The 142,977-nt window shown below is 39.2% G+C and overlaps 9 protein-coding genes and 1 gene segment (V, D, J or C); 3 read left to right on the forward strand and 7 right to left on the reverse strand.

Moving 5' to 3' along the window:
* Window positions 1–3,876: 3,876 nt before the first annotated feature.
* Window positions 3,877–12,263, forward strand: eps8l1a (EPS8 signaling adaptor L1a). Its single transcript, XM_085453903.1, has 14 exons — window positions 3,877–4,028; window positions 4,810–4,921; window positions 5,029–5,087; window positions 5,300–5,438; window positions 6,538–6,626; window positions 6,705–6,779; window positions 6,854–7,002; window positions 7,127–7,318; window positions 7,545–7,650; window positions 7,752–7,892; window positions 8,032–8,167; window positions 10,535–10,682; window positions 11,056–11,188; window positions 11,856–12,263. The coding sequence occupies exons 2-14, from the start codon at window positions 4,810–4,812 to the stop codon at window positions 11,871–11,873; spliced, it is 1,497 nt and encodes a 498-aa protein (XP_085310029.1). The 5' UTR covers window positions 3,877–4,028; the 3' UTR covers window positions 11,874–12,263.
* A 226-nt stretch (window positions 12,264–12,489) lies between these two features.
* On the reverse strand, window positions 12,490–15,958 carry nme4 (NME/NM23 nucleoside diphosphate kinase 4). Its single transcript, XM_085453904.1, has 5 exons — window positions 15,697–15,958; window positions 14,606–14,736; window positions 14,411–14,512; window positions 14,165–14,277; window positions 12,490–14,028 (listed from the first exon to the last, which is right to left on the reverse strand). Exons 1-5 carry the CDS (start codon window positions 15,833–15,835, stop codon window positions 13,908–13,910), a joined length of 606 nt encoding a protein of 201 aa, XP_085310030.1. The 5' UTR covers window positions 15,836–15,958; the 3' UTR covers window positions 12,490–13,907.
* Window positions 15,959–19,419: 3,461 nt separating this feature from the next.
* xpo6 (exportin 6) lies at window positions 19,420–39,638 on the reverse strand. 2 transcript variants are annotated; one of them, XM_085453906.1, is made up of 25 exons: window positions 39,315–39,638; window positions 38,843–38,885; window positions 38,003–38,093; window positions 36,984–37,096; window positions 35,253–35,450; window positions 34,155–34,314; window positions 33,745–33,822; window positions 33,106–33,637; window positions 31,100–31,226; window positions 30,902–31,011; window positions 30,663–30,771; window positions 30,398–30,490; window positions 29,637–29,706; window positions 29,341–29,500; window positions 28,577–28,669; window positions 28,008–28,152; window positions 26,033–26,182; window positions 25,682–25,871; window positions 25,430–25,585; window positions 23,057–23,171; window positions 22,769–22,940; window positions 22,470–22,631; window positions 22,223–22,321; window positions 21,247–21,477; window positions 19,420–20,049 (listed from the first exon to the last, which is right to left on the reverse strand). In XM_085453906.1, the coding sequence occupies exons 2-25, from the start codon at window positions 38,843–38,845 to the stop codon at window positions 19,948–19,950; spliced, it is 3,459 nt and encodes a 1,152-aa protein (XP_085310032.1). In that variant the 5' UTR covers window positions 38,846–38,885; window positions 39,315–39,638; the 3' UTR covers window positions 19,420–19,947. The 2 variants fall into 2 exon arrangements, with proteins under 2 accessions (XP_085310032.1, XP_085310031.1); XM_085453905.1 differs by having other exon boundaries at window positions 38,843–39,638.
* Window positions 39,639–39,680: 42 nt separating this feature from the next.
* Window positions 39,681–43,499, reverse strand: antkmt (adenine nucleotide translocase lysine methyltransferase). 3 transcript variants are annotated; one of them, XM_085453908.1, is made up of 7 exons: window positions 43,421–43,487; window positions 43,207–43,311; window positions 42,120–42,283; window positions 41,927–42,031; window positions 41,711–41,851; window positions 41,380–41,430; window positions 39,681–41,181 (listed from the first exon to the last, which is right to left on the reverse strand). In XM_085453908.1, exons 3-7 carry the CDS (start codon window positions 42,279–42,281, stop codon window positions 40,975–40,977), a joined length of 666 nt encoding a protein of 221 aa, XP_085310034.1. In that variant the 5' UTR covers window positions 42,282–42,283; window positions 43,207–43,311; window positions 43,421–43,487; the 3' UTR covers window positions 39,681–40,974. The 3 variants fall into 3 exon arrangements, with proteins under 3 accessions (XP_085310034.1, XP_085310035.1, XP_085310033.1); XM_085453909.1 differs by having other exon boundaries at window positions 43,207–43,314; window positions 43,421–43,480; XM_085453907.1 differs by lacking the exon at window positions 43,207–43,311 and having other exon boundaries at window positions 43,421–43,499.
* A 307-nt stretch (window positions 43,500–43,806) lies between these two features.
* hirip3 (HIRA interacting protein 3) lies at window positions 43,807–49,325 on the reverse strand. The gene is made up of 8 exons (XM_085453910.1): window positions 49,172–49,325; window positions 48,527–48,647; window positions 47,625–47,772; window positions 46,680–47,033; window positions 46,171–46,313; window positions 45,702–45,849; window positions 44,615–44,713; window positions 43,807–44,231 (listed from the first exon to the last, which is right to left on the reverse strand). Exons 1-8 carry the CDS (start codon window positions 49,243–49,245, stop codon window positions 44,044–44,046), a joined length of 1,275 nt encoding a protein of 424 aa, XP_085310036.1. The 5' UTR covers window positions 49,246–49,325; the 3' UTR covers window positions 43,807–44,043.
* Window positions 49,326–50,659: 1,334 nt separating this feature from the next.
* On the reverse strand, window positions 50,660–60,912 carry kctd13 (potassium channel tetramerization domain containing 13). 2 transcript variants are annotated; one of them, XM_085453917.1, is made up of 7 exons: window positions 60,330–60,912; window positions 58,996–59,252; window positions 56,876–57,045; window positions 56,706–56,795; window positions 52,762–52,814; window positions 52,485–52,680; window positions 50,660–52,137 (listed from the first exon to the last, which is right to left on the reverse strand). In XM_085453917.1, the coding sequence occupies exons 2-7, from the start codon at window positions 59,231–59,233 to the stop codon at window positions 51,889–51,891; spliced, it is 996 nt and encodes a 331-aa protein (XP_085310043.1). In that variant the 5' UTR covers window positions 59,234–59,252; window positions 60,330–60,912; the 3' UTR covers window positions 50,660–51,888. The 2 variants fall into 2 exon arrangements, with proteins under 2 accessions (XP_085310043.1, XP_085310042.1); XM_085453916.1 differs by having other exon boundaries at window positions 58,996–59,256.
* A 912-nt stretch (window positions 60,913–61,824) lies between these two features.
* On the reverse strand, window positions 61,825–78,961 carry sez6l2 (seizure related 6 homolog (mouse)-like 2). 2 transcript variants are annotated; one of them, XM_085453913.1, is made up of 19 exons: window positions 78,836–78,961; window positions 78,028–78,095; window positions 77,715–77,843; window positions 77,401–77,616; window positions 73,453–73,586; window positions 72,946–73,138; window positions 71,662–71,847; window positions 71,359–71,542; window positions 70,111–70,274; window positions 69,395–69,589; window positions 67,856–67,994; window positions 66,232–66,428; window positions 65,688–65,882; window positions 64,615–64,809; window positions 64,306–64,497; window positions 64,091–64,129; window positions 63,747–63,864; window positions 63,511–63,622; window positions 61,825–63,104 (listed from the first exon to the last, which is right to left on the reverse strand). In XM_085453913.1, exons 2-19 carry the CDS (start codon window positions 78,080–78,082, stop codon window positions 63,075–63,077), a joined length of 2,673 nt encoding a protein of 890 aa, XP_085310039.1. In that variant the 5' UTR covers window positions 78,083–78,095; window positions 78,836–78,961; the 3' UTR covers window positions 61,825–63,074. The 2 variants fall into 2 exon arrangements, with proteins under 2 accessions (XP_085310039.1, XP_085310038.1); XM_085453912.1 differs by having other exon boundaries at window positions 64,091–64,132.
* An 80-nt stretch (window positions 78,962–79,041) lies between these two features.
* Window positions 79,042–86,110, forward strand: asphd1 (aspartate beta-hydroxylase domain containing 1). 2 transcript variants are annotated; one of them, XM_085453915.1, is made up of 6 exons: window positions 79,042–79,173; window positions 80,240–80,711; window positions 80,845–81,051; window positions 82,208–82,415; window positions 84,599–84,712; window positions 84,932–86,110. In XM_085453915.1, exons 2-6 carry the CDS (start codon window positions 80,259–80,261, stop codon window positions 85,039–85,041), a joined length of 1,092 nt encoding a protein of 363 aa, XP_085310041.1. In that variant the 5' UTR covers window positions 79,042–79,173; window positions 80,240–80,258; the 3' UTR covers window positions 85,042–86,110. The 2 variants fall into 2 exon arrangements, with proteins under 2 accessions (XP_085310041.1, XP_085310040.1); XM_085453914.1 differs by having other exon boundaries at window positions 79,042–79,142.
* A 1,426-nt stretch (window positions 86,111–87,536) lies between these two features.
* cabp5b (calcium binding protein 5b) lies at window positions 87,537–99,279 on the reverse strand. The gene is made up of 7 exons (XM_085453918.1): window positions 99,123–99,279; window positions 91,514–91,761; window positions 90,516–90,546; window positions 90,281–90,424; window positions 89,664–89,773; window positions 89,362–89,509; window positions 87,537–88,907 (listed from the first exon to the last, which is right to left on the reverse strand). The coding sequence occupies exons 2-7, from the start codon at window positions 91,562–91,564 to the stop codon at window positions 88,879–88,881; spliced, it is 513 nt and encodes a 170-aa protein (XP_085310044.1). The 5' UTR covers window positions 91,565–91,761; window positions 99,123–99,279; the 3' UTR covers window positions 87,537–88,878.
* A 12,174-nt stretch (window positions 99,280–111,453) lies between these two features.
* Window positions 111,454–111,879, forward strand: LOC146711162 (Ig heavy chain V region 5A-like). The segment is given in 2 exon segments: window positions 111,454–111,496; window positions 111,578–111,879. Coding segments are annotated over 2 exon segments (345 nt in total).
* The last annotated feature ends 31,098 nt before the right edge of the window (window positions 111,880–142,977 follow it).

A 142,977-nucleotide genomic window follows, 5' to 3' on the forward strand; every position in this document is an offset into this window, starting at 1 on the left:
CTGAAGCACCGCAGCAATTTCCTAATGTTGTAAACCTCAACATCTGGCAATAAACCCATTCTGATTCTGATTCTGATTCTGATGTGAGTGGGCTGAGCAGCTCCTTTAGTCAGAGACTGAAACACCCTCGCTGCAGGAAGGAGCGCTTTCGCAGATCATTCATCCCAACAGCAGTTAGACTCTATAACTCCTCAATCACAATGTCATAAGTCACTGGACACTGTGAATATCCACGGTCACCACTTCATGCATAATGGACCTTCCATGTGTATGGACATGTGCAGGTATATATGTATGTATATGTATACATATGTCTATTTAGTGTATACATGTGTATGTGTACATGTCTATAAATAGGAATAGTAGTGGTACAATAGCTATATCAAGCTATATAGTTTATGTCTTCCATAGTTCCAACCATATCCATAATCACATACTGTGTATGCTACCATTGTATATTATCTTTTTTCATTGATTGTACTTATTTGTATTTTTGTATTTCCTTCTGATATCTGTACCTGAGCTGAGGTGATGCAAAAATTTCCCCGTTGTGGGATCAATAAAGTCTTATCTTATCTTATCTTATCTTATCTTATCTTACATGTTGCTATAACCAAAACTGTAATATGAGCATGACAATTTTCCCTGAATGCAGCTGGCTTTACCATACAGCTTATCACATAAAGGGTTGTTCATTGCTATTTATAATTCAGTTTGAGTAACATAGAGCTATAGATGCTCGTGGCTCCATTGTAAATGTCCAGTTTAAAAACTGATGAAACTGGTGATTAGGATGCTAGAGAGCAGCCTTTCATCTCGGAGGGCGTTTGCATCCACAGATCAGATAAAGGTTTAAGAGCTGTGGCAGATTTTATCATCTGTGCTCAAAGTTTAAGGGACTAAAACAGACACAACCCCCAAAACAAAACAAAAAGAAGATAAAGAGAGACTTTAAAAAAAGTTAATGACTGTATATTTGGCTGCAGCTTGCTATATGCAGCAAACCATACTGTATGTCACTGGGTTTAAGTTTGGTTGTGTAGGTGCTGCTCAACATATAAACAATGAGTGCATTCTTGTGTAAGAATGTATAGGGGGGCTTAATCATAGTGAGGTAGCATACAGCCCTAACGCACACATGACTCATTACATAACTGACAAAGGAACCAGCCAGCAGTATGCAGTGCAAACAATAGTAATAACAAGACCCGTTTTTTCGCTGGAAAAAAAGTATGACTGAGATTAGAGCTCACAAAGCCACACTATTAAAGAATAACAGTCGAATAACGATGTGCTGTGGACATACCATGCTGACAGCACGGTCCCACTGAGGAGTAGAGTTTCCAGCAGTCCTGGTGTTAGTTTCTCTGCTCGTCTTCCCACAGGGCTTCTTTTAAAATAGTTTCCTTTTCGTTGTTTCTGATAACAATCGGGGTAGCAGATAAAATTTATACGGGGACAAAAGCCTTGACCAGGTTTGACAACTTGCGGACACGTTTACGAGAGCTGGAACAAACCGTGGTCAACAAGTCAAGAAGAAACGAAGGAGAGGAGCTGAGCCAATGGGAAGACCGAAGGGGCTGAGCTGCCCTTCCCCAAAATGGGAAGCGGGGCTTGACAACACAAGAATACACACTGCTGCTGGATTACTGTGTGGAACCTGCACGGCTTGACAGTGAGCACACTGAACTCTCACACTTGACTTAATTATAGGCTGCAGTCATGCGCAGAAATAAAAGTCATTAGTAGATTAATTAAAGCTCAGCCAGAGAGCGCAGAAGAGTGCGCCGTCTGTGCCTTACTTTACGCACAGAAATGCACAGAAATCAACAAGTGGCTCATAGTCAGTGTGCATTGGGAATAACTCAGATACTAAACTGCAATACACGGGGTTTTGTAACGAAGCTGTTTTGCGTGAAGGCATTTGTAGTTTAAAAAACCAGCGGGGGTATAGGTTTTCTGAGAAATATTAACATGCTTCAACAGTGCTACTTGAAAAACAATTAGATTGTCACTACAAATAAACAAAATTGTGGGCTCTTTGCATAAAAATGGGTACTGATATTAAATATATATGACATGGATTAGGATTAAAATAAAAACCTGTCTGTGTCCACAAAGCCACTTACGGTATAGTATTATGAATCATTTTTAGTAGTAGAGTAGCTGCACTCCCCCTGGTGGAGAAAATGTGTCACAACGACAATTTATACCAAGTCACCCAAATGGTAATCCACTGACTTGAACGTTGTGGTTCCAGTAGTGCGATTAGAGGAGCAATGAATCAGAGCGGTAATTCAACTGAGCATATTCATGAATCCATAAAGGGAAACATTTAGGCTCTTAAAGGGAGATAAAGCTCATATTTACCTGTTCACATGTTGAAAAGAAAAACAGCCTATTAACATTTTTTAAGGGATAGTTTCATTACATTTGTAATGAAACTATCCCTTAATGAAACTGTCCCTACACAGAGATTTACACCTCTGTGTAGGGACAGAGATTTACACACTGGACATCTTTGTACTGAAGGAGTAACCATGCAGCTAGAATGCACATTATAAGTGCTCTTCTGCAAGGCAAAGCTCACAGCAGGATAGTAAATCCTAAACTAATTGTACAGCTGAAAATGTCTTGTATTACTCACTATCACATGCAATAATAGATGGAAAGTAAATCTTTTTTTTTTAGAACAGCCTAAATGTGGAAAATGTCCTGTTGGTACACATGCTTGAAACTGAAAGTGATTGTTGTTTTCTGGCATGAATTCACATTTCAGTGAAAAAAAACAAAACAAGCAAACAAACAAAAACAAAAACTTTGTTCTTATAGGTTGATCTAATCATCACATTAGCTGTCAGTCAGGAAAAGACCATAGGATAGTTTGTTGTGGAAACCACATGGGACACAGTGTCTTTAATCACCAACGTCAGATCACAGAAAGCATCAAACACAGAGTTGATTCTATGCAACCTCGTGCAGTATCAACATGCTGTGCAACAGCCAGGTCAGACATGATGAAATTAGCTGAAATGACCAGCTGGTGTCACTACATTACAGCTTAAAAGGCCTCTGTTCATTTTCTGCTGCATGCCTACCTGCGTAAAGTCAATGTGGAATCCCTTTGTGCTCAGAAATAAAACATTAACCTTAGGGTTGTATTTGTCATCTTACATTTTGTTGTAAACCATCAATATTCACCTTAAGGTTGATAAAGAACCTCAGCCAAGGTGTGAGAGCTAAACAAGGCCTGGTTGAGTTAAGCCTCAAAAGTTGTTTCCTAAAATGTGATTAATTGCAACATTATTCTGTAAATTACAGATTATCTTTTTCAGGCATTAATTCTTTCAGTCATTACACACCAAGTAAAAATTGTGTATAGCGAATGGTTAATAAGTGATTCACTCTTTAACTATTCGCTTTGGTTTCCATTGGGTAACAAGAACCCAAGAAAGAGACAACTAGAATAAATAAATAGCATCCTGGATATTTAATTTATTCTTATTATTTTTGTGACTGTGCGATTAGCAGGTAGAAACTAAAGACAAGTTCATGAATACAAAGTAAAAGGACAAATAAATTAGATCTTTACCAACAGCTTTTATGGTGGCTTTGGCCTCGGCTCAAATGAAACTTAATTTCTCTGAATGAGTGGAGGTGGTGTGCTTGAGTAAGACTGTGCTACATTGGTGAGAAAGAATGCAGTGCGGATCGCGTTAGGCTCTGGGCATAAGCCACAGGCAGTTGTTGGTTGAAATACCTGTGATAAGGAAGGAGAAGTTCACCAAGATGCAGAGAAAGAATCTCAGGGAGGGAGGGAGAGAGCCAACCTCTGTATCTGTGTGTTATAGGAGGGAATAAAACAATGCAGTGTGACTACGAAAGGACGCCAGACTTGTTTTTCTTGTTTTGGCACATCCCAAGGAGGAAAGACATCCTCTCGCAAAACAGCCAAACTCACTACAGTCACTTGAGCAGGAGGAGTGGTGTCTTTACCCCGGATTCAAACACGCGAGACACACCAAAAGGTACGTTGATGTATGTCGGTTTAAAGAATTAGCTTGTGTAAAGTGTATGTGTGTGTGTGAGAGAGAGGGTGAGAAAGAGAAAGAGAGGGGGAAAAACAGAGGTAGGAACTGAGAGAGACAGATACACCTGTTAGATCTAGGACGGCTATCTTGTGTCAGTAATGTTTCTCAGAGGAGTACATTTGGGGCGGTGTACAAACAGGTGCTCAAAACGTCAGTGCGTGTATTTGCTTGCTGTTAATTGCATGAACTGCTGAAGGAGAAAGGCAGAAAGATGAGATGTCAGGATAGCTACTGTATGACCTGTAAAGGACAGCCTTTTAGGAAAACTGAGCTGTGGTGGAGTTTCTCTGTCGCGCTTTGATTGTTGCATCATCTGCATACCATCTGGTATCTTTTCCTGTAGTGTACCTGTCACTTACCTGCATGTGAACATGCCAGTATGCACAATGCTGAATACTCGGCATTCTTACAATCAGCCTGTGGTATGTGCCATTGTTGTGCTCTTAATCATCTTTTCTTTTTGATGTAATGGGTATAATTAATATGACGCCAAGATGTCAGGCAGGCAAAGTTAATGAGAATCTTTTATATCATTGAAGACTAGTTATCTACATGTGAACGTTTAAAAACGCTAAGGACGAGAGATCAAATATAACAATTCAAGTGGGACAAGAAAGGAGACATAAAAAAAGGGTAAATGTCATTGGTGTGCTACCAAAACATCATTCCCCATTCTGTGTATATTACATTGAATTCTGTTTATGTCCACGTGAAACAGATGTCAACATCACTTCCATCGGTGCTCCCTAGAAAGCCTTCAGGTGTCCGAGTTATGGTCCTTAAAGGACAGCAGGAGCTTTCTGATGGGGTTCCTAACAAGTCTGGCAAAGGTACACTCCTCTCCAAGAATGTGGTGTTGGCAAAAACATGTGTTTCCATCTTTTGCATATGCTTTTTGTAAACTTTGAATTAATGGCCTTGTTCTATTTCTGCTCAGAGAATGGTACCAGTGGGGAGTCGAATCAGATCCCTCCACTGAATGCAGACAGAGAAGTGGTACGTACTCATACGCCTCTTTTTTTGTATATATGAGTGGGTACAAACAAGACTTGGAAATTATCAACACAATCAGAAAATCACACACATATGAACAATAACCCCAGATTTATTATCTAAACTTTAGAAACAGTAAACCGATGTGGTGTAGTGTTCTTTAAAATCAAAAACAAGCGATATGATGAGAGCCTCGTGTGTGAATCATTCCTCAGGAGATTATGAACCACTGCTTTGACGATGTGGAGCGATTCATGTCGCGCTTACAACAGGCGGCAGAAGCCCAGACTGTCCTCAACCAAAGGAAAAAGAAAAACGAGAGGAAGACCAAGAAGGATAAAAAGACCCAAGAAGGTGAGGACCTCGACAATTTCTGACCAAAATAAATGACTTATATTGGAAACAAGGAAACCTGTCTCTTCGAGTGATACCGAAGAGCCAGATATGTTTTGGATAAGGTTGAAATTTAAAATGTAGGTTAGCAGATGAAAGTGAGCTTCAGACATGTGGAGGAAGGAGCGATTGACATTGACTCAATATTTTACACACTGAAACTCAACAGGCAGGATGAAAAAAAACCAAACATTCGGGTAACGCAGAAAATTCCTGCACATCGTGAGAATGTCTAAGACACAAGGCATGCAAGTACCTGAACACGTTTATGCACTGCTGTTTCTTCATATAGCATGATATTATTATGTTTTATATTGGGCACAATTAATGTCTGAGTCTGAGTCACTAAGTATTTCTCTTTTTGTCTAACTTGGCAAACTCATCTGGGTGTTTCCTAAATTAACACTGGGATGGACTAAAGGAAGGCTCTTATTAGTCATTACTTTGTCTTATACGAGCACTTGCTGTGACAAGCTAGAACAAAGGTCATGGTATGTTGTGCTTCTAGTATTTCTGTTCATTTCTACTTTTGTTTTTCAGAATTTTCCCCAAACTAAAGTGTTAGCATCCACATGATAGTCTGTATCATGCTCCAGATATACTCCGTTCAGTTCAATTTTATTTGCATAGTGACCAAGAAGCCCACAATAATACAGAGAAAACAGAAAAAAACAATAATCAAGTGACCCCCCCACCCCTCCCAATGAGCAAGCACTTTGGTGAAAGTGGGAAGGAAAAGCTCCCTTTTAACAGGAAGAGACCTCCAGCAGAACCAGGCTCAAGGACAGGGTGAAGGCTCTGCTTCCCATTGTACTTTTAAACACCATAAGAACCTCAAGTAACTGAGGAGCAAAGTGCTCTATTGGGGTGATATGTTACTATTTGGTCTTTAAGATAAGATGGGGTCTGATTACTCAAGACCTTGTATGTGAGTAGAATGATGTTAAACTTGATTCTAGATTTAGTAAATGTATCGGTAAAAGCAATACTTGTACGCTGTGGTTATAACAACCTTATGTTTTATGTCTATGGTGTATATATTTTGCTGTTCTGTGTGCAGATGGTTTGTTGACCATGAAAGCCAGTCCTCCCCCAGAAGAAGACTTTGTGAACATCTTTCAGAAAATCAAGTACTCCTTCAGTCTGCTGGTATGATTAGACTACGTTCTATTTAAGCATAAAGAGATTTCTTTGATAAATACAAAAAACAAAATTGATTTTTTTCAGGACCGCCTGAAGTCATATATCTCACAGCCCAATGCCCCAGAGCTGCTCCACCACATCTTTGTGCCTCTCAGACTGGTGAGACCTCATTTAGTGCTTTTTCTTCTTTTCCTCTTTCTTTGATCTTTACTGTAGAGACCTCTCTCTTACAGATGGTGAATACCACTGGGGGGCCAGCATTAGCTGCATCCATCATCAGTCCTGCTTTGACCAATGGTGCCGTTAAACTGCTCCAGGAACATCTGACTTTAGAGGAAAATGAGCTGTGGACTTCACTGGGGACCAGCTGGACCTCACCCAGGTGTGTGTGTGTGTGTGTGTGTGTGTGTGTGTGTGTGTGTGTGTGTGTGTGTGTGTGTGTGTCAGCTTTACTAGAGACTGTGCACAACACGGTTTTAATGACAGGCTCGTTCCACTTTCTCCAGCTCCCACCTCGGTGTGACTGTTCCTCCGTATACACCTGTCTTTCTGGATGGGTGGAAGCCTCAGACTCATGACTCTACTGGCCAGCCTTTTGAAGATCCCATCGAGCTTCAGCACAAAGTAGATGCTTTCAATGAAACCAAGCAGAAACAAAGTCAGCAGGAAGAAGCTCAACAGGCAGCACAGAGCCCCAGGTAGGCCACTGAAGAAGTGTAAATACATACAAATAGAGCAAGACATTATTATGGTTTCATAGCAGTTGTGATTGTTTTTGTGGAGGCTGTATTCTTACTGGCTAGAATCAAATCAGTCAAATGCTTTTAGTGGCAAACCATGATTAAGATTACTGATATCTGGCTCCAATTTCATGTTTATTTTTTTTATGTTTTGCATATCTTTTAAATACTATCTGTTTTTCAGAGACGGAAATGGACATGCGCATGGTGAGAGCCATTACCGCTGCAGTTACGACTTTGTCGCCAGAAACAGCAGTGAACTCTCTGTGCTAAAAGGAGAAACACTTGAGGTACACACCCTGAAATATGGGTGGCGATCTGAATACAAAAGTAGAGTTTAGATCCAGGAGTACGTCACACAACTTGGCTAATGAGAGTCATCTTTCCGTAGGTGATTAACTCATCAAAACGCTGGTGGAAGTGTCGGAACAGCTATGGCGAGATAGGATTTGTTCCTTTTAACATTTTGGAGCCTGTGTCTGCTCTGAATAAGATAGAGAAAGATGGCTCAGTGGTGCACAGGGAGTCACAGGTATAAGACGACACACAGCTACACAAATACACAGAATTTTATTTGTGCCACTGCCTCAGAAACTGTACATACTGTGATTTCTTGGCTAATGTTGTCATGTAGTTTTTGTTCATTCCTGCTTTTTTTTCCACAACAAAAGGCAGGTCCTGTCCCTCACTCAAAGCGCTTCTCATACACCCCATCAAGCGGGGGTCCCACTACAGCAACCCCAGCAGTGCGACCTCAAAGCATGGTTTTACCATCTACAAGGATGCAGGGAGATGAACCTGACAGAGGTAAATGAATATGGGCAGACAGAAACGTCATAAACACATACAGTGGGGCAAAAAAGTATTTAGTCAGCCACCGATTGTGCAAGTTCCCCCACTTAAAATGATGACAGAGGTCAGTAATTTGCACCAGAGGTACACTTCAACTGTGAGAGACAGAATGTGAAAAAAAAAATCCATGAATTCACATGGTAGGATTTGTAAAGAATTTATTCGTAAATTAGGGTGGAAAATAAGTATTTGGTCACCTCAAACAAGGAAAATCTCTGGCTCTCACAGACCTGTAACGTCTTCTGTAAGAAGCTTTTCTGTCCCCCACTCGTTACCTGTATGAATGGCACCTGTTTGAACTCATCATCTGTATAAAAGACACCTGTCCACAGCCTCAAACAGTCAGACTCCAAACTCCGCCATGGCCAAGACCAAAGAGCTTTCGAAGGACACCAGGAAAAGTATTGTAGACCTGCACCAGACTGGGAAGAGTGAATCTACAATAGGCAAGCAGCTTGGTGTGAAAAAAATCAACTGTGGGAGCAATCATCAGAAAATGGAAGACATACAAGACCACTGATAATCTCCCTCGATCTGGGGCTCCACGCAAGATCTCATCCCGTGGGGTCAAAATGATCATGAGAACGGTGAGCAAAGATCCCAGAACCACACGGGGGGACCTGGTGAATGACCTGCAGAGAGCTGGGACCAAAGTAACAAAGGTCACCATCAGTAACACACTACAACGGCAGGGAATCAAATCCCGCAGTGCCAGACGTGTTCCGCTGCTGAAGCCAGCGCATGTCCAGGCCCGTCTGAAGTTTGCCAGAGAGCACATGGATGATACAGCAGAGGATTGGGAGAATGTCATGTGGTCAGATGAAACCAAAGTAGAACTTTTTGGTATAAACTCAACTCATCGTGTTTGGAGGACGAAGAATACTGAGTTGCATCCCAAGAACACCATACCTACTGTGAAGCATGGGGGTGGAAACATCATGCTATGGGGCTGTTTTTCTGCCAAGGGGACAGGACGACTGATCCGTGTTAAGGACAGAATGAATGGGGCCATGTATCGTGAGATTTTGAGCCAAAACCTCCTTCCATCAGTGAGAACTTTGAAGATGAAACGAGGCTGGGTCTTCCAACATGACAATGATCCAAAACACACCGCCCGGGCAACAAAGGAGTGGCTCCGTAAGAAGCATTTGAAAGTCCTGGAGTGGCCTAGCCAGTCTCCAGACCTCAACCCCATAGAAAATCTGTGGCGGGAGTTGAAAGTCCGTGTTGCTCGGCGACAGCCCCAAAACATCACTGCTCTCGAGAAGATCTGCATGGAGGAATGGGCCAAAATACCAGCTACTGTGTGTGCAAACCTGGTAAAGACCTATAGTAAACGTATGACCTCTGTTATTGCCAACAAAGGTTATGTTACAAAGTATTGAGTTGTATTTTTGTTATTGACCAAATACTTATTTTCCACCCTGATTTACGAATAAATTCTTTACAAATCCTACCATGTGGATTCATGGATTTTTTTTTCACATTCTGTCTCTCACAGTTGAAGTGTACCTCTGGTGCAAATTACTGACCTCTGTCATCATTTTAGGTGGGGGAACTTGCACAATCGGTGGCTGACTAAATACTTTTTTGCCCCACTGTATGAAAACTAAGAAAATTGACACGTTTTACTATTTCATGACATTTGAATTTGATGGCAGGAGCACATCTAGAAAAAAGTTGGTACAAGAAATGCCTGGAAAAGTAACCGGTACTAAAAAGAAATAGCTGGAGGAACATTTTGTAGGCAAGGCTAACTGGCAACCAGTCACAAACATGAAATAAGTCATCTATGAGAGGGTATAGTATCATCAAAAGATTCAGAGAATCTGGAGAAATCTTAAGGGACAGGCTGAAAATCAAGTTAAAATATAGATTTGTGAAGTTTGCAAATCACTGGAATATGTTCTTATTTAAAGTTTTCAATCTTAAAACGTATTTAATGGTTTTAATATAAATTTAAAATGTTTTTTTTATTATAATATAAGATGTATTTCTGCTTTGGAATTTAAGTTGCTTGGTATTACAAAAAGAACACTTTGTAAAGGGGAACGATATGTTCATATAAATATAACTTTTACTTTAGTTTGATATGTGTAAAATGTAATTCAGCAAAGGTCTAGTATAGATTTTTATTTCAGCTGACTAAAGTGTTTTTCATAATCAAAATCATGATGTTTATTGCATTATATGACATGAATTCCTGCTTTCACATAAATCAAACAGGCAAGGCTCATAGTTGTTGATGTTAAGCAATAAGTGCAACTCCAGCTACAACTGTACAGGTGTATATAAATGCAGTTGTTTTTCTTCTTTGTACAGTTCTGATAATGAATGATGAGCTTCTACAAAGGATAGCCCGGAGAAGAGGCTCATTTAAACAGACAGCTGATAACTCTACACCTCTGAACTATGGCTCTCCATCTTCTGAGGTGGCAGCCTGGCTTACTGCCAAAGGCTTCAGCGCAGTGTGAGTACTCCACAAACATATTTGTTCATATTAGCTAGAGTTAGTACTCAAGCTCCACTAAGGAATAGCATGTTTAAACATGCTGTTTAATTTTTATATTATATTGGTTTTGCGCATTAGCACTAGCACTCCTGCTAGCCAGGAGATAAATGTGTGCAATACTGCAGATGTAGGTTTCAAAAACCCTGAAGTTGTATAAGGATTAAAATAGCTTAAGTATTGTAGCTTTACTGTTTATCATAGCTTTACTGGGTAATGAATTGGACTTAAAAGTCAAGTTCTTCTTTAGAAATTAAAAGGTGAATATTAAAAATAGGATCTTTTTCACAGTGAAAGCACAAAAATGCTGATCTTGTAATTCATTCCTGCTCAGCACTGTTGAGAGCCTGGGAATTTTAAACGGAGCGCAGCTGTTCTCCCTAAATAAGGAGGAGTTTGTTGCAGTGGCACCAGAAGAGGGTGAAAATGTTTACAGCCAGATAATGGCAGAGAAGACTCTGCTTAAGGTTTGTTCCCTATTTTTTTTTTTTTATCTGGATGTACTAGTTTGTGTGTATGTGTGTATTTGCAAAGATATGCTTGGGTGAGTGTTGAGTCATTTGTTTGCTCAGCCTTGACTTATGCACAGACTTACATTATTGCCACTGCCCCAAACTGATTAAAGATTTACAATGGCAAAAATGTGAGCAATTTCAAATTGAATGCACTCCTGTATAAATTAGTTTTTAAAATGTGGTCATAGTTTCATTTAAGTGGAAGTAAATGCCAAACACAATCTATTTGAAGTATTTGCAACATTTAAATATTTACAAATGAACATACCTATTCACAAATTTTGTCAACAAAACTTAATTGGGGTAAGAACATTTGTCAACTTGTCTATTTAAAAAAAAAAAAAAGAAAAGAAAAAAAAAGGAAGATTGTAAATCAGAGCAAATTTAACTAGTAAAAAAAACAAACTATCCACAAGATAGTCCATGTTTATGTGTCACATGTTGCCTATACTTGGTGTGGGTGGGCAGCTTTTGTGATTTTTCTTGCTTTTAGTAAATAGACTTCATAAACAGATAGTTTTTGGTGATGTGTCTAAATCTGATTTTCTTTTAAAAATATGATCAAGAACTTTAATTTCATTAAGAAGTGAAAACAAATTATATCTTCTGTCCTCCCCAGAATGCACAAAAACTTTAGAACTGGATGCTTCGATGGATCCAAGAGTTAAAGATTAACTCACAAAGAAAGAGTGATGTATTGTAACAGAGTTAAAATATCCTTTAATACAGATGTAACATGAATGCTTATTTGATATAGAGGTAATGCTCATATTTTAATCACAGAGTCTGCTAATTTATCAACAAAAACAACAGATTTTAGAAGAAATTCTATTTAAATACTCTGGGAACCAATTTGTTGTTGTTGTTGTCGTCTGGTTTTTAGTTTGACATGTTTGTAATCTTCATGCAGGTTTAATTGTATTCCTTCCATACAGTGCATGATTTTTTTTTTATTATTTTTTTTTACAGCTAACATATTTGTATGACAGTAACCCCCCAACCTAAAATATATGCTGTCTTTCAATGCTTATAACCCTGAAATACCATAATTTACAACACTGAGATATGTGTGTGTGTGTGTGTGTGTGTGTATGTATATAAAGATGGCTAGATATAGATATAATATATATATATATATATATATATATATATATATATATATATATATATATATATATATATATATATGAACTGTATTTCATTATTTTGCTTGTTGTTATATATAAATTATACATAAAAAGATGGCAATTGCATATAGACTCCTCACTTTAATACTTAAGAAATTTTGAAGCAGTGCAAAGAGTTAAAACATGATTAAAAATAATCACGAGAAAGCGATACTACAAATGTAAACTCACATAAAAACTCTGATACCTGATAGCAGTTAGTTAACATTATGGGGGAAACTCTTGTTTAATTTCTTGAGAGGTAGAAAGATTATTTCATGTTTTCAGTTAAAAAAAAATGTATCACAAAATTTCAAATCACATATAAAATTGCACTTAGGTTATCTGAGGACAGAGGTCAAGTAAACAGTTTAATTATGTATACATTAAATAATAATTATATTTGTTAATGAGAATAATCACATTACAGTGGGCCAGATGTGGGGAAGGGGAACTAACAGTATAAACAACACACACACACACACACACACACACACACACACACACACACACACACACACACACACACTCTTTGTTAGACCAAATGCATATAACTATTAACCAGAAACAATGCACTCATCAGTCACAAAAATCAAGACCAGCTGTCTAATATTGTAGACCCATTATGATACAAAAACAGCTCTGATCAGTCTTCTAACTGGACCCTGTAGTATCAAGCACCAAGACATTAGCAGCAGATCCTTCAAGTCTTAACCTAAAAGGTTGTATTTCTGTGCGTTAGACTCGTTTTTCTGGCACGGCCCACAGATACTCAATCAGATCATAATCTGAGGAATTTGGAAGCCAAGTCAACACTTCGAGCTTTCTGTCATGTTCTTCATACCATTACTGAATTATTTCTGCAAAGTGGGTAGATGTATTACTCTGCTGGAGTAGGCAGGCACACTGAAAGACTTGCAGATCAAAAAAAAAAAAAAAAAAAAAAGGTAGAGAAACATTTTTTGCCCGTGATCGTTTTGTGTTTCTTTGTGATCCAAAACTCGCATCTGTTTGTGTGGACTTTGTATCTCATTATGGCTGTTTGCAGACTTTACAGCCATTCTGCACCTAAACATTGCTCTCTATTTGCAGAGATTTTCTAACTTTTTGGTTGTTGTTCATTTTTCTTTATTTGAAAAGATAGTTACCTTCATGAATGAAGCAGAAACTGACAAGCAGAGGGTCTAGATCAGGAGCCGCTTAGCCTTTGGGGTACCTTAAGTGCATGCCCAGTAGTCCCAGTCAGTATTTTTCCATGGCTGTAGCTGGTTGGTGTATAGCAATAATAATCCAATGCTAAGACTAAGATGCCTACTGTATTATATGTACATATGCGTAGTTGGTATTCTAAAATCTCACATTTGCTTTAGCAAAAATCTTTTGATTCTTAGTGCACTTAATGAGGTAAATTACTTAGAGAGAGAAACTGTGGTGGCACTGTCATTAGGCAGCAGGAGAAGAGGTAGTTATTACTGATTCTCACTGCCTTGAACTGTCAAGCATCTTCAGTCCTCCATCATGTTGCCCTGGTTGCAGCATTCCCACTTCAGGAGATCCTTTCCCTGAAACCACAGCTGGATCTCCCGTCGAGCACCCTCCAGTGAATCACTGGCATGGACAACGTTCCTTTAAGTGACCAACACACATGGTTACTGTACTGCCACGTCATAAAAGCACATACCTTCATAGGCTTTAATGTTAAAAATCAGTTTTATGTCACAAATATCAGCACACATAATGAAATGAAATAAAGTCAGGTTACCTGCTGACATGGACGCTGAAATCTCCTCTGACTGTGCCCGCCTGGGCTTCAGTTGGGTTAGTGTGTCCTACCATTTTACGTGATGTCTGGACTACATTGGGCCCCTCCCATACCTAAATAAAAGTAAAGCAGCATGTGTTGGCAAGACTGATAAACCTACTGAAGAACTATAACAAGAATAAGCAGAAAAGTAACAAGGAGAAAACCAGGAGTATCCTCGAAAGAGGCAGACAGAGGAGCACTCACCATGACCACCACAGGCCCTGAGGTCATGTAATGCTGCAGACTAGGATAGAAGGGCTTAGCTCTCAGCTCACGGTAGTGCTGAGACAGGAGATCCTCAGACACCTTTCAAACAGAGACAGATTCAACAAGAAACTTGCAGATCACACACACACACACACACACACACACACACACACACACTTCAAACTCTTATACCTGCACCATCTTCAGGCCAACCAGCTTGAATCCCCGCTGCTCAAACCGGTGAATTATTTGCCCGACAAGACGGCGTTGAACTCCATCTGGTTTCACGGCTATGAGAGTCCTCTCCCTCACATCTGGAAGACCTGATGTGAGCAGACACAAAAGAGGAGCAATGGTTGTTAACCATACTGCAGGGAAGACTATAAAAAATACCAAACTAAAGTCTGCAGGTGTCTCAGTTTATAAATGTGTGGTATTTATCATATCAACATTTATCATATCAACACACACGCACGCACAGACGTGCATTTGTGTGTGTGTGGGACACAACGTCCCCACAACACAATAAACTAACGCGCGCATGCGAGTTTGCACCCCTAAAACAGACCAACAACCCTCACTGAACAAAACTGCATATGAGAGGTATGGCTTTTGTTTAGCTACAGAACACACAGAATAGAAGCTGCACACAGCCCCTTATGAATGACTGCACGCTATCAATTATTCACACGTGACTATCCACGAGAACTGCAGTCTCCTTGCATCTTTAAGACCGGCTGTGACAGCGAAATACAGCGACACCATAGCGGGCTGGATGGAAGTCTGGTTCTGGCACAGAGGTTTGGGTGTGTTGTATGGGACTTGCGTTTTGTGTGTCGGTATTGCGCACCGTTTAACTTTTGTACCCCTAACCTAGTTCCAGTTCATGACCCGAGCTTTTGGCAAGCAAGTTTGTTTTCCCAAATGTGCCCGTTAAGTTTGGGTCAAATAAACTTTGCCTTGGACTCTGCGCCTTGGACCGAGTCTAACAGACTAAAGTTTGTTAGACTCGGTGCTAACAGAAATCTTTTAAAATCGGTTTCGACAGTGACAGTTTGAGTGTCATTTTCACTGTGTAAAAATCGCGTATTCAAGATACTGTGCACATTTTTAATTCGCAATTCATGAACATTCACTTAAAAACATAAAATTTGCATCCAACTGCTTTAAATCGCCACTTCTTAACAAACGAATCGCGTAAGTTCTATCTGAAGGACTAATACTTATCTACTATGCAAAACATATGGCTTTACTTAGCAGCTGGTACAAAATGAGTCACTTACTTGATTTGTTTCTTCGCCAGGTAGATCTGTATCCACCCCACAGCTGAGAAGGAAAACCAGGTAACAGACCTTTTGTGGATTCTTGAGTCCTCCAATAAAAGTGTTGGAGAAGTCTGTTAAAAACGCGCAGCTGCAGCATGGCCGTAATGTGACGTGCGTTTTATCAGCCTCTACTGAGTGAAGTCAACCCTCATCAATAAAAACTCACGAGTGATCCCTCTGTGCGTCTCTCCTCATTGTCACTCAATCTGAAATTTAACTCCAGTGATGCCAGACCTGTGTTAGTTCTCCGTACACGCGTGCGTCACTCAAAATCTCCCTTCGCTTTCAACCCGATGGATTTCAAAAGAAACACTTCCACGCATAAATCTTATTTAGTTGATATTTTCGCCTTTCTGCAGGTGAAATCCAGCTCAGTTTAAGAGCTGAACACTGATCTTGCTCTTCACTTTGCCCTTTTTTTGTTGAAAATGTGTATTTCTAAATAATAACAAAACACTTAGGAGACGCAAAGCAGAAGCAAAGATATGTTAAAATGGCCATTTTATGACCATTCAGCCTCCGAAATGCATCTTTTTGTTGTTTTAAAGTAACATCTGTACTTGCCAGATGTCTGTTAGTCATTCAGCCTCCACAACTCACATTTGCAAATCTGTGATTTTCTTTAGATCTGGCACTTACCGCAATTTACAATTGCAACTGTTAGGTGGTATTTCAACAAAAATATTTAAATGACCTGTGGATGTAACTAGAACTTCACTGAAATTAAGGATTTGATCAGCATCAAATACAAGCTTAACAAATTGGATATACAGGACTGTATGAAAAAGTATTTGTCGCCTTCCTGGTTTCTTAGTTTTCTGAGTATTTGTCACTCTTTCATATTTCAGTTTATCAAACAAATTTTAATATTCGACAAAGATAGTTCAATCAATTACAGCAAGTCGTCAAGGTCTGAAGCAGCAAAGCAGACTCAGACGGTCACACTACCACCACCATGTTTGACTGTTGGTATGATGTTCTTTTTATGAAATGCTGTTCTAGTTTTTTGCAGATGTAACAGGACTGAAACCTTCTAAAAAGTTCAGGTTTCTTTCTTGAGTCCACAGAATATTTTCCCAGAAGTCTTGGGGATCATTAACATGGTTTTTGGTAAATGTGAAATGAGCCTTAGAGTTCTTTTTGGTATTCTTCTTTGAACTCCTGTGGAGGCTTTTTTGCCTGGACTCTTTCTTATTGTTGAATCATGAACTAGATGTTGTTCTGGGTTATATGTGAACACCTGGACGAGTCGTCAGTGCACTCACCATTCACCACTGTTTCAAATTTTCTCCATTTGTGGATAATGGTGTCATGTGCTGCTTTTTCTTTGTTTTTTTGCGTATCTTACTTTGTCAGACAGGTTCTGGTTAAGTGATTTCTTGATCCAACAGGTCTGGCAGTAATCTGTCCTGGGTGTGGTGAGTGAAACTGAACTCAGCTTTCAAAAAAAAAAAAAAGAAAAAAAAAAAGGAAAAATGTGGTTAATCACAATTAACTCATGATTCATGAAGGTAGGTTTGGATAACTTTTTTCCATTAATAAGTTAACTCATGATTTAAAAACCGAAATCGGGAAGGGGAAACATACTTTTTTCCTGTCACAGCATATCTCAGTGGCAACAGGTCTTATGGAGTGATGAACTCACTTTTGAAAACTTTGGTTCAAGTCATTTTCAGTAATATAGAGGTGGTCAGGATAAATGTACAACAGTGAATGTCTAGTCATTTGTAACATGGTGAAAGGGTTGAGGAAATTATGAATGCAGAAAAGTAGTCAGATTATCATCCAACATGAAATACCACCAGGCAACAGCTTCATTAGTCAGCATGACAATGATTACAAAGGAGTGTAGCAAAATCATACCTGGATAGAAAAACACAAAATGGAGCACTTAGATGAGACATGGATCGGCCTCTCCAGAGCCCAGACTGCAACATTACTGAAGCAGCGTGGCATCATGTTGAAAAAGGACAGGAAAAATGCAGCCAACATCCAGAGAAGAGCTTTGAACGTGCTTCAAGAAGCCTGAAGAGAACTATTCCTGAAGACTAATTAGGTACATTACAAGACAGCGTGACTAAGAGAGTTCATGGTAAATGAACTGGTTCTTATATAGCGCTTTTCTACTCTGAGGACTTAAAGCACTTTATACAACAAATTCATTCACCCAATCACTTTTTTTCTAAAGCGTTAAGTGCTCCGTATCTAACATCCAGACACTTTCACACTCCGATAGATGCATCGGAGAGCAACATGGGGTTAGTATCCTGACTGGAGCAGAACCACCAACCTTCCAGTAGCTGACCTGCTCTGCCACCTGACATACAGCCACGCCAATACAGACGTGCAGACGTATAAAGTTGGTCATATTGACTTCAGTTTTGTTAAAATTCCCTTATATGTGGATTTATATTTGCAGATTTTTCAATAAACTGCTGCTCCCTTTAAATTTTCCTAAGAATCATCTTTTTTGCAGTCTAGGCTTGACGCTGACTAGACTGCACGGTACTAATCAGCATCAAGGTGAAATTTTGTAACCAAAATCCTCTCTTATCAAACTGAGTGCACTTGACAGAGTCCACTAAGCAGTCACATTTAATGTAAGCTTAGGATACACAAAGCCAGACAACATTAGAGCCATGTCTTTGCTGCTTGAGTTTGTGACATCTTTTCATAATTTATGAAAATGCACCATTGTTCTTTTCCACCTTGTACATGTGAGTCTGCACATATTTGTCATGTGATTGATTTTATGTGATGTCATGTTTCAAGGCTTCTGTTGGTTTTTTTCTTAGAGTTAAGACATGTTCTGCCTGATCCAGTGGATCAGAAAAGGAACATTTTTTGCATATTACTGTCATGGCATGCCACACATGGTAAGCTCCACACCTCACCACCTGTTGATTCACTTTAGTTTAATTTACAGTCACTACTTTAAAATATTCTATTTATTGTTCAATATTGTTTCTTTATTAAATGTATTTATTTTTCCATCACACCTTCCAATGTTTATATGGCGTGCACACATATTAACCTTGCAAGGTCAAAGTTCTGTTTTATGTTATATTAATACATCTTTCTTTGTTTGAGTTACCTGGGGGTTGGCTTCTCCTGTCTGGCAAAAGGTGTGGCAAAGGGCTGCCAGACCTGAAGTACCACTGACAGCCTAATTGGATTGCACCACATGCTTCATTGCCTGGGGGGTGTTTCATGTTTGTTTCATTGTTTTGTATTAGTTGGTTATATGGCAGCCATCTTGTTTTCCCCCGTGTATGTCATTTGGTTTAGCTAAACCGGTATTTAAGTTCCCCTGTGTGTCATTTCAGCAGGTCAGTTTATCATATGTTTGTTTGAGGTTTTGTTAATTATTATCTTGAGTTTAGTCTATTGAGTTGACCTCTTTTATTGGTCTGCCTGTTTAAGTTTTGGCTTTGTTAAATATGTTTTCATATTTTTGGGTCAATAAAACCCCTTTGTTGAATTAAAACCACCTGTGTCCTTTATGCTTTACTGCTTGGTCCCTGACAATTACAAATAAACAAAACAAAAAATAAATAAAAAGTCTAAAACATATTCTACAGTAGATGACTGTAGTGAAATAAAGGAAAACATAATCTCTAATAAAAAAAATTCTCATTATGAATACTATAAGATGACCAGCAGAGGGCACAGAGACCAGCCAAAGGTTTTATTAAAAAAGCACTTTATTATTCAAGCAGGTTTTCTCTTTTCAGAATGGAATGATATGAAAGATCTTAAGTTGAGAGTCTCTCTCCTTTGGAGATTAAAAAGGCAAAATGAATAAAAGCAGACATTAAAGAAAACTAAAACAAAACTCAAAATGAGTTGAAAGTGCTCTGTCCCAGCCCAGCTTTGTTGCAGAGGCGTGGGAAAGAAGGCCTGGCTCAGACTGCTCCAGGTCTGGGCAAAAGCCAAATGCAGACCAGGTTTACATTTCTCACCAAACTCATTGGCAATTCACAAGGAGGGCACTGCCTTAAAAATAATAATGTGCCAACCTTCTACAGTAGAAATCAAATAAAAACATCAGCAGCATCCTCAACCTCCAATTACCTAACCGAACAATGTGTGTTGCTCCATCCTATTACTTTGAAAAGGTGGAGCACAGCTGAATTGGAGGAGTGTCGGGGAAAGTGGTCAGCACAGGCAGTCCTGACGGTATGTGGAGTGGTTCAAACAGTCATCGTGCTATAGCTTGATGGTGCCAGTGGGCAGGCTGCTGTTGCACAGTCTGTAGTAGCGAAGATCGTTCACCAGCCGCTGAACGCTTTGAGTGAACGAAGGCAGGTCCTTAGGAAAGAGGAGAAGGAACAGACACTAATATTAATTTATGAAAGAAATGCACAAAAACACATGTCCAGTAAATAGATACAGCCATGACTGATAGAATAGTGAAGCTATAATATATAGGTTTTCCCCAAAACCTCAACAACTCCCACCCCCTAAACCACCTCGTTTCACACGAGGTGCTGAAATACAGTATTCCCTTGATTTACACAGTAAGTGAAATTCTGCTAAATTTGAGTGACATAAATTTACAGACTGATGTAGTGAGTCCACGAAAGGTGAACCATAATGTGGCGCGGGAATACTGTAGTCCAGAATTAATATTCCATTTCAAGCATGAAATAGCAGCAGCAGGCTGAGAGTGTGCATCATCACAGAGACCACCACAACAAGCTATTTCTTATACACACAGTTAAAGATTATTAGCTTTTAATTAATGTGTGGAAACTGGTGCCATCAAGTGGCTACGTCTTGTTTAAATAGACCAATCAGCAGACATTAGGTAAATGCACGCACAGACTGAACTGGCTTCCCTACCTTCAGCTAATTTTTGTAGAAATGGATGAACAGGAAGTTGGCTGGCTCCACTATGGTGGCTCTCATTATACCTAGTATGTCAACATTAATATACAGCAGCACGAAGGGTGTTTATTTACTTTGTTAGACTTAGAGGTTGGCGGATGTTCACTGTGACTGATGTGAGGGCTACAAACTCATGTAAGTTCGAAGAAAAATAAGGGAGTAGTTTTGCCTGCACAACCAGAAACTCTGAAAAATGTCATTTATGCACATCCACACATGAAAAACAACCCAAAAAACAAAACAAAAAACAAAAACAGTCCAGAGGAGTGGTCTTATCAGACAAATTAAAACACCTGCGTGTTTTTATAATGTTAACTAATTATTTACTGTGCAGCCAAAGTTTAACAGAATGCAAGGAGATGGGGTAGCAGCAAATAGCAGATAAGCTATTACAGTTCTAAAGAAAAAAAAAAAAGACTAATTTGATTTCTATGTACAGCTGTTGGAGCAATCTAAGTATTGTTGCCAAATTATTTGTGCAACAAGTGGAAATTCCTGTGTGTGCCAACAGCCCCTGAGATATATTTACCCATATTAACCTATTGGGGGACAATAACTTGCAAGCCCACAGAACAACACGTGCAGCATTTTTTTTTTAGAAAGTGCCACTGAACTTACCTGTTCCAGCTTGAAATTACGTGCGAGAACAGCTCGTTGGCTGCTGTCCACACCGTGGCAGCCATTGAGGAATTCCGGCATGAAGGCCGAATAAAAGGCATCGAAGTCAACAGAGGCCATGTTGTAAATGGCGAGGGTGATTTCCTCCTGAAGAAGGTCGTGACTTTTGTGGAGAAGGACTTGCAGCAGCACATTGATGAAGTGGAAGAGCATTGAGGTCCGGAAAAGCTTCTGAAAGACCCACAAACACACACACACACAAAAAAAAAACGAAAATGAAAATGAGAGTAACGTTAGTATGTGTTATAGAATTCACACATGTGGACGAGGGAAATGTGTGCTGCCTTAGTTGCACTGTGCAAGAATTGTGATGTTGGGACCCATTCACTGCTGCTTTAATTACAGATAATCAAAATAAATACATTAAATTAATTTAAACCTACTTATTATTAGAGTCACACTAACTAGTTAGAAGGAATGCCAGTTGGTTTGGCTTAAGATTTCTGTAAATTAGAAACTGTGATCCAAAAAAATTACTGTCATACTATTAACATCTAAAACAGAAACAAAAATAGAGCGCACTAGTTCCACCTTTTGGAATTAACAGGATGTTACATGTTAAATAAGGAGCCACATTTCATTAGTTACGTATAATCTCTTATTTGGCCGAAGGTAGAATCTGCAATGTTTTTGTATCCACTGTATAGATCATTTGACTAGCAGCAATAATTACTGTCCAGTATCAAGTCCAATAAATTGTATTTAGACCACTAGTTTCAATTCTAAAGCTGAACTTACACTGATGGCTCTAACAGTTAGTTTAACATTATTATGAATATGCTGCACTTGCAGATACACAAAAAGTGAAATCGGTGCACCATTAAAAACCTGAGACTGTGGCAGACTACTTAAAGAGAACGGGTTTGTTTATGCCCTTGCTCCTAAAAATCAACGATCCTGACAAAGTTGAACTCACTCTGTGGTATAACTTGTGCTTGCTGTTGAGAGACTCCAGATAGCACAGATTCTGCTTGAAAATGTGGATATCAGGCTGCAGGAAAGACTGTCCAAAAGCCTGGAAAATATCAGCACACGTCAGGAAATTTAGTGGGACGAGATTCAACAATATCAATAATCACCTCTCCTACAGCTGACATTACAATTATAAGTTCTTTAAACGTCACATTACAAGGATTAGGGCTGTTCTATATGCATGAACGCACCTGCATGGCAGCTGTGAACTGGGCTTCATTTTCCATTGTGTCTTCTGAATCTCCTCTTTGGACACTTGTTAAGACTGAAGTTTTAAAGAAGTACCTCCAGTTTTGGTGAAGTATTTGGTATAGCAACTCAAACATCTCGGCCTTGATGTCTGGAGAGGATCGCTGTCAAACAAACCAGAGATTCATCCATTCATATTTTAGTAAGGTACAGTATGTGTAATTTCTTAAAAAAGAAGTGATATCACAGATGACATTTTAGAGCATACCCACAAGTCAAACAAAACAGTGATGCAACTGACCTCTGCCACAACTGGGTAGACCTGCTCCATGCACAAAGAAAGGATGCTGGGTAGGAAGGGCTTAAAAGCTTGACCGGGCTCTTGCACCACCACCTGTAGGATTTTCAGGAACTTCTGCACCACCCTACACCCTGCACTGCCCTCATGCAAAATACTGGCTGCCAGCTGCTCCCTAGAGCAAATGAAAACAACAGAAGTTACTCAGTGTTAAGATGACGTAAGATAAATGTGACTGCAACAGGTGGCTATTGTTTGACATGACGTCTTGAGCTAGAAGCTTTTTTTAACCTGGTGAACATGCTAAGAAATGTGTGGATGATCTGTCCTGTGAAAGCAACACCCATCTGGACTCGTAACGCCTGGAACAACGTCAAGAAGAAGGCCAACATCTCATCTGTCACATCTACGAAAGAGAAGTGACAATTAACAAAACTGAAGCGATTACCTAACATGTGGATCTGGTATGGTGTTACATGAAATTATCTTGCATGCAGTGGTTAAAGTTAGATAAAACATCTTCTGCAGTATTCATAGTAATCAGCTTTACTGTGGACTTTAAATATATGTGAGTGAATCAAGCTGAAATTCTAGATCAGTGACAACAAAAGTCTATGCTGTGGCCACCAAAGCCTTTTTTTCCACTAGTGCCTACTCGGCTCGACTTAGTTATTAGGGTTTTCCATTAGATGGTAGGTGCCTGGTACTTTTTCAGTACTTACTCAGCCGAGGTGCTAAGGGAGTTGACTTGATTAGAAAATGTGACGTCAACAGCCTGCATGCCACTGACTGGCCAGGGAGTGATGTTGCCGAGTCACGAGAGTGACTCCTTATGCTGGGTTTACACTGTGCGATTTTTTGCCCATTTTGAGCAGATTTTTGAGTCGTGCGACCTTTTTGGCGATCGGCCTGATTTTGACCTTCATCGTGTGTTGTGCATTGTGTAGTACACGTGGGGTAACGAGAAGCGATTAACACCTCACGACCAGCTCCCGATCATCAATCGCTTGGTCGTGAGGGTGTCACCGCAGCTTCTCACACTGCGCACGTGCAAACACAAATGTCAGCGAAAAAGACGGAGTAGCACAGCAGTGCAGTGTGTGATCTGGACACAAGCGATGGAGGCACAACTTGTAGAACTATGGCAAGCTCATCTGAGCCTTTTCGATGTGGCCTCACAAAATTATCACGACCACAACAACCGTGAAAATAGTTGTGTTACGATTTGGGGTTTGGCAGTGTATTGTTTTAGGCGTTTTGTTTTGGCGTGACTGTTATGTGTTTCCTGTTTTACTTTGAAAGTCTGTGTTATCTTAGTGTGTTCAGATTACGTTTCCCTGTCTCGTCAGTTCTGAGTTGCCCCAGCTGTGTTTCCCTCTTGTTGTCCATTTCCTGATTACTCCCTCTAGGTATTTAAACCCTGTGTTTCAGTGTGTCATAGTCGCGACCTTCCCCTCGTTGTAAATAGTTTGGTGTTTTGATGTAAATAAATATCGTATTTTGCTTTAAAGAAAATAGCTGTCGATACTTTCGTTTGGGATTTTTTTTTTTTTGTGTAAGCCCGTATTAGTCTTTTTTTATGGGTTCGCCCTCCTTAAGAGCAGTGAGCTTGGGGGCCTTTTTCCCTTATTTTTATTTTTCCTGTGTTGCACGCCGGTTGCCCAGGCCAGGGTGTAACAGTTGGATCTACACTGCTGCTCAATTACAGCTGCCGGATCAATGTTTTTCATTAGCAATTTAGCAAAGTTGATGGTGGTGGTGTGCGTGTCTGTGTGAGTGAAAGACAGAGAGGGAGAGCGAGCGACAGAATTTCTGTTATAACCTTCATTTTATGGACGCACAGTGTGAGCACTCGGGTCGCATCAGAGCATCGGGCCGTATAGTGCGAGACCCTGCATCGTGACCTACGAACTTCTAACCCCTGCGAGTCAATTGTGCAGTTTGAGCAGAAGCTGAATAACGCGACTGAAAAAAAATAAAAATTAAAAAAAAAATAAAAAAATAAAAAAATAAATAAAATAAAATAAAAAATATCGCACAGTGTCTGCCCAGCTTTAGCAGCAGGCATACCATCGCCTTGATGTCATCCATTGTTGTGTTGCGTTTGTGTCACAATTATGGGACTTCTGGGCCATGTTGCTATGATCCCACCCACACTGATGTGATACTCAATTGTAATGGAAAACGGCAAAAAACCCCCAAAAAAAAACGTCGAGTGCCAGCAGAAAAGAGGCAAAAGTGGACCATTAAAGATGGGCTGGGTTGAGATAATAGCCTGAGTGAATGTATAAAAGATTTCTTAATTTTGTAATTATGTTTGAAATCATCATAAATATTTTAGATTAAGTATTTAAATTTAAAAAGGCGATCAAAACCATGAAAAAAAAAGCCACAAGCTTAATTAAAGTCCATTTTTGATTTGGACTGTGTTTTTAATCTCAGTACTGGCTGTTGGCTATCATGTGGTGAAATGAACATATTTTATAGAAAATTAGTGTCAGCAGTAGAATACAAATTAATCTGTAAAAACAAAAAAGAAGGAAATACTGCATCTTAGCACCATATGCTGATTAAAAGGTGTTTGGAAGGAAAAAGTTCAAAAACTTGTGAATGTGCTGTGGCATTAAGACTGAGAATGACCCAAACCACAGATATTAAACTGACCTGGCTGCTGAATAAACACTGGAAAATGGGTGAGGGACACTTGGACAGACTCCTGAAGACTCTGATAACAGATCTGACGTGACTTGGTGGATTCACTGGAGACACTGTCCACTATGTCTCTGAGCACAGGCAGAGTCTGCTGTATGACTGCTTTGACTACACGAGAGAAAACATAATTAGGTGGACAAAAAGTGACTCAGCATAATAAAATTAAAAGAGATAAGGAGTTACGAAACCTAAGTAAATACTGACTGTCATTCAGGCCAGGCTGCCGTGAAGTAATGTTCACTGTGCCTCTTAAGATACGATATTCTCGAGTGAGCGCAGCCAGCAGGCTGGCGTGGTTGCTTGAGCGTGTCTGCCACTGTTGTTCACTCTCTGGTAAATTTGGCCAAGGAAGCAGCAGCATATTGGATAAAGCCCTACACACCAACATGTGAGCCTGTACGAGAAGATTACTTCATTTACTTCATGTTCAAGGTCACACAGAAAATTTAAATTGGCGACAAAATTTTAAACAAATGTACATATTCACATTGTTATGCTGTGATTGAAACGTGATACTATATAATGATTGATGGAAAATAAAAGTACACTATTTACCTCCTGGGGAAGTCTGCGTGTCTGATTTTGTGTAGTAATCAGGTTGAAGATGTTTTGAACAGCTGGCAAAGTGACCAAGAACACAGGCCTCACTGTAGAGGTTATGGAGACCATCAGATGGCACGCTGACAGCATCAACTTTTCAGGTACCTGAACATTTAAGTGTAAAAATTTTTAAACAGACTAGAAGTGGAAAAATATATTTTATAGCTTTTTAAATTTGCAAAATTTTGTTATAAATACAAGCTAGGGCAAGATAAACTGTATGGATCAGATGTTTCAGATCAGCTTAAAGACATCATGCCTCGTCCCTGTACCAAAGACGCCACGTCCCAGTGGCCCCCAGGATTACAGGCCCGTGGCATTGACCTCCCACATCATGAAGACCCTGTAAAGGCTCCTCCTGGACCAGCTGCGACCCATAGTAAGACCACACCTGGATCCCCTTCAGTTCGCTTATCAGCCTCGTCTCGGAACTGAGGACGCCATCATCTACCTGCTCAATCGTGTCTACACCCATCTGGACCAGCCGGCGAGCACTGTGAGGGTCATGTTTTTTGACTTTTCCAGTGCTTTCAACACCATCAGGCCGACCCTCCTGGGTGATAAGTTAGCAGCGATGCAGGTGGATGCTTCTCTGGTGTCCTGGATTGTTGATTACCTGACAGGAAGACCACAATATGTACGTCTCCCACAGTGTGTGTCTGACAAGGTGATCAGCAACACAGGGGCACCACAGGGGACTGTCCTCTCCCCCTTCCTCTTCACCCTCTACACCACAGACTTCAGCCACTGCACAGAGACCTGCCATCTTCAGAAGTTTTCTGATGACTCTGCGGTGGTTGGATGTATCAGCAGGGATGATGAGACAGAGTACCGGGCTGTGGTCGACTCCTTTGTTACGTGGTGTGAGCAGAATCATCTGCAGCTCAACGTGGCAAAGACCAAGGAACTGATCGTGGACTTCAGGAAGACCAGGAAACACTTGACCCCTGTTTCAATTCAGGGGGTCAGTGTTGACATTGTGGAGGACTATAAATACCTTGGAGTACACATTGACAATAAACTGGACTGGGCTAAAAACACCACAGCACTTTACAGGAAGGGCCAGAGTCGTCTCTATTTTTTGAGGCGACTGAGGTCCTTCAACATCTGCCAGAAAATGCTGAGGATTTTCTATGAGTCTGTGGTGGCCAGTGCGATCCTCTATGCTGTTGCATGCTGGGGGAGCAGGCTGAGGGTCGCAGATGCCAACAGACTTAATAAACTAATCCGTAAGGCCAGCAATGTTGTGGGGATGGAGCTGGACTCCCTCAAGGTGGTGTCGGAGAGGCGGATGCTGTCCAAGATAAAGACAATGTTGGATAACACCTCCCACCCACTCCATGACATGTTGGTCAGTCACAGGAGCTCGTTCAGTGAGAGACTGAGATTACCGAAAAGCACCACTGAACGACACAGGAAATCATTCCTACCTGTGGCCATCTCCCTGTACAACGCATCCACTTAACACACTGTTTGCTGCTACAACTACACATGTTTCTTTTCCAACTATTTATTTATGAGTGACTTATGTATGTATGTATGTATATATATGTATATATTGTACTATTCTTAGTTAGCGTATTGTCTGTCTTGTCTTAATGTTGGTTTAAAATGGAGCACTGTAACAAAAAATAATTTCCCCCAGGGATCAATAAAGTATTCTGATTCTGATGATTCTGATATATAAAAACTGTGAACATGGACTGCATGTTTCAAGCTTTGGTTAACAGTTTCTAAATTATACTTCTTCCTTAATTTTTAAACCACTGTTGCAACATGAAACTTACTGTGTCTGTGACATGCAGTTTCTTATAAACACAGGTTTACTTAAGTCAAAGATTCTGCACAAATTCTTTCTAAAAAAAAATTCTAAATATAAATAGCTGATTAGTTAAGGCTGGATTTGTAATATGCTTGACATTGAAGCTACCTTGGTTGTGATGAGCGGGCTACTGGCGTCGATGGCAGACTTAATGAGGTTGATGAACTGGCTCTGGTTTTGACTGTGGACTTCACTGTAAAACTGTGCAAGCCAGTGAGAATAAGCTTGCAAAGCAGCAAGAGCCTGTGCATGTCTGTAACAAATGAAACCACATACGCACACAGAGTTAAAACACATTTCTTACTTATACTGCTTACCTAATTTGCTAATTTGTGTAACTTTGACATGTCTAAAGCCATGTTCGTGGTAGCATTAATTGTATTTGGCACACAAAAACTCATATCTTCTGAACATAAAACACTGAAGCCAGAGTAAAAATATTCTGTCATTTTATTATGTAAAACATGAGGTTGCTCTGAATGCAAGGCAACTGTGCAGCAAGGGCGGCTGTCCAGTGTCCACAACATTTCACACAAACCCGATAGCTATTCACACGCTCAGCTCCCTGTTCTCTTTTGCATGACACTGTCTTTGACTCCATGAGTCTTTCATTTCTAATGGTTTGATCACATATATAAAATTTTACTGTTCAATGTTCCTTTAAACATGATACTCACACATCAATGAGGTCTGGTTTGAGCACAGAAGGCACAGCAGTCTCCAGGTCATAGAGGCTGGTCTGGGAGCCATAACAAGTCACTTCAACCAATCTTAAAAAAGAGGCAAATGTTCCTTTTTGATATTTTACTCATTCCTTAAAACCATCAGTTAAAATATGAAGAACTCAGAATTCATACAACCAAAGAGCAACTTAAATAAATCACACACACAAAAAAGAGAAGGCAATGTCAAGATAAGATTTTGTAATGCTGGCGACAAAAGTCTGCAACACTAACAGCGTACATTTTTAAATACAAACATAGGATTCGGAGGGGTTTGCTATGAAGAAAGATTAAAGTTAGGAGGCTACATATGAACTTTTGCTAGTTAAGCTATAACGCATTAAAGCTTTCTTTAAACCCTTTAATATTTAAATGTATCCAGTTTAAGGTGGATCTATCGTCTTATTCGCAACACTGATTCATTGTACTGTTATATTATTTATGTTCTTTATACACTTTTAATCATCTTGATTGATAACATCTCTGATTGGAGTAAGCAGAACTAAAAGGGAACTTCTTTTTTTTTTTGCTGAAGAACTGTAATATGATGTGTTAAATCACCCTTTTTAATCTGAGCGTGCACAGAATCTGAAGCAGAAAGCCAAGCTTAACAGAAAGTTGATAATCATTAACTCAAACTGGAGTTTGAGGTTTTGTTGAACCAACTAAAAGCAAACAAAGTCTGGCTATGTTGACCTTGATTTGTAATACACGCTTACCTCTCTACCACAGCCAGGGCGTCACTGAAACGTGCAGCAAAAATATCTCCAATGAAATACTCAGCCAAGCGTCCAACAGCCTGAAGTAGGGAGCTGAGGTCCCTGAGAGAACAGTGAAGTCGGCGACAGTCGTTCTCAGCAGTGATATTTAGCCGTCGACCTAGATAAAAACAACAAAGAGACAAGAAAACAAATGTTACAGGATCGATCTAATATTTTAATCTACAGAAGTGATGTCATTTTTGAGTCGACATAAAAACAATGTTTTTTTTCCCCCATCAATAAATTGTACTTACTTGTGCCAGTAGTCACAATAAACTGCTGTAAACCGAGGTATACGTCCAAATTTTCTTGAAGAACTGGAAACTTTAGAGCAAAAAGAAGAATAAGGAGGAAATTGTTACATGTACTAACACCCCCACATTATTATAACCTCAGAACTCACAGGCAACTTAAATCATTACTAAAAGACCTACTCAATTTTAAGGCAGCAAGTTCAAAATAAAATTTAATTCAGTTTTATAAAAAGAGTTATAAATAAGTATAATAAAGCCACAATTATCTTCTTTGAAATGATGGTGGTATTGGTTTTCGTGAATGAGATATTCTCATGACTCATCGAGTGATGCTACTACCAGCCAATCGGTGGCATGCAGTCTGACAACGTCACATTTTAGGTACTATTATGACACTATTACACTACTACATTATGACCTAATGGAAAACCCTGAAAACCATGGCGAGTCAATCCGAGCAGGTACTAATGAGGCTTAAGACACCTTGGTGTGTATTTGATGACAGTTTAACCTATTAATGTACTCCTTTACAACAAAATTTACAATGCAGAACAGAAAATACTTCATGCCATCATTGTCAAGTGATTTCACTGTTTAAGGAAACTACACTGTGCTGATAAATGGGTCATCATGAGGTTATGAGCATTTCTGCTACTAGATTTTCCAAATCTAAAAATAATAAAGCTCTGATCTGGTCTATTTAAAACGTCTCTAAACTGCCTTACAAAATACAAAAGGTGACACCAACAGTGATTTCTTACCAAAGTAGAGAATGCATAGGATGGGAGCAGCTCCATCACCTTGGCAACCACCTCCAGACTCTGACGCAGGTACCTTTGCCACTCAGTCTGTTGCTATGGTTACAAAATGAAGCAGAGTAGTCAGACACTGAAGATAAAACCATTTCTTTAGTCTGTACTTATGCTTAAAGCAAATTTAATGCTTCATGTGGCTACAAGATAGACAGATAATATGAAACAGTGCAGATGATATTTGTAATAATTTTACATTATTAAATGTTCTTACATCATCATCCAGAGTCTCGTCGTCCAGCTCTTCTAACTGGGCTTGATTGCATCTGAACTGTATGCGATTCAGAACTTCCCTTAACAGAAGACCTAAGGCATCTTTGTACCTGCCCAGTTGGCACATGAATACATTACACAACAGCAACTTCACACTCAAGAATGAATGACAAAATAGGAAATCATTAAATCAACTTTAGTTCTTTGAGTGTTTCTGTAAATATCTCTTGAGCGTCTTACCTATTCAGGACACTTTCTCTGTCTGGTAGCCTGCTTTTGATTTTCGTTGTTAAAAAATCCAAAAACACACTCCAAATGTCCAAACAGGCAAAATAGCCTTCATGGGTGGGCTTAAAAAAAAAAAAAAATGTGCATGAGAAGGAAGTTTACATAGAATCTTTAGCTGCATTGCATGAACGTGGAAAAGGTAATCATTACCTGGTTGAAAGTGTACTTGAAAAGCAGGGCAAGAAACTCTACAATAGGAAACTGAGGACTTGACTCAATTCGCCTCAAGTGAACACTGACAAACAGACGCAGGAAGTCTGTAAACTTTTCCAGGTAACTGCAAGATAAGAAAGGAATAACTGAAGCAAAAAGTCGGGACATACATCTTACATTTAAAACATGAAATATTAAATACAAAATATATTTGGTCTAAATGGTCAACAATATTATTACTTATCAGATTAAGTGCAGCATGTAACTTGATCATAATGTTTCATAATCCTGCAGATGCAATGTTTAAGGGCATAACAATGTGGCGCATGTGTCTGACCACTCATGAAAATTTACAATGTCACAGATGTGTCTTAAAAAAGCTTAATGAAAGAGACACAGGTAAAAATGACTACATCTAGTATAATCTTCAAAATAAAATATATACAACTTATCATCCTGCAAGCAGCCTATTTAAATAAATATATATATTACATAAGAAACTAGGGCTGTGCGATATGACCAAAATCTCATATCCCGATATAAGAATTCTATCGTCCCGATAATGATATAAATCACAAAAATGTAACATTTTCTGTAAATTCTGTGAATCTCGGGCAGCTCGACTTGCGGGAAGTGTTTCCAGCTGCGCGTCATGTAGCTGGAGTCGAGTGTTTTAACCGATGTATGAAACGATACATTTTTAGACATAAGTTGTAAAGGCTGCCGTTTTCTTTGTGAGTATTTATTACATGGCGTGCTGCGGGGAAAAGCCTGTTCTAACGTTTGAGTCTAAGGTTTATTTTTTAGCACCTGACGGCTCTTTTTTTTAAAGCTCTTTCACGTGATTCAGTTTATTTTGAAAAGTCTCAACAGGATCTTGAGCTTTATTGTGAAAGATTTGTGGAACATAAACAAGCGGACACGCGATGCTGTTACTGTCGTTGTTGCTAACCACAACGCATAAAAACAGGCGCTTGTCGGTCCATAGTGTGGTTATATTAAATATAAGAGAAAGAGAGAACTTTAAGAAATTAATATAGCCACTACAGTGACCATCAAAACGGTGAAAAAAATATTACCGTAAACAGTTTATTTTGCGACACCACGAAACAAACGATAGCGTAAAATGAAACGATAGATGTTTTTATATCGTCATCCGATATACATCGTTATATCGAACAGCCCTATAAGAAACTAATAGATATTTGCAAAAGGAAACATTCTTAACAAAGACCAATAGGGATGGCAGAAACCCCCGCCCAAAAAAATCAATACATAAAAATAGGACAGACAAAAAAGGGAAAAAAAACAAAAAAAACAAACAACTTAAAATAGCTGACTGGTCTTTGTACTCAATCTCTTCATATTCTGCAACCCATCTGAAACTTGTGGTGCAGACTGCCAACATATTATCATCAGTCTGAGTCCATGTCAATAAGAACAACTCTGGCTGCCAGCTGGTTGCATTCTAGTTAAAAACCATGAAACACAAAGGTTGCTAAATGCAAATTTAAAGGTTAATTAGGAATTTTCTGTCTATGAAAACAACAACAGATACACGATTTTCAATGATTTATCACAGTTAATTGCTGTATTATCAGAAACAGATTGCACATAATTGCCAACTTGACCCCACTCAATTGCAGACTGACTCCCATCTTTTATGGCAGGTTTTAGTGACAGTGTTGGTATGACTGACAATCTCATAAAAAAGTAAGATAACTTCTTCCTGATTGGGTATTGACAAAGTTAACTCTGAGGACATAATGAAGTTGAAAAAAGGTAATAAATAACAATATTGGCCAATGCAATACTATTGCAAGTAAAGTTATGTGATAGTGTCATATTGTGGGGTGCGACCAAAATACCAATTGGTAAGTGGCAATGACATAACATGGAGGGAGAATGCCGCTGATACCTGTGTCATAGGGTAAGTAAATGGCTGTACAGAGTGAGTTTGCTCATGCACCAATGCTCTGGTCAAATTAAGAATTGAGCCATACCTCTCATCAAGTTCCTGTAAGCGGCTCTTGATTGTATGAGCATTATTTTCTCGTGTCAGCCTTTGAAGAAGAAAAAAGGTCTGCTGGAACATTCGCAGCAAGTACTCCTCAAAATCCATTGGCACGCAGTTCTTTGACACCAGTTCATTGACACAGGTCATGGCAAGTAAACCAAGCCGGGCCCGGTCCACCTTGTTAGCCTCGTTTTGCTGTCCGTTTAGCTCTCCTCCATTTGATGTTGGTGGCATTGTCCCAGGATTAAGCTGTCCATTTGAGGAGGAGGAGTTGGAAGAAATGAAGGAGTCTGTCTTGGCCTTTGGCCGAAGATCACAGCCAAATCGTGCAAAATGGAAAATGGATGCCAACAAGGTGGGCGTAATACTTGTAGACAAAGGGATCCAGCTGAACAGGTGGGCCAAGCACTCCAAAACAAGGCAACAGAGCTGATGACTCTCATTGTCCAATGCTGCCATGGGCTGACAAAGCAGTTTTGAGTACTGGCTACCTTGAAACAAGCTGCCCAGCAATTCCACTGATTCAAAAACACAAAATGTTATGGTTAATAAAGAAGAAACAAACTCCTGTTTCACAATTTTAAGTCTTTCCCATTTTAACCATTGAAAGGGACAATTCACTCACTGCTTTCCCCTGAGGTGGGTGAGGGAGGCGGTGTAGAAGCTATGACACTGTGCTTGTCCCAGTATGTCTCCAGAATTCCTGAAAACAAGTACCCAGTTACTAACACATACTGAAAGATGTCTGATTTGTCATATTTGATCCTAAATAAAGTTAGCAAACCTTATTATATTTTTTATATAGTAGTACTTTACTCTTAACAGTACACCTGCATTTACTACTGTCCTTTCCATCCTTTGAAACGTGGCATATTAAGATCCCTCAAAAATGTTGCGAAACTGTTTGCTAGAATATAGGGACACCTCTGAATCTTCCAAAAAAACAAAACAAATATTAATTTGTTGCAGGGGGACAGGGAGAGACCCCTGTTAAGTAGTACTAAGAGTTCACAAAGCATTAAAGGTTGTCCTCACCGGTCAACAGTCCAAGCACTGTTGGCACCTGCTCCAGCAGCAGTTTGCGGAGCTCCTCTTTCCTGGCAACACTCAGGTCTTCCCTAGGACATGCAAGCTCTTCTGATGTGGTTTTTAACATAACCAACCCCAGTGGAGCCAGAGCCGGGGACTGGATCAACTATAGACAGGAGATTGATGGACACACACACACAGTTCAAAAAGTTAATTTTATCAACTACCTAGTGACCTACCTAATTCTCCAAAATACTTTCCAAGCTGTTTGGTTAAAAGCCTGCTGACAGACTTTATAGAAGTTGGTTAACAGATCAGGTTATTTCGTTGTGTACACTTAAAGCCTAACACAGCTGTTTTAGAATAAAACAAAAGGACCTTTATTGAATGTAATTTCCCTTTACAGAACAAATGCATTACACATACTAAGTTTGGCTGTTTAAGGAGGCATTGATTAGCAAAACACACCACGAGACAAGATGATATCAAGCTCTAGTTCATGTGGCTTACCACTCTGAATGAACAACTTAATGCAGAAATCATTTGGGTTTATTTCAGATATTTCATGAGATTAAAACAAAAATGTATTTTTCTTGGATTATAACTGAACTTCTCTATTTAAGACTGTGCCACTTCCTCAAAACATCTTTGTGCAAACTTAAAATGCTGACATAAGTACAGCAAATTGATTAAAAACACAACAACAACAACAAAAAAAAGAAAAACAAAAGACAACCTCAAAGGAAATTGGAATAAATGTGACCAGAAGGGAAGAACAGAGACGGGATATTTTTTAGGACTACTTCAAATTACACAAGAACATATATATGTTCCATGCAACAGAAGCTCTGGTTTTATAATGCAACTTTTGTGTCTTCATCAGCTTCATTTCATTACTTAACCCTTCCACCAATAAAGATGACCTCCCCTGTACCGATAATGACAAGTTTTGACACTTCATCAGTATCAAAGATGTGGTTTGATATTGAGAGACCACCCTCACTAACTTTTGTTGCAAACCAAGTCATTTTGTTCACTAAACAGGCCTAAAATATGACAGACACCACTCAGGTCAGAAAAACAGCTTCAAGGGTTACTCCTTACCTGAAGGGTGTTTGTAAAGAAATCGTGGTAGAACATCGGCCAATCCTGGCGACCAATGTCTACAATGACTTTACAAAGCTTATTACGGATAAAATAGGGCACAGATTTGTGCTGAGCAAGGAGGAGTTTGGGAAGACAGCTGCGAATCTCCATCTTGTCCTGGGAAGCAACTCCAATCCACATCTTGTTTACCAGGTTCTGAAAATTACAATTAGCAATCAACTGTAAAACATGTGTACAGATGACAAAAACATTTATACAAACATATGCAGTGCACTTCCACAATGTCTTAGGCCCATTTTATAAGGGATTATTTTTTCCCCACCCAATCTGTGCACAGAACTCCACAATGACCAAGGAAAAATATTTGTCAATTTATTGGAAGGACCCTTCACTTGGGTAAAGCACCTTTGCCAGGTATAGTATCTCAAATCGTCTTGGGGAAGATCCTGCAAGCCTTTTACATTTTAAAACATTTCTTTCGTTATTGGAGGAATTTTTATTGTTGAACCAATGATGGGGAGCATCAGTGCGCAGGATTTTCAGGTCTGCTATGTTTCCCAAAGCTACTGCTCTTTCCCCTCTTGCTCAATTACATTTATAAATCACCAGCCTGAAAGCCAACTACACTCTGGAAAAAAGGCTTTCACTGAACAGGGCTGCTCATCATTTTCCAGCATCGATCTGACCTTCCTGACCATCCACCATCTAAGAAAAACACCATCCCATCATGCTGCTGCTACTAACAGCTGCCTGTCTTTGGTTCCCTCCACACAGTGTGGCAAAACACACTTTTTGTGTTCCACGAACCAGCGACCTGTCCAGGGTGTACCCTGCGTCTTGTCTTATGAAAGCTTGGACAGGCTTCATCTCATTGCAGCCATAAACTGGACAGGCAATTAGGAACAAATGGATCAGACCACAGGATTTTGCTTCCGTGTTCTGAGTTGTTCAGGTGTATTGGGAAAATTCTCAGCCGTTTAGTGAGGAATAGTGGCCACTCTAGTGATAGACTGGTAAAATGTTGTAGTTCCTAACAGCTTTCACTTAAGAATCAGAGGTTTCAGTGCTCTTGACTCCTGAATGAAACTAAGGTATTTTTATCTCTTCTTTTAATTGCAACCCCCTCCAGCTCTCACTAGACTTGAATCACAGCTTGCAGGAAATTCTCTAAATCTCATAGCTTGGTTTTAACTCTAACATACACCACAGATAGTGAGAAAGTCAAGGCTGATGTTTTCAGTTCTAAATTATGTTGAATTAAGACACAAGTCCCAATCAGCTGTACAACAACCCCACAACCCACGGATAAAAGTAGGATGTCATATGCAAGAAAGGGAATACTTCAGTAAAGGTTTTATATTAAATAAAAGATGTAATCCATTTAAGATTAGTCTGAAACATAATATAATGAGGTTAAAAAAAATTAAGCATTTCAGATATACATTTTAAGTTAAAGGCAGTTTTTAAAGGGCACTTTATGCTCATTCTTTCATTCTGTGGTAAATTTGCTACACTTTTAACTAACTTCACTTGCAGAATTATAAAAAATGAGGAAACAGGAAAAGGCCATGAAATACATTCTTGTTAACATACGCCTCTTCTTGCAGTATGCATTTATTAAGTATCTAAAATTATCTGAAAACAAAATGTTGAAAAAAAAGAAGAAGAGAGAAAGCTCTTGCTAGTACTTTGAACTGAGAACATGCATCTTCCACCTACAGGACTTACTTCAAATACTGTGAGACTGTACATCATTACATACTCATTCCGAGTATTGGAGAGGAAGAACATGCAATGGCGCCACGCTCCAGTCTGCTGTGCAAAGTTATTCAGCAGCTCTTCTGCAGAAAAAAGGAAGTAAGCATGAGCTCTCACAGAAGTAGTTCAATACTAGCACCTCGCTAGCAATCAGACTGAAAGTAATGCGTCACAACACAGGAAGTGGATTTAAAAAACCAAGAATGCAAAAGATTAATGTTTTTTATAGAAACAAAACAATTTTAGACCACCTTAAACATGATCCTGACACTCAACAGTATCTCTGTATTTATAGATCCAGACTATTCAAAGCAGAAATATATTATCGTTTAAGAATTTTAAGGATAAGGGCAAGAGAGTTTCACATAGAGGAAACTCTACCGTTCATCTACATCAAAAGACAAAGGCTCCTTTAGCTTTCTTTTTTTTTTTTAAACCAAGAACTGAGCTCTACAAAGGTTTCCCTTTAATAAAGCACATAACAATTTTAAAGTTAATGCATGTGCTATGAGACATTTTAAATGGTATAGAAATGGTATAGTACTTCTGGTAACAATTAGCAAGGGCTGGTACCGATTAGAAATGTTTAAGGTTAAGAGTCAACTAGCCTCGCACAACATGAGCACATTGTGGTCAACCTATCCACAGATATGAATGACAGACCAACATTCACCAAGAAATGCATTGATTAGGTTCCTTTTTCCATATTTAATTAAACATTTTTAGCTCTTCTTTAATTACTGTAGATATTTTGAATTTATTCAAGAGCAAAAACAGGTAATCACACAGGAAATGAGGAGGAGTGGTCAACGTGCATGAAACGTTTGTACATTACTGTGGATGATTATGGGGTAGACACATTAACCCTCAATTACACATTCTTACACTGCTCTGTGTCATTTCCATTTCAGACCAGCCTGATGGGAACCTTAAAATACTGCATCATGGTCATACTTCTTAAGTGTACTGTTTTGCAAGACCTTACTTACCGATTTCTCTTTTTCGCTCATTAGTTGTGCAGCTATGAAAGAACTCCGTCATCAGCCCCTCTAGTGCGCGCAGCGATGCCTCCTCTGAAGCCTAATAGGTAATAGAAAGTAAAGTACAAACAACATGAGCGATCCATCACCATATAGAGCATAGAATCACTAAGTCTTTAGAGGAATTCCTTTGTTTTTTGTGTACAATCGTGGTATAACCACTCAATCGTGCTTAAATACAGAAAGAGTCCTCATACACATGTTCACACATAGTAAAGAGAACAATACACTGGCATACAAGTATCTTGTTCTTATAGCCAATTATTACACCAGCTTGCTGTTTGGTTAAAGCACTTAGTTATAAAAGGCAACAGCACAGGCTTAATCGTAATATAGTTTGGCACTACCCTTGTTTTCTCATGTGGATGAAGTTGGGCCTTGCCTACCGAACGCAAGATAGCATATCGAGATTTTAGCCCCTATGCCAGGCAAGTCTGAATTCCACAAATAAGCCACAACTTGCCGAGACTCAACACTAGTCAAACAAAATATTCGGTTTTGCAAGATGGGCGTCCTGTGCCGTAAAATGGCTTTAAGAGCTGTCACATCCTGTGAAATACCTGGCCTCAGAACCGTTAGATAACAAAAAAGGTATACAGGTATAAGTGCATACAACGTATCCCCATACGCTGCCAGTTGTATGCTAATGTATTTATCTTCACTAATGACAGATCTTTATATTCAGAAGTAGAATAAAGAGTTAAGCTTATCCATTGCGTTAGCCCTCAGCAGGAAGGGAGGAAGAAAGATGAACAACTGGATAAATACCAGAGTTTAAATTATACTTACCATGTTTAGCTGGCTCGGATGCTGTCTTCAGTTGACTTAGTCGCTGGTTAATTACAGTAATAAGCCAACATTAGTTACCCAGTTAGCCAATCGTGCGGCTAACATTAGCTATGGTACTGCTGGCTAACGTAACCGCAAAGGGTTATCATCATGCTCAGCTCGACTGCTTAAACTGATATCTACATAAAACTAGCTAGCAAAGGCTGGCCTCGCTGACTGTGCTTTGAATGTATATATATATATATATTTTTTTTTTAACCTTGCTCGAATAAAGCGGTTTTCGACTACCAGGCATAAAGACTTGACATTAAATTAGCTATGCCGAGCCCAGAGGCTAGCCGCATTGCAGCTCAACGCTAATTCCACCGTTAGGTTGAATACAGAAATATAGTTTTGTCAGCATCTAGCCGACACCACGTAAGTGTGCAGCTTTAATTAGCGTTTTGTGTCAGGCATTTTGATGCTAAATTACCCAGTTGCTAACGCTGCAGCGGATGGCTAGCCAGTTAGCTTTTCTAGAAGGATGAAGGAATAATTTTCGTTCGCTAACTGTCAACCGCAGACATGCTCCTGTGTCCGGACACGACAGTCTCGATTTCTAAAGTCAAAGCGGGCTTTAAAAACGCACAAACAAAAACGTTTACAAATCCGCAACAACAATAATTATAAAATGCTATCAGCGACCGTTCCTGTCATTCCCCTTCTCGGTGCTTAGGGCGGCTCAAGAATAAAGCTAGCTTGCAGGTTTCAGGGTCTCCATTGCAACTTCCTCTTTTGCTGCAAACAACCCAATCAGCTCTGTCAAGTCACTCACATTAAGAAAAAACACAGTCTCCGGTTATAGCTTTCAAATTAAAACACTTTACTGTTAAATAATTCAAAGTTATGAACAAAGGTAAAATGAAACGAATGAATTTACTCTAAAAAAAAGACCTTCATATGTTTCATGTTGTCATTTCCCCTAAAAAGCCTTATGCAAAATGCTATTATAATACTGTGCTTCTGCTGAAACCTGGCTCGCCCACACAAACATACAAATACAGGAATTTGCCTGGCTTTCAAAGAAGTAAGGTTATATAAACAGGAGAAGGACCATTGATAAAGTTTGCACTATATCTTATATATAACAGATAGTTATTAGCACTTAAAACCCAAGATTGTCATATACAGGAGAATTGTATTCACTATACAGGTAAAGGTGAAAGATTTATAATTTACATAAGAATAGCTATACATGCCACAACCAGACTATTTAACACTATATTGGAAAGTGAGAGGATGTCTGAGGAATGGATGTGTACTGGTACAGATATTCAAGACCAATGGTGAGTACAGAACTGTAACAACTAAATAGGGATAAAGCTGATTAGCCATGCCATTAAGCTATGGAAAAGAGTTGATGGAGCTAGGTTATTCAAGGGTGGTCATACAAGAATACAGCAATGCATATAGTACAACAACTGTGCTGTTGTTACTGCATGGACACTTTGGATACCATGTGCTCAGTTACTTGAAGCCACATTGCACACACAGAACATTTTTGCCAGCACCAAGCACCTTTAATCTACATTCACAGAGCATTTACACTTTTGCTACTTCAGAAAAGCCTGCTGCATTCTGGGATTGAAACACTTCTCTTAAGTCAAATATTACACATACAACAAAGAGTTAAAATAATGGTATCAAAAACAGAACGTTACTTACAGCTCTTTATTATATGGGTGGCAATGCAAACTCCAGAGCAGATAAATATTTAAAAGTCTTCCCTTCTTAGATGACTAACTGACTAATAATTAGCCAGTCTGTTGCAGTGCTAACACAGAGACACAGGCAACCATTCACACTCACACTATGAATTAATTATATTACTTAGTTTTTATAAGTACACCATTATTCAAGCTCTCTGACAGGATTCTCTCTCTGTTTGTGAACACAGTCCCCGGGCCACAGAGGAGTAAAGCAACAGCAGCATGTGTGAAATATCCTGCTGCAGATGTTGGAAAAATCTGTCACATTTCAGTGAATGTGATTTATGTCATAAAAGCAGCAAATTAATAAAAGTCCATGTTACAATTGTAGGAGAGCAAAAAAATAAATAAAATAAAAAAATATATACATATATAGGGCTTTGGTTAGTTCACTGTAAAAGACTCTGTGGCTGTGAGGTTATTTTTGTTGACAGTGTGCTGTCTTTGTTCTTGCACGCTGTATGCCCAAGCTCTGTCCACGCCATGTCCCTCAATTATGCAAGGTTTCCAGTCAGGAAAGGGAAAACGGCCTGCCACCACTAAGGCATCATCAGGCAGCTCGGCCTCTAACTTCTCCTGCAACAACGAAAGCTGCAAACACAAGAGAAAAGCTAAAATTACGGCAATACTTAATAATAATGTTCATAAAAATTATCTAATGCCTGCCAATAATCCACTGTACCACATCTATTTTTATCCTATGTTGGATGAACCCAAAATATTTTTCATTCTTTATTTCCCCATTATAAACAGTTCATAGCTCATGTATATGTTCACAATATTACTCACCACACTAGGAGCCAAAAACACAGTGACATTCTTGCATTTTGTCAAGTCCACCTGTGATGAGATAAAACGAAGGATATAAATAAGCGAACAGCTTTAACAGTAATTTTGTTTCAAGCAAAATAAATCATTAAAAAAAACAAAGCATTTGGCTTTCCTGAAGCATTTAGTTACATAAGTATTAAATGTCACATTAATATGAGGATAAAAAAAACCTTGGAAACGTTCATAAACATGCTTGGTTACTTACAAGAGACTTATTTATTTATCTTTTGTGAAGCAATTCTGCAAATTTGCATGCGAGCATCACTGATACCACACGCAAGTGACAAACCTTCCAGAGGTCTTCTCGTCGATACGATACTTTTCCATGATGCCCTGCTCTCCATGCATAAAATCGGGCCAGGCGAACAAGCCAGGGGTTGAGCTCATAACCGACAGCAGGAATGAAGCCATGCTGATGGGCTTCCAAGACCTTAGGAACACATCGAAGCCCTGTTATTTATCAGTGCAAGTAAAAAAGCAGCCCAAATATGTTGTTTATACTTACTATACGACCATCACCAGATCCTAAATCCACAAGACCTCCCTGTCGACCTCTGAGAAGGGTCATCACATTTTGTACTTGGGCTCTGCTGGCAGGAATGTAGGGAACCTGGGAGAAATTTCAAAGAGCTAAAGTAAAAATGAGTGATGCAAGAGCACTGCTATATAAAAAGTTATTTCAGACAACGTAGACAAACCTGTAGCTTCAAGGGGACTTTTCGGAAGCCAGGCTGGAGGATTCCTGCCCACATGGCATATACAGCAAGCCCAGTGCCAGCGGCTATCTGAGCAACACCCCATCCTCCAATGGGCCTGGACTTCAACTCAGCAATAACCTCATCTGGTGTGTCATCATCCATTCCTCCATGCAGGATTTACATAAACTCAATTAAAAGAACACACTAAAACTCGAAAGCACAACATTGTGAAATATTTCTTCTTTTTGTTCTACCAAACAAATACTTTTTAAAATTATTAGTATTTTGCAATCAGAATTATAATCTGAATGTGCTGTTGTGCCAAACGCATTTTGCTTTTTCAAGGTGTGAACTATAAAATCTCTAAAGGCTCCTCTGTTAATGTGTTTGTTTTATGCTTATTTCATCATTTTTACTTGTGTTATTTCAGTTATTATATTATATGTAATATAGACTAGTGTAAGCTGACAGACAGAAAAAAAAGGCAGGGGGGAAATAGGAGAAAATATAATAAAAGGACAGAGCTCAAATAGAAATGCACAATGTATTGCTTAGATGAGGATGCAATGACTCAGACAGAGTAGATGGTGTATGGATAAAGAAGAAAATCCCAGCAGCACATCAGTGGACATCATGCTAATTTAAACAAACAGAAGATAATCACCAAACAAACAATTATGATTCAGTGTACTACAAGTCTTAAATGTCTTGGGTGTCCTGCACCGAAGGTTTTCAGAAGGATTCGTTTGTTTTTATTTAGTATTTATTGTTTGAAAGCATTTCTCTCTTTTAAATTGTTATAATATGGCGGAAATCTGTCAGACGCAATGTTTAAACGTTCAGAATGGGTATTACAATACAAACACACCACTTTGTGAAGGCAGTCATCCCAATGTTCCGTAAACACATGTACCGAAACCTCACAGTGTCACAGGAAAGTTTTTAAAGAGATTATTACATGTAGCTACATATTTATAAACCTTAAGTGCAAAGTTTTGCTAGGACTTAACAGTCGTACATTTACTGACTTATTTTACATAGATGGTTTAAATAAACAGTCACAGTGAAAATACCAAAAAATAAATACATTTTAGGTTATGCTGAGTTTTCGCAAACAGCTGTGATTTTATGCTGTCTGCAGCAGTCTTCGGTCAAATCCACGCCGTCTTTACAGTTTATCAGGTTACGCTGTCTGCTGGGAATAAATATTTATGTAGTATCGGAGGAAATCATTTTGCCGTGCTCCTATATATTCAAAACAGAAAAATCTCAACAATATTGCAATAATTAACGTGAAATACCTTCTTGACCTGTAGAAATGACAACGGTCAAATTACACCGTGGGACCAGTCCGTCTGCGAAATAGTCCGTATAGCGAAGAGTTTACGACAGTTCCGGTGCAGTTACGCTGATAGCTTCCACAGTAACATGTTAATTAAAACCTGTTGTTAATTAAATTACTGGAGTCATTCAAAACTCGTATAACTGCTCATGACTACAGAAGGATCTAGCACGGTTACAGAAGGTGAAAAGTTTACAAATTTACTTCTAAAATAAATTGTCAAATATTGCCTCATTTGAAAAACTCAATAACTTTGCCATCTTTTCTCTGGAATGACATCCCTTTCTTTTGTCTGTCTCACAAACAGTATTTCAGTCATAAAAGTAAATTACTACTCCACATGAATCCATTTTAATCATAGTATTTTTATTTGAAATACAATTTAACAAAGATATACAATGGCAGTTAACAAAATGGCATTCACAATATTTTAAACACTCAAACACCATTAATATCCTTTTTGATCACTGTTATCGCCATATAAAAAAAAAACCCAGTTAGATTAATTTTGTTATGCTTAGTATCAAAACATTAAAAAACAAACAAACAAATCGAACACTTCCTGGGGGGAAACCAGACTCATCAGTCACTGTCTGCGTCATCACTGATGATCCCCTGCAGGTTGGCCCATTCTGACATTTTCCTGCGACCTCTGTGGGTATTGTTTTCCTGATCACTGTCTGATTCTGAGTTTAGAGTGCGCTGATATTCAGAGGACGGACAGTCCTGTTGTTTCTGACTTGCTGAGGCTCCCCTGCGTGTAGGTCGACCTTGGAAGAAACCATATTAAAGGTTCTGAATCGCAACATAACTGACGCTACTGTCTACACCACTTCAGTATTCACCACAAGATGAGCATTGTGCATTTCTCCACATAAGCAGGTAATAAACCAAAGCTACAAGGTCTAGGATTCCCATCTAAAAACAAGGAAACGTAAAACTATTCAAGATATTTTTGCAGTTGTTTGCGTATCTGCTCAAAAAATATAGATTTAAATTGTTATTAAAATCATCATTAAATCAGATTAACAATAAGCATAAACAACAATGTCAATTTGTTTTGCGTTAGTTGCATCCTTTGAATCATGGTGTCTACAGTGCTGTATTTGAAACAACTCTGAAGGAGTCATAGTATGACAAGAGAGCTGGTTACCTTGTGTGGTAATGATGTTGTTGACATCAAGAGCAGCCAGTTCTTGAGCTTGCTCTCTCTTCATTCTGACCTTTTTACATTTCTGAATAGTTGGCTGACCTGTGTGGAAGACAATAAGCTTTAAGTCATCAAACTGCGTAATGAAAAAAATTAAAAATTCAAACTGTCAACAATTAATTTTCATGTTTGTTCAATACGGAAACAACTTGGCTACCATGTGATGACCCTGCTGTTGAGGGAAAAAGCCAATGTTGTGACATTTCCTTAAAGCCTCAAAGCCTACGCAAATGTAACCACATAGACTACAAAATAAAACCAGATAGTTTCTATCTGCAGAATCACATGGACTCTAAAAATGTTTTAGAGTTAGAGTATATAAAAAAAAAGAAGTTCTGTTAAGACGATTTGCCCATGTGGTTCAATTCAAAAATGAGGTTTAGTTTTTTTCAGTTTATGGACCAAACCTGGGAACTTTTTATATGTTTCTAGAGATAGGGTGTTAACTTTTAGTTTTTTGTTTTGGGGCTCCTCTATCAAGCTCGAAGAAACCCCTGGCAGTGTTTGGTCAGTGGCTAACTTTAAGTATCTATGTGTGCTGTGATTAACGATTGATCGCTGGCAACTATATTAGATAAAACGGCTCACTGACAAATCATCTAATTAGCTAATACACTCAATGCATTTAGGCATGTAGACATGGTCAGGAAGATCTGCTGAAGTTCAAACTGAGCATCAGAATAGGGAAGAAACATGATTTAAATGACTTGTTGTTGGTGTCAGGTGGGCTGGTCTAAGTATTTCAGAAGCTGCTGATCTACTGGGATTTTCCTTCACAACCATCCATAAGGTTTCCAGAGAATTATCCGTGAAAGAGAAAATATCTAGACAGGAAATTCTTTGGGCGAAGAGGACTTATTGATATCAGAGGTCAGAGGAGAATGGCCCGATTGTTTCAAGTTGATAGGAAAACAACGGTAACTCATGGTTTCACTCTTTAGGGTTGGGTAATTGCTAAAGAATCTAAATCTGCAAATAAGCCAGAATGCATTTCTTCATTTTTATTTGACAAAAAAGGGTTCCTACTCACCATGTACACCAAGCTCTTCAAGCTCCTTCTTCAGAACAGCCACCTGGGAGCGGATGGAGCGGCAGTCCTCCAGCAGTTTCTTGTAATTTCTCCTCACGCCGCAGAGGGCAATGTAACGTTTGAGCCTCGCCACTGATTTGTCATCAGACTGCAGGATGAAGCCGAGGAAAAACAAGGTGTGAAAAGAAAAAGATATTTTTAATAGATCTTCATTACAGCCTCACATTATATAGTTTTCAGGGTTATCTCTCTTTTAGTCTAGTTTTGCAGATTTGATTGAAAGCAGCTAAATAAACACAACTATAAAACTTTACTCAGTATTGTGTTTAATTAAAGGATCAGATACATCCAGAAACAAAATAATTCAGGTTCTCCTTTGTAAGATATGAAAGAATGCTTCTGTTGTGTGCACCACCAAGTACAATACAGATTAAATGTGTGTTAAAGTTTAGTTTCGTCTGACTCTCACCTTTGGTTTTCTGGTGCTCTCATCTTTCTTCACACTCTTCTTCATCTTCTTTTTATCAGTCTTATTTTCTTTTTCATCTTCCAAAGAAGGTAGTGATGAATCTGAGTCTGGGTCACTGGTTTTCTTTTCCACTTTTGTATCTTCTGCAACACATCAGTAAATCATAACTTAAGTGGACTAGTACTTGTATAATGCTTTTCTATACTAATTGAGCAGTCAAAGTGCTTTCTTACCACAAAGCTCACTCACCCAATCATAAACAGTCGCTTTTTTCCTACCCCTAAGTGCTTTTAATCTAACGTTTACACACTCACACTCCAATAGATACACTTGGGACCACTCACGGTTCAGCATCTTGCACTGAACCCCACAATTCTGTACAAGCTGGGGAATGAACCACCATTTTTCCAATTAACAGACGATCCCAACTCAGAAACTCCACATATCAAGCAATTAAATATTGTGCCAACAAACGTAATAAATAATTTATTTATTTTTTGCATGATCACCTTTTTCACTGTCAGAAGACTCGTCACTCTTAATTTTGTCACTCGTTTCTGACTTGCAGTCTCCAACTGATTCGTTTTCTGCATCACTCAGTGGCGTTTTCCTTCCTTCACCTTCACTGCTGGTTCTTGTCTCGACGTTCTTTCTCACCATTTTCTTTGGACTGTCACTGCAGTTGCTTTCCTCACTGAGTTCCTCATCAGAAGACTCGTCACTGTCAATTTGACGATTTTCATTTCTCTTTTGTTGTGATTTTTTCACCTCTGGCTCTTCACCATCAGCTTGAGATTTGGCATTTTCTTCATCATTGCTGCTTTCTTCACTTTCTGTTTTGTTGTCCTCTTGAGCCTCAGATTCTGTCATTATTAACCCACAAAAGGACATAATTGTATAATTTACAAAGAAAATATATTTGAATTGCAATCTTGAAATGGTCAAATACACTTGCCTTTACTTCTAATAGTAAGTAAAAATACTGCATAACCATACAAATCGCTTAAGGCTCTTAATTCATGTTGGCTTGCCCAGTTTTGGCCTCCTGCTGGGTTACAAGTTAGCTAACTTACAATATGACCAAAAAGGAAGTTGATGCTGAAGGCAGACAATTTCAAATGAGATAGAAGAGTCAGTAGCCTAGATCTTTACTGAACACAAGCAGAGGTCTGTGTACCCATTTATCAAAGGATCATTTCTGTTTCCATGTTACATCATTTGTGCCATCATTTTGAAATAAATTGTAAAACAGGGTATTACAAGCTGGCTGCAGGGTATCCTTTCTGCAGGTCTGTAATCAGAACGCACTCGCAAGGTTTGGGTGCTTTAGTTGGACCAAACTGCATGTTAAAAAGCTTCATTTGCTAAACGATGTGCACAAACTGTATATGTCTATAGGCTTTCATTTCCCAGTGTTGTCCTTAGTTAAAATGAATTAGACACTACTGACCTACCTGATGATGAGCTTGAATGATTATTTCGTGATTTCTTTGCCCTGGATTCATCTTCACTCTCACTCATGACCTCATCATTTCCATTTTCTCTCTTCCTTTTGTTCTGGGGCTTCTTAGTCTCTGAGTCACTTTCACTTTCATCATTATCCTATGAGGAAAATCAACAATTATAAAGATGATAACTATGGAACTAAAATGTAAATGTAAAAGACTGATAGACGATTATTTTATGTATTATATATATATACATAAATTCTGATCTGCCACAAAATTAAAACAACCTGCAAAACAACAGATAAATCCCTCTCATACTACCAACTATGAGACAGGACCTCTGTTACACAGGGCTATTCTGTTGCGTCTTGCACGTGGATGCTGGGATTGCTTTTGATCCTGTAGATTGCAGAAGTGATGCTCTCTGTATGGGCTTGTTTCAGTGCATATGGGTGCTTCCCAAAGGGTTGATTCTATTCTGGACGTCCGCTACATCGATGTGAACATGAAACGCGAGTCTGATTCTTCTGCCAAAGTGTGGGCAGGATCTTTTATATTTGCACACACATGATTTCATTTTGAATTTCACTGAATCCGTGTTTTTTGAATGTGGCACAGCTCAAAAATTAAGCAAATGCTTGATCATCTCTGCTTGATGGAATCAGGATATGAGGAGTTTGAAGGTAGCCAAGTTTGAGGGATTGTACTACTAGAGAAGGGCTCTGCAGTTGGAGAGAGCTGTTGCCATTGGGAGATGGAGTAATGTTTACATGAATGATAAATGTCAAAATAAAAGCCACATGAGGACCTAAGGTTTCTCAGCAGAAGTTTGCACTGTCTGTGAACGCTTTAATGATGTGGCTGATCAGTGTATATCATTATCTATACGGAAAAGCAAAAACAGGTACCTGCATTTTCATCAGTTCCTCTTGCACCACCTGTTTCATGAAAGTTTTTACTTCTGGACTTAATGAGTCACATTTGTTGTGTGCCTGATATCTCTTTTTTAAAATTCCCAAGGTCAGCGTGCTGGAATAAAACAGCAGAAAGATTACATCTGTGAGTGGCAGGAAGGCTCTCATTTACAGTAACTGTCACATTTGAGGTTTAGGCTTTTGAACACACTGAAAAATACATCTAAAAACGGGAACATCCTTCATAACAGCCTGGCACTAATCGATGCCTGCGAGAGAAGCTACTTGCACTTTTTGCAAAACTATAATATTTAGGTTTTAAAAACCCAAAATGTCACTGAAAGATCGATACGCTAGCATCAGAAAACGTCTCGAAGGAATGAAATCAATAATAAACAGAGAACTCGTTAATATAATACTTTTAAAATATGTCCCATCTTCTCAGTCGTAAATGGCACATTTGGGGTTGATTTTTACTTTTAGAACGGACAACATGCTGCTGGCTGGAGTATTCAAACAACTCAGCTACATTAACCGAATCGCATTGATTTCAGTTTAAGTAACCGAATGCTAACTAAAAACGTTAGGCCCATGTCGTTTATTGTTAGCACAAACACGTCTTTAATGCTTCCACTGTACCTTAGGTCTGCCTCGCCACGGAGTTGACCACACACGAACCTGCGGATACCTGCTGCCTCCTTCTCCGACACCATCCTAACACACGCTGGAAGATTCTTTTTGGCGGCGACTCCGGGACCTCCGCGCGTAATGGGAAGTGACGTCAGATACACCACGCCCCTTCAGTGTAGTAAACAATTGAGAGAACCACAAAAAAGTTTCGTACCAGTGTTGTGTTTTGTTAGTTTTATTTCTAAGTTTTATTTTTGTATTTCATTTGGACTTTTTTTAAAAAATTCAGTTTATTTGCAGTTAGTTCCTGGAGTGTTTTTGCTCGTTTCAGTTTAGTTATTGTTTCGAAAATGTTTAGTTTTATATAGTTTTTATTAGTTTCTATGTTAGTTTTTGTCTCTAGTATTAGCTGTTTTAGGGCATAGGCTAGAGCAAAGTTTTAGTAAAATCACTACAGATATTACCACAGAAACAGAAATTTCTTAAATCAGCTGACCCCCAGTCTTGCAGCTATCCAGAGTCTCAGCATGTTCATCAAATCCTCAGATTTTACCAGATTAACAAATACTACAACTAATTAACTCCATTTTTAAATTAATTTTATTCTATTTAATTTTCCAGGATCATAAAACAGTTTGTTAGTTTTTTAAAAAACATTTATCCTTGTTTCCTATATGTGATGAATGTGCTGTAGTTCTATCTTAATGTAAGATAAAAAACAAAACAGCTGTAATAAGGCATACAATCCTTAGTTTGTTGACCATGGCAATATGAAATGTATATGTAACCAATTTTGTTGAATCATGTCTTTCAGTTTTTATTCAGTTAGTTTTCAGGTTTTTCTTTTTGTTAATTATCGTCTCTCTTTTCTTGTCTATGTGTGGAGCTGTTTGCATATTGTTGGGAAGGACAATACTAAATACTGGGGGCTGCTAATAGCTAATAAAATTTGTACTTTCCATTATAATTTCACTTTATTCTAATACCAAATATATCCCAAATACTTAGCAATAGAAGGCACTAGATAATAAGATAATTTTAATTTATAAAAGCAAATAATAATGAATTATCTAAAAGATTTCCCCCCCCCTTTTTCATTTTTTTCTCTTTATATGAGAGTTAACTGGAGCTGTTTCTGCATTGTTTTCAATACAGTAATGACCAGTCAGACTGTACTGGTGTTTTTAAAACTAGAAATAGAAAACCTTAGAGATGTTCCACAGATGTAGTAAAGGAGGACCTAAAGAGGGGACATTGTAACACTGGAAGTGAGCAGCCCAAAGAAGATGATGATCACCCACCCAATGAGGCCATTGCCCAAATGAGAGAAAGAGATTCACTCTGAAACTAATATGTTTGGCTTTTGCACATATGTTTAATTAAAGTCAGCATGGTAGTTTTTATGTAATATTACAGAAAGAACATGTTATAAGAAAGTCTGTTTTGTAAAGTATCTTAGAAATAAAAGGGGCAAAAAACCCAAAAAACAGTCCAAACTAGATTTCAGTCATTTATTGAAATATTTCCATGACAACTATTGGACGGAAATTACATTAGTGCATATTTCAAGATTATTTTATAAAAGATCTGAGTTACATATTGCTCTCATTCAGATTTTCCAGTATTCAGAGTGATTAGGGTTACACACTAGTGAAGATTAGAAAGACAATCCTCTCCCTGAGAGAACAAAAAATACAACCCAGTACACACACCACTTTTGTCATCACTATATAGCCAAAGAAAAACAACATAAAAGAAACAAAAAAAACCCAAAATTCTGTAGTTTAGTTTAAGACAGAAGAAGTGAAAGTCTATGGCTCAGAACAAAATGCAAAATCCAAGAAATGGTTTCGGTTCCTCTTGAAAACTTAAACTGAAATGTAAGCTTACAATTTATTCATTTACAGGAGTAAATTCTAATTTTGAGTGCAGAGAGAGTGCAACGTACCTTTTCTGAAATTAAAACTCGTTTGAGCACGAGTGAACACAAAGACTCAATACAAAAGTTAAATACCAAATAATAAATTAGGTTCATAAATTAATAAAAAAACATCTTGAAGCAACAGCTGTAATAACATAAATAAAGAAAACTGAGCTTCTCATCATCTACAAGCCTCCCCCCCACACCAAAAAAAAAAAAAAAAAAAAAGGCTACTGTGTCTTATTCCAGTGTTGCAATATCTAGGCTCAACTTCACCGTCCTCTGTCCATCAATGTTCGGCAGCATCTCACTCCAGAGGAGAAAGGGGAATAAAGTTTCACAGCCTGCATAAACTGACACAGTGTTTCCTACAAGTCACACACCGAAAAGGCTGCCTGTGCATGTCATTAAAACCCACATGGACATTAGGTTGTCTGCTCTAAGATAAAGATGGGAGGACATTGGGTTTTGAGGACTATTCAGTAGCTTGCAGGAGGTTCATTAACCTCTGAAAAGTAATGTCTACGCCAGTATCAGTACCAGTATTTCCCATCGAAAGACTGTACACACGTTGTTTTCATGTAAACAAATGCATTTTCCTTTCCACGCACACTCAGACCTAAATTTACAAATCAGTCATCAGCCAACATTTCTGAAAAGTCTGAGGACATTTAATGAAATTACGTACCAAACTATTGCTGTCATCGAAGACGTGTTTTTCATTCCCTTAACATTCAAAAAACAAACAAACAAAAAAAATCCCAACAAAGTTTAAGTCCCTTTCTCCTGCTTTGTTTTGACATTTTTAGTCCTTATACACAGTTTGCTGACCGTGGCCTCTTTCATCATGCATTATGTGTCTCCGTACGTGGATCCGTCGTACTCGTCTATCCCCTCCCACGGCACCCTCTTCCTCTGACTGACCAGCTCCCAGCGATGAACCGGAGCCTCTTGAATCTAAAAGGTGCAAGCCTCCTGGTCCAGATCCTCTGTTGTTCTCATAGATGAGGATATTGAGGGTTTCTTCAAATATTCGGGCTTCGGGAAACTCAACCTAGAAGCACAGGTGTTTGGGAAAGGTCACTGAATATTTATTTGCTCTGTACAGCAACCTGAACATATGCTTATTTGTAATAAGCATATGTTCAGGGCATAAGCCCAATATAAGGTGTTGGTACAGGAATAAGTTTAAAAAACATAATTGCATATCACTGTCATCCAACCACATGCTTCCTGCCTCTTAACGTAGAAAGCTCAATAACTGACTCCAGTGGGAGGGTTTTCTCTTCTTTGGATTTACTGTAGGTTAATTAAAAGGCTGCCATCATTACCAGACAGCAAGTAAGTGTATTTCTCAAAAATGTTGATCAAATGCTTTAATATTTATTAAACAATGCTTACTTTGGTCTGCTTCTTCTCTGTAGCATAGACAATGGAAGTGCAGCACACTTCAGCAATCTTGCGGCCTTCGCCATAAAAAGACCAGCAGCAGATCTCATCCCCCAGCACGTCTTTGACAAACAGGACGCGGCCATTAAATCGCAGCACGAGTTTGTCGAACAGTTCAATGTTCTTCAGCAGGTTATCGTCAGAGTTGCTGGACACAGCAGAGCAAGAAAAAGTAAGCATCTATGAACTTTGTGGCTTCATTATCATTTTAAAAATCCAAAGATCTTACCTGGTGTATGAGTATTTGTTGTTTCCTCTGTTGTTCTGCAACTTTACTACTGGCTAAAAGAGCAAGAAAGAGCAATATTATATTAATAAGAGGGTACGTTTAATACAACCTAAAACGAGACAAACACTTAAACTGTCTCTTTCTAGTTAACAGTAAGTGAGGAGCCTTAAACCAAAGGGGTCATTTCAGTAGAAAACACACTGCTGGTGAACAACACAATAACAACAAAAATATAAGTGCAAGCATCTAGTGCAGGGGTCAGCAACATCTAAAATGAAGATAACACTGTATATATTGTTTTTACCTTTATGCTTTGTGTGAACAACTAAGGTGTGTTGCTTATGAAATCCATGAAGTGCTACAGAGAAAATTACATTTTATTTATGTAATTAACACATTTTGAACTCTTAAAGAAATATAACAAAAGGAAAGACACCCAGCTGAACTAAAATGATCCATGTAGCAAACAAAAACTGTTGTGAGCCGCCCCCCTTATATCACCTTTGGGCTTTTGGAGCCTTGACCTGACTTTTAAAAAAAATAATTGGAAAAAAAGCACTATGCTGCTGAAAAATGAAAAATACTGCCTAAATATGTATTTTACCAGGTTAATGTGTGTGGCCGGGTGCGGTCTGCAGCACTGCTGCAGGGGAGGCGGATGCACCTGAGTGGCACCCGCAATCACGCCTCGCCGCCTTAACGTCTGTGTTATCTATGCTGTTGTTGGTATATGTCGGGCTGTGAAAAGCTACAGCCGGCTGTGTGCGTACAGCAACCGTTTTGCAAAAAGTGGTCAATAAAGAGATGCTGAAAAGCGTGTTCATGCAAACATCGTCGGGTCTGCCGTGATATGTTTACAATGGGACTTCTGCTCCTGAACCTCTGCACACAGCGTATGCAAATCGGGGCTGTACTTTCAGCTTTACGCAGGACTGTAAGCTGCCATCTGTGAGGCGTGAGTGGTGTTTGTTTTTAACATAGTTCACGGTGGAGAATAGCTGCTGACAATGTGGATCTGAAGATCGATAACTGGCCTACCTGGGGTTGAAAGTCTCGATAAATGCACGGCGTTTCTGCGGGTATACCGGCTTCCGCGAGTGTGACGCTTATTTTGAGCAATGAAAAAAATAATAAAATTTTATTTTATTTTTATATTTCAATGTCACAATAATCTTCCAATTTAGAACTACAAGTTAAAAAAAAAAAAAACTAACATAAATAGAATACACTTCAAATTTATTTCCCCAAACCACCCGGAGCCGCACTATAAGGACTAAAGAGCCGCATGCGGCTCCGGAGCCGCAGGTTGCCGACCCCTGATCTAGTGCTACACGATCAATTTCCTACAAACGTATTGTGAAAGTTTCTGGACACAGAAAAGCTTAAGGGCTTTTATTTTGAAACTCACAAAGGAAATGCTGAGTTTCTATTGACAAGGTAATGCTGTAATTTGTGAAATGGGAACCACACTCTTTACACAGATGTTTTAAGAAAAACAGGTCCGTCTGTAATATAAGAGTGCTTCAGATAAAGCCCTGCTACCTTCTTTAGTTGAGAAAAATAAAAGCTCTTTTTTCAAGTACCAGCAGTGTCTGCTGGAGCCTGTAACAATCTCAGCTTTTTTTCTTATTCACCAAAGTAATACAATACTATACTGGGCCCCACCTCTTGATTTTCTTCTGAAATATTTTCTCTCCTAGATAATCCACAATCAACAGTCTGTTGTATTGTTGAAAAGTGGAAGCATTTAGAAACCACAGCAGCTCAGCCATGAAGTGTTAGACCACGTAAAGTTTCAGAGCGGAGGTTGCCGAATGCTAAGGTGTATAGTGAGTAAAAACTGGAGAGCTCAAAACCTCCTCTGGGATTAACATCAGCACAAAAACTGTGCCAACCTGTGTCTGGAGCTTCATAGCATGGGTTTCCAGGGGCGTGCAGCTCCTGTAGGTTTAATGTAGCACAGTGCTTACAACTTATACTTACAAGCATTTTAAGCTTGAATATAATTACTGTTGTGTTTTGTTTTTTTGATCAATATTTTTCTCTTGTGCATCTTTTTCCATCTCCTGGCAGGGCTCTAGAGTGCGACTAATTTGGTCACAAATGCAACCACATTTTTCAATGGTGCAACTAAAAAAAAAAAAATCTTTGGTCGCACCAGTACGACTCTCCGTGTGGTCATCAACAGACACACATTATGCCCCTATTGGACTAAACCAATCCAGAATCAGAGATAGTAAGGGGCGGAACCTCTCTGATTGGCCGTGGTCCAGTTGAAAGTGCAGTTGGAAGAGGGAGGTGAGTAGCTTGAATAAAGCGATATTGATTCATTAAATCCTGAATCGACTTTTAAATATAACTGTGTTTTGCCAGAAATGCCAGATTCTCAGATTAAAGCTCACAAAACTATTTCAACAACCACCAAACAGTAGATGAAAGCAGGTACACGGATTCCACACAAAGACGTAAACACAGAGCGGACCCGACGCATCAGAATCAGTTTTCTCTTTCTCACCCGCACGTAGACGGACACGCTGTCAGAGCTCAGCGATTCTGATGCGTCGGGTCTGCTCTGTGTTTACGTCTTTTTGCGCTGATTCTGAGCTGCAGGTTTTGTCTCCCTCCAACCAAAATTCACCGAGCCAGCAGCAAAAGAAGCAGCAAACTACGCTTCACATTTGATAAATGTCGTCATGAATTCCCTCTGACTTTTGCCGTTTTGCTTCCACCACGATAAAAATCACACTTCATGCACAGCTCTCTCTCTCTGTGTACTTCAAGAACAGTTTCCCGTCTCAAATCTCTGTTTTCTGCATTATTCATTGGCTTATTACCCACCAGTCTACCATTTTTTTAATTTATTTTTTTTAAAAAACAGCGGCCACTGTCTTTTTCTCTTCTTTTTTTTTTTTTACTTAAATGACCTCGGACAAGAAAGCTGCTGTTCAATACTGAAGAAACTTTTTAAAATTATGCAAAATTGCAGAATATTTTGAAGGTTATCTGCTATAAAAAGCCAGGCCAGAAAAATCTCCTTCATGTTTTTCTGTGTTTTATTCTCAGTTACTTTGACACAAAGGCTTCAGCTGTGATGTTCACAATTCTGATGAAGTCTCACATCTATCAGTACTGATAAATGATCAGAATTATAATATTTCTGACGTCTGAGGCAAAATTGAATCAAATCAGGACTTTGAGAACCGGAATCGAATGGATTACAGAAATCAGTGATGATACCCAGCCCTAGTGAGTAGCCTAAACCCGACAGAAGTGGATGTAGCTGTGGGTAATAAGAAAAGATGAAAAGAACTATTGATAACTTTTTTGTTAAGTTAAGGCCTGATCAGTCTGAAATTCACAGCCAGTGCTCTGACACAGAGCCATCAATCTTTGAACGTTGAAAAAGCACAGTGTATCCAGAAAACACATTATGTGCTGCAATAAATGCACTGCCCAAATGTTCCCTCTCCTCACTGCCTTTCAGCAGCAGGCAGCAGCAAACAGGTCGTCAGAGGAGGCCGATGTGATGATTAAGTTTAACATTTTCTACAATATTGCCAAAACACTTTAAGCACAAGATTGTGAGTTAATCATTTACAAATGAATATTGTCTGTATGGACTGCAATTCCCCCCCCAAAAAAGTGCACATGTAAAACTGCGGTGTTAAGCGATGCGGTTGAAAAATTTGAGTGCGCCTAACCTAACCGTGCGCCCATGGCAAACAGTTAGTCTAGAGCCCTGTCCTGGGTAACAGTAACAGCATCAGTCACTAATATTAGGCATTTAAGAAATGTTTAAGAAAATGACTGATTCCAAAACATTAAATACTACATAACTATCTGCCAGCACTCAGCATCTCCAAATTGCATTCACAAACAGCTAGACAGTCATTACATATGCATCCAGCTTAGGGGCCAATTGATGAAGCTTGAATTAAATTTACCTTTCTACATGTAGCAATCATCCTCTGTTCTTCTTTGGCTGAGGTGATCATGGGTATGCGGCATACACTTTCAAAGACATCCTTTTGTTTCTGGAAGTAAAGAAAACATGTCAAAATTTGTACATGTTTCATTTTATTAAAGTCCACAAAAAAGATATCCACGTGTTTACCTGCATGACACCGAGGCAGTGTTGGACGAGTCCCTGGACCCGGTAGTACTGGGCCTCTTTTAGAACTTCATCTAGTTCTCTGTGGTCCTCCGGAAGTGGTACTGAGCCATCTCGAAGGAAGTTCAGAACCAGCTCAAAATGTCGACCAGATCTATCCAAAACTACCCACCCTGGAGCAAAACGGAGAGTAATTTCAGGAATTTTAATTCAGGTTATTATGCTTATATTATATTTACTGAGGTAGTCAAGAGGTCCCTTTAATGTGTTAGCATAACAGCTAACAAAGAGGATACAACATAATTCAATATTTACCAGCTTTGCTTTCAGAGTCAACGTTATTTTGGTGGGACTTTTAAAACAGTAGTATGGTTAATAAGGCATACTCTTGGGACTCTGACACATACAAAAATGTTTTAAAAATAAAACAAAACAAAACAAATATTCAGAATTCAGTGTTGGGTTTATATTAAATGACTACTGGAGTTAATTAAGACAAATGCGTTGCAAATGCGTACAATATGATGTACAATATGATGTACAAGCAATGATTTGTACATATTTGTTGCACCCATGCGCGCGCTTTTTCTCCCAGTATTCTGTGGGAGGGGCAAAAATTCCTGTTCTGATGTTGAAAGTTGCCAACCTCTGCACTAGGTGATCAAAACTGTAGAAGCAGCCATTCTTGTGAATTGTGGACAACCTCGTAGATGGAAAGATAGATGGATAGATATAGAAAGAGAGTATAGACATATACAAAAAAGGACTATCTCAGTAATAAATGGCCTTTTTTGGAATTTTGCAAATTTGCACATGATGTGAGTGATCGTTCATTTATTCATTATTTTGTTTTGGTTGTTATAAATGCTTACAAGATGAAAAGAACGACAACATGTGAACGCTGCAGAAGTGTAAACAACTTAAAGAAAATAAAACCTGACAGCTGTATTTACCAATAAGTGATGGATATGAGGTTAACCCATCAGTATTGTAAGGATTTTGGCTGAATTGGTGCAAAACTGAATGACTTCCAAAGTGTAAGACTTTCTGTTCAAGCCCATTTTTTTAGGTCTCCTCACGTAAAATAAACCCTACACCTTCTATACAGTGCAAGTCTTGGTGACAGGATACTGCAACAGCCGTTTGACACAACTTCCGTTTTAGATTCTGCTTAGAGAATACACAGTAACTGAGAGTTATCATTAAATTCTGGAAATAAGTATAACTAGGGATGGGTATCGAAACCCGGTTCTTGTTGGCATTTTTGCAAACGATTCCCTTATTGATTCCAGTCGCCCCGAATGACGTCACCACGTTGCGGAGCTTCATTTACCTGGCAGGAAACGTGGCGCCTAAGCGGCTCAAAAGTTTGGTTATACTTTACGAGAACGGATGACAACAGGGCAACACGCAATACTTGCAAAGTAGAGATTTCATTTAAGGGAGGAAACACTATGAATATGCAAAAGCATTTTCTCACAAAACACACGATAACCTTAAATGAATGTCGTGTTTTTAATTCCGCTCCGGACTCGTGAATCTCAACCCAGCAGCAGCGGTAACGTTTGCACGTCCTCTCCCGTTAATGCAGCAGGTAAATGATCAACTAACAGTGCATATTATGTTAGCGCAATCTGGACATTACTGGATATTCTTGTGTAATTGCTACAGAATAATTTATGGTATACTTTGTTATTGCTACAGAAGAATATTTATTTTATTATTTTACATTTACATTTTTTTTCTGGGGAACCTGTGACACCCCATTGAAGAGCTGTAGGCTGTGGATCTCTTAAGATCTCACTGTTGGGTTTGTAAGGCCATGTTACTCCTAAATTTCTATCTTCTTCAAAAAGAAGTTATGAAACAAAGTTCTAAGCTAATCGACCTTAGTGTTCTCCTTTTTTAAAAAAAATAAGAATCAATAAGAGAATCGATAAAGAATCAAACTGTTAAACAGAATCGAAAACTGAATCGTAATCGTGAAAATCTTATCTATTCACATCCCTAAGTATAACTGCATAAAACCTTGCCTCAAACTCTCAACATCATGTTAAAACTCCTGATATCAACAACACAGTCTTCAAAATCTTAGTGCTCACCAAAGAGATACATCCACCCACCTTCTGAGTCTATGGTAACATCAGTTTCTCCATTGCACATGCTCCGCAGCAGGCTGTCTTCCTTGCTTAATGTCTGGATGGTTGTATAATGCAATGAGCCACCAACATTTAACTTGATGTACTTGCTCCCCAGCAGACCCTGGTTCCTGTGCTCATCTGTGTGAAGGCAGGCAGGCTGGGAAACAGTGGACTGGGCAGAGTCGGCAGCATGACTGCCGACTGAAGCCTCAGCAGACATGGGGTTGAAGGGTCACTTTCTGACTGAAATACACAAGAGTCTTATATTATTTATGCCACTGCTGATAATTATCCTATTTCAGCTGCTTCTTAACTGAGAGTAACATAATAGCTCTTAGACTTTAGGAGAATAGCTTTGTATCTGAGCTACTTTCTGCTTTCTTTCTTCTTTCTGCTCTGTAGCTGATGTTATGATTATCTGTGTCTATAGAAGCCACATATAATGACGAATATAAAAAAAAATTCAAGTCAGAACAAAGTGCACTGGGAAATGGAGTAAGTGCTCATGAGGGTGTGAGCATAAGTAAAATAGATAGACCTATTAACTTAACAGGGTTATTATAGTTTTATATTTTCAAATTACTTTTCATTTAGTTTTAATCTTCGAAAAAATTGTATTAGTCTCTGTTTGACATCTTTTTAAGTAATATTGTATTTAGAGTAAATGCCAGATGCAACATTTAAGAAAATAAAAATATTAGAATAAAAACACATTGTTTTTTTCAAAGCAGTGTGGGTGAAAGTAGTGTTTTTTGTTCGTTTGTTTTTTAATCTTTTTTTTTTTTTTTTTTAAATCTACTTAACTAAAATATTCCTTTCCTCATATCTAGTTTTAGTGAACTATAATAACCTTAATCATGGTGGGGAATTTAAAAAGAGTTTCAGCTGATCTTTGTGTTACTATGACATTAATACACCGTGTGGGTGTTTAGATTTCTTTCTTTTTTTTTTTTTTTTAAAGGGCCAAATTACAACTGTCACCAAACCTCTAAACCTGTACTAAAATCACACCATTTTCTCAGCCACATCCACTTTGTTTATTGTAATGATTGATTTTGAACATCTATCAGGACAAAACATTAGGATTAAATGACCATTTTTTCCCCAAACAGCAAACTGATTCAGACTAGCCCTTTTTACATAAAGCCCTGAGGCGTTACTGACAGCCATTGATTAGACAACATAAACACTTTCAGTCACATGAGGCACCTCAAATGACACCCCTGACTGACGTCTACTGTAATATGACAGCTGCTGACATATCGGACTATTAAACTGAAATTACACTGAGCTAGCTCATAATAAACTGTACTTACCACACTGAACATCCAAAGGTGTTAAGAGAGTGAACCTATCCAAGCTAACAAAACTAAAAATATAGCTTTAATTAGCCAGCAATCGTTAATCAACTAGCTAGCTTCTGTAAAGAGGCCAGGTGAATTTACGGCGCAGCTAACATCTGACGCCTCATTTTAATCGCACAGCTAAAGGAACGAGGCTAACAGCAGCTAGTCTACTCCGTCACGCTTTAAGCTACTAATGCTCATTTGCTCTGTACCGCTTAGTGACCAAGAACGCGAATTCCACATCCACTCCAATTTCACTGTTGGGCACAAAACTGCAGCTAGTATGATAAGCTAAATAGGTCAGTCGGAAGCGAAACTAGACATCTTCTTCCGCTATTTTCTTCTTCTACTTTTAACCGATCTTTGAATCGAATGACTGCCACCTATCGAGCAAGTGGTTAGTGTTTACACTAACTTGTTGTAATAGACTACCACACATTCATATTATTCTCTTTTTAACAGAACAACAGAATTTCTCTAAAAATATATTGAAATTACTATTTCTTTCGGGACCGGTGAGCGTCTCTGTTATAGCTGAGCCTTAGGCCGTGTATACACTGCCATCTACTGGTCACAGTGAGGAACTGCAACAATACAATATCCGTTCTGTTGTTTGCTCTTCGATGAGTTTTGAACAAAGACATGGTAGTGGGTTTAGGTTAATAAAAGTGATTCTAAACTGCCTGTAAGTGTTTGGTTAGTGGATGGAATGATTGTTTTAAAGATGTCTGTATTAATCTCTTTAACCTGGGCCAGTGACCAGCATTTGTTACACTGCAAATAACGGGTCTAAAATATAGGTATGCTCATAAACATGATTATGGTACTTGGAACACTGATATATACCAAAAGGGAAGTACAATGCGTGTTCACTGGACACTGACAACTGGGTCTGACTCAGAGTTTCAGGTCTTCCTACAATGTAAAACATTCACATTAACAAATTCAGATCTATAGTTTTATTTTTCACAGACTATAACACCACATTCTCCTCTCTCCAGGAGTTGCAATGCAACTCAGAGACAGTGACAGGCCACTTCAAGTTGCACACTATGTACAAACATACCACAACCTGAGGGACGAAAAATTACAATGACAGACTTACAAAGCTTACATGCTGTATATGTATAATTAATGTGGATAAATCCAGTGTTAAAATAATCACAATTGTTTTTGTGTATTGACATACTTTTCAATATGGCTTATCTTATAAGTCAAGAGCATGACCAATTTTAAATGAATAACCCATAAAATTAATATCACTATTTCAAGACAATTTCTATATTAAAATAATGAAATTTAATGAAACTGGTGAAAGCTAAAGTATTGGAAAGCTTTATATTGTGTTTCTCAGTTAAAAACTTAAGTTGTATTTCTTACTAATATGATTAATAGACTTCAACATTTGTGTATGTGTAAATGTGTTGTGATCACAAGCAAATAACTGCACATTTCTACAAGCTGACACCATTCAACAGAGACTTTATTTCCAGTTCAGCAAATAATTTACTGCCTTCCAAAGAGTGTATTCATATATGAAGCAAAGAAATGCTACTGATGATAAGAGAATAATTAAATCTACAAAGATCAGAAACAGTCTCCAAGATCCTTTCATTTGGCACAGTGAATGAGACTACATTCACTTTTCAAACAATCATTTGTAAATCAACACATAATGCATCACAGCAAGCAGCCAGATTTGTAATTGTTTTTATCAACATAGTGCATACAACATCAAATTTGATAACAATGATAGCTGTCAGTAACTATAATGGTAATGGAAAGATTGAGCATAAGCAATATAATTTACAATCAGTGCATGCTCTAAGCATAATGACATTCATGTCCTCACCTTTTTCTTACACGTCATGTCGTGTGGCGTCGGGTGATGATGCACTCGAGAAACAGCGAAGAATAAAATAAACACTGCCTTTGTAAACACTATTTCAACAACAGATGAAACACTTAGAGACATTAAATAATTTAACATTATATTTTGGCACTGAATTTTCATTATATGTATATAATGAAAATATATAACCTCCCGCCACCATGTATAAGTGTGTGTATATATATCTGTATACGAGGCTTATATATTTATAAACCTCAGTCACTATTAAGTCAGATATTTACATTCATTTTGTGTGTGTGTGTGTGCACGCGCGTGTGTATGAGAGAGTGTTTTGCACACACGAAGAAAAAGTAAAGAAGAGAAAATCACTTTTTTTCCGGGATAAAATCAAACAATTCTTTCCCTGTACTGTAATGATGTACGAACCGCTTTAAAAATACAAGAGAAACACAGGATGTATTATGATCTCAACTTTTGATTGTTACAAATAAAGTATTGCCAAGTTCTTTAATGTTTGGCCTCATTCTGCTTTTACTAACTAGACAAATCCATTTCCCTTTACCCTTCCCCGCTCTCCAGCTCTACTCTCGCTTTTTTGTTTTTCTTTGTTGACAATTTCTTACCCTTTATAAGGCACCGGTCCTAATGATACAGGATGAAATAGGACTCACATTTGGCAGACCACCACATCAGTGCAGAAAATCAGAAGAAATCATATCCAAGGTGAATAAACCAGATATTACAGTGATGGTAAAACAGAAACATAATCCAGACTTTAAAAGGGGGAGTGAGACCTTATAATACAGAGGAATTTGTCTTCCCAAAGAATTGAATCATTCGGTGGTTTCAAGACCCTTTCTCCACTAAATGGACACTTCGTACTCCCGCGTATCCTGTCGTCAAAGTAAAAAACAGAGGACCAACTTTAATGTTGGATATGGTGTTGACATATCCTCACTGGACACTTTATTAGGTACAACTTACATTTAGCATACTTTGCTTTTAATAAGTGGTTATTTCAGTTACTGTCACCTCTCTATTAGACCAGAGCTATTTTGGTGATGCTCGGCTTTAACTTCAGCAGGTACTCTTGACCATGTCTGCTTGCCTAAATGTAGTTGTGCTGCAATATGATTACCTGATTCAATACTTGTGTTATCTAGCAGCTGAACATCTGTACCTAATAAAGTGGCCGGTGAGCATGCACCTTGAATGCACAAATAAAATAGTCATTCAGTCAGATCTCTATTAAAATCAAGTGGAATAAATAATGTTAAGCAGCACCTTCCGTGTACTTACCCCTGCTTCATAAAGGGGGTTGTTGAAGTCTGACTCGACTGTGATGGGACTGTAGGAGTGCGTGTGAGAAAGAGACTTCCAGAAGTGTGGCTTCCATTCTAGTCTGCAGATGCTGTGAAAGACAAAATGCAACCACCTCCATGAACTATTCAGCGCACAGGTCATTAGGAACTGAGGTGGAGAACATTTGGAAAGCAGTGTTGTAGTGTCTACACTGCAGATGTGGAAATACTTACTTTGTGTAGTACATGTAAATTCCTCCAATGAGGAGGATGACCAGGATGATTGGCAGAATTATTGCCAAAGCAATGTTCTCACTCAGGATCTGATGGGATGGCTGGAATGACTGGGAAACTGCACACCAATCAAAAGTGTTACATTAGTTTTTGGTTTGGTTATGAGCCTAAACTGTCAAACACAACAAAAATAAGGTGCTAAATCACCACATTTATATGTTATATTTATCAAATCAAAAAAATACCAGGTGCAATTGCATTTAAAATTAAAATCCCATATGTATTTGTTTTAAAGAGCATGTTTAAACGATGTATTTAAGAGAGAGAAAAACAAAACAAATTACCTTCTAACTTGTGATCATCCAATAGCTCCTCATATGCCACTTCAAAATAAGAAAGAGATAAAATATCATATTTTTAAACGTTCAGGAGCTCAATGCTATATTTTTATATAGTTCACAAAATAATTGCAGGTAACTAATAATTTATAAAGTCTGAATCTAGTCAGTTTAATCTTAATACAACGTTTAAAATAAAGATCCATAGTGGTGAGCTTCACCTTTGCAAAAGGGCGGCGGGCTGTTCCACTGAGATGGATGACCGGGAACACAGCTGATGATGACCTCACCGATAAGTTCGTAGCCCTCATAACAGAAGAATCGCAGAGTTTCTCCAGCTTGGTAGGTGTGCTTGTAAAGAGTTTGGTAACCATTGTCGGGGACTCCAGGGTTTGGACATGGGTCATATTTTACTGTTCGCGGCACACAAAACACACAGAGGACAGTCACGTACGTGCAGCTGATTCAAAACATGCAGAAATAAGCTTCATAAACAGACGAGGTCAGCTGAGTGCAGGAAGGGCACTTACAGACACACTTTGGGCTGCGGTCGCTCCATTTGGGGGTACCAGTGTCTCGTCCGTAGCAGGAGATTTGGCTGGGACCTTCCAGCTGATAACCCTGGTTACAGGAGAAACGAACCACTGTACCAACGGCAAAGCCTGTTTCGGGGCGCACGGAGCGTGCTCCGTTTACCACCTCTCCTGGGTCAGGGCACTGCTGTACTGTAGGGGGCAAAATTAGATTTATAAACTACTGGACACAAACAATATGAGGTTATTATATATGACTATGCTACAGTATATTTCTAACTAACTAGGCAGCTGATTCTCTTTCTTGTGACAGTACTTTCTTTGAGTATATGACATGTTTTGGACTCAACTCGAGTCCAAAGCAGATGTAAAATTTAAAGGTGAGCTCAGAGGTCAAATGTGACTTATTTTAAATATTTAATTTAAATATTGTCAACGTACAGAAAGTATTCAACGTATACTTTCTATACGTTGACAATACACACCATATTGTAAAAATAATAGTTCCTAAGTTTTGCCAAATCTTGACTAATAAATGACTGAGTTGACCTTGAAGACCTTTCTGGATATAAGCCAAATTTAAATAGATTTTTAACATGATTCTACATCTTTTTAAAAAATCAGAATTCATTCAAAACCTTTCAAGCTACCATGCTCTTCATATGACTCTTCAGGTGAAAGCTTACAACCACATGTAACAAAGTGTCAAACCATTTCTTAAAAATAACACAACAACAAAAAAAAGGAACAAAAAAAGAAAAAAGGAAATTTATTTATTTATTTTTTATTTAACCTCTAAGAAACTCCTAAGAATTACAAAATGTTGAATTTTTCCATAAAATTAGGACTACACCCTGGTAAAGATAAACGTTCTTCTAAAACCATCTACACTATTAAAAGAGCTCCAATAGTGGAAAACTGTTAGGAGAAGGGAAGAAAAGGGAAGAGGACTTTTAAGAACCTTCAGAGAAAATCCTGGAAATGCTCTGCGAGTGATGAACTACAAACAGTTTGCATAATCTGGGTTCTCCCTCAGAGGGCTTGGCTCTTTTTCACACTGTTCGTCTTACCCTTAACGCAGGTAGGCGGACTGCTGCTCCAGGACAGGTCCCACTGGCAGGTGATTACGTCAGAGCCGCTGATGTCATACCCCGGCTGGCACTGATAGGTCAGCACGCTGCCTCTCACGGGGGAGGAGTGGGATGAGCTGATCCAGCCAAACTCAATATTAGGAAGGGTAGGGCAGGTGTCATTAGGTTCGACCTCTTCATAACACAGACAGAGGAGCAATTCAGTGACAGAAACAAAAGCAGCTGTTTGAAATCTGTTTCCTGCTGGCAGCAGCCCTCATTCAATTCAACTCAGTTCAACTCAATTCAGTTTTATTTATACAGAACCAAATCACAACAACACTCACCTCAAGGCGCTTTTAATTGTAAGGTAAAGACCCCACAATAATCCAACTAGATGACTGCTTGTGAGCAAGCACTTGGCAACAGTGGGAATAAAAAACTCCCCTTTAACAGGAAGACACCTCTGGCAGAACCAGCTCTTCATATTGACCTTCTCCATATTGTATTGTGTACTTTTACAGTCATCAATTAGTGCACTTACCACGATAATGAATGAGGAATCCCTGACTCAGGATGAAGCTGGAGTCGTCCAGATCGCTCTGAAACTGGATGGCAACCTCAGACCCCCCTGAAACAACCTGGAAACGCTCTTTGGACCCCAGGTACTGGCCGATCACGTGGGACGTGAGATCACGCCCATCAAAAATGGTCAGCACATCAGTGTGACGGATATTTAAACTACGGAGTGAAGAGAAGAATAACAGGAGAAATAAGCTTTTTTATGTGTTGTATTCTTTTTTTCTAATACATATGTTTTTTCTTGTTTGTTTGCTGCTTTATTTTTAATGTTTTAAAACAATTTTCACATGTACCATGGATACAAAGTGTAACTTGAATTAAAATATAAACATGATCATGATTAAAGACAACAGTAGAAAACCAAGACCTGTGGGACATTCGTGACGTGAATTTGATGCTGATTAAATGATTTTTCTCTAATACTCATTTAATTTATTGCCAGTTCAGTGTGCTGTGTGCTGTAACTCTATTACTTTAAGGGAGAAATTAAATTAAGCACATTTATTAAACTACAATTACCGCTTTGTGCTTGTGTGCCTGAGCCAACACACCAAGGTACAGTTCATATTAATGATTCCAGTATGAAGAATAATTGGAGTTGTTCCTCATCTGAGTTAAGAGCCTAGGGAAAGAGGACGCTGTTTGCTGTATGGACTGTGAAGCCTCCTGAAGCAATTCTTTGATTTGTGATATAAGGTTATATAAATAAATTTGATTTGATTTGATTTAATTATAAAATGGAGTCTTTCTGTCCCTGTGCTCATGTAGGTTTCCTTCAGGTACTCTGGTTTCCTCAAGCAGTTAGTTAACTGCAGTTAACAGCTAATTCTTAATGGGCCTTATATGTGGATATGAGTGTGTGTGGCTGCCTCTCTGTGCCAGCCCTGTGATGGATTAGGGACATGTCCAGGGTGCACCCAAGCAGCAGCCTCTAAGGCTAAAAAAATAAAGTCACTGCAGAAGCTGGTTTTATTTTCGACTTCTCACCTGAGGGTGACTCCAAAATATGAGTCATTTCCCAGTGATTCCCATGTTCAAATGTTCAGCTAAACAGCATTTTGGCCTCTGTGGATAGACTACTAAAGCTTAAAGTTAGGGGCGCAGCTGCTTTGACTGACAGGTGTGCTGACACGAGCAGCTGTAGCCAATAGCTGGTGCCTTTTGGGGCATTTTTAATGAAACGCCTGTCAAACAACATATCCTGCTGCTGTACACATTGTTTAAGAGTGACTGTGTTTTAGTATCTATTATTTAAAAATGTCAAAGAAATCCCCCCCTGATGTTCCTGAGATATAGTGTTTATAAGAAGCAGATGAATGGATGTCTATATTTTCTTTTACTGAAAAAAATATGTCTCGGAGACATAGTTCAACAGCATGTGGAGATTTTTATATACTGTAAATAATTAGAAGCTAATCTAGAAGTTTAAAACATCTAAGATTGAAGATACTAACCTGCCTGAGATTGGGTGGACATTTTTAAAATATTGAATAATTAAACTCTATAGTACATAAAGCATCATGCGGTCTAATTTATTTTTAAAATGCATTCCAAATACTAAAAAGAGACACAAATTAATCACTCACATCTGGACATCCAGTTCAATGCGTTTCTCCTCGTTACCATGGATTTGCCACACACAGTCTAAGCCCTTGGAGTAGCTCTGGGGCCAATCAGGAGACAGGATGGTTCCAGAGGGCTCGGTCAACTCCCCTCCGCACAAAGCTTATGGGGCAGAACAAAGGAGAGAAACTGAGGTGAGGATGCAGACTGGGAGACAGAGAATGATTAAATTGTAGCAAGGAAAAGTAGACATTAAAGAAATAAAAAGGAAATTGAGAAGACACGAAATATTAATTTGGAGAAAGGAAAAGAAATAAAATTAAACTTTAAAAAACATTTGCAGAAGCAGGCTAAGCACATGCTTTTGTAATCATTTTGTTCACTACACATACTATTATAAGAAGGCTTAATGCAAACTGTCATTAGCTTACTTTCAGTCTTTTAAGGAATGATGGCTTTGACACTATTACCTCATTACTTCACAGCAACTACAAATGTAATACAAACAGTTCAGAAAGTATGTCAGTAGGGAAGTGGCTACTCAGCAGCACTTCTATTTCAGTGTAAAGCTGCTTTCAGCTGCTCCCTCACTCTGGGTATCTCCACATATTTGATTTGCAAGGCACCGGATATATTATATTATATAATATTGTTTCTGACACAACCACAAAGGGATCTGTCTCCTCCCAAATTGAAAACATGCAGCGTTTTAGGCGAGTGTGTGAACGACTCCATGATGGAGTGCAGTTCTACCATTTCCCCTGTAAGAAAACGCTCAGTTTGTGCTAGTCCTGGCTTCACGTAAAATGCCAGCACTAGCTTCACCAAATCCGAGGCATTAAACTGTGTTGCTGCACAGACACACGTCCAACTATAGTTATGGAGGGAGTCCAAGCTTTCGTTCAATAAATGTGATAAAAAAAAGAAGATGCAGAATGAGACTTACCATCCTTCACACACACATACAGGATGGTAAGTCTACATTTGCAAATCTAATTCAGTGAGTGAAAAACAAGGATATGAAGACCTGGACTAAACAACCATAACTTTATAACAGGCACATGGATGCCAATCTCCTGACATTTCCTATTTCACCTTTCTGGATCAATATTTATACAACCTACTTCTTGGTTTCTGTAAGCAGAAATAAAACACAGCATTTGGCTTTCAGAATATGTCACGTTAACGCTTAGATAAAACTCTGGCACCTGTGTTTTCAGCCAGTCCCTGACCCGGTGCAAAATCTCTGCCAGTTTTAAATCTCAGTTTTCACAGCATGCTGGCAGATCAGCAGATGACACAGTCAATGTGGCTACACATGACATCTCAAAGCTTCAGACGCTTATCTCTGCACAACTCGCCCTAACTATCAATGAATCAAAAAACATTTTCTTACGTCACGCTAAATAAGAAATAAACAACAATAAGTAAAGTTTATATTTTTGTTTCGAAAGATGCTTTACAGTATGAAAGGTTTAATATTATTATACTGAAAATCAGTAAACAGTGTCAACATTACCATCTTCTCTTGCAACATGAAACCGATGAATCCTTAAACGTACCTCTGCACACAGGTTCGCTGTCATTCCAGTGAGGGTTACTGGGATCGACGCACTCAATGGTCCCTGAACCTTGTTCCATGACAAAGCCTGGAGAACAGGTGAAGGTGACGGTGGTTCCCAGCTGATACGTGATGTCACTGCTGCTGAAGTTTCCATGAGGCATGTAGGGCTCCCAGCAGTGCTCATCATCGAAAGCTTAAAAAGGACGAAGGAAAAAGTAAACCACGTGTGCACATTTATAAAGATCAGTTTTTCCTCGTCATGGCATTTGATATTCAGGGAGCTGTTCTCCTTCTAGATAAAATTAAGCAGCCATCCTCGTTTGATTTATTGGGGAACTTTTCAGTTTCAAATCTTGGCTAGAAAAAAGCCCAGGTGTAAAAGGCTAAGAGTTTCAGCACTGAGCCGCTTCAAAGCCTTAAAGTAAATCCCACTGAAACGTGGGCAGACTAAGCATTCATGTGGCTCATTATGCATGTCTTTCCTGAATTATCAATAATTAACAAGGGAAAGGCTTTACTGAGATTTAACAAAATCTCCAAGAATCCATTTGCATGATTTCTGGCTTTTTTCTCAGGCACAATGCTGACCTGTGTACCATATATTTCACAGAAATTGGGTCAGAAGGATGCTCTACTCTGCTACCATCTTTTTGTTTTGCTGAACCCGGGAAATACCTAATGTAAGCAAAAAGGATGCAGGCTCTCTCTGCTCACCCTCATATCGCAGCGCCAGCAGCAAAGGGATGGAAGAAGAATCAGCTGTGAGCTCCAGGTACAGTGTGGAGCTCTCGCTCAGCAACCCACGTTCTGGGACGTCATCCATATCTGAGTCAAAAAGCGTCGGAGCCAGGGAACTGTTTCCACTGCGCACAATTAACCTGAAAGCAACGAGCCACAAAGACGCCACAAAGGTTAGCAGGAATGCACAGGCTGAAGGCGGCTGAACAAGTCTTTTGCTTTGGCTACTTTTTTATTGCAAAGTGAAAGTGTGCTGCGAGAGACTTTGCCTAGTATTTTGAGAGATTTTAAAAATTATCTCTAAACATATAAATCTTCTCTCACAATGCAAGCACATGCACATTAGTCCGCCTGGTGACTGAACTGCTGTCTATCTCTGTGTTAGCCCTGTGATCGACTGTCGACCTTTCCATGGCGCCCTGCCACTCGCTCTATGACAGCTAACCCCCTGTGACCCTGAATCAGATAGAAAAACGGATGGATTGATGGATGGAGAGATGGATGGATGAATGACCTTCAGAGAACAAGCGTAGGCAAAATAAAAGGGAAAATAGCAAATTTCTAAAAAGTTTTTTTTAAATTATTATTGTATGAATCCGGGAGCTTTATCTATGACTTAAAATAGCAACTGAATATTAAAGTGAACCTGCTGATTTTATTTTCTGCCACACACATACTGTTACAGTGCTGGATGCTCATATTAAACAGGGCCAAAGTTTCAAATAATGATACCAGTGAATGCAAAATGAATCCTCGTGATTCCAAAGCTCAGGCTTTAGACTGCATAAAACATTGGTTTCCAGTGTTTCTTTGATACTCTATATGGTAATGGCAAGCAAAGGATTTTGTTTGCAGAAGCATGAAGAGAGACAAACAAATCAAGAGAAAGTGGGCTTTTACAGAGACAGGAGCTTGTTTCAAACAGAGGACGAACTTAAAGGCTACACAAATGGCCAGCGTAAAATAAACAATAAGGAGTGTTTGTAACTATGAGAAAGCCAGTATAATTGAATCCTCGAAAAAAACTATGAAGCTAGATACAAAGCACAGTTGGTAGTTTACTCCTACAATTGATATTGGAGAAAAACAAATGCTAAACACAAAAATGTAAAAAGAAAAAAGAAAAACTTGTTATCAGTGTTGTACTCAGTGATCTTTTTAAATCAGAGGGCATTCTTCATGTCATACTCTGCGATATGTGAAGTGGTTAAAACGCAGGCTTACTTATCATCATCTTCATCCAGTGCAATTCTCTCAAAGTGTAGGTGGAGTCTGTGTCCCTCTTTGGCTTCTATTAACCAGTGACAGCTCAGATTATTTCCATTGCTGTGGTTGCTTACTGATGGAGGCGGTGGGGACAGTATCCGTCCCACAGTCGCATTACGAATCCACCCTCCGCAAGACACGGCTGAGAGAAAATGAAATCCATTTAAATGAACTCAAAGCTGACCAGGTTTAAACCAACAGAGTTAGCAAAGAAGATGAGGCAGTGGGAAATTTAAAAGAAGTCTGAGTCAGTTCACTAACCAACACACTGAGGCTCAGGAGTGCTCCAGCGTGGCTGCGTCATGTTAACACAGGTCGCCACCTCATGCCCGCGGACTTGAAAACCTGGATCACAGTGGAAGTGTGCCTGACCTCCAGGATGGATGTCTGTCACTGTCACTCCACCGCCCTCAGGAGACATTGGGAATGGGCAGGACAGCAGGAAGGCTGTTGATGAAGGTTAACAGTTAAACTCTTTAGGGGTCGCCACAGCAGTTCCTCTTCCTCCATCTCACCCTATCCCTAGCATCCTACTCTGTCACACCAACTGTCTGCATGTCCTCCTCCACTACATTAAATCTTCCTCTTTTCCTCCTCCCTCGCAGCTCCATCTTAATCTCCATCATCTTTGTCCAATAATAATAATAATGTATACTTTATCGATACCCGTGGGGAAATTACTTGTTTTTCTCTGCCTTTGACCCATTCATTCGGTGAAGTAGTGGGCAGCCACTAAGCAGGGGAGCAGTGTGTAGGGACGGTACCTTGCTCAGGCGTACCTCAGGGTAGCCGTTCGGTGGATTAGAACACCCGACCTTCCGATTATGGGGCGATCACTCTATCTACTGAGCTATCCCTACCCTACCAATATGTCCACTGCGTATGTCCAAACCAGTTAGCTAAACATGTAATGCAGAACTTTTTCCTCTATACTGTCTTTATTCTTTTACTTCTACTGTGTACGCTCTGCACATCTCTTATTCATAATTTTCTTCTGCCATTTACTCCAAACACATTCTAATAAGTCGTCCATCAGGTGGTGATCTTTAAGTCCTCAGATATCTGTTATGCTATCATCATCACGTAGCAGAATAGAAACAGAAACAGACAGAGATGTCCAAGGTGGCGCGACTGAGCAGGTGGCTGTCTCGTCACCTGCACAATTATCAGCTATCATCACTGGTGTTGCTTTTAACAAGATGCCACTGACACTTGGTATTCACCTTGAATCTTTTCATTCATTTTAATCAAAAGCGTAAAGCTCAGAGTTTCCTGGCTAAACAAGGCAGGCTTTAGAGAATAAGCGATGCACATGAAAATGTGCAGGTGAGACACTCTCATTTTAAAACTCAAAGGACAGTGACTAAATTAAAACCTGCAAATTAAAGTGAGAGAAACATCTACCATGCTTCTGTGGTTTCACTGTGTATTTATGAAGCTTTTTATTCCAGCCACATAACACTTTACCACATTAATGTTACTAAATAAAGGTAGATAGAAAGAAATAAAAATGTTCTGCTTATCTTATGAAAGAGGTTGAGTTACCTTGATAGTGGAGGCTGAACATGCCATGGTTGGTCTGACGCAGACTGCGATAGTGGATGTAAACCTGATTGGTTGTACTACGAATCACCTGACCCTGTTTCATCAGGGTCTCATTGGCTAACAGCTCTGGTCCTGATCTGCCGTATCCCATGATTGTTAGAGACTCATCCTTGGAAAGGTTAGCCTTTCTCACCTGGGGGAAAAAAGAGGACACCTCTTTTGTCTGCTGTCGTTATATAAACTTTCCTGGTAGCTTAGCAGCTCATGAAGTGAATCTGCTGACATACTATACAACCTAAACTAACTCACGATTGTCTGTACAATGTTTGCAAATGCTGCACTTACAAAAAGAAAAGCTGAGTCATGGAGTCTAAATTAAACATAACAAACAGTTTCTGACAAATTTATCAACAGCAGCATGTTGGGCTTTTTTTTTTTTTTTTTTTTTTACAATAAACTGCTTAAAAATAGCTGGTTAAGATGTTTATGAATTTTAATGCACATTACCTGAATTTCCACTCCGTAACCTGCGTACACAGTAATGCTGTAGGTGCACTCCAAGGGGGAATAAGATGAAGATGTTGTGGGATCTGGAGACTCAACAACATCCTCCATGGCTAATAAAGTAGCGTTGCATTGAACTGTAAAACAAGAGGGACAGAGCAGGTGAAGAAGTAGGAAAAGTCTATGATTCAGAAAAGCTGTAGCAAACTTATATACAGGTTTTATACTATCTGCATTTTCTTTCTCAACTGGTATCTTCACAGCTAGTGAAAGCATTCTTTGATCATGACTTATTGTCAGTATCCCAGAGGATGCAGTGTGTGTCGACTGATTAGCCTGATAGAGTCTAGATGCGACCTTGTTGCACTCCAGTAACCTGCGTTTTGGAGGAGAACTGCAGAGTGACTTCTGTAAGTGAAAATGAGAGAAGTTCCAGCATCTTAAGATCTTTTATCAAACTGCAACTCCGATGCCTGAAATGAGCAGCCATATGGTTATCAATAAAAATTTAAATGTGTGCAGAGACCAACGGGATTGCTTAGTTTATAAATGTGGTGCTGGGTGTTTATGATTGCAAGGGTCTGCTTTAATGAAAATTAAATTTCTAATTTGGTAAAAGGTGATTACAAAAGCACTTTAATCCCACACAAAGGGAAAATACTCCTCTTCTTAAGATGTAAAATGTGAGTCTGAAAGTAGGCGAAATGGATGATAAGGTGGTGCAAGTTATCAGCAACAGTACATCAGCTGGTTTAGTAAATATTAACTGACATTAATAACAAATGCAGTGAAGCACTGGCTTGGGTGACACATAATATGCTGGTTTCCCTTGGCTTAAATAATTTTATTGACTGACAAAAACCGCTGCTACGCATCAGTAAAATCAAATTACTGACGACCACTTACACAGAAATGATCTCTGGGGAGGAAACAGGCTTCACAATCTATTTGGCAAAGACTGAACAGAAACAAAGAAGGGGTTGCTCGCTGGGTAAAGGACTTTAAAAACCCCACTAAAAAGACGGCATGTGGTTTTTGGCACCTTGTTTAATGCAGCCATCCTTATGTAGCCTCACACTTAATGTAATGTGATTCTCAACTCTTAGCAAGAAAGCGACGGTTTTGGGAAGGTCACTTCTGAAATACATGCGTTACAAATTACTAGTTTAAAGTGCAAATAATAGTGATTCATTTAAAAATGAATCTAATTATTACAGTGACTTATTTAATTTAGTTACTCTTTGATTACTTTTCTGACAAATGTTTCGAACTGAGCAGGAAAGTTGTAGGCGGCAGCTGAAGCCCACTAAAAGGTATTCCCGTCGGACTATACAGCAACCTGATTTGTCGACTGTTTGCAGGGATGGCATACTCAGGTTAATTACAGCTATGCACATTCAAATGGAGCCCCTTTTGAATGTAATCATATATTTTTCTTAGTAACATTTATTCTAAAACTGAAACATCTCCAATTACTCGCCAACACCAGAAAGCAAATAAGCCCATTACCCAGAAAGCTCAAATGTGCGATAATGTTGCAATAAGCAATGAACATGTTTGACACCTTTGCCAGGCTCCTCGAGAGATGTTTGACAGAAGGCTGAAATCCCAATTAACACTAAAGACCCAATAAAACCCCGAGAGGAAGCAGGTGACAAACACACTCTCTCTTTGTGTCTTTCACACACACAAAAACACACGTCTCACAGATTGTTCATCTTCTGTGACATTTCTCTTCCCACATATGGTGTAAATCAGCTGACCTCCCTCCTTCAGCTCAATCAAATTTCCAAACTCTTGTTTGTGCTGTTGCTGTATGAATCTCATCCATCTCCAATAAGAGTCTCACGGGCACCGGAGCCCACAGAAGTGCATTTCTGACTATCATTTGCACAGGATGTTGGTGCACTCTTCACCATCCTGTATCAGCATGCTTGCCATGAGACAACGATTTCTTACAGGTGCTGTTACCAGTATTTCAAGGTTCACGGTTGCTTTTTTCAGTTATTTCCATGCTCACCAATTACTTTTTATTGCATTTATTTATTTTTTGCATCAACAATGAGAAGATAAACAGTAGAATTAGACTTCATTATTAACACTAGTCTGGTTACAGTGAACACAGTCAACACCAATAACCTCCTTCCAGATGCAAGTCCCCTTTGTATACTATAAAGAATAATTCTCAAAGTACTTTGTACCGACGTAAACATTTAGAGGGGTTTTTTTTTCAGTGTAATTAAACTGACTTGCTAAGCATAAACTGTTTTTGTGGAGTTATTAAACAAAACTAAAATTAAAATGTTAAGCTACTTTCAGCTGCTCCCTTATTCACAAGGGTTCACCATAGAGAGCAGATATTTGGCAGCTTTTTACATCAGCTGCCTTTCCTGATACAGCCCAAAGGACTTGTGACTCCTAAGCATCAAACTGTGGCTCTTTCACTTTTCTGGCAACTGTGTAAACCACTAAGGAGCCACTAAGTTTATTTTGCGTGTAAGTCTCAATGAGGCTTGTCTGGGAAGTTCCCTGTGAGCCGCAAAAAAAGAATGGAAATCAGCTAAAATATCATGTATGCTCCTTCACACTGAGTTGCTCTATGTTTGCTACATTACGCTTACAGTTTAATTGCTCAGACTGAGTGTTATTTGCCTTCGTGTCAGAATAGAGAAACTGTGACACTGTGAGTGTGGAGCTTCACTAAGGTGGGCACTATCCCTGCGATGGCACAAACAGGAGTGTGTGTTAAATGTTTATCATATCATCTAATGCATGCCAAAAGTGAGTAACTAAACAATTTAAATACCAAAAAATGACTTATTTAATTTGCAGTGTGCAGGTTTCACATCTTATTTTTTTTCAAAGAATCACAGATCCAGTCAACAAGGTCTCTGTTATCCTCTGTGAATGACATAATTATATATTTTTTAGAAGGGGCACTTCCTGGATTCAACCCATTTCTATTTGAGGTGCTTAAATAAAAAAAAGTCAAGGCACTCCCTGTGCAAAATAAAGCTAAATTTAAGCCTAAATCTACCTTCCTTACTTCAAAATAAAGGCATTTTGATTTTATTTTTAAACCTGAGTGCCTTTTTACAATATTCAAGCTTATTTTTTATTAGTTTGAATCATCAGTGTACATCAAAAAAGGAGCTAAGTGGAGGAAAATCTTTGTCCAGGATTCAATTAGGAACAGGCTAAGAGCATCTCTCCAGATTTTGAGACAGAGGATGAACAGCCTGTTTATCCAGCTTTTCTTCACTGTCATTCATTCCTATACTAACCATCAGATACAAAGATACACAAGCCCTTGGAAGGCATATTATTGATAGATCTGGCTAAAAAACCCCGTCTGAAAACAATCTGGGCTGGTAAACCAATCTGTTTTTGCTTTGCTTTGGGATTACTGAAGAGCGACAGAGACAACAGGTGGTCCCACTCTCAACATCAAACAGGTAAGTAGGAGTACACTTCATCAGCCTCTTCTCAAGTATTCAGTGTATACACTCATTCCTTTGTGTCACGAATCCTGAAATGTAGAAACAAAGGAAGCACAGTATTGCTGCAGGAATTAGACCACAAACATGCACAGATGTCTGCACTGACTGCACTTCTATTGTTACTGAAAATGGAAAAATATTCTCTCTTTAGCACTAAGCTAAAATTCCTTATATATAAAAAAATCTGTGGATCTGAATATGTGTCATAGCATTACTTTACATTATTATTAGTTAAATGCAAAAGTTTAAGCATGAACATTGAGTCACTAAAGACTGTTTAAAAAAAACAAAAAGTATGTTTACATTTACCTTGTGTGGCAAAATCTTCTTGAAAGTGAAGCAGGGAAGTTGAAGTTGTGATTGCATTCAGTAGAAACTTGCAGTTGCTGTGGATCATCACATCGCAAAACAAACAAGACTCAGGGGAGGGAAGATGGGAAAACACAATTACCTGGCATGTGCATTGTGGTTATGGTGGTTGTGGTAATCAGAGTGGTAGTTGTCTCCTCCTCTATGGGTAGCGGGGACATGGTATTCCTCGATCCCTTTTGGCTAGCAGCTGAAGAGGAGCTTAAAGCTGTTGTCAGCAGCCCTGGTGACATGGCAGTGGCTGTTGACTCAGTCTGCCCCATCCTGGGTGCAGCCTGAGTCGGATTGGTGGTGGTACCTGCAGAGTCCAAGAGTTTGATTAAATGTGTGTCATTTCCAATGTACAATTACTATAGCTGCATTAATTAAACTATATAAAGAGCATTATTAGTGTACCTGTGTCTGCAGAAGCACGTCCCAAGTATTCCTTACTCTGCAGGGCAGCATGGATCATGTCGCCCAGTGGGTAGGAGTCTGGGGGGGATGTTGGGGGTGTATCAGGCTCAGGAGTCATAAAGCTCATCCCTGGAAGAGGCACACAGTTAGTTTTTGTTGTTGTTGTTGCTGCTGCTGCTGCTATTTACAGCAAAAGGGAGAAAAGACATTATTTTTCCTAAATATGCAAGAAATAAAATATCTCAGTCCACCATGTGTCTGCTGTAACAACACACATTTAAGACCACATACACACACAAACATAGACTGTTACCTGAAACTAGGTGGATCACTGTGACAGACAGCGTCACAAGGCGAGTGAACCCCATGGTTATGGATGACCTGGGAAGGTTAAAATGAACGGATCGATTAGTAAACTGTCATGTGATCATGTAATTAGGCGGCTGCATTTTGTAGGTTACTGTAATGATTATTATTAGCTTATGATGGCTGCAGGAGGCTTATTCCGCAGGAGTGGTAATGAATAACAAATTGTTAATCACAGCAAATTCGGTCGCAATTCAGCACATGTTTACATCACAGGCCACTCGGATCGGAACATCACCGCGATACCGTAAAATCTCATCTCAAAAGCCATTTCGTTTTATAAAGCGTAGAAGCGTAAATGTCTATTTATTAAAGGCTGTTGTTACAGGTGTTGATGTGGAGAAGAAATAAACCAGGTAGGCCCACACGTCGCACAAGGTATAAGGTTAAATATTCAGCCTTCCCTCTGCATTTTCTCATTCAAATCTGCAACAACATGCCGAAAATGCGCTATTCCAAAAAAGCGAGCGAGCCTGTGATCGCTGCTTGCCCAATTTGAACATGATACCTGTTCACAGCAATGTGTGAAAAAAAGAGGAAAAAAGGAAAAAAAATAACCTCCTCTTGCTATTCGAGGCGTTTCCTTCGGTGAAAATGCCAGCTTGGTGTGTGACAAAATGATGGGGCTCTGCGAGGCAGCTTCTCTCGCACCTCCCTCGGCCCTCTTTTGTGCGGAGGACGATTTTTGACACCAGTCATCTCTACCGTGAGACCAGCAACCATCTCAGCAGCGCTTAAACGTGCCTACCACTTACCTTTGTCTTCCAGGCGGCGTTTAAGTATTCTTTATCCTGGCAAGTATCCTGTTGCTTTAGGCCGAAATACGGCGGGCTTTGCGCTGGTGAGATGCCCCTGGCTGGTTACCGTGTGGTTGACGCATTCGGCTATGATGTGAGGGCATTTGCGTTGAAGCGCCAGGTGCACCCTAGCGGCGAAATGCTGTAACTGCAGAGCGCCGCGAAGCTCCCCACCACATTTTGTCTGTCAGCGGTGGAGGAGCTGTCCACCGACGCGGTGCTGAAGTGCGTCCCGACACAGCGCTGCGTTGTAGCCTTTATCAAGGTAATCTGACAGGGACGGGAAAAGCGGCACGGTAAATAGTGTATGTTTATTCATTTAAAGGCCTGCATGTGTCGTACCGTGTGCATGGCGAACATTTTCAGCCGCCGATTCTTGGAATGGGTGGATGTTTGCTCCAACATGGAACACGGGCAGTAAACAAGCCAGCCGAGCTGTGGGGGCTGGTGCAGAGGAAAAAAACAAAAAACAAAAAAACAAAAAACCAAAAATGTATGCTGAAGCATGCGCAAATCATGAAACACATTTATGGTGTACGTCTGTGCTGCAGCACGGGGTGCTTCCACTACATGTGAGGGCTAAACGAATGTGCAGAAATATGACCAAACCCCGACACTTTGTTTACTGAATCTTCTAAAGACACACACACACACATACACACACACACACACACACACACACACACACACACACACACGCACGCACGCACGCACGCACGCACGCGCGCGCGCGTATATACCCCAAAAGCCAAATGCAACAGTTGCACTAGTCATGCAATACTAATATTTTAACTAATGGATAAATATTGAAACATAACATAAAACTGTTTCAAAAGTTCCGTGAATTCAAAGTAAAAGCTAAACTTTGTAGTCACAAGACCTAGCCTGCAGTGAAATCCACAGCTAGTTTGGGTCACAGATCAGGTCTTATGTAACACCATGTCAGCCTCCAACTTAAAAAAAAAAAAAAAGGGGGGGGGGGGGGGGTAAGTGACCCAGTGATCCAAAGCTACATGTCCACTCTCAAGTCCACTCTGACATCGACCTCAATCCCCATGGCGCTGAACGGGGATTACGATAAAGAAAATAGGTTGGGCAAGGACGGTCTTTTGTTTGCTTTGGACTGCAAGAAAAACAGAACTGTGGGAAAAATCTTGTTGTTTTGTTCCATAAATTAAAAAAAAATACACGAATCCACTTTAATTAAAAACATAACCATGCAAAAAGTGCAAGTAAAAAGTACAAGTGTGATGGCATCTGTAAAACTCCTTAAATTCATAAAAGAAGTAAAGTAGCAATAGAACTTTGCCAAATTACACATGTTGTATTATCTCTCAGTCTGTTTCTATTTTATTATTTCAGTGTCTCCCAAAATTAAAGGATGCACTGGTCAATGAACACGCTTCCCTTGACTCCGTATATGGAGCTGGGTGTACAATCACTGAGTGGCCTTCTGTGGACTCTACTGCTTTTGTTTCTTTGGCACTGTTATCGGATGGGCTCCGATCTGCCAATCCCAGGCCATGCGCATGCTGGAAAGCTCAAGTCAAGCTCAAGGAGGTCCATGATGTCCCGTAGCGGTAGCTGTATTGGAACAAAGTGCAGTGCACGATCCAAGCTGTCCAGGAGCGATCAAATTAGTCCCTTTATTTCCATGGAAACAGTGGAAGACGATGAGCAGGGACAGGGCTACCTCACCCCAGTGCTGAGTCATGCCTTGTTCCCTGCCCAGGCATCTGCAGAAGCCAAGAAGTTGTACACAGCCCTGCAGCAGTATGCCAAACGCTACAGTTGGGTGGGCATGGGCCGCATTCATAAGGGCCTCCGCGAGCAGGTATGCTTCCAAGTGGACTGCAAGAGTTGTTCCACAATGGTTTAAGATTTACAGCTGCATTCTTGAAGCCAAAAAAACCAAAAGAAAACTCTGCCAAGAAATAATCACAGCTTTTTCATTTGTCTCACTTTAGGTCAGACTGAATGATCACTCTGCTATACAGAAGCCTCATCTCTTCTTTCTGCCAGATGTTCCAAGTGTGCCTTTCTTCCCACGTGACGCTCATCGACATGACATTGAAGTCTTGGAAGCCAACTACCCTGCGATCTTGGCTGAATTCCAGGCTGTTTACCAGAAGGGCATTGACTCAAAATTAGGCTGGACCTGTGTAGGACCAAAGGTATGCAATAAAATCCTTCAGGCCAACTGGGAGAAAGTGATATAATGCACCATCCAAAAATAATTATCTGTCATTCAAAATACCATGGAATGAACTTGGTAAGTCCTGGAAATCTACTACACTTCCTGAGATATATTTTAGTATGATGGCATTTTTCTGATTATTCATTATTTTTTCACTGTTTTTTTCTTTTTTTTGGCTCATAATGTACAGTTGTGGTCTCTAGTTTACTCTCATCAAAGACATGAATGCCCTGTTAATTTGGGACATTTAATGATTTATCTGAACTGTCCTTTTTCCAGGGTGCCATGTTTGTACAGCACACATGTTTAATGACTAAAAAAAACAAGAACTGGGTGCACAAGTTTGAATTTATTTTGGATCTTCTCTAATCCACAGCATAAAAAGTATGCTGACAGCCTCAGAGTAAAAGTGAAATTTGTTTAAATCAAGTTGCACATCAGTGCTTTTGATTGCCATTAACAAGCTTCTGACAAAATTCTGGCCAGATATTTGTCTATTCGTCTTGGTAGAATTGGTAGAGTAAATTTAAACAGTTTTTTCTGGCTTGGACCCAGTTTTGTGACTAAATTTCAGTCGAGTTCAAAGGTGTTGATTTTGGAGCAGGGAATTCTTTCTAGCTTGGCACCCTCTCAGTTCATGGCAATGTAAAACTGGCTTCATCTCATCTGAGGGTGGCAGTTTGTGCCTACTTGGCAAAGTGGTGACACATCTGCATAACTATTGTTCTGAGTATTGGTCAGTCAAGCTGTAGCTGGTTATTATCACCAATGAGAAGTCAATAGACCTGGACCTTGTCATGTTAAAGGGGATTACAGAAGCTTCAGCAACACGTATTAAAATATTAAAGTGAGTACTTGTATATATTTGAGCCCGTATGCATACTTTTGTGTGGATTAGATAAAATCCAAAATAAATTGAAATGTGTGGACCCAGTTCTTGTTTTCTAAAGCAATTAAAGATGTGTGCTGTAAAATCATCCCACCCTGGAAAAAGAACAGTTCCAAGAAATCATTAAAATCCCCAAATTACTGACTTCATGCCAACGATGAGTGGATGTAAGCTTGTGATTGGAACTGTTAGAAAAAAAAAAGATCTGTATCAAATGTTAAACATGGACTTTTATCTTTTTCAGGGCCAAGCTGTGTTTCCTTTGTACAGTGCTGGTGTCTCTGTGGCAGGAAACTGCCGTGCCTGTCCCTGCACCTACCGGACACTTCTGTCTTTACGTACTTTTATAAACAGCAACTCATTGGGATCAGCAGGATTTTGGCTGCTGGGCCCTGGAGCAACTTTGGGAAGCACATATGGACCCACTAATACACGCCTGCGTTGTCATCTTGGTATGTAATGGACTTATAGTTATTGTGGATGTTACACCCCGGCCTAGGCAACCGGGGTGCAACGTAGAAAAACAAAGATAAGGAAAATAAAACCACGAAGGCTCTCCACCAAAATCCCAAAACGAAAATATCCCATGACGAAAGTATTAACAAACCCATTCACAACTATTTACAACAGACTATTTACTTACAACAAAACACCAAACTATTTACAACACGGGGGAGATCGCGACCATGACATACTGAAACACAAGGCTTAAATACATAGAAGGAGCAATCAGGGAATGGACCACAGGAGGGAAACACAGCTGGGGCAAATTAGAACTGACGAGACAGGGAAAATGTAAACTGAACACACTAAGATAACACCGACTTTCAAAGTAAAACAGGAAATACATAAGTCATGCAAAAACAAAACACTGACACACCGAAACGTAACATTTCCCCCTACCCAAAAATCAAACATGTAACCCCAAGTGAAAAGTTTGATTCAGACAAACGAAGGCTGAAACGAAGGCAGACGAAGCTGATGGAGGCTGGAGCGGTCCCACTGACCCTCCAGCAGACGACGAAGGCTGGAGCGGTCCCTCGGACCCTCCAGCGAAGGCGGATGAAGGCTGGAGCGGTCCCACGGACCCTCCAGCGACGACAAAGGCTGGGGCGGTCCCACGGACCCTCCAGCGACGACAAAGGCTGGGGCGGTCCCACGGACCCTCCCCCCAGCGAAGGCGGATGAAGGCAGACGAAGCTGATGGAGGCTGGAGCGGTCCCACGGACCCTCCAGCAGACGACGAAGGCTGGTGCGGTCCCCCGGACCCTCCAGCAGAGGCGGATGAAGGCTGGAGCGGTCCCTCGGACGCTCCAGCGAAGGCGGATGAGCAGCCCACCAGCTGCACACACGGACACGCAGCCCACCAGCTGCACACACGGACACGCAGCCCACCAGCTGCACACACGGACACGCAGCCCACCAGCTGCACACACGGACACGCAGCCCACCAGCTGCAGAAGGCTGGAGCGGTCCCTCGGATCCTCCAGCGAAGACAGACGGAGGCTGAAGCGGTCCTCGGACCCTCCAGCGAAGACAGAAGGCCGAAGCTGTCCCTCCTTCGGACCCTCCAGCGATCCCGGACGAGCCCCCATATGTTACACCCCGGCCTAGGCAACCGGGGTGCAACGTAGAAAAACAAAGATAAGGAAAATAAAACCACGAAGGCTCTCCACCAAAATCCCAAAACGAAAATATCCCATGACGAAAGTATTAACAAACCCATTCACAACTATTTACAACAGACTATTTATTTACAACAAAACACCAAACTATTTACAACACGGGGGAGATCGCGACCATGACATACTGAAACACAAGGCTTAAATACATAGAAGGAGCAATCAGGGAATGGACCACAGGAGGGAAACACAGCTGGGGCAAATTAGAACTGACGAGACAGGGAAAATGTAAACTGAACACACTAAGATAACACCGACTTTCAAAGTAAAACAGGAAATACATAAGTCATGCAAAAACAAAACACTGACACACCGAAACGTAACATGGATAATGGAATCTGTTTATTCTGTTGTAACTATCCACACTACACTAATACATGGATTTATCCTCCTCAACCTAATGACCTGTTTTTATGATATTTACATCAAAGTACACACACACACACACACACACACACACACACACACACACACACACACACACACACACACACACACACACACACACACACATACTGGTTTATCACCTGTAGGACTTGACTTCAGGGTATGTATGTGTGTGTATTGCAGGAACTACCTCAAGTTATGTAAATTATTAGTTCATTATACATAATGCACTGTGCGAGCAAAAACAAAGCAGTATTATTGGATTTAAGATTAAAAAGGTGGAACTGTTTGGGTGCACATAATAAATTGTTGTCAGACTTCGCTGCACTATAGAGAAATAGAAGAAAAAACAGATTAAATACTAAACCATTGCATAATGTAATACTTCTCTGGTCAGGGTTGAGGTTCAGTTCCCTCTCGTCATTTTTGTAATGTGATCCATCTGGCTATAATCCTTGCTGCTTTAAATAAAAACAGGGTTGGAAGCCATGCCCTTTTAAGTAAAGGGGAAAGCATAATGCTGTGTTTTTAAAACCAAAGCTGAAAGACAGACGTCGCTGTTGTAGGTCTGCAGACTCCACCCCTGTGCGAGCTGGTGGTGGGAGGGGAGCCTCAGTGCTGGTCAGAAGGACACTGCCTCCTGGTTGATGACTCCTTCCTTCACACTGTCTCCCACAAGGGTCAGTGAGTCACAAATGGCTTTGACAAATGAATTAATTTGTGATCTATTAGCTTATTGCATTTATTAATTAACATATGACCAAATGTTAAGATGTAAAATGTGGTGGGTAATTAAAAAAAAAAGATTCCTGATCAATTTTTATGAATTGTTTTAGATAAGTATAAACAGCTATTACATTTTTTAAATGCTAAAACTATATCTCCGTCTCCTTTGAAAGGCCCTCCAGATTCTAGACCCAGCGTCATTTTAAGTGTGGACCTTTGGCATCCAAATGTGGCTGCAGCAGAGAGACAAGCCCTGGACTTCATGTTCAGCCCTGAACTCTAAAATGTTTTTGTTTATCTGTGTACTTGTATACAACATGAAGAGATGCCTTACATTAGACCTGGTAGTCCTGGGACATGCATCTCATTCCAGTAAATTAACCGCTGTGTGAATCTGCCCCAAGAATTACACAAGCCATTAGCCATGCTTTCAAGTGCTGTTGGATTTAGGGTCTACACCGAGCTTTACCACATGAATGCATTACATTGTTGTTATAGGCTGGATGCTAGGCTACAAACTAAGCATCACTTGAAAGCACAAAGAGCAGATCCAGTGTTAGCAACTTGGCATCATAACTTTATGCATGTGAAAACTACTGGAGTTTATTTTCAACTGTTGATGCATGTGCAGATATGCTATGGGAATGATTCAACCAGAAAAACTGTGAAAAAAAAAGATAAATATTACAATTGTAATATAAAATGATTTTTATTTTCCAAAATTATTGCCAAAAATATTTTGACTAATATATACTGTGGTTCTTTCTTTCCCTACATACAGTCCTCTGTGTATGCTTGTATATTTCTATCTAGAAGTGCTTTCCTATAGTTTTGTTTATAACTGATTGCCCTGCAGTGGTTTACATATTATACAACATATAGTACTGTGCAAAAGTCTTGATCCATCTGTCAGTTCTTTATATTTTACTAGGAAAATGGGACGAAGGTGCAGTGATTTATTGAAACATATAAGAACACACATGATAATTCAGTACATAAGGAATTGTAAAAAATAGAAAATACAAAACAGAATTGTAAAATTATAATAAGCTTAAAATTCAATACTTAATATAAACATGTTTATTCTTTGTAATAATAATAATAATAATAATGATGATGATGATGATGATGTGTGGCTCAAAAACTTTTGCACAGTCCTATATGAGGCTTTTGTCAATGCTGTTTGGAAATCAAAAACCAAATAAATGATCAAACCATTATTGTCTTGCTATATATAATCAGTCACCAAGGGGCCCAAATATCATCTGGATGGACGGATGTACAGATGGCAGTATGCATCTATGCTTTTATGCTGTTTACAAAATTCTGACCCACTATCTTAATGTCACACTGGAAACTGAGACTCATCAGGGAACATTTTTCCTGCGCAATGTAGTCTCAGTTCCCTTTTTTCAGCTGACAGGAGTAAGACTTACTGTGGTCTTCTGCAGCTGTAGTTGCTTTACAATTACATGTTATACATTCAGAGATGCTCTTTTGCATACCTTGGCTATAAGAAGTGGTTATTTAAGTCACCGTTGTCTTCCTTTAAGGAGTCTGACCATTCTCTTGTGACCTCTGCCATTTTCAGCTGGAGAACTGCCGCTCACTGGATATTTTCTCTTTTTTGGTCCATAGTCTGCAAACCTTAGACATGTTTAGGTGGGAAAATCACAGTGGATCAGCAGTTTATGAAATACTCAGACCACCGCATTCGACACTAACAACCAGGCCAAGGTGTAAGTTCTTCATGACAGTTTCTACATGCCTAAATGCAATAAGTTGCTGCATTGAATATTTGAATATTCTTATTTGTATATATTTCAAAACTTAATTATTTAGGTGAAAATAATTATTTAGGGACATGGGCAAGTTTATAGTCTAAAAAAAGGTATGCAGTCTAAAACATATCACACAAACACTTTAATGAATGTGTCTTTTAATTCAATCATCATACTGAAACACATTTCCAATCATTTAGGTCATTTAGTCCTTTTTTGCTTCCTTTTTTTAGTCGGTAGATAAGAATTAGTGTGCCGATTTTGTCTTATCTGCCATCTGTTCCTGTGAGGGTCCCATGATGGGGATTACACTGACTGAACTAATCCATCCCAAAGAGGCAGATTATTCCCGAGACTGTTTAAATGCAGTTGTATGGGAATGATTCATTCAGCAGGGGACATTTACTGGGAAGAAATAATGAAGCTTTCACAGTCATTAGCAGATAGTATAACAATTTAAAAGCAAGTAAAAGAAGATTTTTTTCAAAATGAAGAGATATGAAGTAAAAAAAATAATAATTAAACTTTATTAGTAAATATTTAAAAATAAAGTTAAACCTATATTGTAGAGATATTTGTATGCCACTAATGGCATATTGCAATATTATTAGTCATCCAGTCAGAAAGAATAATTAAGTAGTTTTTTTTCTGAAAATGTAACAAAGTTCTATAACACACATTATTTGTCATTACCAGCCTTGATATTAGTCTTTAGAAACTCAACCATTACATGTAAGTCTGAAAGATGAAAATAGCCTTTGTCACATGCAAGAACTCACATGCTGTTCTTTTGTTATGCAACAGAATTAGCAACTAGAGGGATTTTCAAAAGTGAAAGATGTCTAATATGGAAAGTGGTTGAAAAATAAATCTCTGCTTACTATCACTGGGAGTCTGCTGTTTGGAAATTACATCAGTCATTGGTATTCAACTGTTCAATTGTTGAGAAAAATTTCCAGTAATAAATAAAATTCCATGGAAACAGCCATCCTTCAGAGGTTTATTACAGATTTTGCAATCTTGACTTTGAAGAGAAAAGATGCTGAATGATTTTTACCCAAGTCATCGCTGCAGAGAGAAAAATGGGATACAACAACTTCAACCTTTATACAACCTGCAGTCTGGAATAAAATATTTTTGAGAATACTGTCTATTTGCCATAACAGGCTGATCATAGTCCTGATCATAGAGGAAATAACTTCAAGCTGTGACTGTCAGTAAAGAACATATCACCCATCCCAGAGTAACATCTGTGCCCTGTTCTTCTTTTTCCCAATACAGCTGAGCCTGACTGAGCTCATGAGAGCAGACAGCAGACAGTGGAGACACAACCAAAGAGCAAAACATTACAACAACATGTATAAATAATACTCATCATTCAATAAATATCACATTTTTTTTTACACATATACAAAACATTGTATTAATTATATTAATTTGGTCATGGAAAATGATGATTATTAATTTTTGTAACTATTTTGTTTCAGATATTAATTTAAAGGTGCCAAAGCAAAAAAACCAAACAAACAACAAAAAACAAAAACAACAAAATATATATATATATATTTTTTACAATGGTGCATCTCTACCACAATCATCACATATGTTTTAATTATCTCACATGTCACAGAGCAATAAAGAAACCTAATCTCTGATGTTTTATCCAAATAAGGCAAGAACACAGCACCACTTAGACTACACCTCCTGTCTGGTGATTAGCAGTAAAACTGGGGAAATGCATGTATCTGTTCAGGGAATACAATAATTAGCATGTCAGTAAACTCCACTGCTAAGTTAAACTGCAAATCAATGACCTTTTGTAGTTTGACATGAATTGCAATCCTTTTTCTGAGCCAAAAACAAGAATTTCAGCTAAACATGCAGAACTAATATAGGTGAAAATGTCCAGGAAGGAATTCATGCAATGTAAATCACTTCCAGCATGAAATATCGGTATGCACCGCAGCCCACCAAGTCTGTCCAGATCATAAATTAACTTAATATACTGTAGAGTTGCTATTTTTAATATTTTATATTTATTTATAAATTTTAAAAATCAAACAATGACACAGATACAACCTGTCATTTTTTAACTTGGACACGTTCAGGGCATTAAGAAAGAAGGGGACAAGTGACAAATACACAAAATCAGGTCTGGCTTTCTAGAGCTAACAAATTTTGACAATAGCAAATCCATAAATTAATAAGTAAGATTTAAAAAAATAATGAGTGCCACATATTCTAGCAGTGATGCAGGAGCCCATTACCAGAAATTACAAAATAACAATAACAGAAAACGTAATAAAAATACATCCGCTCCTTTCTTCATTCCTTTGTTCTCATTTCTGTGACATCATTTTCACAAACTCTGTAAAGAAAATAAACATAGTTTCTATAAGCTATGTTCTTCTTGCTCCATAAAGCTACAAATATTTATTCATTCTTATGTAAATGTTGCAGCCTTGCAGCAGCATTATTGATGACATAGATTTGCCAGCAAGATTGAAATATCGGTAAATACGTGTGTAATAAGTTTTTCTACCGAGGACTGTCACAGTATTAGGAAGACAAATTTTGAATATGTTTTTGTCACAACAACAAAAGCTTAAGTTAAACTAATTTCCTTTTCCTTGAGGTGAGTGTTGTTATAAATTGGCACTATATCAGTTAAAACTAAGCTGAATGCACAACTTCTTCTTTCTTTAAGTTTCCTGTTTCACAGTTATAGTAATAGTAATATTATTATGTGAGGCAACACAAAATAATATAAAAAGTTGCTGTAAAATGAAATTATTTTTTTGTGGTCTGTTTGTTTAACTTACCCTCAAAGTCAACTGTTCCATCACCATTGTTGTCAGCCTCCTTGACCACTGCATCGATTTCATTTTTGCTGGTTTGTTTGCCCAACAACTTCAACATAGCATGTTTCATCTCATCAGAAGTGATAGCACCATCGCCATCTAAATCAAACTGCAGAAAAGAGGAAGAAGCCATCCAAATATTGCAAACCTTTTAGAGTTCTGCTGCATGAGTTTCATGCTCTAACAAAGTTTTTTAAAGTAAGTTAATGCACTGTCCACCATGGGGTGCCAAAGACCACAAAGTGAGTCAAAGGTGTGCTTACCTCTTTGAAAGCATCTTTGAGTTCCTTCAAACCAATCATCCCTGCAGTTTCATCCAGAAGCTTGGGGGTCATTAGGTCGACAAAATCCTCAAAGTCCACCCGCCCCCCAACTGCAATAAGATTTCGATAACATAGTTTAAGCAGGGCATTTGTCTTCCTGTGATGATGGACTAGAATGAAATACTTTACAATAGTGTTTCTATGGGTTTCATAAATGTCCATATGTACACACACTGACATAGAATGAGCCAAATGATCATAAAATGCATTATGATGACTAATGTTATTATACCCATATGAAACAGGAAATGTCAGCTTTAATGAACCATTTTCAAGTCAAGTTTCCAGAAACTTTAAGAAGAAATGATGCCATGTTTCTATTTGTGTTTGTAGAAAAATAATAAAAGAAAAAGCAAAAAACAAAAACATAATCAACAAATATGGGAATTTATTACATATTTAAAAAAGTCAAATGTGTGTCACAGAAAAAAAGGTGTTTTTTAATGTCACTGTTATATTTGTCTGTATTATTCTTCATAAAATGTGATAGTTAGACTTGATTTTCTTCAGTTAATAAACTGTAGGTTTTAGTTTTACTTTGTTGTCACATTACTCACGGTTCATGTTGATGTTTTGGCTCAGTTCTATCAGCTCCATTTCAGTTGGCATATAACCCATGGTCCTCATCAAGTTCCCCAAGTCTTTACAGCTTATTAAACCATCCTTGTCCTTATCAAACTCTACAAAAGCTTCACGTAACTCTGTGGAGCATACAATTTGAGGAAAAGTGAGAAATGTAAAGAATTATACAACCCTTTATAAAGTAAATATGAAAGCTTAACATATAATTACCTTCTATCTCATCATGTGTAAGTGCTCTTGACTGCAAAACAGTTTAAATGAAAATGATATTAGTAATGCTTCAGTAGTGCCACAAATTTGACCTATTTGGTAAACATTAGCCTCAATGAAGCACTCTTCATCTGTTGTTCTTGGACAGATGTTACCAAATCACGCAACACATTCTCATCCCTGGGGACAAACGACTCTTTCTAAAAGTAACAGTCATGCATGCTGTGCATTTCTGCAATGCTCCTTAAGCTCTGCATATATAATCATGTTCCCTGTATAATAAGAACACCCATAACACATTAGCTGAAACTGCTTTTGTTCAATGACTTTAAGATCTGTAAGTGTGTATAACTTATTTAAACATTACTGCAATAAAATATTGTAAGCTAAGAAGTGAGAGGGAGTCATTGTCACTCAGACATGATAAATGAAAATCTTTAATACAATTGTGTGAGTGAAATACATTCATAGTTGTTTATGTAATTATACTTTTGTCTGGGATATTCTTCTAACAGTTGCTATCTTTATTCCTGAATGGTACATTTTTAGCATGTATTATTATGTTCATATACACCCTTGCATGGCATGTTCTTTAGCTACAGCATCTATCTGATCAAATTTCCTGTGCAGAATGTCCTGTGTAGATCATAGCCTTCATTTGGTTAAGCTATGCTTGTTAGAATTATGTATAAAGTGTCTTATTACTATGAAATTAGAAAATGTATTCAAAGAAAATGAGAGAAAAGCATCCTGGTGAGGAACCAAGCAAAAATCGGCCTTAGAATTAGTTCTTTAAGCCTGTTCCCTCATTAGCTGAAAATTCTACGATATAAAAATTACCATAGGAACCAAAACAACTATTCCAAAAAAATAATGAATTTCTGTTGACAGAGAAAAAGAAGAGAAATTTAAATAGACTTACTTTTAATCTGCCATTTAGAAATTTAAGATAAAGCCATAAAGTCACAGGATCAAACTGAAATCATATGTTTACTTACATGTCTCCTTTTGCCTCCTTTGAGAAAGATGCAGGGCTGTTTAAGACTCATGATGCCAGATTCAGTCAAGATCCCCGAGCTATGTATATTTGTGAATTTCTTTCTTATAAAACTATAAATTCCTTCTGTTTTTAGTGTGAGCGAGTGAGAGTATGTGTGTGTGTGTGTATGAACTGAGATCAGCTGCGGTCCACATACGCCAGGCGAGGCAAGGGATGTCTCATATGGATTATCTCTGCCGCTTTGGTCTGGAAAAGAAAGATAGGCTTAAATGCTGTGCATATAGACATTTCACATATGTGTTCAAATGTTACCCTGTACATAAAAAAACAAGCTTTTTAATTTGTTACATCAGTTTTATAATCTACAATCTGCTTTCATTACATATTTAAAAAAAAAAAGGTTTCTTATATGACCCCGCAGTTAATGCTTAGGATTAGTCATAGTCTCTACATGCAAACAATCAGCGAAAACAAAGAATCGCTGTGACTCTTACATGCTTTATATGAGAATACAGCAGTGTCCTGTTATATGACCATATAAACCAATGCTTTGTCAAAATTTTATGATGTGTGTAATGTCGTCAATCTGCATCATATTCTTAAGTCCTAACTCATAAATACACATTATTTGCTGCATCACATAATTTTAAATAAATAAGCACGTGACCAATGTGACGCCTCAAAATAAATACAGGAAAATGAGATTGTGGCAGCTAGCTCAGGCATCAGATATGTATTTAAAATTATACGTGTTTATATAACAGATTAACTGTATTCACCACATAAAATTGTCTTTGTGTAGTTATGTCATGTCCTGATGTCTTTTGTAAAAACTATTAATGAAATGAATATTAATCAGGGTTACATCATTTTCATGCTTGTAACATTTTCCAAATTGTTAAGCAGTAAATAGGTTTTGCCCATAATGACGCCAGACAAGAAGGACTGCCAGTAAGTTGGGTACCTAATAACCATCACTTTGTTAATAAAGACTTTTTTCTTGAGTTTCTCCTGATGTAATCAAAGTAACTTAAGTGGTAGTTTGTGTCATTGGATTTGTCCTTTTCTCCTTATTCATCATAAGTACAGGCTGGGGATTAGGAGAAACTGGTCAAAATTCAGCTGTTCATTAAATCATTTATTTTTAATGGAACAAAAATAAATATTAGGCTTGTGGGAAGTGAGGTAGCAAACTGAACATGTTTGTTAGTGAAAGCAGAAAGACAGGAATAAATTCCATGCAACATTTAGCTGCATTTTTATTTATATGACCCAGACAAATCTGCCCCTCCCACTTAAGATCTGAGAGCAGATATCCAGATGGTAAACTGGATATTTCTGCCCTGCTGTTGACTGGATGTTTTCCTTCATTAAAGCAACTGCGCTCTCTGGAAGAGTGTATGTGTGACAGAGCAAAGGCTGTGTCTCGATCAAAAGCCTGCATATATGAGTGTGTGTGGAAATGAGTGAATATGGCTTGTACTGTAAAGCACTTTGAGATAAATGTGACTGTAGTATTGTCACAATGGCCAGTGAGTCTTGAAGGTTTCCTGTTTTCTTGTTTTTTGAAACATGCAGTATCATCTTTAGAGACTTACTGCCCCGTCTCTACATACCTCTGGGACCACAGCTGTAGATGTGAAACTGCTTTAAAAAACGATCAGCACTACAAATACAAGTTCTTAAAACAGAAGGCACACATTTCACTGCACACATTTGAATGTCAGCAGGTGTCCAGGCCTGAAATGGTGAATACACTGTATGCAAACATAATCATAAGAACAAACAAACACTGACAAATCTAAAGTTTTAATGCTTTTTTCTTTCTGTAGGAGACAATTTCTAGAAATGTGGTGTTTAAATGTATTTTTTCTTTTATTTTTTAATCTTATGGCTCATTTTGATGATTAAAGACGCTTGACTAATGATGAAAGACAGAAAAGTTTTGCATATCATAGTTAAAATATCAGCAAGGCATGAAACTGAAATTTAACAAGCACAACCAAAAACATGTGCAAATGTGATTTTTTTTTAGTTTGAAACTTTTTTTCCCCCCACTATGCAAACTCACATCTTCCTGTGCAGATTAGGAAGGAGTAATAAGAAGCAGTTTAAATCTGGTTCACAGAGGTCAGAACTGAAACAGAATTAAACACCCGCAGTCGTCTGTCAGGATTTGAATCACAAATAATATGACTGTGTTTCCAAAGAAGCTGAGTCACTGTAGAAGATGTAAATCATTCTCAGTTGTTCATAAAGAAAGTCTGCATTGGGGTGCTATAAATAATATACCAATTTTCAAATAATTTAAACCCTCCTTTGAGTGTATGCTTCAAATTTCTCAGAATATAACAAACAGACAATAACGCAGAACTAATTACAAAGAAACAATGCTGCTCTATTACGTGGAGACAATGCTGGTACATGTGATGTCCATGAATTTCTGTGCTTTTCAGTACAGAATCATGTCCTCATTCAGTGCCACCTGCTAACTGTTTTTGTCCCTTTTGTACAAAAATGTCTTCAATTTCTCTGAAGTGTTTATTGATTGTATATTACAGATAAAGGAAAATGCTTAATGTGAATTGAATTTGCCAAATTCACACATTAGTGAGACCCTCCACATCTTTACTTCTGTCTTAGCCTCTCAAGGATGTTCTTTTTATACTAAGCTATTGTTACTGATGAACGTCATTAGTTAAATGTTCCACTAGATGATTTTTTTATTAGCATTACACACCTTCTCAATTGATTAGTTGCCCCTGTCTCAACTTTTTAAAAATTAAATGATCTTTGACCATGACTACATGAATGATCCAGCAATGGCCTCTTATCTTTAAAAAAAAAAAAGTCAAATAAGGTGCATAAGAAGGTGGTTTGTACTGTCACCTTACTGCAAGAAGGTCCTGGGTTTGTATCCATGTTGGGCCTTTTCTATGTGAAACTTGCATGTTCTCCCTGTGCCTGTGGGTTCTCACCCTGGACTTCTACTTCCCCTCACAGTCCAAAGAGATGCTTTTCATGTAAACTGATTATTCTAAATCCTCAGGATGACAAACACACTGACTTCTTTCTGCCATGTGAGTGCTTCTGCTTCTTCACTATGAAGAAACACTGTCTCTGCTGTGTATTACTGTTCCAGAGACACATTAAATTAATCAAATCCTGATGCAAATGCAAATGTGTGCAGTGTACTTCTGTCCTGCTGACCCATCTTATACTTTGTGTTGCTCATCAGAGCAGCAGTGGAGAATCTTCAGGCTCAGGATGACAAACACACTCATTCTGCTGCTGTTTGCTTTCTTTCCGCCATGTGAGTGCTTCTGCTTCTTACTGTTCCATCATTAACCAGGAAAACTGTGTCAGTCAGGTGTTACAGGTCAGAATTTGGAGTCCATTCCTTCCAGTCCTGTAATGAAAAGGCCCGGGGAGACTCTCAGTCTCTCCTGCAGGGGATCTGGTTCTGAATTTACCTGTTGTGCTATGAGCTGGATAAGACAACAACCAGGAAAAGGACTGGAATGGATAGGAAACCTTCCAGCAACAACAAATATGCGAGTAGTTTGAGTGGACGTATAGAAGTCAGTAGAGATGACAGCAACTACATAGTGTATCTGAGGCTTTCCAACTTAAAGCCAGAGGACTCTGCTGTGTATTACTGTGCCAGACACACAGTGGTTTAAGTAATGAGAGGCTATATAAAACCTTCAGCCATACAGTTTTACAGGAATCTACAGTGGGCAGTAGATGATCAAGAATATAATGTTCATCTCACTGACATGATAATGCTTGTGATTCTTCCACATGTGAATACAAATTAAAAAAATGCAATAACCTCTAACAAACATATCAGAGAATAAATGTATAAATACATTTAAACACTAGCAATCAACCATCAATATTTTGAGTCTACCTTGAGTCTGTATGTTTCAAGAACATAGCTTTAAAAAACATGTGTTTGTTTTTTATTTTGAGATAGAGAACTTAGTTCAAGTATTTTACTTGTCTCTTTCCTAGGTGTTCCAGAGAAAAGGATGTTGATCCTCAAACAGTGAATAAAAGCAAACACATCTGGAAGTATTTAAAACATGCTTTAGTCAGAGAGTTTATCAGTGCAAGAGACAACAGCAGGGTCAAACAGTCATTTCCCTTTTTCCTAAACATTTTCCTTGAAGCTTTCATGAGGAGGACCAACGATGAGAAAGAGGAAAAACATTGACATACAATCCACATACACTACGCTACTTTACTTTCGTATTAATGAACAGTGTTGATGTGGATCTGCTGTGGTGAATATACAAGTTTTGAAATGTAGCATACAACAACGGTGTTTCATATAGATTTCTTCATCAGATTCAGTATAAGAGAACACGGCACCAGAAGAAACCCAAACTGAACTCTACTGAAACAGCAAAGATGATGTTTGTAGTATAATTTTTAAAGAACTGGGGCAAAGCATACCTGGATCAACAACTTAAAGATGAAACCTTCAGCAGAACCAAAGTCAGAGACGGCAGCTCTCTGTTCTGACTGAGTGGCGTGACTAAAAAGCAAAATCACCAGACACAACAGAAGCAGCATGGTGTATCTGAGACTATCCAGTGTAAAGCAAAACCAACCACAGTAACACAAATCATCAGGAGATATAAACATGAACCTGAACACTCTTAATATGAAACCACCAGAATAGGAACCCTCAGAACACTCATCATCATCATCATCATCATCATCATCATCATCATTTATTTATTTATATAGCACTTTAAAAACACAGTGCATTGTACAGCAGGTAGATGAGGAACAATGAGGAAAGAGTGCAGTCTGCCCAGGCCTTTTCACTACAGGACTAGAAGGAATAGAGGCCATAGTCTGACATGTAACATGAAAACAGATGAGCCACCAGAAAGAGAGATCAAAATCAAAATGTTCTGGCATCAGTGACTGACCAACAGTAAACGTGTCCTGGTAAAAGATGAAACAATAAGAAGCAGAACAAATGCAGTGTTCTGTCAGGATTAGAATCACAAATAGACCTTTGTTTCAAAACAACATTGTTTTTTCAAATCATTTAAACTCCTTTTTTTTTTTTTTTTAAGTAAAAACATCATTACTACTCTATAACTTTTATAAAATTTAAGAGTCAGGCAATTAAACTGACTCTATCACAAAGGGAGAATGTTGCTATATTACATGGAGACAAATGTTGCTACATAAAAGCTTGTGCTGAGAGATACCTGCGGCTCTCCTCGATACTATGTTCTTATTTTCTTTAATTCAATTCAATTCAATTCAAACACTTGGCCAGTACTGTATCATGTCCTAATTCAGTGCTGCCTGTCTGAATGGATGTTTACTTATACTTTTCTTTTACAAGTAGAACGTGAAAGAGAGTGTGATAATTACTATGTGTTTATCTTTTTATGGTCGAGTAAATCTTATAAAATATAACTACTGACTGTGAGGGAGTCGTATTATTTCTTCTGATATATATTATAGTTAGAAAAATATAATAATTAAAAAAGAAAACTGGATATCTGTGTTTAAAATGTCCTAAATGAAGGCAACATTAGATTCAGTGATAAGGAATAACAGCACCAGAGCCACACCTTCTTCATTAAATCCTGATGCAAATGCAAATGTGTGCAGTGTACTTCTTTCCTGCTGACCCATCTTGTACTTTGTGTTGATCATCAGAGCAGCAGTGGAGAATCTTCAGGCTCAGGATGACAAACACACTCACTGTGCTGCTGGTTGCTTTCTTTCTGCCATGTAAGTGCTTCTGCTTCTTCACTATGAAGAAACACTATGTCAGCCAGTCATTGAAGAACATCATTTCTGTTTTCATCTCCCCAGGTGTTACAGGTCAGAGTTTGGAGTCTGTTCCTTCCAGTCCTGTAATGAAAAGGCCTGGGGAGACTCTCAGTCTCTCCTGCAAGGGATCTGGTTCTGACTTTACCTGCTGTGGTATGAGCTGGATAAGACAACAACCAGGAAAAGGACTGGAATGGATCGGGGTTGGCCACAGACCTTCCAGCAACAACAGATATGCGAATAGTTTGATTGGACGTATAGAAGTCAGTAGAGATGACAGCAACTACATAGTGTATCTGAGCCTTTCCAACCTAAAGCCAGAGGACTCTGCTGTGTATTACTGTGCCAGAGACCCACAGTGGTTTAAGTAATGAGAGAGGCTTTACAAAAACCTTCAGACATACAGTTTCACAGGAATCTACAGGGGGCAGTATATGACCAAAAATCTGATGTTCAACTCATTGTCACAATAACACCTGTGATTCTACCATCTGTAAATACTAGGGGTGCAACGATACACAAAATTCACGGTTCGGTTCGATACTTTGGTGTCACGGTTCGATATTTTTTCGATACAAAAAAAAATGTTCATGCCTTTTTAATTTGTCATTTATTAAAATTATAAATATATATTTTAACACAAAAGTACAGTTTTTAAATTTAACCCTAACCCTTGTGCGTGTTGTTTTTTAGCTCGTCATATTGCAGCCACAGAAATTCTTTTGTCCATGAAACCATAAAGCTGCACTTTCTTTTTGCCTTATAGTCTGATTTGTCATAACTTCTCCGTTTTGTGGTAAGCTTTTCTTTGGCTGTCACTTCTTCACCCTGACCTGTCTTATTTGGCTCAGCAGAACTAAAATATATATCTGTCTGTGAAGGTTCTCAATCATCCAGGTCATCGTAGTGAAATATATATCCTGCCGCACTCACATAAGCTCAGCGATTCTCTGCGCGATCAACCTCTCACATGTTTAAGCTGCGGGAGATTTCACTTGTCATGTTTGCATAGTAAGCTAACGATTAATAAGACGATGTCAGAGGAATTGGTGCACAAATTATCATCACTCACAGATCAGTGCTGTCGCTCTCTATACACAGTTCGCGCGATTGCAAAGTGAAAGCAAAAAAACAAGCGCAAATTCAAACATGATTTCAATATGTCACATATTGACAGTGGCTCACCAATGCCAATGACATAATTACCCAGCTACATTTCCGAAAGAATGCAAAAGCATTGACATATATTTTTCCTTCCTACAATAGCCCGACAGGCAGGGGAGAGATAGCCCCGGGACATCGGGCTAGCGATATTGCGAGCCCTGTATCTGATTGAGGAATCACTCATCTTTGGAAAAGAGAGTTTATTACAGAGAAATGTCTCTTTCCAAAATAAAAGCTATACTATCCGCTTCTTCTGGGCTATATTCTCAGCAGCATATTAAACATATCAGGTCTCCATAAGGAGAATCCTGTGCTAACAGCTGTCTAAATGACTCGGCTAAAGTTTGTAGCATGCATGCTTGTTGTTTTTGTCTTTGCACTAGGATGATGTCGGTGTAAATGTGCAGTCATATTCGTTGTGTTCCCACTAGTGCTTTCAGGTTAATCTCGTTGAAATAACCTTAACGCCACAACACGGCAAATCTCCGTTAACGAGCTACCCTATACAGAGGGGCTAGACGGCCAACACGTTAACGAGCTAACTGCGCTAACACACTAGCTCCCACCCATGTAATTGAGCATTGCATGGCACATCCAACATACTGTTTTACTTTAGTCCATGACTCGCTTACCTTCAGGGTCATACGTCACATGAAAACCAAAATAATTCCAAACGCCAGATCTGAATGAGGGTGGGGAGGTCCACTTCTGTCTCGCTAGCTTGCCCTGCGCTCTTCCTTCTGACGATGCTGTCTGTGTTGAGTGCTCAGTGAATCTGCGTTCGACTACTCCGCCTAGGCTGCACTCTCGAGCCTAGGCGGAGTAGTCAAATGCAGATTCACTGAGCGCTCAACACAGACAGCATCGTCAGAAGGAAAGTTGATAAAATAAATTACAAATTTTGTATTGTTCTTTTTTTTTTCTCCCCTTTGGTTTTCTTTCTTTCTCTCCCCCTCTTTCTTTCATTCTTTCCCCCTGTCCTATCCCACAGTCATGTCTGTCCCGTTTGCAACTGAAAATAAAATAAATTCATAATTATAATAAAGGTCAATCAAATGGACCAATATGATGATCCACTTAAAATAAATCCTCTTGGCATCTTTCTTGGCCTCAAGACAACAATTCTGATGGCTATAGATCCAAACGGGACACAAAAAAAAAAAAAAAAAAAAAAAAAAAAATTGAAAAAAATTGTATTGTTCGATACATATGCGTACCGAACCGAAAGCACTGTATTGAACGGTTCAATATCGATACGAATATCGTTGCACCCCTAGTAAATACATATTTTTAGAAGCTAGAGTATTTCTATGTAAATGAACGTGATAAATATTGATACAAATGTTTAATTTAAGCATTTAAACATTTAATATAGTCATATTTCATTTTTAATTTTAAAATGTTTTAAAATTTAAACTATGGGATTTATTGCCTCTATGTTTTTTTTTTTTTTTTTAATTAGAGCAACTTTTCTTTCTTTCTTTCTTTTTTCTTGTTCTTTTTTAAAGTATTGTCTGGCAAACACAACAACAGCAAAGACATTACGGTATCAGATGAAGTATTCACAATGTGTTTTGGTCTGTCATCCAAAGACGGGATTACCTGCTCCAGAGACAACAGCAGAGTGGAGATTGAATAGTAAAAAAAAACAAAACATTTAGACTTTTCCTAAACATTTTTTCTTGAAAATGCCATGAGTTCAAGTAAAAATCTGATGTAGAAACAACAAATGTGTTGCTTAGATAATCTGACTGCACTTATACTACAGTACATTGATAGAACTACTAGACCACCTACTCAGTACACCTATGGGAGTTGGTAGACAATTGAAAGTCATGTGATAAAGCTCCTGGCATACAGTTTTTGTGCTGATGTTATACCAGGTAGGTTTGGAGCTTTGGAGTTACTGAGTCATCAGTACTTTTATGCACAATGCACCTCAGCATTTGACCTAACTCTAACTTTATGTGGTCTGAGACTTCATGGCTAAGTTGCTGTGGTCCTTGAATGCTTCCACTTCCATGCAACACCAGTTACAGTCTATTGTGGAATATCTAGGAGGGAAGAAATTTCGCAAACTGCAGCGATCGCATCATAATTTATCACCATGTTCACATTAATTGCACTGTATAGAACGACTCATTTTTTCATGAGTGTTTGTAAAGATGGCATGAACAGGTGTTTGATTTCATACAGCATGTTACCTGCATGTTCTCTGTTGGTCTTTTGCTGTGAGCCTCACTGAAAAAGAGACATGGACAGTATAATCAAAGCACTGCTAATGTTACACTGTTGCAATACATCAGTGTTCACCATGTTATATTCCACAGGTGTGAAGTGTGAGCAGCTTACCCAGTCAGCCTCTGCAACTGTGCAGCCAGGGTGACGTCTGACCATCACTTGTCAATTTTCACATTGTCAGTGCTCGAATATTCTGGATAAGACAAGCTGCATACAGAAAAAGAAACTAAGTCCACTGGTAATGTACATGTCAGACACAGCACACAGTACAAGCAGTAAAGAACACGTTTAGCATGAACACAGACTCTTTCAGAAGGAAGTTGACTCTGATGATCAGTCTAATGGTGCCAGAGAACCACCCACAGTAACGCACATAATATAGATATAATACACAATCTTTATTCTAATGATAATAGCATGATATTCGTAGAAGCCAAAAATAATTATGTATAATATATGATGACTTCAGTGTCTAATGTGACTTTATTTGAATCTGTCCCATCTGATGGCTGAAACATGGGCAGAGGAGATAAAGGCCTGTGATGCTACCTGGAGTGTGTGGCTGTAGCAGGACAACTCAGTCTTTGACTTCTATAAAGGTTATTTACCACCCATTTCCTCAGCCAAATACCAGAAAACTGGTTGCCAGAGGGGCAATTTAATAATAATTACACCATCATAACAGCAAAGTATCCTTAAAAAAATCATAATCAGAATACAATAAAATGTTATCCTATTGTTATAACTCTGTTTAAATTATATATCACTATTTTACAGTAAATGTAATCTCAATGTCTTTTATATTGTAAATTAAAGTTTTTGAGACACATTTGATTATTTGATATTGATATTTTAGCCTCTCCCTAGTAAAACCCAGACGCCAAAATATTGTCCACTTATTGACTCTCCCCTCAAAGCACTTCCTTCATCCCTTCACTTATAAAGTCATGCTCAGACTTTTCTGATGACAGTGCTCCGGCCTGAAAGTTGCTTAATGTCATGATAATGATACAAAAAAATAATAATCAGATTTTAAAAATTGTTTGAATTACTAAACATTTCACTCTGATTTTCATTGAGCTTTAGCAGGTTTGAATGGTCAGGCTTTGGAGTCCATTCCCTCCACTACAGTACAGTGTTCTCCTCCTGACTCTTGGTGGCGCTGTCACTTGGTGTTCGCTCGCTCTGTGGTAGAGTATCACTTCCTATTCCTGCTCAAACACAGTGGTGTTTCTGAGTAGCTTATCTGCTGAGCAATTTAATTAAAAACTTTTAAATACATTATTTTTTAATAGTATAATCCTCACGTCCTTCATTCGAAGCACACTTTCTGTGTACTCACTACCTAATTTATAACCAAAGTATTCACTCACTGTGTCTGTACTGTTTCGCTAGCTTAGCTCATACAGCTATGCAGATGACACCCAGCTCTATCTGTCCATGAAGCCAGATAACACACACTAATTAGTTCAACTGCAGGAAGACATAAAGACCTGGATGGCCGCTAACTTTCTGCTTCTTAATTCAGATCAAACTGAGGTTATTGTACTCGGCCCTGAAAATCTTAGAAATATGGTCTCTAACCAGATTCTTACTCTGGATGGCATTACCTTGGCCTCCAGTAACGCTGTGAGGAACCTTGGAGTCATTTTTGATCAGGACATGTCCTTCAATGCACATATTAAACAAATATGTAAGACTGCTTTCTTCCATTTGCGCAACATCTCTAAAGTTAGAAATATCCTGTCTCAGAGTGACGCTGAAAAACTAGTTCATGCATTTATTACTTCCAGGCTGGACTACTGCAATTCATTATTATCAGGATGTCCAAAAAACTCACTGAAAAGCCTTCAGCTAATCCAAAATGCTGCAGCAAGAGTGCTGACAGGGACTAGAAAGAGAGAACATATTTCTCCTGTTTTGGCTTCCCTTCATTGGCTTCCTGTTAAATCCAGAATTGAATTCAAAATCCTGCTCCTCACATACAAGGTCTTAAATAATCAGGCCCCATCTTATCTTAATGACCTTGTAGTACCATATCACCCTATTAGAGCACTTCACTCTCGCACTGCAGGCCTACTTGTTGTTCCTAGAGTATTTAAAAGTAGAATGGGAGGGAGAGCCTTCAGTTTTCAGGCCCCTCTTCTGTGGAACCAGCTTCCAGTTTGGATTCAGGAGACAGACACTATCTCTACTTTCAAGATTAGGCTTAAAACTTTCCTTTTTGCTAAAGCATATAGTTAGGGCTGGACCAGGTGACCCTGAATCCTCCCTTAGTTATGCTGCAATAGACGTAGGGGATTCCTATGATGCATTGAGTTTTTCCTTTCCAGTCACCTTTCTCACTCAGTATGTGTTAATAGACCTCTCTGCATTGAATCATATCTGTTATTAACCTCTGTCTCTCTTCCACAGCATGTCTTTATCCTGTTTTCCTTCTCTCACCCCAACCGGTCGCAACAGATGGCCGCCCCTCCCTGAGCATGGTTCTGCTGGAGGTTTCTTCCTGTTAAAAGGGAGTTTTTCCTTCCCACTGTCGCCATAGTGCTTTCTCATAGTGGGTCATATGATTGTTGGGTTTTTCTCTGTATCTACTGTAATATAAAGCGCCTCGAGGCAATTTTTGTTGTGATTTGGTGCTATATAAATAAAATTGAATTGAATTGAATTGAATTGAACTGAAAAACCCTCAGGAAGCCCTCAGGCATTTCTGCAGAGGATCTGGTTTTGATTTTGGCCAGTGTGGAATAAACTGGATCAGACAACCAGCAGGAAAAACACTAGAATGGATGGGAGCTATCTGGTATGATGCAAGTAGGACTGCTTATGTCAGCAGCATGTAAGGATCTATAGAAATCACCAGAAATAACAGCAATAGGATTGTGTATCTGAGACTGTCCAACCTAAAGCCAGAGGACTCTGCTGTGTATTACTGTGCCAGATAGAGTCACACAAGCCATTAGGAAACCTGAACAACAACCCCTCAGTGGCTGATCAGATATAGCATGAAGTTAACAGGGCAGCTGTCAGACCAAAATAATAACAGATCAGAGCAGGATGGCACTTGAATAACGGGCAAAGTATAGTTAAATGAGTCATACTTAGCTGTCGTTAGCATTACATTACAAAAACAAAATCATGATCTAATTTCTATTAATTTTCTATTAATTTTAATGTAACAAAAGTCATCTCAGTGTGAATCATGTTGTAAGGCAAAAAGGAAAAAAAGAGAAAAATCCAGGTTTCCCAAAGCAATGAGAGAAAAAACCTGATGAACCCTGTGCCTGTGATCCAGAGATACCTGCTATAGTGTGGCTGGAAACATTAAAATAGACTAAAAGTTAGAGAGAGAGAAGTGGGACTAATGAAAGAAGGTAAAAGTGGAGGAGATCCTTAGGCAAATATACATAGAGGAAAAAAAAACAGGTATTTGTGTGTGTGTGTATCTGCTATTGTCCACATGAAAGCCATATCATGTGTTTTCTGACAAAGCAATAAAAAGGGCATATCTGCATCTAGTAGGGATAAATGCACACATATATATCACATTTATGCTTAAAATATGTAAAAGTTCAAATATACAAGAAAGGACACAAGATCCTTTTCCACAATGTTAGGAATTTTGGACATCTTACTTAGGAACAAGGAAAATCTGCTACATTACAAAATGAATGAAAATTTTTGATTAAATCATAAGAGATGCCAGCACAAGAGCCACCCCCTCTCTATAATATCCTGATGCAAATCTTCACTGTGTGCAGTGTACTTCTGTGCTGCTGACTTGTCTTAAACTTTGTGTTGATCATCAGAGCAGCTGTGAAGAATCTCTACAGTCACAATGACACAGACACTCACTCTGCTGCTGGTTGCATTTTTATTTCCTTGTGAGTTCTTTTGCTTCCTACTGTTTCATCATTTTCCAGGACACTCTGATTGATGGTCAGTCAGTGATAACTAATGTGTTGGTCTTCTGTCCTTTCATTTCATCAGGTGTTACAGGTCAGAGTATGGAGTCCATTCCTTCCAGTCCTGTAGTGAAAAAGCCTGGGGAGACTTTCAGTCTTTCCTGCAGAGGATCTGGTTTCACATTTACCTGCTGTACTATGAACTGGGTTAGACAACAACCAGGAAAAGCACTGGAATGGATCGAAGAAGGCTGGTCAGATTCCAGCAGCAAGAGTTATGCGAGCAGTTTGAGAGGACGCATAGAAGTCAGTAGAGATGACAGCAACAGTCTGACATATCTGAGACTTTCCAACCTGAAGCCAGAGGACTCTGCTGTGTATTACTGTGCCAGACACACAGTGGTTTAAATAATGAGAGAGACTTTACAAAAACCTTCAGACATACAGTTTCACAGGAACCTACAGGGGGCAGCAGATGATCAAAAATATGATGTTCAACTCACTGTCACAATAACACCTGTGATTCTACCATCTGTGAATAAATATTAGTAAAATGCACAGAATCTAAAAACATGTTATGGTAACAATGAAAAAAATAACTCCAAGTTAGAAAAGCAGTTAAAACAATGAATGCAAGTACAAAGCATTAAACAAAGAAGCAAAACAAACTGTTCTTTTCTGTTTTTCAACCTTGTATCGTTAATCACATTATAAAAATTAACTTCTGTGTTGCAGATATTCTTTTGTCTAAGTCAGCAGAAGATGATATGAGGCTGAACTCACTGTTATACGTTGTCATAAATGTGTGTTTGTCTGTGTGCTGGGTTGGACCCTCAGATTGATCCACATTGCTGCCAGCTTCTCTGATCACTGTATCAGTTTTTGCATCCATGTTCATCAAACTTTGCCCCAGCATATCTAAAGAACGGAATAGTACCTCTAACATCTATATGCAATTATTTGAAAATGGATATTAAAATGTTTGAAAATTTAAATGCACAAAACCAAATTTGCTGCAGCAAGCAGACACACAGTAGATTTATAACTAAAAGTAATACTGAAAAAATATATCTATTCACTGCAAACTTTTCTTTTTAGATGCATTTGAATAATATTTAAGCAAAATATGTCAGTCCCTCCCTAGTAAAATCACAGTGGCAGACTTCTGTACTCTTAGGAGCCGCCTGCTTCATTTCATTTCATTTCATCCACACCTTCACTTTCAAGATGATGTTTAGACTGTCTGTCTGTCTGCTGACAGTTGTCTGTCTGCCCTGTATGATGCTTCATATTGTGATACATAAAATATTGTTTTTATTAAGATCATTTGTTTAAATCATTATTTTCTTCCTGATTTTCACTAATCTGATTTTTCGTCTCGTTGTTCAGGTTTGAATGGTCAGGCTTTGGAGTCCATTCCTTCCACTCCAGTGTTAAAAAAGCCCCAAGAAGCCCTCAGTCTTTCCTGTAGAGGAACCGGTTTCAATTTCGGCCAAGCAGGAATGCACTGGATCAGACACCCTGCAGGAAAAACACTAGAGTGGATGGGGGTCATTTGGTTTGATGCAAGTAAAACCATTTATGCCAGCAGTGTGCAAGGACGTGTAGAAATCACCAGAAACAACAGCAACAGCATGGTGTATCTGAGACTGTCCAGCCTAAAGCCAGAGGACTCTGCTGTGTATTACTGTGCAGCATTAACATCGAGTGCCACAGTAACAGAAACCATGAAGCGACCTGTACAAAAACCCTTCACTGGTTTAACATTTATATGAAGCTGCCAGAGGAGGAGCTCTAAGGCTACTGATATAGGTTTGCACAATTAAAAAAGTCATGTACTTTAGAATAATGAAAATAGGTAAATACATACAATACAGACATAAAATATATAGATAATATATAATATATATAATATAGGTGGAAAGAAGAAGTATTTCTTCAATCACATCTTCATATGTTCAAATGTGAAAGCAGTGTTCTGTTTAGATGATTGTACCTTATAAACCCTGCGTATGCTGCTCAGTTTTAGATCTTTTACAGCTGCATATGACATCTTTCATCTTTTCATTTTGTACTTTCATATTTAGATGAGAATATGTTATCTACTTTATTAAACACTAAATAACTCAACACTAACACTAACACTAATAAAAGATAATGTTTCTGTAATGTAATCTTTACTCATTTGGTATTAAAAAAACAAACAAACAACAACAACAAAGAAAATGTAATATTCCTAAAAAATGCATAAATCCTGTTCCTAGAATACAGTTTTTAAATGTTAAATATATCAGAGTTTGAATTCTGTTTGAATTTATTTACATTTTGTTTAAATTTAATCTTTAATGTTTGGATTTTTGTTAAGTTGTCATAGGCCTGGGTGTGGGGACCCAGGGCTCATGTGTTTTTTGAGGGTTTAATGAATTTTACAAGTTCTCTTTGACTATCGGAGTGTTTGTGGTTGCTTGTTGGTGTGATCTGCTCCTTGTTTCCCTGTGTACACGTTTGAGTGTGTGTGTGTGTGTGTTTGTTTTGCTTCCATACCAGGCCTAGAGACTCTTCCTGCCTTTGAGCTTTAACAGTAACAAGTCATAATGTTCCCACAGTTTTATTATCTTCATAGAGCATGTGTTTAATAATTATTACATATGGAGATTTTTACTAATGTATCAGAAATTCATTTCTAGAGCAAATTATTACATATTATGTAATAAATAAAGACCATAATTTGTACATTTATAAGATTTACCTGACTAATATAATAATAATAATGGATTGCATTTATATAGCGCTTTTCAAGGCACCCAAAGCGCTTTACAATTCCACTATTCATTCACTCTCACATTCACACACTGGTGGAGGCAGCTACAGTTGTAGCCACAGCTGCCCTGGGGCAGACTGACAGAAGCGAGGCTGCCATCGGCCCCTCTGATTGTAGACTGAGCTCAGGGACATGACTTTTACAATGAACTGTCCTGGGTTTACCTTTGTTTTTCTTAAAGTGTCAGTTTACTGGGCTGGTAAGGACAGCACATTTCTATTGCAAACATTATGATAGACAAGTTATATACCTGAAATATAGAAACTAAACAACTAAACAGTCACTAATTATTCCTGTTTGTCTGTAACTACTGAGGGTCAAACACTGACTGAGTCTGAATCAGTGATTAAAAGGCCTGGAGACTCCCACAGACTGACCTGTACATACTCAGGGTTCAGTGGTGATTTTCATGCTGCTTGGGTCAGACAGGCTCCTGGAAAAGGACTGGAGTGGATTTCATGGATACATTATGATGGTAGGAGCATCTACTACTCTCAGTCAGTCAGAGGTCGGTTTACCATCTCCAGAGACAACAGCAGAAAGCAGGTGGGTAGGTTTTCCTATTTTCAAGTGTAAATATCAAAATTTATGATTGTGTTAAAAGCTTTTAATGAATAATAATAATAAAAAAACCTCATTGAGCACAAACACTGACAGCATGGACACTACACATGGTTACTTGTATTAGAACTGTGTTCAGCATGACCTGAAGAAAACACACACAAAAAGTGCTTGAACAGTTATATCATGAAACCAAAAGAGGGGGAGCTTTAAGACCATGAATGGATTGTAGATTATTTTTATTCTGTCATATTATATAACTTTTAGTGTCTTTATTGTTCATGATATCGTCAGTTTAAATTATGCCTCATGAATTAAAATGTGTTGAAAAGAGGAGGAGACAATGCAAAACTGTTATCTTCACTCTCTTGATATATATCACAGCACAAAACACAAAGGCTCAACATACACTCTGCAGACGGGACAACAGCAACAACAACTGTTACAATGATCAGACCTTTTTATTTAATATTTTTTCTTTTTCTGTTGAATTTCTCAGCTGGTAAGAGCAAACTAATTAATTGGATAAATAAAACTATGGAAAGAAAATTTGATTGCACTAATGAAATCTAAACACTTTTAGGTACTGAGGGTCAAACGCTGACTGAGTCTGAATCAGTGGTTAAAAGGCCTGGAGACTCACACAGACTGACCTGTACATACTCAGGGTTCAGCAGTAATATTGATGCAGCTTGGATCAGACAGGCTGCTGGGAAAGGACTGGAATGGGTTGCTTATATTGAGGATGATAGTAGCAACATCTACTACTCTCAGTCAGTCAGAGGCCGGTTTACCATCTCCAGAGACAACAACAGAAAGCAGGTGTATCTGCAGATGAACAGCTTGACGACTGAAGATTCAGCTGTTTATTATTGTGCTCGAGAGTCACAGTGACACAAGAGGAAGAAACGCTGTACAAAAACTCAATTCATCAAAAAAAATAAATAAATAAATAAAAAAAAAAAAATCAAAATTTGCCCTTTTAAAATTATTATTCCTGTAGTTAAATTTGCTTTGCTGAAAAAATGAGAGCATTCACCTTTACAAAATAATACACGTCTACATACTGACAGAAACATTGTGCTCATCTCTGTGTAAGTGTAATTTTTTTCTTTTGCTTTATCTAAATGTTTTGAATTTCATCAGTGATATAAAAAAGGTCAAATATCTTTGAGCTAGTGTTGTGAATTACATTTTTTTGTGTATGCACCAAATAATTTTTGCACCTTGACAGCAATCTCTAACTATTAGTGACAGGAGAATTCATATCACTATAATAATTTGTCATTGCCAGTCTGCATCCAAAGGAAACTTCCTCACAGACTCTTATAAAGAGTGATGTTAGATGTAACAGCTGTGAACAGAAGAAGCTCCCATCAGTTCACCTTGAGCACCAACATGTTCTCTGTAGCTCTGCTGATGCTGTTTGTTGCTGAATCCTGGGAGTGTGACTGAGGCAGTGACACTGCAATTACATTTCTCCAAAACAAGTGCTGTAAATACGAAATGATTTCCCCTTGCTCCTCGAAACATTTATTTTATTGCTCATCAATTTATCAGTGATATATTTCAAGGTATTTAAACAGTCTGTAGTTCAAAAGGCAGTATAGACACTTATTATGCTGGGCACATAAAAACATTTATAGGCCCTAACATTACACAACATTTATTTGTGTTTTCAAACTATTTAACTTGACATGTATTCATGGTCAGACTCTGACAGAATCTGAACCAGTCATTCAAAAGTCTGGAGAATCTCACAGACTGATTTGTACAAGCTCTGGATTCTTATTCAGAGACTACCCTATGAACAGGCTGCCTTTATAAACACAGGAATAATAATAATAATAATAATAATAATAATAATAATAAAAAATGAAATCTACACTCTTTTTATTATTGTGCTCCAGAGCCACAGTGACACATGAGGAATAAATGTTGTCCAAGTACATGGACAACTTGCTTTCTGCAGTTTACATCAACATAAATGAATTAACTGCTGTTCAACATCAACAACATTGTGAAGAAACACCATCTGAAATGCATTAATCAGCATTAATTCAGTTCAGACTAAATAGAATTAATTTGGGTATTTTTATTATATATATTTTGTTCCACCATAGTATGTACAATAAATCACACAGATACAGTCAGTACACAGAGATGATTCAAAAACAAATAATATGGTATTAATATATAAGTATAATGTTTATGAATATCTGAATATATAAAAAAAATAATATATAAGAACTGCCTTTCAGCAGTGTCAGTGCTGCATGTATCAACCCTTTAGTATCAAAACACTAAATAACAGTTATTTGCTTGCATTAATAAAGAGAAAAAATGCAAGCATTTTTGATATGCTGCTTAGAGATGGTGGTGACTCTCAAAGTAGAACCAATGACAACCAAATGAGAATCGATAAGTAATATCAATAATGGAATCAGCGTTGATAAATCTTATCATTTCCCTTTCTTGGTCTGACCAATCGATATTTCTCTAATAATCTATCAGTGTCTCTATATGCAAAGTAAGCCTCACCCAGACTGATATAAAAACTTGATTTATTGCTGCTGGTTGCAGCAAAAAACAAGAAGCTGATCACTTTCAGTATCAACATGTTCTCTTTAGCTCTACGTCTACTGGCTGCTGGATCCTGTGAGTCTCACTGAACAGAAACACTGACAGCATGGACACTACACACCGTTACTTCTGTAAGAATTATATTCAACATGTTTTCTTCACAGGTGTGACTGATCAGTTAGTACAACATTCCTATAAAGAGGCACCAGTGCAATCTACAGTCCACCAAAAACCTGTGCAGATACTCTTGGATCAATAGACCATCAATTTCTCATTAAAAACAAAGTAGCATTTATATATGAGATATTTACATATGATAAAGAAAAAAATCCAAAGGTGCTTAGAATAAGCATGTACTTCATAATTAAGAAATCTGGTAAATATGCTTTGCATTTTAATCAATGGGATTGATACAAAGTGATGCACTTGCAGACAGATATGTCAGCAGCATGCACAGACTAATACCAGAGCACTGTGCTGTGTGTTACTGTGCCAGATACACAACGACCGGCATAAATATGCACATACAAATGCATGCTAAAAGGTGAGTAGCTGACTTTGCAGTGTTTGATTTTCTGAATAAACTTTTTGTCAAACATGTTAGAAAATATTTTTATATTTCTACAAGAAATCTAGAAGTTTAAAATACTAAAATTGAACATGAATGAATCATATCATCATATCTTTTTCTTACTACTCAATGCCACAGTGCAATCTGTTTTCTCTTATAATCTGTCAGCATCCATCTGTATGCAAATCAAACTTCCTCACAGGCTGATATAAAGTCTGATATCATGCTGTCAGTCACAGAAGAAGATGAGAAGCTCCCATCAGATCATACTGAGCACCAACATGTTCTCTGTAGCTCTGCTGCTGCTGCTGGCTGCTGGATCCTGTGAGTCTCACTGAACACAAACACTATGATCACAGCACAGTGATTCTTACTTTTACTACATAAAACATGTTTTCTCCACAGGTGTGAAGTGTGAGCAGCTGACACAGCCACCCTCTGTGATTGTGCAGCCAGGTCAGCATCTGACCATCACCTGTCAGGTCTCTTATTCTCTTGGCTACTACACAGCTTGGATCCGACAGCCTGCAGGGAAAGGACTGGAGTGGATTGGGATGAAATACACTGGGGGTTCTCACTATAAAGACTCACTGAAAAATAAGTTCAGCATTGACTTAGCCACGTCAAGCAAGACAGTGACTCTAAATGGACAGAATATGCAGCCTGAAGACACTGCTGTGTATTACTGTGCCAGAGAGTCACAGTAACACAAAACATCAGCAGACCTGAACAAGTTTACCATCTCCAGAGAAAACAGCAGAAAGGAGCTGAATCTGCAGACGGCATCAGAGGATTCTGCTGTTTATTCTTTTCCTCAAGAGTCATAGTAACACCATGAAATCTAAATCATAAACATCATAATGCCAAGATCAAATAGTCTAATTATGAATTCTTGTTTTTGCTTGGCTGTGGGCAAACACCCTGTTGTTCCTTATTCTGTCAGTGGTGTTTGGTTACTTTTTTATATAATTGTTTTTTGTATGGAAAACCCTTTTTGATACGTCCATCATTCACCATGTTGAGGATTAGTGTTACTGGAGTTTAGTTTTTTGTTATGGAGTTTTGGATGCCTCATAAAATGTTTACTGCTGTAGTTCCTGTTTTTAAGCAACAGCTGATGTTGTAGTGAATCCACTTCCATCAACATGAGCCTGGAGACTGCGGAGTCTCCAGGCCAGGACCAGCAGGCTGAAGGACAGCTTCATGCATCAGGCTGTCAGGAAGCTTAACTCCCTCCCGATTCTGCCCCCTCTCCCCTCTCTCCTCCACGGTCTCACTGAACTCTGTCACACACACACACACACACACACACTCTCTGACTCACTCACTGGCCTGCACCAGTTACCAGTCACTTTGTGGAGCATTGGACTGCCATTACCTCATAAGACTTTGTGTTACACTATCTCATACCGTACATTACCAAATCTCCATTTGCACTATTTGCCTATTTGCACTACTCTGCCTGGTTTGCACTCAATGTCATTTACCCTTATATTGTATATTGTATAGCTTTCTTGTTATATGTAAAATTGTATTATATTTATTTAATTTTTTTACTTTAAAATATTTTACTTGCATTTTTAATCACTCTTATATTTAAATGTTCATTTTCTATTTTATCTAGGGATTGAGAGTAACGAAGTTTCTATTCTCTGTATGTCCTGTACATGTGGCAGAATTGACAATAAAGTTGACTTTGACTTTGACTTTGACTTTAACAGTAAAGAGACATAATGTTCCTATTGTTAACCCTTGTATGGTGTTCGGGTCTGTGAGACCCGTGTTCAGTTTTTTTCAAAAGAAAAATTAAACAATTAATTATTTTTTCACGTGTAAATGTGTTGTGTCTTTCCACTCACTCCACTTGATTATAACTGATTTATTTATAACATTTTATATAAAAGAAAAACGAGAAGCACATTAATTCATAAATGTGATCTAACAAAGGTAAAGGGAAAAAATTAACCATGTTTGCTGTTCATATGTCTTGTAATTGGGATGAAGTAAACATCTGTTGAGTAATTTAACATAAAATTGTTTGATAGTGTTAATTTGGAAAGCCAAAACTCTAGCGGGTCCACCACACCCATGAACACTGGCTGAGTAACAAAAATACGAACACCACACAAGGGTTAATTACTGTGTTACTTTATGCAGCACACATTTAAAAATGAATATATATGGAATTTTTTTTACTGATGTATCAGAAATAAATTGGTGTATAGATTTTGAGAGAAAAATGTTCGTCATTAAGTAACAAAAATAATAATCATTTGTAAATAAATATAATATTTGCTTAAATATTTTATTGTAAGTGGTGTGCAGTTGTTTATATGAGATGAAGTGTATTTTTCTTTAAGGAGGAGTTTATGCAAATTCAGATCTTTACACATGTGTTGCCAAATATAACAAAGGGACTGCAAGACTGGTTTTCATGACTGTAGACTGAGCAGAGAGACATGACTATTACAATGAACTGTCCTGGGTTTACCTTTGTTTTTCTTATAGTGTCAGTTTACTGGGCTGGTAAGGACAGCACATTTCTTCTGCAAACATTAAGATATGTTTGATATAAAGAAGCTAATTATGTTTTTGTCTGTAGGTACTGAGGGTCAAACACTGACTGAGTCTGAATCAGTGATTAAAAGGCCTGGAGAATCACACAGACTGACCTGTACATACTCAGGGTTCAGCAGTGATATTCATGCTGCTTGGGTCAGACAGGCTGCTGGAAAAGGACTGGAGTGGATTGCTTTCATCCAGAGTGATAGCAGCTATATCTGGTACTCTCAGTCAGTCAGAGGCCGGTTCACCATCTCCAGAGACAACAGCAGAAAGCAGCTGTATCTGCAGATGAACAGCTTGACAACTGAGGATTCAGCTGTTTATTATTGTGCCAAAGAGCCACAGTATCACAAACCATCAACAGAGCTGAACAAGAACCTCTCAAGGCCTGAACAGTTTTAACATGGAACCACCAGAGGAGGAGCTCTAAGACCATGAATAAATTGTAGATTATTTTTATTCAGTCATACTATATGACTTTTAGTGTCTTTACTGTTCATGACATCGTTGGTTTAAATTATGCCCCATGAATTAAAAGGTGTTGAAAAGAGGTGGAGACAATGCAAAACTGTTATCTTTACTGTCTTCATATATGTTGCAGCACAAAACACAAAGACTTAACATACACTCTGCAGACTGGATAACAACAAAAACAACAACAACATTTAGCATTTTAACTTTTTCCATTTTATTTCTCAGCTCGTAAGGACAAACTAATTAATTTGACCGATAAAACTACGGAAAGAAAATTTTATTGCACTAATGAAATCTTAACACTTTTTAGGTACTGAAGTGACTGAGTCTGAACCAGTGGTTAGAAGGCCTGGAGACTCCCACAGACTGACCTGTACATACTCAGGGTTCAGCAGTGATATTCATGCTGCTTGGGTCAGACAGGCTGCTGGGAAAGGGACTGGAGTGGATCCCTTTTATCTACAGTGGTTTTAGCACCCACAATTCTCAGTCATTCAGAGGAAAAAGCAGAATGCAGGTGTATATGCAGATGAGCAGCTTGAGTAGTGAGGATTCTGCTGTTTATTATTGTGCCAAAGAGTCACAGTGACACAAGAGGAAGAAACTTTGTACAAAACTCACCACATCAAAACAAGTCAGAATTTGCTTTCAGCTTTTTAGAAATGAACTGAAGAGTAATGTCTGACAAATGTCTCACCTGTCAGCTCCTGGACAGCTGATCATTCAGCCTGCAGGCAAAAAAAAAGGAAAAGTAGTGGGAGCTCTTACTATAAAGACTCACTGAAGAAAAAGTTCAGCATTGACTCAGACACTTCAAGCATTCTTGCATTTAAAAACTCAGTGAAACACACAGGGAAGTCCAGCAGGGAAAGGAGGAGGAGGAGAAGGATTGCTGGCCCCAGAATTATATCGTCAATAGAGACTTCACACTTTCCACAATGTCTTCTAATTCTTTTCTGTTGTCCATTTTAATGACAGAGGAGGCTTTAAGTGGTGTTCTTGTTTGAACTGGTCCTGAAGACTAGGGCTGGGCCATATTATACCGTTCACGGTAATACCGGTATAATGTTAGGCAACGATAGGAAAATGAAATATCGCGATAGAATGGGAGTAAAACGCGCATGCGCAGTGCCTTTGTTTTCATACGCACATGGCCGATTGTTGAGTGAAACAGATGAACCAGAATTGGTTTGTAAAAATGGTGCAACTTCAGTGATGTGGAACTGGTTTGGTGTTTGTCCGTCAGATACACGACAAAGCACATTTTTTTGCAGAACATGCAAGCAGCCGTTGTTATTGTTGTATTTGTCGGACTAAGATGCTCTTAAAACTGGGAGTAATCTGGGTCCTAAACTCCGTATCGTTCAGGTCAAACGAACACTGTAGCATCACTGAGAGTTTAAAAACTGTCTAAATTCTTTCATCTTTAATAAAACGATCAGCATTGCTGCTTTACCAGGTGTAACTATGAAGTTTAACTTCCAGGCATCCATGAAAACAAAATTTATTACATTTAACGGAGTTAGAAGTTAGCAGGAAACTAGCGGAAGTTAGCTCACTAGTTTCGCTAGTTGCCTAAGCATGATATTGCATGTTCTGACCAGAGGTGTGGACTCGAGTCACATGACTTGGACTCGAGTCAGACTCGAGTCATTAATTTTATGACTTTAGACTTGACTTGAAAAAATGTTCTAAGACTTGTGACTTGACTTGGACTTTTACACCAATGACTTGGGACTTGAATTGGACTTGAACCGGTTTACTTGAAAAGACTTGATATTTTACCCCAAATATAAAATTTAACTTGCATATTATATAGAGATTGAAAATGTGACGTCATTCACGGGTAGAACCGCAAAGGATTCTGGGAACTCGTGGCAAGCGGTACTAGCGCACGCAGGCTTTCAATTAAAATCAGTTACACAGCGATAAAAAGAAACACAAAAATGTCAAGAAGCCGTTGTATTATTAACTGCAATAGCCGGTCGCATGACAGCCACGGGAAGCCGACGGGTAAAGAGATCGGTTGTTATCGGATTACGTCGTTGAAGAGAAATTGTTCGAGCCATGCTTCCGAAGTAACAAAGACGCGACTGGATTGCAGCCATTCAAAGATCAAATATAATGTCCCAGAACACTCCAGCTCACAGGTTAGTCTGCTCCAAGCATTTACACGAAGGTCAGTCTTCTGTTGTAGTTATTACGTATTTTATCATAACATAATTGTTGATATAGGTTACAAGCAAGTCTGGCGCTGAACAGAAATGGTCGCGCTATGCTCCTTTGTTTATTGTGCATAAATAGTGAATTGTCCTGACACAATATTGCGTTTCGCTTCTGTTATTATGATACATTGACAAAAACATATACTTTTATTCACAGGATAAAACAGGTTTTTTGTATCACTAATTGCCCAGTACGATTACAGCATACAGTGTTATTGTCACTGCTACATTTCTGTGATGGGTACCAGAAATTATTTCCACTGCTAATTAATTACCGTTGAGCTCAAAGGTCCTATTAATAAACGGTTAACGAATGTGTATTTATGACGACAATTTGTGAGACTGGTAAACTTATGATACGTACGATGGTCTTTCGTTCTACACGGTGCGTTTCAAGGTCCTGCACCCATCCGTCGGTAAACTGTACCTGGGCTTGTTGCAGTGACCTGAAGTTACTAAACTTCACGAGTGTATGCACTCACTCCAAGAACCGTATGATTATAAATATGCATATAAATATGCTACAACGAGATAGCTGACTTCATCTAACTAGCAAATGTTGTCCAGGCTACGTTGGTGATGCAGTTTTTTTTTCATATGTATGATATTTTTGTCATGCGATTTTAAAGCCGGTCCTACAACCGCATCCAAAAATAACATGCAGCTTATCTCAGAACTGTCGGTGAAAATTATTCTTGGAGCTAGGTTTAATTGAGCTGCATTTTAAAGAGGTGCAATTTCACAATTTGTGTATATTTTCTAAGTTCACTATTTTGTCATGTGTTGAGAAAAACACAGATTTAAAAATTACATGGTCTAATATTTACATTTAGCATAACTGCAACATTATTTTTTCGTTTTTTTTTTTTTAAAGACTCGAAAGGACTTGAAATTCAAAGTTTCAGACTTGTGACTTGACTCGGACTTTTACACCAGTGACTTGAGACTCGACTCTGACTTGCCTGACATTACTTGAGACTTGACTTGAGACTTGAGGATAAAGACTTGAGACTTACTTGAGACTTGCAAAACAATGACTTGGTCCCACCTCTGGTTCTGACTGAGAGATTTCTGAAAAAATTCAAACGTACAGCTCTGCTATCACTTCCAACATAAATGAAGACAGGAAACTACACAGCAGTGACGTTTGTAGGGTTACTGAAGTTGGGCTAGCTGGTTTATAATGATGTGCTATGTGATCGCTAGCGACACAGCTATGTTAGCATAACATAAACAGTGAAGCTGGAGGACGAACACTAACACTTTTACACTTATAAAAGTTAACGTGAAGGTTCTTCATGGTTAGAGACAAATGCAATCGCATGGCAGGATACTGTAAACGGACCAAACTTCAGTCAGGAGAACAACTGAGATAATCCATCCACAATACAAGGTTAGTCATTAATATACTGCAACAACATGGGAATAGAGCAGCTGCCAGAGAATTCAACATTAATGAATCAATGGTACAGAAGTGGAGGAAGCAAGAAGAATGAGTTCAATAAAGTTTGATTTATCTGACTGCTTTGTTTCGCTTAATGTGCCTTATAATCCCGTGCACCTTATGGTCCGAAAAATACATACTGCACACTCTTTTTAACTTCAGTGGATATTATACATGGTTATGCTCAGGATATTTCAGCCCATTTCTACTGGAAATGCCTTTTGGTTAAACTTTCAGCAAGGAATTTGCATTTGCACTGTTACATTTTTATAAAGCTTTAATGTACATAAAAACCAGCTTCTTGTTTAAGTGAAAATAAATGGAAGGTTGTCTTTTTGCGCTAGTAATGTTGTGGAGTTGTATTTTGTCTCGCATCAATTATATCGTCAGTTATATCGTTATCGCAAATTTTCAAATATATATCGTGATAAATATTTCTGGCCATATCGCCCTGCTCTACTGAAGACCCTGGGACTCTGTGGCACAAAATCAAAGGAAGATTTGATCCTCTTTCTGTATGGCATTTTATACCATACAGAAATAAAATAATAAACTAACTATCATGTGGGAATATTGTGAGTATCCAATGAAAATATAACATTTATTTCATGAAGAAGTCAAATACCTATAAAAGTGCTACAATTCCAATTTGAACCAAACTGAAAAATATGAAAATTAAAACTAATTCATGACTACACTCATAACTGCCATAGTTCTTTGTTAGACAACACAATCAGAGATTGTAACATAATGCACAATTACAAATGCAGTTACCCAGTTATACACACAACTGGACTGGCCATCGGGCATACATTTGCCCAGTGGGCCGATGGTGATTTTTGGCTTTTATGGGCCGATGTTTTGTTTTCTTGTAACGCACTAAACAACAGCAGCACGTTAGAATATTACTTTCAAATATTATTATTATAGTATTTTGACTCTGTGGAACAGTGATACAGTTTGCTGAGAAGGAGTCAGTGCAAAATTAATTTCAATATAAATATCTATGGTCCAGAGACAACAACAGAAAGCAAGTGTATCTGCAGGTGACAACAGGAGGATTCTGTTGTTTGTTATTTTGCCTGAGAGCCACAGTGAACCAAGGTGAAGAAACACACAGCATTTAAAATTAGCAATTTACATTCACTGTCACGGGTTGCCGGGGCAAGCCGTGTGAGAATTATTTAGGACCCAAAATGCAGCAGCTCTGATGCAAGTGAGTTTATTGAACAAAAGTAGATACAAACAGAAATGGCGAGGGTGAACATGAAACTAAGAAAACCTAAACTGGGAAAAACTAACAGAAACTAACCAGAAACAGATACGCGGGGAGGTACGAGGAAATACACGGAAGATGGACGGAGAGAAGCAGACGAACCAGCCACGAGGACGAGGGAACACACACTATAAATACACACACCAGTAATCAGGGGATCTGAAACAGGAGGGAAACACACCTGGGAGACACAACAACTGACGAGGCAGGGGAAACGTAAACAGAACACACTGACATCAGACCTTCAAAGTAAAACAAGAAACACATACACGTAATGACACAGACTCAGAGACGCGGACACTAAAGGGGATATACAAGCAGGGATGACACCAAACAGAGGGAACACAACTAAACCCTGGGAAACCCAAAACAACAGTCATAATACAAAAAACTATCAAAAGTAAAAGTACACAACCAAAAACACTGTGACCGACCCAGGACCATGACATTCACAAAATGACTTCCAACTCATAATAAACAAGCAATAGAACTGCATTATCTCTAATAAGTTCATTCGTTCATTAATTTTGGTTATAATGAATAGAATCCATTTTGGTTTACCTTGTTCATACTTTCACAGTAATGTGTATGATAAACATAAAACACTCAACAGCTCATGTAGCCTAAAAAACATAAATTAATGATTGATTCTTGTTGAAATAAATCAGTTTTTAAAGTTACAGTTCAGTTTCTCACCCCTACAAACTCTCTGTTAGCAAAGCAGCAACGCATCTTTCTGTTATAACCTGACAGTTTCCATGTGTTTGCAAAGTGAACTTCCTCTCAGTTTGACTTGAAGACTTGAAATCAGTCCGTCAGTTTCATCAGATGAGAAGCTCCCGTCAGATCACCTTCAGCACCAACATGTTCTGCTGCTCGCTGCTGGATCCTGTGAGTCTCAATGAACAGAAACACTGACAGCATGGACACCAATGCTGTCCACAATGATGAATTGGCTAAGAAGTACAGAATAGATAGATGGATGGATGGAGTTTTAATTCCAGTTGTAATGATTTAAATAGTTAATTTAATTGTCTACAAAATAGATTGAAATAATTCATGAGTTATCAATCGTCAGCATGAAATCTTTTATTCTAATTTCTTTGACATTCCATTAAATCCATTTTTATTCATACATTATTACTTTAAAGCAAATATAATCTAATCATACTTTATATTATAAGGTAAAGTCCTAACAATATTACAAAGAAAAACCATGACACTGGAGAAAAAAAAGAAAAAGGACCTCTTGGAAAGCCTGATTCAAGAGGTGCCATTATCTGTAATAACTGGAAAGGATGAAAAAGAGAAACCAAGAGGTGATGAACATTATAAAAAGAGCACTGCAGATTGGGAAAGTCAAATCTGAAGCATAGAGCCCTGGAGCCAGAGCAACCCACTGAAAGGTAGGGCCAAAGAGGAGAGTGGCCAAACTAGAAGAAAAAGGAGAAATAAATTTAATTAAAAAATATTACAATACAATAAAATATTGATCATGAAAAAACCCTTTTGTTGCAAGAGCCATCATATGTCTTGTGAATAAAAATAAAATAAATTATTTTCTGTGCACTTCATGTTGTAAAATAAATACCAAATAATGTTTTCAAGAGAAATCTAAGTTGACTGAAAGTACAGTAGGGAGAGAGTCAAACTTCCTTTAGTTGAATGAAACCTCCAGGACACCCAGGCTCATGGAGGGCATCAATCTGTTGTGATCATGTGGGGTGAGTAAAAAGTCAAGACAGAAATGAAAATGTTAAAGAGACAATAATTAATACAACCATAAATAGTCAGTAGGTTGGTAGGATGAGATTCAGATGAGATCAGAAACATGCATCTCTGGGCAAGAGTGAGTACGATGTCTTTTAATGCTAAAAAACTATTCCCATCAACAAGTGAGTCCATGTTTGGAAGAAAAACTAATGCAGAAGTAAAAGAGTGAATTAAATGCAATGTTTTTTATTTTGAAATGCATTTGAATTTTAAGTGACCCAGATAGTTGAGCCCCTCCCTATTGAAATTCACATGGTACACTCAGGTTCTTTTAATGACTGGCTCTCAAAGCTTCACACCTTCTCTTTCAAGATGTTGCTCAGTTTGTCTGCTCTGCTGGCAGTGCTCTGTCTGCCTTGTAAGTCACTAGAATTTATAATACAGAATGTGGAAATTGATCTTTTTTTATTTATAATTTTCATGTTTTTTGGCAGGTCTGAATGGTCAGGCTATGGAGTCCATTCCCTCTATTCCAGTGTTGAAAAATCCTCAGGAAGCCCTCAGTCTTTCCTGTAGAGCAGGGGTAGGCAACCTTTCTGATGGCGAGTGCCATTTAAAATTTCCTCAGAAGTCAGTGTGCCATATGATTGCATTAGCAATAAATTTAATAACGCTCTATATTAACAGTTACACACTATATAGAACCACTTTATAGAATTATATTTGTTCGCAGATGTTGGCAGCTATCAGCGAATAGTTATCAGCTATTTTGAAATAAAAAAAGACACTTTTTATCCATAACAAGAAACACAAATGAACTATACAACAGAAAATACAAATGCTATTTATGGTCTCCTCACAAGAATGATAAGAAAAATAAACTAAGCCAATATGGCATGTCTGTTAATACAGAGACACACATGTTAATATGATCTCTGGTCTCCCACTGAGAGACACGGGTCTCCGAGTGTCCAGCATTCAGACGGCTACCTGAGGACTCATGTGAGAGAAAATCTGCTCACACAGATATGTAGAGCCAAATACTGTCAATAAGGCCTCTGCAATGTTCTGAAGACAGTTAAACTTGTCAGGTAGTGATGTCCAGTAGGTGAAAATGCAGCTCCATGAACACGCAAAGCTGTGGATTCCAGCTGCTTCGATGTTGCATTAACTGGCATTAACTCAGCCACTCAATGTGAGACAAATCCAGCTGCTCATTAAAGTTTTCTGGTTTGATCAGAAAATAAAACATTGGTCCATACGCCTGAAAGTTCCAAAAATGCATTGTGTCTTGAGTCTACGGATGTATCCTTGTATTTCTGTGGTGCTGATGCTGTGCTGAGCAGAAAGCTCCTGAAGCTTTTGAAGTGTCGGAATGTGGAAAGCTAACGACGTCCCTCTTACCAGTAGGCTAAGTTACTTTTAGCCAATTACAAGTTGAATCTGGTACTTGGGTTTGTTAGCTAGATACTGTCATTAAGAAGCGGCACAACTAATGTGTCTATGGGAGCTGATTTGCGATGTGCACCGCTGGCGCGGCCATTTATTTTTTGATGCACCTTCTCAGATTAATTCACTGCGTGTCGTGTCCAGGGCTGGACTGGGAAAAAAAACCCAGCCCGGGCATTTTGACTAAAGACCGGCCCACCAGGTATTAAAGCCATAAAGCCTTTGAATGAAAACAAACGCTGTTGTGACAGTGATGTACACTGTCTTGTTGGTATATGTATGATTTCTATACATTTTACATCAGATAAAAACTTTGGTTGTAAGCTTCAGATAATTATTTAATAACAGCCAGACATTTTAAATGAAAATAAGAAATTACTTCTTTGTGCCCCCCTCTCCCTGTTAATGCCCTACCTGCCCCCCTGGCAAAACTTTGCTAGATCCACCCCTGCACAGTTACCAGCTGTCAGCTACTTAGAAAAGGATCCTGGTGTTATTTGTCTCTCAGAAACAGTTCATAACTTCCCTTCAACTCATTCATGTCACCTAAAGGGTAAACCTGTTTCTCCATCACCTGTTCAGCTCTGATGATTCAGTAAGGACATCTCCTGGTTTCATCTTCATGTTTCCCGCTCTCCAGATATGGTAAATGGTAAATGGCCTGTATTTATATAGCGCTTTACTAGTCCCTAAGGACCCCAAAGCGCTTTACATATCCAGTCATCCACCCATTCACACACTGGTGATGGCAAGCTACATTGTAGCCACAGCCACCCTGGGGCGCACTGACAGAGGCGAGGCTGCCGGACACTGGCGCCACCGGGCCCTCTGACCACCACCAGTAGGTAACGGGTGAAGTGTCTTGCCCAAGGACACAACGACTGAGACTGTCCAAGCCGGGGCTCGAACCGGCAACCTTCCGATTACAAGGCAAACTTCCAACTCTTGAGCCACGATCGCCTCGATATACAAACCGATATACAAACCGATATCATGACCAGCAGCTTTTTTGCAGCTGTGGCTCCAGCAAACATCAGCTGATACTAGAAATTAATATTAAATAAATTCTAACAACAGCTGATCAAGCTTAAACGTGCTGCTGTTGTTTAGCGCGACATCCGGCGGTTTCCTCTTTCTGGCGCAAAGTGGGCGATAAACAAATAAGAGAGAAAAGCCGATCAGCTGATCATTGATCAGTCTCATGATTAAAGTAGCAACAGGAGAGGGAGGGTAGAGAATGAGAGAAGAAGAGGCAGCTGTGCAGCAAAGACAAAGAATAACTCCACCTTTGTGTCTTTTTCATTCTAGCTGAAGTCCGGGACAAACTGCGTCCCCTCTCAGCTCAACACGAAACGTGTAATAATTTCTCTGAATGCGGGAGGATTCCGTCTTTTTATGGGACGGTTGGCAACTCTACTAACCTACCTTATGAATTAAATAAAGTTCAACATCAGTAACATCAAGCACTCACCCAGCTGTATAGAAACTAGCTAGCTAGTACGCAGTACGAGTTATTGTAACTGACTGTAAAAAGTCAGCACAACGAAAATAAACTCCACCTAAACTTGGTTTATATCTGACCCAGATAGACTGCAGGTCATAACTTCTTACCTGAAGTTCAGTTCACCTGACACTCAGCGGCCGCCTCCCCTTTCTCTCATCCACCTGCTGGCCTCCTCCACTTGTTAATTTTACTGAATCTGTGGATGCTCCGCGATGCCACCACCAAACAACTGAGTTATTTTTACACACCGGCCAGCATCTGGCCAATCCGACACCTTTCATTGTTTATACCATGACAAAAAAAAAAAAAAAATCATCGGGCCACCGAGCAAATGCCCGGTATGCCCGATGGCCAGTCCAGCTATGGCCGTGCCATCAGTTAACCCTTCGCATGCCAACTGTGGCACGTGTGCCTAGGGTTGCCGACCCCTGCTGTAGAGGAACTGGTTTCAATTTTGGTGGCTATGGAATGCACTGGATCAGACAACCTGCAGGAAAAGCTTTAGAATGGCTTGGAGTTATTTGGTCTGATGCAAGTAAAACAGTGTATGCAAGCAGTGTGGAAGGACGTATAGAAATCACCAGAGACAACAGCAACAGCATGGTGTATCTGAGACTGTCCAGCCTAAAGCCAGAGGACTCTGCTGTGTATTACTGTGCCAAACACACACAGTGGTGTAAGTAATGAGAGAGGCTTTACAAAAACCTTCAGCTATACAGTTTCACAGGAACCTACAGGGGGCAGTAGATGATCAAAAATATGATGATCAGCTCACTGACACAAAAACACTTGTGATACTACAACATGTAAAAGCATATTTTGAAAAAACAGTTTAAAAGTATTTTCTGATAATAATAAAATAATATGAAAAAATGTATGTAAACTTTTATGGATAATTTCAGAAGAATACATAATCAAGATATGTAGTCAAGATTTTAGATTTAAATAAAAAAACAAAACAAATGTCCAGTAGTTTTTACATGAGCACACTGATGTTTGTTAAATAAGATATAATGAAATAATATATATTTGTATATTAATTATTATATACTGGCAAATACAGTAAACACAAACACATTTCATCATTATTTAGACTATACTTTTTCAGTTATCTAAAGAGTGGTTCACCATCTGTAGAGATAATAGAAAGGTGGAGGTCAACCTGTCACAAAAGTATCATTTTGTTTTTTCAGTGGCTGATGTCATGAGGTCAAGGAAGGAACGACAACTGGGATGCTCAGAAAACCCAACTGCACTAATTTGTACTGATGAATGTTGTCGGATCTACTGTGGTTGTGAGTTAAACTTCTAGGAAAAAAATATTATTGTAAATAAACGAAAACATTTTTTAAAATTTTACTTTGGGGTAAAATCAGGAAAAACTAAAATAATGATCTTCGTATTACTAATGAGTGATCAAACCCTGCTGAATAAAACATGAATGAACATACATATTACTTATATATCTGATTGTTTGGTTAGCTTGAACATTTCTTTTGATAAACTGATTGATGATGAGGAGAAGCTGATGCAAACTCAGGCTGTTTCCATCTTTGAATATGTGCTGCAGAACATAAAAACGGGCACGACAAGATTGAGCTGCACCACTGAAGACTGGCAGAAAAATAGCTTTGATGATAAATTCTCATGAGTTTATGGTTGTTTTTCTTTTCTTGTTAATTTACAAGCCAAATAAGAACAGATTTTTCTTTCAAAAATAAAAGATAAATGTTTTAATTACAGAAGATTGTTTCTGTTTTTTCAATTGACTGGTAAGGACATACACTTTGTTAAACATAGGGAAAAAAACAAAGTACAAAATTCTGAGGAGAAATGCTTGGATTAATGAGCCTTTAGCATCTCTGTACAGGTTCTGAGGGTCAAACGCTGACTGAGTCTGAACCAGTGGTTAGAAGGCCTGGAGACTCCCACAGACTGACCTGTACATACTCAGGGTTCAGTGGTGATGATCATTATGTTTGGCTCAGACAGGCTGCTGGAGAAGGACTGGGATGGATCACTTATATCAGTGGTGGCTGCAGCTATATCCACTACTCTCAGTCATTCAGAGGCAGATTTACCATCTCCAGAGACAACAACAGACAGCAGGTGCATCTGCAGATGAACAGCTTGACAACTGAGGATTCTGATATTATTACATTTCTGTAGATTTACAGTATATTTTCTGTACTACTTACAGACATTTCCTTCACCTAAAATGGAAAATTCAGTTAATTCACCGTATATTTTCCGTGTATTTAACAGATATTTTCCGCTACGGATTCTGTTTATATTACCAGGCAATTCTTTTCACTCTAACTAATTCCTTTTACTCTCTTCAAGTCAAAAACTGTACAAAAATATAATTACAGCATCCATCTTGTCATAAAATGACTAAACAGGCTAATACATGAACAAAATAACTTACAATCTTTAAAATTTGAGCATTTTTATTTTCCTTGAAATGTGTTTGTACTCTTATAAATGTGTTCATATACATTCAAGTAGCTTCAAAGTGTTTTCTTCAAACAGGATGCCTGACAAACAGAATATTTAACAATATTTGCACATTTATCAATATTTGTACCTTTAGGTTAGAATGACGGCTGTGGCTGTTTTGCCTCAGGCGAGCAGTTAAGTTGTGGTTTACATCCATGTATGTCCAGTCATGACACAGTATACATATGTAGTCAGTCATAGCCAAAAACTCACCTTTGATTATCGACTTCACTTCGTTAATAATTCAAACATTTGTCCTAGATTAACACTGTGGGGTCTTTACCTTACAACATAACGTGCATTGCGACATGAATTATTTGTTAAGTGGTGCTATATGAATAAAACTGAACAGATTTACAGAAGGTCTTCCTAAAATTTATTAGAAGTTTATTAGAACAAAACAGATGGATGAACATGTCCCTCTCAGCACAGGGCTGACAGGGCTGACAGGGCTCTCCCCCCCACCCCCCCCCACCCCCCCACCCCCCCCATCTAGGTTTTCACCGACACTTAGTGAACACTGACAGATGTGTGGTGTAAAATAAGGAGGGGATGTTTTTCTCATTATCATTTAATATTTTAATATGGCATTATTAGTTCATTAGAAGTATATAACCAGCTTTGCATTAAGCATAAATTGAAGTTTTTGACCTTACATTATTCTTTGCATTACAGTGATGGTGATAACTTTAGTTTGATCTTTTCTTACAGGTACCAGAATAATAACATGATTTTCCATTGCAGATGTAACCATGATCATTCCATACACATTGCAGTTTGTTGCTTATTCTAGAGTTGTGCTCAAGGTAATTAAAGGTTAAAAGCTACAGCCAGCGCGAGTCTGGCTGATCTATGGAGGGCAAAGGCTTTGAGCTTGGAAGGCCGCACGCGCTTACACAGCACTTATAAGATGTTATTCTTGGTGATTTTGTGCTTAGTCATGTTTTAATATGTTTTAAGTAGAAGTAGCTGATCCAGCAATATTCATTTAATATTATATACTTGATTTAGAGCAATACACACTGATGGTCTTAACCAATGAAAGAGTCCTTGTAGCTGCCATGTTGTGTCTTAGCAGGGTACAGACGGTTCCAGGAGACGGGGGCAGTCAGCGTCTGCCCTCGGGAAGGAGACAATGTTATTCTTTGTGTTAAATAAAATTGTCAACATTGATAGTATTACACCTGTCACTACGCATGAGGGGGCGTTCTAATACCCTGATTTCATAAAACTATGATGATGTGTTTTTTGAGATGAGATCTGAGACTGTCTGCATACAGTGTCCATCTCCCACGTGTGTGATCATTAAATCATCGTTTGACTCAACCCGACTGGACCAGTGTTGTTATTGTGGGTTTTTCCTCTGGTGTCCATCCCCAATATTTTGAACCTTAACAGTGGCATATAATGAATGTGAAAAGAAAACAAAAGAGCAAAATAAATTTTGCAGTGTTAAAAGTAACTGTTTTGTTAGGATCAGTACAAGGAACGACTATCAATAAAATAAGCTGTATAACATTCATTGAACACTAAATATAATTTTGTTCTTCTCTACTCTCTCATCCTGTTGTACAAACTGACAGAATCATCCTTTGTTTATTTTTTTAATTTATTGACTCACATCAAGTGGAGAGGCCAAAATAATCGGAATAACACTGTTTAATTTGATTCAGTTCAATTTAATTAAATTCAATTGTAGGTAAAGACCCAACAACAATAAAGAGAAAACAAAAAAACCCGTAAACCCAACAATCAGATGACCCCCTATGAGCAAGCCCCTTTGGCGACAGTGGGAAGGAAAAAACTCCTTTTTAACAGGAAGAAACCTCTGGCAGAACCAGGCTCTGGAAGGGGCGGCCATCTGGTGTGACAGGCTGGGTGAGAGAGGAGGAAGACTGGATGAAGTCATGCTGTGGAAGAGAACCAGAGATTAAAGTTAGAATTAAATGCAACAGTAATCTTTAAAAAATGCAAATAATCTAAAAATCAGAGAGCATGTCAATCCCAAATCCAGTCTGGGGACTGGCTCACAAAAGAGAAGTCTTGAAGCTGATGGCTCTGCTGTCATGGTCCGGGTGAGCGGCTGCTGCTTTTTCTCTGCCTGTTGTGTTTCTCCTGGATCGACCCAAGGGCAGAGCTCTGGCCTCTTCCACTCAACTGTCTCTCATCTGCAGTAATCAACCAGGCTGCAGTCTATCTTTCTTTCGCAAGTCCATTAGCTAACATGCTGGTACCAGGCCTCATACTCCTTGTGAATTTTTGATTGTGAACTTAGGTTGTTGCCTTCTGTCTATAGCTGTTACCAAGCCACCATTCAACCTATCAGCAGTTTGCAGACTGACGCTGGATTTTCCACCACTGTTTCACCTGTCTCACTGCCTCTCTACAAGAATTCAGATGTGTCCTCCTGCATAATGGACAGGAACTGATATTGTAGCACCTTTAATCACTACTGACACTTACTGACACCATCACTTTATCAATGCTGGTCATCATGCCCTTTTGATGCTAAAGTATTTATACCTATATTTATACCTACACTCTATATCCATACTCCATACTGGTACTCAGATTGTTGCGCTCTATTTATTGTATTATTTTAGTACTTATTCTGTTTTGTTCTTAAAAAAGCAAAAAAACAAAAACTATTTATTTATTACTTTTTAAATTCTGTTTCTTTTCACTCCGGGATCGTGTGTACGTAATTTCGTTCCACCTAATGTAAACATGTGATTCGAATGACAATAAAACTCCTTGAATCCTTGAATGTAGGACCCAAGTGCAAGACTCAAGAAGACTACATTAAACTCAGAACTCAGCTTTATTTGCTGCACAGCAAAAGGAACAGAAAACTAACTAGACTGGGAATCATAACAAGGCTTAACAGGCAGACAGAACACACAGCCGGGTATGATGGTATGACGCGACACCAAGCAGGAGACAGAGAACTAAAATACACAGCGGAGCAATCAGAAATGGGAGACAGAAGGGAAACATAACTGGGACTACTTAGGCAGGACAAGATGAGTTAAGTGAAACTATACACACTGCCTAAGCACACGAGACTATCAAAGTAAGACAGGAAATACAAAGCGTACAAAAAGACACAGACCCCGAGACATGAACTTAGCACCACGACATAACTGACATGGTAACAGAGGGCACAAGCGACAGGGTGGACTAGAAAAGAGGACAGGCACAGAGAGACAGACTAGACACTGAACAGGGGGAGCATGGGAACCAAAACCTTAGAACTAGAAAATCTTAACAAGAATTAAACTGAAACATAAGACAATATTAATCAAAACAAAACCACTGAGTCATCACACTCAGTACCAGACAGGAATTATCCATAGAAGCAAGACTACATTTAGTGCCTGAGTAGTGCACATATATGAATGAGGAGAGCAGTTCTGATCGGGCTGTGGTGTGAAGGGGTCGTCAAAAAGTGACCACGTCTCTTTTCAGTCTTCAAAGAATTTAACTTTGGAGGCCGAAAAATGGATGGAGCAGAATCAACAGCAGGGCTGGTAAGATTTAGTTGACGACCGTGGTCTGCACATGGAGAGGAGAGTTGCTGAGACTGTTTGTAAGTGACAGGGTCAAATTCTTCCAGGAGTGACAGCAAGATCCTATATGGTCTGGAGCTGAATGGGTGCTGAAGACGAGGCCAAGGACGAGGATGTGGATGGAGAAGTAGGGCTGGTGTGATTCAGTTGTAGATCGTGATATGCATGTTGAGAGGAGGGCTGCTGAGCCTGGGTAGGTGCACAGAGTGATTGCTGGTGAGGCAGGCTGAAAACATTTGGCTGTGGCTGATGATGTTACTGCTTTACAAATGAAGAAGAAGAACATGGCTCTGTCTCAGGTTCTCTTCCTCTTTTTGCCCTAAAAAAAAAAAAAAGCATAAATATAAACACACTAGAATTTCCATGAGGTGATACAAACTCTCTGCAGTGACCGTTTCATCCTTTAATGCAGCGATTGGCACATGTATGAACTGCATGTTGGCACTTTGGACATACATAGTTTTCTTTAGTGGACCACTCTGAGTTTTCATTGGCGTGACGCTTCTTTCTGTTGTTTTGTTTCGGCCTTATCAAAATATTTGCTCTGTTCGTCCTTTGAGAGCGACTTCCACTGTGGACTGCAGTTCACAAGAACACACTGTTAGCACATATAAATACTAGAGATGGACCGATCCGATATTACGTATCGGTATCGGTCCGATACTGACCTAAATTACTGGATCGGATATCGGAGAAAAATAAAAAATGTAATCCGATCCATTAAATATCACGAAAGCACCTCACAAAACTTGCAACATGCCGTAACTCACCTCAGAACGTTAGCACGTCGGAGCAGTATGCATCACGTGATAGAGCGGCTGTGGCATGCGGGACCTGTCGGTGGTCTGGATAGCATGTGGAGCTTCGCTAGCAACCCGGCATTTCATCTCCGACAAAGTTATCCCGAGAGAAGTAAAGCAAGTGTGTAAGTCCATCTCTGAATGTTTGTAAAGCATTCCTGCGTTAAGCTTAACAAGCGACTGCCTCTTCTTGCTGCTACTTCAATCATGAAACTGCTTAATGATCAGCTGATCGGCTTTTCTGTCGCGAGTCCGTGTCTCTAGTTTGCTTTTGGCCCACTTTGCACCAGAAAGAGGAAACCAGCGGCTGAACAACAGCAGCACGTTTAAGCTTGATCAGCTGTTGTTAGAATTTATTTAATATTACTTTCTACTCGAGGATCTTTTTCTATGTAGCTGACGCTGGTAACTGTGCAGGGGCGGATCTAGCAAAGTTTAGCCAGGGGGGCCGATAGGGCATTAACAGGGAAAAGGGGGCACAAAGACATACTTTTCTTTCTTATTCTCATTTAAAATGTCTAGCTTTTAATAAATAATTATCTGACACCCAAAGTTTTAATTTGATGTAAAATGAATAGAAGTCAGTTACTGTATATAGTAACTATTAAGTCTAATATATATACCCTAGTAAGCTATAGTACTTTTTCCTTTGGGAAGGTACCATCTGTGCAGTCTGCAATTTTGTTGAAGAAAGATGTTGAATCTATTTAATATTTCTTGAAAAATAATTGATTTCTGTGCATTTTTTTTCACACTGCATCAAATTAAGGTTGATTACGTCGATTAAGCATCATGAGGTGGAGCGTGAGGGGTGGTTCCATATTTTTTATTTATTTATTTTTGTTGCTGGGAGTTGGAACCCTATTAGTTAGGTTGCTTAATATTTATGCTAAGTACTCTTTAAAATACCAGAATAGGGAGGATGGTGTAGGTTTAAGTTTATTAGATTGATCAGTATTGCTGAACTATGAAATTTTTTTTTTTGCATACAGGTATAACAGAATAGCTTTAGTGTAGTTGTTGTTTTAAACTTGAGTATGAACTTATACAAAATGCAGCAAGATATTTAAAAAACAGTTTTGTTGATTAAAAATCACTATATCGGATTCATATCGGTATCGGCAGATATCCAAATTTATGATATCGGTATCGGTATCGGACATAAAAAAGTGGTATCGTGCCATCTCTAATAAATACTAGGGGTGGGACTTGATTTAAAAAAAATGAATCTAATTAATTAGAAGCTTAGAATCACATTTAATCGCACAAGAGAATTTGCCCCAAAGCGCAAATGTTTATTTAATTTAAAAGGGATTTAGTGGATGACAGAATCAAATAATAGAGATGGACATGAATATTATAAACTCCAGCTCTTTTAATTTCTGGGAAAAAAGGCAAAACAAACATAATATCCCTGGCCAAAATTGGGCAGACATAAAAATAAAGTGCTATTTTAAGTACTTTAAGTACATTTTCAAAAATGGTATTGTCTTTAAATAATAATAATAATAATAATAAAAATTTCAACATAAAGAGCAGTTTTTCTTAGGGAATAGGGAAAATAGGGAAGAAACATAAAAGGTTATTTGACCGGCTTGACCTTTAAACTCTGAGTAACCTTCGGCAACATTATTTTGTACATTAGGCTAAAACAGTGGGATCATCGAACATTTTAGTGCAACAAATAACAAACCCATTGGACTTATTTGGAGTTTACACAAAACTAGGCTTAACATCATTTTAAGGACATTAATATTGACAGCACTAATTTTAATATTTGAAAAATATTATTTCCTTTAAAACTAAAAAGCAAAGAACAAATGCATTCTGTACATTTTTAAGTTTTCAAGCTTTTCACTTTGTGTAACAGTGGTATTTTTTCCTGAATGGGAGACGTTATTGCACTCTAAAATTATTATTATTATTATTATGCCTCACAAAAATTCAATCTGTACCCATGGCTGACTCTTTAATCTATATTTCTTTTTATTTTGTCAGTGTTTATCTGTATGCAAAGTAAACTTCCTCCCAGGCTAATATAAAGACCTGATATACTGCAGGAGGTTTCCGAAGAAGAGAAGATATTAGCTTCAGTATCAACATGTTCTCTGTAGCTCTGCTGCTGCTGGATCTTGTGAGTCTCACTGAACAGAAACACCGACAGCTATTATTATTATTTTTTAATTGAACTACATTCAACATGTTTTCTCTGCAGGTGTGAAGTGTGAACAGCTGACAAAGCCACCCTCTGTGATTGTGCAGCCAGGTCAGCGTCTGACCATCACCTGTCAGGTCTCTTATTCTCTAAGTGGCTACTACACAGCTTGGATCAGACAGCCTGCAGGGAAAGGACTGGAGTGGATTGGGATGAAATACACTGGGGACTCTCACTATAAAGATTCACTAAAGAGCAAGTTCAGCATTGATTTAGAGACGTCAAGCAAGACAGTGACTCTAAAGGACAGAATATGCAGCCTGAAGACACTGCTGTGTATTACTGAGCCAAAAAGTCAAACTTAACACAAAGCATCAGCAGAGCTGAACAAAAATCTCTCAGTGCATGAACACATTTGTAATATGAAGCCACCAGAGGAGGAGACCAATAATGATTTAAGGGTGTATGAAATGGCTTTAAGGAGTCGCTATGCTTGATAGAGAGCGTGGTAGACAGAAATATTAGAAAACAGCAGAAAGCAGCTGAATCTGCAGACAACATCAGAGGATTCTGATGTTTATTGTTGTCCTCAAGAGTCACAGTGACACTGTGATACTAAATCAAGAGAAGGGTTTGCTTTGTCTTCAGTATATATTCTTGTTTTTGCTTGTCTTTTGGCAAACACCCATCGTTCGATATTCAGTATGTGGTGTTTTTTTAAAAAAAAATTTTTAAACGATAAACCATTTTTGATATGTCCATCATTCACCATGCAGAGGATTAGTTTTATTGGAGTTTAGTTTTGTTTTATGGAGTTTTGGATGCCTCATAAAATGTTACTGATCTGGTTCCTGTTTTTAAGCAACAGCTGATGTTGTGAATCCACCTTATCAGAACTTCAATCAAAAGTAGCTTTAACAATAAAGAGTCATAATATTCCTGTGATTAATGACTGTATTACATAATGGAGCACACATTTAATAATGAATATATATGGAGTTTTTTGCCCATGTATCATAAATCAATTGGTGACTAAATTTTGAGAGAAAATTAATATTTATTAAGTAACAAATAGTAATAATCATTTGTAAATATATATAATATTTGCTTAAATATTTTAATATAAGTCGTGTGCAGATCTTTATATGAGACGAAGTTTTTCTTTAAGGAGGAGTTTATGCAAATTCAGATTTTTACGCATGTGTTGCCAAATATAAGAAAGGCACTACATGGGAGATTTTCATGACTGTAGACTGAGCAGAGAGACATGACTAATACAATGAAGTGTCCTTAGTTTACCTTTGTTTTTCTTATGTCAGTTTACTGGGCTGGTAAGGACAGCACATTTCTTCTGCAAACATTAAGATATGTTTGATATAAAGAAGCTAATTATGTTTTTGTCTGTAGGTACTGAGGGTCAAACACTGACTGAGTCTGAATCAGTGATTAAAAGGCCTGGAGAATCACACAGACTGACCTGTACATACTCAGGGTTCAGCAGTGATATTAATGGTGCTTGGATCAGACAGGCTGCTGGAAAAGTACCAGAGTGGGTTGCTTGGATCCGCTATGATAGTAATGAAATCTACTACTCTCAGTTAGTCAGAGGCCGCTTCACCATCTCCAGAGACAACAGCAGAAAGCAGGTGTATCTGCAGATGAACAGCTTGACGACTGAGGATTCAGCTGTTTATTATTGTGCCACAGAGCCAGGTCACAGAGTTTGGGTCAAAGAAAGGAAAAGTGCATTTTTAATCAATCAATCAATCAATCTTTATTTATAAAGCACTTTTCATACAGAAATGTAGCACAAAGTGCTTTACATGGTTAAAAGCAGCCCACCCCACCCTTCAACTCACTCCCCACACTCTCATTAACATAAACGCTCATGGATACATAACCCCCCCCCCACACACACACACACACACACACACACACACACTTAAAGAGTAAAATTGGGCTCGGCACACATGAGCCAGGTGAGGAAATCACTATCACAGGGAGCTGTCTGCACCGGGCCACCAGGCTCGGCACACAGCAGGAGGGAGGCAAAGAAGCCCCCCAGCCAGGCTGAGAATACCGACAGAGCCCCAGCAGCCACGGTCGATCACAGCCCCGGTGCAGAGAGCCCCCTCCGAGGAAACACTGGAGATATGACCCAATGAGAATATATACATGATAAAAAGATAAAATAAATAAGAATGGGATACAATATAAATATAAATAGCGTAAGAAGATTCGCTACAAGGTTTTTCACTTGTAGCGAAGGGCGAAGAGTTTCTCTCTCTGAGCCTCAGGACCGATGATTAAAACTTTAGTTTTGTCCTGGTTAAGCTGTAAAAAGTTTTCTGCCATCCAAGATCTTATATCTAAAATACAGTTAAAAAGGAATCTTAAACAGTGACATGGCCATGTCTGAGTGTATTTTATTATGCGGCACCAGTGAAAGAGTTATAAAGTTATAAATAAAAAAAGAACAAATAAAAAATAAGATAATGTGGTTTTACTTAATATATTTTTTTAATATGTTAAGGAGACGTAGCCACATAAAAGTCACGGCCAGGGGATCAGCAGGCCGCTGAGCTCTCCTTACCAGGATGGCACCCTTTTGTTTGACGGGAGTCACTAGACCAAGTGGGTCGTATAGGCCGGAGACTTGGCTTAGCAGTTCTCGCCTGGTGAATGGATCAGGTGTTTGCTCTCTGACTTCTTCTCTGAGCAGGTCTTGACCAAGGCGCATTTTCCTCCTTTTCTTTGAGAAGTTCACTGCGACCATGACATGAAGCTTGTCATCATTGATGGTGTAGCCAAGGCCAAGGGCTTTGTTGTCATCTTCCATCAGCTGGTTTGGCAGGATCATAGTCTTTGGCTCTGATCGAGGCAACTCTTTCTTTGACTCCTCCCTCCCACTTTGACTGGAGTAGACCCAAGGCTTCATGTAGAATCCTCCAGCTCTCAGGATGTGCTCGATGTTGGCTGTTAGGCGTCTCAAATGGTCGAGGTCATTGTGTGATGTCAGGATGTCATCGACATAAGTGTCTTCTTCCAGCACACGTTTCTCCTCTGTGAAGTGACTGAATGAAGGTAGGTTTGCGGTTTCTCTCATGGCGACTTGGGCTATGCAACCAGCAGGTTTGTCTCCAATGTTGACTCTTGTTATGGCATAGTCTTCTATGTCTGCATCTTCTGTGTCACGCCACAAGAATCTGTGCAAGTGGACTTCTCGATCTTCCAGCCAGACGGAGTTGTACATCTTGCGGACGTCACCAAGGGCGGCGTAGACACCAGCTCGGAACCTCAGCAGGACAGCTCTTATCGGATTCAGGACATCAGGACCTTTGATGAGGATGTCATTCAGGCTGAGGCCTCTGTACTTCTGGCTGCTGTTCCACACCAACCTCACTGGGGTAGAGACAGAGTGTGGATTTGGCGCGATGAGGTGGCTAATATACCATACTGGCCCAGTCCAACTCTGCAGGACTTCTTTGGACAGCTTCACTGCAGCTCTGCGGTTTACCATCTCATGAACTTGTGCAGCATAGGCCTTCTTCCATTCAGGTTCTTTAGATAGCTTCATCTCGGTTCTGATGAATGTTGCTTCTACTGCTTTCCTGTTATTTGGCAAGGTTGCTGGATCTTCTACCCATGGGTATTTAGCATGCCAATGCGGTTCACTGTTGTGGGCATCTCCAGTTGAGTAAGTCAGGCCATTCCTCACGATCTCCATCTCCCTCTCTTCTGCAAGCGTCATTTCTTTACCCCCTGGCTGGCAGCTCCCACAACGACACCCTCCACATCTCGGCTGGCAAGCGGCTCCGATGCTTTCCCACCTCCACCACTTCAGAAAGTCTCTGCTGCTGGTAGCTGTGGTGGATAGAGTCTCAGGGTGATCAGGGTGCTGACAGGAAGCTAGGTCTTTAGTGAACTCTTGGTACTTGAATGCAGCAGCTCTCATTGATCTTGCGAAGTGAGTTTTGGAGGTGTGGGCCATCAAAGTGACTTCCTCAAAGAGGTCTGGATGCGTGCCCCCGATTGTTTTGCCAAGTGGACCGTCCCAGAGAACCAGGTCACCGATGGAACGGATCTTTTGGGGCACCAGCTGGCCTTCTTTATGGCTGATTAGAAGCTGGATCTCTCTGGGTCTGATGAGGTCTTGGAGAGGGATGTCAGGGAAGATCTTTTGTAGCTTCTGAGGTGGAACATGTCTTTCCACTTCAGCAATCTTGTCAAGACCATAGCAGACTAACTGGTGAGGCTTTAAAGTTCCTCTTGAGGTGTTGACACGGATCTTGAGAAGGTAGCGCTTGGTTGCCACAGACACCTTCATACCTCCGATACCCTGGATGACGAGCATGACGTCTTCACTGCGAAGGTTGAGCTTACTTGCAGCTTTATGGGTTATGTAGTTTGTGTCAGATGCTAGATCAATTAATGTCCCAATTCTCTGCCCATCATTGGCGATGACGTCAAGGAGCATCAGGATCACAGGGTACTCTTTTAGACCAGTCCCCTCCAGTAGACCTCTCTCTGCTGCCATGGAGTTGAAGGCTCGTGATGAGACGTTGCAGAAAGCTCTCCGACACTCCTGCGCTAGCTCTGGCGATAGTTTAGAGATGAACTCTTCTTGAACCTCTGTATACCTCCTCCCCTCAGCTCTCGCCGGACCAGACTTGGGCCTTTGTGATAAGGGTCGTGGCAAGGGACAAAGAAGGTAATGATGCTGGTCTTTGCACTCTGGATTTCCACACAGGTAAGTCATCTTTCTGCAGGGTTCGTCGTGGATCTCGAGGCACCTCTTGCAGGCTCCAAGTTGCCGCACTGCATCTTTTTTCTCCTGTAACTTTGTGTTGGTTCTAAACCGCCTGCAGATGTAGAGCTTTCTCTTGTGTTTCGGGTCCCCACAGATGATGCAGCCTGCTGGATCAGTACTGGATTTGACTGACTTCGTACGGGCGTACTTTATTGGGAACTTTGTTCTCTCCTTGGCAGGGTCGATGTCTCTCAGCTGGTCTAACTGCTCGTAGATGGACTCTTGAGATTGGAGGTATGCGAGCAGCTTGTCAAACCGGTTCTGATGAGTCACAGCGTTCTTTGGATCAGCAGCGTGGGTGAGCCAGTCTTTCTTTAGGGACTCAGGCAGCTTGCTTTCGATAGACTTTATTACCAAGAGGTTCTTTATGGCATTTGCTTCATCCAGCTCACTCAAATCATAGAGGGCCTTTTCAACTGCGTGGATAAGCTCTATAATTCTTCTAGGCTGGTTGCTACGAACAGGAGGGATAGCTTGAAGCTCCTCAATGATTTCAATGGCGATGGTGGCTTGATTTCCATAGCGGTTCTCGAGGACTCTGAAGATCTCATCGGCCGAGGTGTATGTGGACAGGCGCAGATCTTTGGCCACTTTATCATCGAGGCTATCGAGAAGTTGGAATTTCTTTACTTCCACGGACCCGGTTGGTTCACCTTGCTTTTGCAGAGCCTCCCATTCCTTCCGCCATCTGTAGAACTCACGCTGGCTGCCGGTGAACTTTGGTAAAGCTGTGGCTTTCAGTTTTATGGCTGCGACCGAGGCTGCGTTGCGGACTGTGACAACTGCTTGGTCGGCATCTCTTTTAATCCTCTCTGCTTTGATCAGGACTGCCTTCCCTGACACCAGCTTTGGAAGGCAGGTTTCGAGCTCCATTAGTCGACGATCACAATCTCGCCTCTCAGCAGGTGGAGCCCAGCGGTTCCATGTCTGGTGTGCCTGCTTAGCTTTCTTCACCAGTTCTTCTAGATGGTGGAGCATAAAATCATATGCCTCCAGCGGTGTATCAGGCTGAGTGGATGTGACGTTCTCACACGCCATTTCTGCTGATTTTAGAGCAAGGGTCAGTTCTTTTTCACCATATGATGTCCACAGTGTCTCTCTGATCAGGTGCTTCACCTCCTTCAACTTCTGCTCACATTCTTTCTCCGTTTTTTCGACGTCTGCTCTCTGTTGGCCCATCAGCTCCGGTGTGCCCTCTGCTTCACACTGCGTGATGTAGGCGGCCTCAAGCTCCTCGTTCGCGTCAATCACTTTGGAGCCCTCTACTGTGAGTCTCTTGAAGGAATCCTGCAGCTCCTCTACAGACATATCCATGTGGGTCCTTATTATATGGTTGGTGAGTCTGGAAAACAGTCTCTTTGCAGTGGTTCGCTCTATTTTCAGCTCTTCGAGTGACTTGGACTCAGCCATTCTGTTTTCTCGGTTGTTGATTGGACAGGCAAACGGTGTGCAATTTCCTCCAGGCCCCCAGGTGGAGTCTTCTCCGTCTTTGTGGTGAGCTTTTGTGGAGTCTTCACTGGTCAAGGCCGGTTTCTCTACTGGCCAGGCCGGTTTTTTACTGTCAAGTGTTCCTCTGACTGTGAGGTGTCCACACTTGAAAAAGACCAGACTTTGAATTTCACTCAACTTTATTTAGACCAACTAGTTTGATAGCTGGTAGGTAGCAGCAGGTAAAAAACCTTTCAACACAAAAATAAAGAACATTTCATTAACCATTCAGATAAATTCAGTAAAGCCATTTACCATGTGGTTAACTGTGTTAATTTAACTGTGGTTCTTAAATAAATATACACAATGTGTCTTCTTTGCATTTAACACTTTTTTATAAACAATTGTATTTTAAAGTATACATTTTAGAGTTCACAAACATTTTAATAGACTTTAACTAAGGATTTTCTTTACAAAGAATTATTTTCTTTAAATCAAAACCAAACATTTATTCACTAGTTTTACGATCCACCCAAGGATTTGGGGTAACTATTTTTAATATTAATTAACATAAATATGTGGGAACACTAACTGCACAAACAATTTATTCAAACTTAAACATTCATTTTTGTCAATATAATTAAACTTAAATGCAGCAACTATTTCCCTAAGCGTAAAACATTTGCACAACTGAGCTTCCATAGTCCCAGATACATCTGCAAAAGCAAAATGTGAACTCAAGAGCTTACCGATAGCCTGTCTTGTTCAAAGTCTTCCTCACAGTGGAAAAGTGCTTTGTTTGCCGTCCTCTCAGTATGTTGCACCCGGGTCAAATGACTGCTGCATGCATTTTAAGGTCTACTAGGCACGCCCACCCTTGATTGCTCTAATGTGGCTCACCTGGCAGGGCGGCGCACACCAGGCCGTGCTTAGTTGTTGATTGCACCCAAGGTCTAATCAGCGGCCATGGGCAAGCAGCAGCACCGAACAGGTAGAGGGCAGGAGAAGGAAAAGAGGAATAACAGCCACACCGACTAGGTCAGCGCGACAGTAGCGTTCTCTCTCTCTTGCTCTCTCTCTCTTGCTCTCTCTCTCTCGCTCTCTCTTTTGCTCTCTCGCCAGGGCAGAACTCATGGTGGGTTCACGCCCTCGGCCCACGCCCCTCTGAAGTGGAGGAACACCTGGGCCTCATCAGTGCAGCCAGCATTTAAGCCAGGGAGTGGCTTCTACTCATCGCTGGATCGTTATGGTAGAATGCCCTAACTACATTTTTCATTCCGATTAATTTATTAAATCATTTTCATTTATTTTACCTCTGTTTCTTTGTACAAGTGTGAATGGTCAGGATATGGAGTCCATTCACTCCAGTGTTAATAAAACCCCAGGAAACCATCAGTATTCCCTGTAGAGAACCTGGTTTCAGTTTTGGTGTAAATGGCATCTGCTGAGCACACTTCTCTGATACGGTGTACATTTTAGGACATCGTCAGGTCTCAAGAAAAAAGTTGTCAGGTATCAGACAAAAAAATGTCAGGTCTCAGTTCTCAAGAAAAAAGTTGTCAGGTATCAAACAAAAAAATTGTCAGGTCTCAGTTATCAAGAAAAAAGTTGTCAGGTATCAGACAAAAAAATGTCAGGTCTCAGTTCTCAAGAAAAAGTTGTCAGGTATCAGACAAAAAAATTGTCAGGTCTCAGTTCTCAAGAAAAAAGTTGTCAGGTATCAGAACACAAGGTACCAGACAGAGAGAAAATCTTCCTGCAGGTGGCGGTGTTGTCATGTCCCACCCAATGACTGTATAAAAGATGGACAACACGACAGCTCCCCAAAAATGAAGCCAAAACGTCTCTATCGCCCCCTGGTGTCTGGCTGCAGTATAGGTCATAAACCCCGCCTCCTCCATGTTAGCGGATGGGACTGGGGTCAGACTAAAATAACTTTATTCTCCTCAGATAATTTTTTTCCAAAGATTCTTTCTTTTGTTATCAATAGTTCTCATCAAAAGACCCTTATTAAAAGGACACCGAGGGAACAGTTTACCCTGCCCGGGATAGGGTTACCGGGGCCCCGCCCTGGAGCCAGGCCCGGGGAGGGTGCCCGAGGGCGAGCGTCTGGTGGCCGGGCCTTAGTCCATGGGGCCCGGCCGGGCACAGCCCGAAGAGGAGACATGGGCCCATCCTCCCGCAGGCCCACCACCCGCAGGAGGTGCCATAGGGGTTGGGTGCATTGTGTGCCGGGTGGCGGCCAGGAGCGGAGGCCCTGGCGGACTGACCCCCGGCTGCCAAGACTGGCAATAGGGACATGGAATGTCACCTCTCTGGTGGGGAAGGAGCCTGAGTTAGTGCGTGAGGTTGAGAGGTACCGGCTAGATATAGTCGGGCTCACCTCCACACATGGCTTGGGCTCTGGAACCAGTCTCCTGGAGAGGGGCTGGACTCTGTCTCAGTCTGGAGTTGCCCCTGGTGAGAGGCGGCGGGCTGGGGTGGGTATTCTAATATCCCCTCGGCTTGCTGCCGGTACGTTGGGGTTTTTCCCGGTGGACGAGAGGGTTTGTTCCCTGCGCCTTAGGGTCGGGGAACGGGTCCTGACTGTCATCTGCGCTTATGCGCCGAGTGGCAGTTCAGAGTACCCAGCCTTCTTAGAGTCCCTGGGGGGGGGGGGGGGGGGGGGTGCTGGGGGGTGCTGTTGTCCTGCTGGGAGACTTCAATGCTCACGTGGGTAACGACAGCGAGACCTGGAGGGGCGTGATTGGGAGGAACGGCCTCCCTGATCTGAACCTGAGCTGTGCTTTGTTATTGGACTTCTGTGCTAATCACAGTTTGGCCATAACGAACACCCTGTTCGAACATAAGAGTGTCCATAAGTGCACGTGGCACCAGGACGCTCTAGGCCGTAGGTCGATGATCGATTTTGTAATCGTATCAGCAGACCTGCGACCATATGTTCTGGACACTCGGGTAAAGAGAGGGGCTGAGCTGTCAACTGATCACCACCTGGTGGTGAGTTGGATCAGGTGGCGGGGGAGGACGCTGGACAGACCTGGTGCACCTAAACGCGTAGTGAGGGTGTGCTGGGAACGTCTAGCAGAGGCCCCAGTCCGCGAGATCTTCAACGCACACCTCCGGCAGAGCTTCAACAGCATTCCGAGGGAGACTGGGGGCATTGAGTCCGAATGGACCATGTTCAGCGTCTCCATTGCCGAAGCTGCTGCATTGAGCTGCGGCCGCAAGGTGGTTGGTGCCTGCCGCGGTGGTAATCCCCGAACCAAATGGTGGACACCAGAGGTGAAGGGAGCCACCAGGCTGAAGAAGGAGTCCTATCGGGCTTGGTTAGCCTGTGGGACTCCGGAGGCAGCGGACAGGTATCGACAGGCCAAGCGGAATGCGGCTCGGGCAGTGGCTGAAGCAAAAACTCGGGTGTGGGAGGAGTTCGGAGAGGCCATGGAAAAAGACTTTCGGACTGCCTCGAAGAGATTGTGGCAAACCGTCAGGCGTCTCAGGAGGGGAAAGCGGTGCTCTACCTGCACTGTGTATAGTGCTGGCGGAGCGCTACTGACGTCGACTGAGAAAATTGTCAGGCGGTGGAAGGAATACTTCGAGGACCTCCTTAATCCTACTGACACGTCTTCCGAGGAGGAAGCAGAGTCTGGGGATGAGGGGAATGACCCGCCAATTTCCGGGGGCGAGGTCACTGAGGCAGTTAAACAACTCCTTGGTGGCAGAGCCCCTGGTGTTGATGAGGTCCGCCCCGAGTTCCTGAAGGCTCTGGACGTTGTAGGGCTGTCCTGGTTGACACGCCTCTGCAATGTTGCGTGGAGATCAGGGGCAGTACCTGTGGACTGGCAGACCGGGGTGGTGGTCCCCATCTTTAAGAAGGGGGACCGGAGGGTGTGTTCC

This window comes from Copadichromis virginalis, linkage group LG4 (genome assembly GCF_057382275.1).
Source record: "Copadichromis virginalis isolate Kocher_CV1m ecotype Utaka linkage group LG4, C_Virginalis_male_GT1.1, whole genome shotgun sequence".
NCBI lineage: Eukaryota > Metazoa > Chordata > Actinopteri > Cichliformes > Cichlidae > Copadichromis > Copadichromis virginalis.

Bases quoted from the DNA above. Each gene is read 5' to 3' on its own strand.
- eps8l1a (XM_085453903.1), top strand. From the start codon at position 4,810: ATGTCAACATCACTTCCATCGGTGCTCCCTAGAAAGCCTTCAGGTGTC. The intron at 6,627-6,704 runs GTATGATTAGAC...GATTTTTTTCAG, and splicing joins AGTACTCCTTCAGTCTGCTG to GACCGCCTGAAGTCATATAT. The intron at 7,003-7,126 runs GTGTGTGTGTGT...CACTTTCTCCAG, and splicing joins ACCAGCTGGACCTCACCCAG to CTCCCACCTCGGTGTGACTG.
- nme4 (XM_085453904.1), bottom strand. From the start codon at position 15,835: ATGCTGCAGCTGCGCGTTTTTAACAGACTTCTCCAACACTTTTATTGG. The intron at 14,737-15,696 runs GTAAGTGACTCA...TGCTCACATCAG, and splicing joins CTGGCGAAGAAACAAATCAA to GTCTTCCAGATGTGAGGGAG. The intron at 14,029-14,164 runs GTAACCTGACTT...GGTCACTTAAAG, and splicing joins TTCAGCGTCCATGTCAGCAG to GAACGTTGTCCATGCCAGTG.
- xpo6 (XM_085453906.1), bottom strand. The intron at 29,501-29,636 runs GTAAGTACAATT...GTTTTTATCTAG, and splicing joins TATTGTGACTACTGGCACAA to GTCGACGGCTAAATATCACT. The intron at 25,586-25,681 runs GTCAGTATTTAC...TCTCTCGTGTAG, and splicing joins GCAGCCTGGCCTGAATGACA to TCAAAGCAGTCATACAGCAG.
- antkmt (XM_085453907.1), bottom strand. From the start codon at position 42,281: ATGGATGATGACACACCAGATGAGGTTATTGCTGAGTTGAAGTCCAGG. The intron at 41,852-41,926 runs GTAAGTATAAAC...TGTGTTCCTAAG, and splicing joins GATCTGGTGATGGTCGTATA to GTCTTGGAAGCCCATCAGCA. The intron at 41,431-41,710 runs GTTTGTCACTTG...ATCTCATCACAG, and splicing joins GACGAGAAGACCTCTGGAAG to GTGGACTTGACAAAATGCAA.
- hirip3 (XM_085453910.1), bottom strand. From the start codon at position 49,245: ATGGTGTCGGAGAAGGAGGCAGCAGGTATCCGCAGGTTCGTGTGTGGT. The intron at 47,773-48,526 runs GTACCTGTTTTT...TTTTCCTCATAG, and splicing joins AGGAACTGATGAAAATGCAG to GATAATGATGAAAGTGAAAG. The intron at 47,034-47,624 runs GTAGGTCAGTAG...TAATAATGACAG, and splicing joins TCATTCAAGCTCATCATCAG to AATCTGAGGCTCAAGAGGAC.
- kctd13 (XM_085453917.1), bottom strand. From the start codon at position 59,233: ATGTCTGCTGAGGCTTCAGTCGGCAGTCATGCTGCCGACTCTGCCCAG. The intron at 57,046-58,995 runs GTGGGTGGATGT...GTTTTGCTCCAG, and splicing joins TGTTACCATAGACTCAGAAG to GGTGGGTAGTTTTGGATAGA. The intron at 56,796-56,875 runs GTAAACACGTGG...CTTTACTTCCAG, and splicing joins ACTGCCTCGGTGTCATGCAG to AAACAAAAGGATGTCTTTGA.
- sez6l2 (XM_085453912.1), bottom strand. From the start codon at position 78,082: ATGGGGTTCACTCGCCTTGTGACGCTGTCTGTCACAGTGATCCACCTA. The intron at 69,590-70,110 runs GTGAGCAGAGAG...GTCCTTTTTAAG, and splicing joins GCTGGCGCTGCGATATGAGG to CTTTCGATGATGAGCACTGC. The intron at 63,105-63,510 runs GTAAGTACACGG...CTTTGACGACAG, and splicing joins ACCCCCTTTATGAAGCAGGG to GATACGCGGGAGTACGAAGT.
- asphd1 (XM_085453915.1), top strand. From the start codon at position 80,259: ATGCACTGGTCAATGAACACGCTTCCCTTGACTCCGTATATGGAGCTG. The intron at 80,712-80,844 runs GTATGCTTCCAA...GTCTCACTTTAG, and splicing joins ATAAGGGCCTCCGCGAGCAG to GTCAGACTGAATGATCACTC. The intron at 82,416-84,598 runs GTATGTAATGGA...TCGCTGTTGTAG, and splicing joins ACGCCTGCGTTGTCATCTTG to GTCTGCAGACTCCACCCCTG.
- cabp5b (XM_085453918.1), bottom strand. From the start codon at position 91,564: ATGAGTCTTAAACAGCCCTGCATCTTTCTCAAAGGAGGCAAAAGGAGA. The intron at 90,425-90,515 runs GTAATTATATGT...TATGCTCCACAG, and splicing joins TACACATGATGAGATAGAAG to AGTTACGTGAAGCTTTTGTA. The intron at 89,510-89,663 runs GTAAGCACACCT...TCTTTTCTGCAG, and splicing joins TCAAAGATGCTTTCAAAGAG to TTTGATTTAGATGGCGATGG.